A 139,401-nucleotide genomic window follows, 5' to 3' on the forward strand; every position below is an offset into this window, starting at 1 on the left:
ATATCTAGAATTCTGAATAACGAAGTCTCTGAGTGAATTCCGTCTATTTTCTTCTTATCTTCTCTCCTGAAATCAGTATTTTGTTGTGTCTAGAATATAATTCTGATTTTAGAAATATTCTGGTGTGTTTGGAATTCTGAAGAGAGAAGTACCTGATCAGTGAAGCTATAATATTCAAGTGTCTAGAAGATCTATTTGCTTCAGCCCAAGAGCTCATATTATTTACGAATGTTCGCACGCTTTCAGAATACAGAAGTACCATCTTAAATTCTGAAAGGATATTCGTTGTATCCCGAAGGCATCCACCCTAACTGTTGGTACTGTTACGGGTTGTAAAATGTCGTAAGGGAAGAGAATTTATTCTCGCATCGACTCCATAATACTTATTGTCTATCTCGGATAATCCGAAACAAGGATTACTGATAAGTCAGAATCCGTTTATTGTCTATCTCTCTATAACTTAGAGACCCTACTTCAACAGGGGATTTGTGTTAATCAAAGCAAGACATAGATAAAGTGACATCGAATCATAACCCGAAGAACATCAGATAAGTGGTAGTGAGTGTGAAGAAAATGAAGATAAAGATGAGGAATGTGTTTTCGGGAAGAGGAAAAAAATGAGGGGGGCTATGTTGGAAATGTGTATCTACCCATTGGTATAGGTACAGGTACATGAAGATCAAAAAACAAAACATTTAAACCTATAGGAATGGGCAATCTCCAAATGCATCTTTTCTCTCTGTGAAAAGATCATTAAAACAAAGGGTATTTAGTGATACCCGCTCACCCCTAACGTCCAATTAGGGATGCCCCTTTTTTAATTGGATATTAGGGAAACCTTCCTTTTTTTACACTTAAAAGTACAAATATACCTTTATCCTCATTGTTTTTCTTTTATCTTCAATCTCTTATACCTTTTCGATGTTATGCTTACCAACGTATTTTTGTTTATCATAGTTTTTTCTGTTATCCATCTTTTTCTAATTTACCAACAATATTTGTAGAAAATTTTAAATTGATAAATCACAACAATTTGAAACAAAAATCGTAAATTTAAAAAAAAAAATTTAACTTCCCTTTTGTTTTTTCATTTTACGTTAAAATTGATGTATGTAACCAATTTGAAAATTTTAAACCTTTATCCTTATTGTTTCTCTTTTATCTTCAATCTCTTATACCTTTTTGATGTTATGCTTACCAACGTATTTTTGTTTCTCATAGTTTTTTCTCTTATCCATCTTTTTCTAATTTACCAACAACATTTGACGAAAATTTTAAATTGATAAATCACAACAATTCGAAACAAAAATCGTAAATTTTAAGAAAAAAAATTAACTTCCTTTTTGTTTTTTCATTTTACGTTGAAATTGATGTATGTAACCAATTTGAAGAAGACCTCTGGATATCTATTGTTCTTTCTATTAATTATTACTCGTATACATTCAAAAAACAAATGGGAAGTTAAAAATTTATTGGTTCCTTCTTGCAGACATCCTTGTTTCTTATTGGAACTTTGGGTGTCTGTTTAATCCATCTTCAATGTTACAGGAAGTTAGGTACAAGCTTCATCTTTCAATCAACCAGGAGGATTCCCAAGATCAAATTGCATATCATTCTCAAGATGAGTTGTCAGACTTGTAAGATACAGAATGAAGAATGCTTTACAAATCAAAGTTATACTATGCGATTCCTCATTTATGTAAATTTGTTTTTCTACTTAGTTTATTGTAAGCTACTTTAAAGTTTAATGCATTTTTTTTCAACGAAAAAAAACTAATGTTAAGCGAGGATCTGATTCCAATATTGTCAAATAATGGTAAAGACCAAAAATCTATAAGGATGCTTCTATAGGGACATCTATTGGTTGTAAAGGGACTCATCTTTTAGGACACTTCTTATAAATCAGTCTGTAACATATTAATGTTTTTTTTTTAGAAATCGACTACGATCTACGTTATTCGTTACAAAAATTGATATATTGAGACGATGAGATAAGCACGACAACTGTCAAAATACTACAGAGCCTGAAGCTCGGCGAATTAAATGACTTATAGCCTGACGAATTAAATAGCCTAAAGCTTACATAAACTACTTTATCTATACCCAAATTCAATAATTCTGAATTTGCACTTCGTGGGACCTCTGCATTGGAGAGTATATGCACTGACGAACTTGGCTACCAGTGGTTGGCGTAACATATTTCAGTTAAGAACGTACATTTAGTTTTTTTTTATATACGTATAAACCCAGATTAAACACTATAATTGTTCTATCCTTTCTATATATCCTCCCTTATCTACCGTCTACAAAAGAAGTCCTATTTGGTCGGACAGAGAGAGAAGGGGTGGGGAGGACAGAACGGAGGGAGGGAGGGAGAGAGAGAGATAGATGGGCGGTGGTGGTGATGGTGAAGAAAATGAAGATAAAAATGTTGGAAATGTCTATCTCCAAATTGGTATAGGTACATGAAGATAAAAAAAACAGAACATTTAAGGTACCTCTTTACACCTATAGGAGTGGGCGATCTCCAAATGCATCTTTTCTCTTTGAAAAGATCATTAAAACAACAAATAAAGAAAACCATAAAAGTATTTTTATAAATAAGTAAATACAAGTAAAACAAGACTATCAAATCTCTCTTGCTATATTTACATATTGATCTAGACAAAGAAGATAGAAGAGGAAGAAGAAAAATACCATGATTGTGTGACAAATAATATATTAATGATGTTTATGATTTTTCTAAACAGTAAGATTCGAACTCAGATTTTTTTTAGTAACGAAACATACGGGTTACTGTCAACCAAAGTAATTACTTTCACCAGATACAAATTCTTTCATCAACTCTAGTCAAATGACCAAGATTGAAACACACTTGTGATTGTGATGGTGGTGGTAATGATATTTTTTCAACCTACCTGTTGGAGATGGGATTAGGACCACTGGGGACTTCATGTTTACTTTCTTCAAACTCATTTTTAGTAGAAGAATGTGATGAAGTCTTAGAGTTCTTTGTATGTTCTTGATGGGGATCCATCTTCATGCTACTATTACTACTATACTGATCTTGTTTTGATAGTGATCTCCTTGTAGGTAATATATATGAGGAAGAAGAAGAAGAAGAAGAAGAAGAAGAAGAAGAAGAAGAAGTCATGGATGTGTTGATCTTCGGTTGATCGGCCATGACAATGGAGTTGTTGGAAAGATGGATGATGAAGATAAGGCTAAGAAATAAGCAGAGTAGAAGCAATATTGATGAAGTTAATGCTTTTGATGAGAAATTAGTTTGATGATCAATTGATGCCATGCAATTAAGACCAATGAAACAATACCCACCCCCCAAGAACAAACAAGAGATCAATATCCATGTACTAGTTTCACCACCAAAAGGCTAAACAAGACAAGGAACAAGAGACCAGAGAGAGAGTGGAGCTAGTTTTGAAATTTGAATCACATTTTGTAGGCAAGGACAAGGAAGACCAAGATAACTTAATTAACATTGACATGATATTATTATAGTATATGGTAAAGTAAGCCAGTAAGGGGTATAATTTTGTGATGTTATTTGGTGAAGAAAGAATCTTTGATCAAAGATAAAGCAGGTGGTTGATATATAATTAGAAAGGAGAATTATGAGAGAAGTTTGTGGTAATAGTCATGGCGGTGGTGGCTTTTTCTGCCTTGGCTGTTTCTCCAAGAAATCTCATTTCTCTTTCTCCTTCTCTCTATAATTCTTTGACTATTTCTTTTTTATTGTTGAGAGAATTCTTTTGACTTATGAGAAGCCCTAAGTTGGAAAGTAATGGTATAGAGTATATATTAGGTGGGTGCTCTAGGACATCAAGTTATGGTTGGGGGCATAGAGACTTTGGGTCAATATCGTTAGACCGAAATTAACCTAAAGGGTATCGTAAGAATGGCAAATGTAAAACTAAAATGTATGTGTTTTACATCACAATCTACATCAATAACATTCGAACACAATCACTTCCGACTACAAACACCTCTGACCACAACCATTACTTTTATTTTGATGTTTCTCTATCTTTCTCCTATTTCTCCCCAAGTTTTCTCTTTGTTAAGGAGATTATTTTTTTTTCTTTTCTCTATAACAAAAGGATGAGAGAACAAGAGGAAGACAAGAAAAGCAAAATAAACGGTGGTGGTCAAACGTGGTTGTGGTCGAAAGTGGTTGCCACATGTAGTTAAGTAGTTTGAAGTAGTGGTCTCGATTGGAGGTGGGGGTGAACAACATGAAGATTCGAAACCACAAAATACGAACACGTAGATTTTGGGATTAACATGGCGATTCTATTTTGTTAAGTTAATTGGGTCAAATCAGGTAGACCTTAATACTATATGCCACCAACCATAACTGGATGCCCCAGAGCACTTGCACCATCTATTAATATGGAATTTGATCATCAACAGAAAGCAAAGCATCATATTCTCAACCATATATCTCACTAAAACTTTCTTTGACTTTCTCTTTCTAGACATACATCTAGCTAGAGAGAGAGAGAGTCCCAGAAGTTGTCTCATTGATTGGATTTTTTTTTTTGAAAAACATCTCATTGATTGGATTGCATGAGGGTCCCCATGATCATTAGTGTGGTGCTGCATCTTTAACTTCTTTTGTTATAACAGTATGTGATGATGAATGACTACTGAAACTTTTTTAGTACGTTAAGGGTGTTTTCCCCATTTTCTATCTAATTTATCTGCTTTTAATGGCTTCTAACTTCTTGTGCTTTGTCTTTCCATAACATTATTTTTCCTCTTTCCTCTGTCATTTGCTCTCGTGTAGTTCTCTCTTCGCATAGCCGTATTAATGAGAGTCTATTACGTCAACTTCCGGCGTGTGATTCATCCAAAATTTTGGGTCAAAATAGTATTTATATTTTCTTTTCTTTTTTTTGTTGTTGAACTTTTACCTTCTTTCAGCGTATTTATATTTTCTTCTTGCTTTTCTTTTTCTAAACTTTTACCTTCTTTCATCTCTTCTTTCTTTGGACACTACTCACACTACTCAACATGCTAAAAGACATATCTGTTCTTTATAACTTCTAAAAGAGAAAAAAAAAATTATTCTTGAGATATAACTACTTAATATGACTTTGTAGTTCGTACTGTTCAACTAATTTAATGGATCTTGGGAGTTTTGTTGATTGTTGTAACTAGTGATATATTGTAGCATATGGTATCCGACTATGTCACGACTGACTATCCAAATATTCAAATAAAACAAAATTTGTGTTATATTATGTAGTACTACTTTTAATTCTCTACCGGACAGTTAAGAGATGTGGATAAACTACAAATTTGAATATTAATATTACCTAACATGTATATATAATATATTACATTTCATATGTTTCTCAAATTATCATGAAAACTGGTTGGGGTCCAACAAATACTTTTGAGTGAATGGTCTAAAGTATTGATTCTTCGTCAAAATCACCAAAACTACAACATAGTATAATCTACTTGTACGTTTTTATTGGTGTTTTTTTTAATAGTTCCGCATGTGCCTCGAACCCTTGACCTCTAGGTGGAAAATTATACCTCTTACCAACCCTTGACCTCTAGGTGGAAAATTATACCTCTTACCACTCTAACCAAGGGTTGTTGTTTACGTCTTTATTAGTGTTACAAGTGGTTTATTTGGAATGTACATCTGACTTTAACTGTAACGATCATCGGGATCTACAACCATGTTACACATTTTTGATAGATTAAACTAAGCATTTTCCGATAAAAGAAACTGAAGTTACAATTTGATAAAACAGTCCCATTCATCATAGAAGATAACACGCGATCTAGAGGAGATTTGGAGTTTGATCACCAAATTAAAAAAGAAAAGAAATCCCTACTATTGTAATACCTCAGAGGTTAAGTCCACCTACTTTAGTTTCCCCTTTAAAATCATCTAACATCATCTCACTGTCCAAGGATGTTTTTAGGAATATTGTAAAATTCAGGAGCTCTGAGACAAATTTGGATCCACAATTACTGGATTTTGACCTTATTTACTTGTCGGCCTGACTCTACTTTTAACTTTTTAAGGGTACTTCCAACTACTAAGAAACATATAAAATCTTCATAAAAAAAAACAAACATATAAAATCAGTGCACTAATTTATGAGAACCTTTTCTACCTATGCTATATGGGTTGACAAGTCATTTTACAACAACTATACCAAATGGGGCAGAGTGCAAACAAATACAATTGTAATTTAAAATTCTGTAATCTATAATATAGCTCGTATATTTGTAAGTTTACGATTGTCTGCCATTCAAACCCAAACATTTGAGAGTCTCCGAATGTTCGAGACATTCTAATCCAGATATTTGAGAGTCTGTGAATGTCTGAGGCATCATCTGGACATTTGCAAATCTCCGAATGTCAGTGACGTCCAATTATAGACAAAATGTTTCGCGGATTTTGATAGACTTCACAATTTTGGTGGATTTTATGAAGGATTTGGAACAAATTTGGAGTCACATTTGTCTTTAAAAAACAAGACACATTTTGTCCATGTAATCAAAATCCAAAATGTCGCTAGTATTAAATAATCAAATATCCACTAATTGCCCATCAATTTCTTAAATTGTCCAAAGATATCTACGAATGAATACGAAAGTCAAAAAATATATTTTTGAAACATTAATAAAAATATTTTATTTCATATGATAAAACAATAGTAGTACAAAATAATAAATATCAACCAAATGTCTATCAGTGTCCACAAATATTTACGGATATTTTTCAGAAGTCGGAAAATATATATTTGAAATGTCAGTACAAATATATTGTTTCATGTGATTAAACAACAATAATAATATTAAATTAATAAATATCCATCAAATGTCTATCAAAGTCTACTTGCCTGGCTTTGGTAAGATGGCACGATTATTAAATGTGATAAGGGACTGATGGACTTATAGGTGCAAAATTATAACTCAAATCATTTCGTTGGGCTTTAGGTCATTTAATTTCGTTGGATTTTAGGACATTTAATTTTGTTGCGTTTTAGGTCATTTAATTTCGTCAGACTTTAGGTTATTAATTTCGTTGGACTTTTAGACCAGTAATAATTTAGCAGTTATCGTGTTTATCACATTGTATCAATGCCTTTGTAATGATCATTGTAGTCAATACTAAAAAAAAAAAAAAAAAAAAAATTGGCAAACATAGTAATTAACAAAAAAATTATATTCCCTTAATGATATATACATCAAGAATTACAAACGCAACAGACCTCTTCGAACATTCATGTTTTGAAATGTTCGCAAAATTGTCTTAATTTCAATTTCACTAAAAACTTGTTTTTCCAATAAAGACTACTAAACTATCATTTAACCACTGGTTACTCATCTTACTTTTTAAGCATATCTTGACTAACTTCGTAAATGAAAAAAAATTTTCAACGAATGCAGTTGCAAAGTTAGTGTTAAAGTGATAAGCAACTAAACTAAATGATATAGTTAATCTCTTTTAGTTTCCACTAATGTGCTTGCAAGAGCTCCAATCTCATCTAAATTTGAGAAATCACCATTCCAACCTCTGTTAACAAAGGTATACATCACGACCAAAATTACCTTTTTCAGCAACATAACAAAGGTATTTTAACCGCTCTCTGCCATCATTAAACCAAGCCGGAACGAAGCACTTTAAATTACTTTTAGAAAATTATTGTCTTTTTTTTTAAACGAACCACGTTGCAAGTAGTATCTACGAATTTCATCTCTATATTTGTGTTATTGTATATGCAATATAATTATTCTGATGAAGTTAATAATACTGATATAGCATATATTGTATGAATATAATGGCATTTTGCTACGACCTCAGTCATAACTAAAGAATTTATTTTTTTTAGTTATGAACTATCGGATAGCCGAAAGTTTGTAGCTAAAGGCTTTCAATTTTGTATTGACTACTACTTGCAAAATATTTCCGGAGGATCCATGGGTGCAACAACACCTCCTTGTACCCCCTTGGATCCAGTCACTAGATCTAACCCAATTGGCTTTATTTTTAGCCTTTTTTGTGTAACTCACAACTTTGATTTTTAAGTGTTTGTTTGGTTTCTTATTTCCTAAAAGAAATCTTCATTCTTTAAACTATATCTCTTTTTCTTAAATTTATTTTTCTTACACTAGTCAAACACATGTCAAATTATCAATTGCCTTCATAATCCAAACACGAGGATAACAGAGTTATGTTTCTTATTTTTGAGATTGAGCATCAATAGTCATTACATTTGAATGACATTGATACATCATGATTATAATATGCAATATATTATGAATTTAGATAACAAAGTTATTGATCCGCCAGTGATAATATATTTCAGAAAGTAATTTCTTAATATAACCATTATCATGCAAGTATTGAAAGTTTGACCTCGTACAAATTTCTCATTTTTCGAAGTACCAATTAGTATATGAATTTATGTAACATGAGTTAAAAATCATATGATATTAGATGAAGATTGAAAAGTTTATCGTGTGTTCTTAATATAAAAAATTACTTTTTGTTGACTTCAATTTTTAATTTGGGGAATTTTTGGTTCCGCCTCTAGTTTTAATTCTCCACATAATACCTCTGTGAAATAGTCTAATTTTCATGTCTTGCTTCCCTCAAGGAATTAGTTTCTATAAAATCCGAGAAAATTTCATCTTAAAAGTTGTGGACACTTAAAAACAATCAGGATTTTTGTTGGATTCGTACCGGTAAAAATGCTAACACCCTTTATACCAGATTGATTCTCATTCCTCTAAAGGACATGCTACCGCCCGCCGACAAAGATAAGACTTCCTTTCTTTCCTTCTTTTCCTTCGGCCGGCGAAACTTATTCTCCCGAGGTTGAGCTTTAATCAAAGTGGGATTGTTCCAACGCGCCCACTGACTTGGTTAATTTTGTTTGACCAAGTCATGTTTTATTCCCACTCACCAGTCGAATTGCTTATGCGTCCTTTATCTCTTCTCTCTAAAATGCTTAATCTCTCTCACTATAATCTCTGCTTCTGATAGAGAAACATATTCTCTATATTTAAAATTAGGAGTTTCTATATTTTAGAAGGTACTTTATAGTTACTTAATATTGAGAGTTTCTATATCTTAGAGTTTCTAAGTAATTTAGGAGTTTCTATATTTCTATATTTCTAAATATTGAGTCATAGTTGAAGTCTAATTAGAAGTCCTAGTTGGAGTCTAAATTGTCCGGTGATAGCCTATATATATGGTCGAGTTCATAGTAGTTAGGGATATTATCTTGAAGTTATTAATAAAGTTTTCTGTTAGTATTACGTTTATCTTTGGCTGGCCTTGAGTAAGACCTGGAGGTTCTTATCAACTTCACACCCCATCTTCTTCTAATAATGTAAGTAGGGTATGTGGGTCTTCAACAAAAAAAATAAAAATAGGGTGTGTGGGGACCGGGGACGATGACCATGAAACCTGTTCCTGAAAGAAGCTATTGACGTCCAGTTAACAGTTTCTCGGCAATAGTGGTGTTGTTGGTTTTCGCCACCTATTTTCGAGCCAAATAGCATTTACAAAGAAAAATGGGTTAATTCCGTTTTGGCCCCCATATTGTGACCAACTCACCGTTTTGGCCCCCAATTGTGTCTGGCAGTTCGTTTTGACCCCAAAGGGTCAAATCTTTTACCACATTATCCTCGGGGGTCAAAATAGAATTATTTGCGAAAAATAAAAAGATAAAGACACAAAAGCCACATCACCTATTTCTTTCTCCTCCACTTCACCTTATCTCTCCTCCACTTCACTTTATCTCTCCTCCATCACACCACATCCTCTCCACCTCACCTTTCTTCTCTAGAAATTGGTCGCCGGCCGGAATAAAAATTCCAGCCGGCCGGCCACCTTTAACCTAAAAATAAATAAATTATCTTCTCTTCTTCTTCTTCTTTCCTCTCTCTTCTTCTTCTTCTTCTTCTTCCTTTCTCTCTTTGCTTCTCTCTCTATCTCTCTCTCTCCTTTCTCTCGTTTATCTCTCTAAGACCTCCGACGAAGGGGCTTCCTTCGTCGGAGGTCTGTTGAAGCATTTCTTCAACAAGCCTTGAAGGTCTGTTGAAGCAAACCTCCAGTGAAGGAAACCCCTTTACCGGAGGTTTTAGATAGAGAAATGAGAGAAGGAGAGAGAGAAAGGAGAAAAAAGAGAGAGAGAGAGAGTCAGAGAGAGAGAGAGAAATGAGAGATAGAGAGAGGAAGGAAGAAGAAGAAGAGAGAGAAGATAATTTTCTTTTTTTGGGTAAAAATTCCGGTCGGCGACCAATTGTTGGAGAAGAAAGTTGAGGTGGAGATGAGGTGGTGTGATGGAGGAGTAGGGGTGGGAAAAAGATCCGGAAGACCGCTATCCGACCCGTTCGACCGAGATAAAAAGTGTCCACGGACACCCGATGGTCATAACGGTCAGTGTCCGACCGGTCCGAAAGAATTGGCGGACGGTCACGGTCAAAATTTTATGTCGAAGGACCGACCGCTGACCGACCGGTACGAGTGACCGAATAGGTTGACCGACTAAACTGTCCTCATTTTTAGAAGTTGACCGTTGAATTTTATAGACATATAAATATATGATGATCGTTGGCTATAGTCATATAGTCCTCTGGAAGACCAAACATTAGTGAATGGCTTAATTATATCTTGTCAAATGATGATCAACTATGTTTTTTCTTTTTTATATTTACTTTTGATTCTTGGCTAAACATCTCCATTTGTAAGTAATTTTGTTTGTGGTAATAAAAATAAAGTTCTGAATTAAGTAAATTTATTGGAAAGTCCGGACCGAGACCGTCCGGTGTCCGACTGGACCGGTAAAATAAACGGTCTTGGACGGTCAATGGACAAAGAATTCTTGAGAGTGACCGTCCGAGTCCGCCCGAGTAAATAGGTGGTCACCAACAGTTTATGTCCGAGTCGACCGGTTCGATGAAGTTAGAGTCCGATACCGACCGGTCCGGACCGATTCCCACCCCTATGGAGGAGAGATAAGGTGAAGTGTAGGAGAGATAAGGTGAAGTGGAGGAGAAAGAAATAGGTGATGTGGCTTTTGTGTCTTAATCATTTTTTCGCAAATAATTCTATTTTGATCTCCGGGGATAATTTGGTAAAAAAAATTAACCTTTTGGGGCCAAAACGAACTATCGAACACAATTGGGGGCCAAAACAGAATTAATCCAAAAAAATAGGGGCTCACTTTCTAAAGTTAAGGGAATCATAAATATAAAATCAATTACAATAAGCAAATAAGTTGGTTATGAGAGGGATAAATCTTACTATCCATTTTTTATGGGAGTATGACAAAAATCACATACAACGGCCGATATAAAATCATCTTCATGTAAATTGAATCAAAACAGAAGAAAAGAATTTGAGTATATCAATTGAGAATGTTAAGGCGTAGAAGAAAATATCAAACCTTAGTACTAAACTAGGTTTAGGTTTCGCCCGTTGGAGTAGAACCGTAGAAGTGAAAAAGCCGTAGCTTGAAGACAAAGAAAAAGAGGGAGAAAAAGTAGACAAAACGAGAAAAATAAGGGACGAAATTATTTTAGGGATATTGTACATTTAGTGACGATTTTATGACCTGCCAGATCTATTATAATTACACGATGACGATTTTAGGGATATTGTACATTAATACCCTTCTATTTTGAGTCAAATTACTCTATACATACATCCTATGTAGCTTGTTGTTTGTATTTGAGTTGAATTACATGATTTGTGTTTTGGAAAATACATTACACAACCAAACTTATCTCTCATGTAAACCGGTTAATTTGGAAGTTCATAAAAAATATAAACAGTTTCCTAATATGATACTAATCTGTCTTGGAAAATAAGTCATCTTAATATTCCTAATTGTATTAGAATTCTATTTAGATTAGCTGCTTCCAAATCAATGGCAACAGCAGATTCGGTTTCTATTTAATAAAGGTAAAAGTTAGAAATTGCATTCAGAAAGAGGTACGTGCTTGGTTTTAATCCTCTTCATATCTCTCTTTCTCTATTTAGTCTTCTTCCCTCATCATTCTCTCTCATTCTCTCCTTGAGCTATTTTCATCAAATAAAATAGTTAGGGCTTACTGTTTCATGTTAGCCTGCTTTGATTACAAACTACAAGGCAGTAGTAATTAATGGAATTGGATTGTGAAAACATGCAACAATTACCCATGAAGAGAAAGAGAGCTACTACTCAAACAAATTCATCTTCTTGGAGAAAACTGGTTAAGCATATCTGGTTGAATGAGGCTAAAGATAACAACTTTGTATTCTCTCCTTTTTCAATCTACTCTGCTCTATCCTTATTAGCTTCTGGATCAGATGGTCAAACCTTAAAACAACTTTTGGGTTTTCTCAAACGCAAAAATCTCAATAATCTTAACACTTATGTTTCTGAAATCTTTAACTCGGTGGACTCTGTCACCGGGAAAGCAAACGGAGGCGCACCTGTTCTCTCGTTCGTAAGTGGGGTTTGGGTTGATGGTTCATGCACTCTAAAACCTTCTTTCAAAGAAACTGCTTCTTCAATCTATAGAGCTAAAGCTGAAACTGTCGATTTCGAAACTCAGGCGAAAGAAGTGACAAAAAAGGTGAACGAATGGGCTGAGGAGAACACAAAAGGCCTAATCAGAAATTTACTTCCGGGCGGAGCTATCAATGAACACACAAAGATAGTATTGGCGAATGCACTTTATTTCAAAGGTTCATGGGAGAAATATCAGTTTAATCCATCAAAAACAAAGGAATCAAACTTCTATCTCCTGAATGGAACCTCAGTAGTTAAAGTCCCTTTCATGACTAGCTCCGGAGATCAATATGTTTCTTGTTTCGATAGCTTTAAAGTCCTCAAACTTCCTTACAAACAAGCCACCAATTGTCAAAAACAACGCCTTTCTATGTATATATTCTTACCTAACGAGCGAGACGGACTTGACGATTTGATTCAAAAGGTGGATTCCGAATCAGGTTTCTTGGAATGTCATCTTCCAAAACAAAAGGTTATAATGGGAGAATTTCGGGTTCCAAAATTTAAGATCTTATTTGACATTGAACTATCAAAAGTTCTAAAGGATGGCTTGGGTCTAGATTTGCCTTTCGACCCAGAGAAAGCAGACCTGACTAAGATGTTGGATAGTCCTCCAGTAGGACATCTTTTCATATCCACAGCCATACACAAATGCTTTGTTGAAGTTGATGAGCAAGGAACTAAAGCTGCCGCTTCTTTTGCACTTGGAGGGGTGCTGTGGGCGAGGCCGCCACCTAAACCAGTACCTCGAGTGAACTTTGTAGCTGATCATCCTTTCATGTTCATAATCAGAGACGACACAAACCGGGTGGTATTATTCATGGGTCATGTCCTTAATCCTTCCTTTAATTGAACAATGTATTAAACTCTTATTAACAGCCGACTGCTCCATTTCTTGTTAGTACTGCATTTGATTTAATCGATAGTAGAGTAGATTTACTAATATAATTTTTGAAGGGTAATGTTAGTTGTCTAGTTCAAATAATTTGACTAATTTAGATGGAATTGCAATACAGAACCAGCTGGAATATCTCAAATTAATTAGTTGGATGCTATATTTTATTTTATTTTTCTCACTTAAATAATTTGTTGACATATATTTGCATCATTATTTTAAAATTACATGTTGTTTATCACTGCTAGTACTAGTCTCTCTTACTACAAGAAAAAAAAAAGCTGAAACTATCAATATAAATATTTTGAAAGGAGTTGAGTCGAAAACCAATATAGAAGATATTACGTATTGGTTGTGTCTAGTCGATGTACCTTGGAGTGTTAACATGTCACACTACTTAGCTTTCACCCGATGTTGCTCGGAGCACAAACAACTTCTGAACTTCAACACGACCCATTTGCCTTTGGGAATTTACAGGGCCTTCCCATTTTTGTTGAAAGGCCCCTCACAAACAAATCGACCAGTCTCACCTTGCAATGGGTATGAAAACTCTATTTGAGGGTTTATGTCACCACATTAGTTATTTTTATCTCTCAAACTTAAATCATCTCCAACACTCATCTCCAGTAGTCTATCTTTGGTACTGGAATTAATCTTGGTGTCCTCGAGCTGAATTGATGTAGACATGATTGACATGGACATACAGAATTCAACCCCCTAAACTTGGTGGAGTTGAATTCGATGACATCTTGGCGAATTTGAGTTGCTCATCGGCACGATCTCACCAAATTCACTCGTGGAAGCTTAAAAAAGAAACATAACTTAAGTTCGATTTGACCATGTCGAAATAAAGTTAGACTATCGATATGGTTCGACCCAACTTGAATTTTAACAATCAAAACTTGAACTTTACTCCCTAAAAGCACAAATTGAGTTTCCTTCCTTAAGAAGAAGAAAGATGATGGTGATCTGACGGCGTTAGCTTTATCGTTAGGTCAAACTTGTTTGTATGAAGTGCTTTTTAAACAGGGGACTCCCCAACAAAAAACTTATTTTGGGCCTAATTTTGGGCCTTACACCCATTCCCTCATAACAAAAATAACAGTCGAGCCAACGAGAAGGGTATAAATGTAAATAAAAGGAAATTACGAGGGTCATCTCCTGATCGAAACAAAAACTAGATTTTTCTGCTTTCCCTCTTTTTCCCTCTAACTTGCGGGTGTGAGCGATTTGTAAGTTATCTCTCTCTCTCTAGAATTCAGAAGCAAAAAAATGGGTTTTCGTTTCTCCAGCAAGCTTTCTCTCTTGATCTTCATATCCCTCATCTCCCTACAAATTAGGGTTAGTTTTCTCTCCCCGTTTCAACTTCAATACAATAAATAATCCTCATCTTATAAGCTTAATAACAATTTAATAAAAGTTCCTTTTGTTGGATTTTGATCTAGGCCGAAAACAGTGGTTCGATCTTATTCCTTGATAGTTCAACTCAAACTTTTCTTCGTACTCATTCATCAGATCTTTCTTCTGAGGTATTATTTTCTATTTGACTTGAGATATTATCGACCTGAATTAACTGTGTAAATTGCTTGAAGACTCTAGGTTTTAATATACCCATTTATTTAATGAGATCCAAAATCATCAGTTCTTCAATTTGTCAATTTCCCATGTGGGAATATGGTTTTAGGTTTAGTTAGTAATTGAATTCAAGTTCTTAAATATATAAGTAGGAAACAATACCTCTTTTCACAATTTGGGTTAATCACTACAAGGTGAGATATTAGATAATGCAATTATCTCTTTGACCCAGTAGTACAAAACTATTTTTATTATACAAGTGAAGCAATTTCGTATTACTTCAGAACCCGATTCGTAGCTACCCACTTGCAATTTTCTGATTGAAATGTCTCCATTGTACAAGTCTAGTGCAAAAAGTTGCATCGCTCTGATCGTGCTATAGGCAATTAGGGATAGCACCACTCGGGCGATATTGGGTGCATTTTCTCTTTATAATACCTGAGAATCCGTAAACGTGAATTTGCAAACAGAGGATTGGTTTGTTTGCATGATATTTTTTCCCATGTAATGGGAAAAAGGGTAGATTAACTAATTGTTGGTGGTGTTTTTGACTTTATGTTGCCTTAGACTGGTTCATTGCTGCTATCCGACGTTAGTGCTGCAGTGTCGGTCTTGCTTGGTTTTACCCCACCTGCTTCTCTTTCAGCTGAGAGTTCATCTAAGGTCAGAACAATGATCCCTCACATGAATTAATCTACTAATCTCCTTGAGTTTTCGTATCGGTACATTGAAGGCTTTACTAATGTCTTTTGTATCTGCAGCTCAATGAAATTCTGATGCCAAATCCATTCAGCAGGCCGCGTGCTGTTCTTATGCTTGAAGTCCCTAGAACAGAAGGTTGCTTAATTGATCATTGACACACATCTTAATCTGGCATTTCTCTAAATGGTACATAGTTATTTATTATTTTACTTTAGCAGATCAGCTATTGGTGCACTACCCCGAAAAAGTGAAAGTCGGTAGCTACATTCAGAGGAAGGTTCTACTTGATTCAACCAAAACTGATGTCCAACTTCCAGGTACTTGTACAAAACTAATATTATCAGATAAGCAAAAATTGGTTCCTACACCAAAAACACTTCTCACTTGTTTAGTATTTTTAGGAAACTATTAATTCTTGCATCTAAGGTTTGATAATCTGTGCCATTGACGCAGAGGATGAAGTATCAGTAATTTCCTTGGACGACTCTCTCGGGTCTGAGTGCGATGCAGCTTGCATAGATAAAGAACTTACTGATCTTGTTCGTCATCTTTCTTCATCAGTCATCACTTATGTATAACTTCATTATGTTATATTTGTACTTTAATTATGATGGTAATGACTGATGATTTACTTTTTGCAGGCATCAAGGTTGGGTGGGTCCTATGTTAATAATGCCCAGGAACCATTTAGCGGGGAGTTGTCTATGAGTTTGGCTAGTGGTGCTAATTTGAATCTGCATATGTCAAAGGTCTTCTTTACTTTGGAAATTCATTGTTGTCTACCATATTTCGAGTTTGCTGGCAAGGAACAGAATTGGTAACATTAAAATCCTTACTTTGAAAGTTGTACTTGTTATGCAGAAAGCAGACAGAGAATTCATAATAAGTCTTCTTACTCTGGTCCGCAATATCAAAACAACAATGGAGATGCACAAAGATTTTGCTGCAAACACGCAGAATCAGGCAGAGTTAGTAAAGGGATGCTTCACTGGTATTAAGGTAATATATGTTTTTCCTTTTTTGTCAATGCTTGGTATACCTTCAAAAATGCGAGCCAGTTCAGAAAACGAGTAACAGCTCCTTCTGACCAGTAAAGTTTGAATGGCGTGAATTTACCAGCATATATTTCCACTCCTTTGCGAAGGACACACGCATCTTCAATTGAAAACAGTAAAAGAAAGCTCGAACTTGAAAGTCTTCTGAGCCTCATACAACATTTGAAGTCCATGGAGACTTGTACCCATGCAAACCTTTTTACATTAGGCCAGCAGTCAGCACCAAGGGAGAAAGGTCATAACTATAATTAATATTATATCATGAAAGCGGGAAACAAAAAGAGCGGGAGAGGGAGTATGTACCTGAAACAAGATGTAATTTGAAAATATCTTGCTAATTTTTTTGCTCCTAACAGCGTCTCAAAATATTCACATGAATCAAAGGGATATAATTTGTATATTTTATACAATTCGCCAAGGCCCATGCTCTAATTGGATTTGGTTTCACAAACTTGTGGCACAACTATCTGAGCTTCATATAAATTTGAACAGTATTTGCTAGTTATTATATATGTTCTATGTTAAGTTTTAGCTAATGGTGGTCTAGGTTAAATATGTCAAACTGCCATTACTCCCGAGGAAATTACCCATTATTTCTTTTCACCTAATGGTCTAACATTCTATCTGGATAAATCATGCATGTATGTAATATGTTTTTGCTATACAGGCTTTGCAAGGGCAATATGGATCCGCTGATGTTGCTCAACACGGAATGGAGCTCTTCCTTACTACACTGAGGATGCTGTTTGATTCATTACAAGGGGCTTACAAAGGTTAGGTCACGTGTCTGGTCTCGAAAGATCATGATTTGTATTTAAATAAAGAACCTTTCATCTCTGTTCATACAAAACCTTTAAAAAACCCTTCAGTCAATGAGTTCCTTGCTTAAACATGACTATTATCTTACAAGGTGTAGCTATGGATGTACTGCTCCTTTATCAAAACTTTGTTTTTCTTCCGCTGTTCATGTGATGTTTCCCTTGAATATATCTCTCTTTTCTCCCCTAGTACTCATATTTCTTTCTCGGCAATCTATGTGATGTTTCAATTGAGCAGGTCAAATCGTCGGAGTCATCTTCTTCAACGGGGAACCTTCTCTGGAATCTGAAGCGATGATGAATGTGAAATTTACTTCTACACCTTCGAGGTTGTTAGCGGAGAAAGCCTCCCAAACAAGCCCAATTCTTATCGTGGAGACATTGCTAGTTCGAACAACCCTTGCTTGGATTACAGGAATCCTTCTTCTAATATCAACTCTGCTTGGGGTGAGCTTCCACTTCAACTATAGTTTAGTATCTCGGTTTATACTTCAATAACTTAACTTGTGAACACACTATACATAGATCCGAAACCCCAAACTGAATAAACACAGTTTTAGATCTTCATTTGAAAAAAGAAATGCTCGAGTCATCCTTCTATGAATTATCTGAAAGAATTATCTGAAAGAATGTATTTATCAGGTCGTATTATAGTTTAGATAAGTATACAATTTTTGTTAGTTTCAAGGTTCTAATGTCTTTCTTTCTTTTGTAGATCTACTTTCTGCTCAATATGCCTCTCACTCGAGACACTCTTCTGTACTCTAACGTGAAGCTCGACTGAGACAATGAAGTCTCTAAATCTTCCATTTTTTCGACATTCAGCTGAAGACCGAGGGAGCAAAATCATTTGAATGTCACAGGATATTTGTACCCATGTTGTATATGATCTTGTTTAGGCCCTTGACAACAGAGTTGATATGTCTTCATTAACTTTTTGGCACTAATAACAATTAAGAGGCATTTCGCCTTTATTATTTAAGTGAAGTTGTTGGATCATTTTATTATAAAAATCCTCTTTAAACTTATCCATGCAATTTTATTCATTTTGTGATAAGTTGTGAGATTGTAGATTATAACTGACTGATGTTTCTTTCTAATACATATTTTTCATAATGTGATCTACGTTTTTGTCAAATCAACGTAGTGATTAATGGCACTTTTGTGTAGGCTAAACAGTTTTCTTCGAATACCCCAAGTTCTCAAATCATGCAAGGAATAACTTGTTTCTTACTTTCTTATATCATGGATTGGTGAGAGACTATGTAGATAGTGTGGTTGCTTAAACTTAGAATAATTAGAGTTAAAACAAAACAAAAAACACAAAGGGGTGGTGGCGCAGTTGGCTAGCGCGTAGGTCTCATAGCTATACGAGTGATCCTGAGGTCGAGAGTTCGAGCCTCTCTCACCCCATATCTTTTTCAGTTTGTTCTTTGCTGGAGCAATTATATAAGTCGCTTTAGACAAAATGGTACCCAGTTGAGATGGCCGAGTTGGTCTAAGGCGCCAGATTAAGGTTCTGGTCCGAAAGGGCGTGGGTTCAAATCCCACTCTCAACAAATTTTTTTTTTTTTTTTTTTTCTCTCGGGTACAATGTTGTGATCCCCTCCGTCTCCAAAATTAGGACTACTCCATCCTAAACTTAAAGTTCAATCACAATATTAATTAGGGTTGAGCAAAAACCGAATTATCTATTCATAAAAAAAAACCGAATCAATCGGTGAAACCAAACTAAGAGGGTGTTTGATTTGTTAGCACTTATAAGTGCTACCACTTGCTAAGTGATATCACTTGTAAGTGATATGGCGTTTGTTTTCTATTACTTCTAAGTGCTTGATTTTTGTTTTTATATTAATTCTAAATGTCATAAAAATAAGAAATTGTCTATTTTGACCGTAAAGTATTTACAAATTAGCATTTCATACTAATTCATTATGCTTGCGAGTTTGGATACAAGAGAATTATGATTTATGAATACTTTATGTTGAAAATATTAACCTCAAGTAATTAAAAATTATGAAGGAGAAAGAACTTACGTTGCATCATGGAGTTTGGGTGGTTCCGTGATTAATGAAGATATGTGAAAAAAATTTAAGAGAAAAACTTAGGTGAAAGATGAGTGAAGAAGGAAAAGGGTCATTGATAAAGTCATAAAAAGATTTTTTTACTTATTAATTGTTTAAGATTTTCTTTTTATTTACAATTATATTGGTAATTATTATATTCGGTAGGGATAGAAATGTCTTTTTAGCACTTAGAAAGTAAGTGCAAAAAAATAAGCTCCAAGTTGGAGCTTACTCTTTTATACTTACTTTGACCCCACTTACAAGTGATATTCACTTATTAAGTGAAAAAACAAACGACCTAAAATTGCCTGCCCACACTTATTAAGTGAAAATCACTTAATAAGTGCAAAAATCAAACACCCTATAAGTCGAACTGCAACGATCGGTTTTTGGAGCCGATCACCGTTCGACTCGGTTCGCCCCACAAACCTTGCAACTAAAATCAGTTTGCTTTGACCACGGCTTGGGTTTTTAGAAACCGCCCAAACCGAACGAACCCTAAAGAATAATTTTGTAAAGTTAGAAAGTGGTAAACTAAAAAGAAAACAAATTAGAAAAATCATAATCAAGTCTACTGTTTGTCCTCCTTCCTAGTTGTTGTTGTCGGCTTCGTCAGCCACAACCTATACAAGTTGATTGAAAGGTTTTAGGGGTAAGTCTTCACTTATTTTCTATGTACCACAACCTATTCTTAGTTGGTATTTCAAAACAGATAGATTTTGCATTAGCACGTCTACTTTTTTTTTTTTGTAATGGTGGAAAGTACGATGAATTTTTAATTTTATTTTCGGTATATGTAATTGTGTAAAACTACGATGGACTCTTAATTTTTATTTTCAGTATATGCAATGAAATGAATAACATTAGATTGCCATTTTCTCTAAATTGTGTTCGATTAAAACGATCAACTGAGCCGAACTGTGTCGGTCGGTCGAATGACCGGTTCGACTTCAGCCGACGATTTTCTCAAAACGCCACTTATTGGTTTGACTTCGGCTCGAACCAAAACCGAAAAAATCGACTGTTGCTCACCCCTAATATTAACTTGAAAATATATAACAGTTGGGTAAGGTTTTTTTGAGAATCCATGACTTTTTAGAAAATTTCAAAGACTCTAAGAATTTTCAGAAAGACTTCGTAGACACGTATTCGATTAAAAGATTACTAATAGTTAAAGAATGCCTACGCTATCGGGAAAGAAGAAAATTTATGGGTATAAGATAAAAGGAAAACTGGGTTTTGTAAAATTACAAGTATTCGATTAAAAGATTACTAATAGTTAAAGAATGCCTACGCTTTCGGGAAAGAAGAAAATTTCTGGGTATAAAATAAAAGGAAAACTGGGTTTTGTTAATTTTTACAAGGAAACAACAACTCTTCTTGTAAACTCTTAAATGTTGATAACTCAGTTGGTAAGGTATGTACTCCTAAATTTCGGAGATCATATGTTCGATTCGTAGCAGAGATGAAATTCGTATTATTATTCAGATAAAAAAACATACAAAGAATAAAATATTCTTTCTCTCAACAACATCTTATTGCCAACAATCCTTGGTTGGAGTGGTGAGAGGTTTAATCTTCAACTTTAGAAGTTAAGGGTTCGAGGCACGCTGATAATTCAAAACAAAAAACTTCTTCTTTATCTCCAACCACTACGCCCACCATTTCTCTCCTCCCTTTTCCACTTGTCTCCTGACACTACTATTGTTTATCTCTCCTCCCCCTTTCTCTCCATGTTCTAGCGAAAAGGGACAAACATAGAGATGCAAAAGTGTGAGAGAAAAAGAAGAGGGAGAAAGATAAATAGTTAGAGAGATGAAAGGGAGACAAATGATGGTGGTGGGAGGAAGTGGTTGGGGAAAACATGGAAAGGTTAGAAAAATAAAAATGTTGTTGGAAATGGCAGTAGTTTGTTAGACTAAATATTATGTTCTCAGAGCAGTAACCTCTAAGAAAAAAAAAACGGTGTGGGACTTGGAGCGAGCAAAAAAATTTGGCCAAAATTATGTACTCAGAGCAGTAACCTTTAAAAAAAACTAAAACCAAGTACTTTTCGAAACAAGTCAAATGTTTTCTTTCTCATATCGCTTACAAATAAGGGCCATTGATAGACTAAACGGATTAATTAATGGTGAGTCTATTCATAGACCTCTGTTTGGAGGTTTACACACAATTGGACGTCCTGATTGATCATAGCGGACAAGCAGGATCTACCTGAAACGGATAGCGGGGGTTTACAGTCAAAAGTAGACTCGAGTGTGATGGGTGGTTTTGGGCCGGCAGTTTACTTTCCTAAACCTTCAACAATAAAAAAAAATGTAACTTTCGTAAGCCTAGGACCAAGGGTGGGGCTGTTGTAGTGGTGGTGGTGGTTAGCTAGATGGGTAAATTCTTAGTTTTATGAAAAGTGAGGGACTCTTTTTGAAAACTAAAAGTGGACTAAAACTAAAATTTTACATTTTTGTTTTCCCATAGAAGTAAAGGGGCCTCCATATAGCGCCGGCTCTTTAAACCCTTCTCATTCCAAGCTTAAAAACTGAAACCCTAGAACCAGTTCGCCTCTTTAGCAGCAGCAGTAGCTGCCGAAACCTCAAACATCTCTTCCTAAACTTCACAATCAAGATGCCGAAGAGAAGCAAAAGTAAGAAAATTTCTATACTCACTAAAAACTTGTTTATATATTTCTCTATCTAATCGTTATTTGATTTCATATATAGAGTAAATGAGTTTAATTTCTATAGTTTCAGACGAACTAGTTGATTCTATTTCTCTCTCTAACTTTGATTGATATTGTATAGAGAGTAAGAGTAAACGAGTTTCTCTGAAGAAGAAATACAAGATTGTAAAAAGAGTCAAACAACATCACAAGAAGAAAGCTAAAGAAGCTAAGAAACTAGGTCTCAATCATAGAACTAAAGTAGAGAAAGATCCTGGTATTCCTAATGACTGGCCTTTCAAGGAACAAGAGCTCAAAGCCCTTGAAGCTCGTCGTGCTCGTGCTCTTGAGGAATTGGAGGAAAAGAAAGCAGCTCGCAAAGAGAGGGTATTCATTTATTCTCTTTGTTTAGCCATAATCATTGTTTACTTGCGTTATTTTACTTTTGAATTAAAGCATTTGATGATAATTTTTATGAATTTGATACACAAATTAGTGTTAAATTTCTACTATTAGGCTATGTTGGGGCCAAGGAATAAAATGTCGACATATTTCGGTCGAAATGACCGAAACATGTCCTAAATTCACATCATCGAAACGAAATTTCCACCGAAATCTGATACGAAATTTCGAAACTGAGATTTAGGTTTAGGGTTTCGAAAGATTCTAAAATCAGAAACTCATATAATACCTTAGTCGTTTATCTTTTACCTATCTGTTAATTTGTTTCATCTTTCTTGACTACTTCTCAAATATTTTGTTCTTCAAGAGATTCTTCTCTTCTTTAGGTGATCTTTAACTTTAGATTTCGATTTTAGGAATTTAGTTTGGGATTTGAAAGAAAATCTAAAGAGAGAGGAAGAGGGAACAGTCGAAACCGACTGAGAAGTCTTAGAAATAGGGATTAAGGGTTGTATTTAAGGGGAAAACAATTTTTACTACAAAACAAGTATGTTATGTTTTATTTTTTGTTAGCCCCCTAACTATTACTATTATAGCAGATTGGATCCTAAGCTAACTGTTTTAGGTTTACCTCTGAAAAATAATTCAATGTACCCCCTAAACTAACTGTTTAATTGCAGATAAGCACCTAACTTAACTGTTTTAGTACTAATAGAGTTAAATAACTCAATTTACCCCCTAAACTAATTGTTTTATTGTAGATTAGTACTGAACTTAATTGTTTTAAAACTGTTTTATCATTCCGGAAATTTGTAAAATTTCCACACAGAGCGAAACGTTTCCACGAAATGTGTCCACTTTTGGACCGACCGAAATTTCCATCGAAACCGACATTTCATTCCTTGGTTGGGGCGCTGGAAAAGAATGCTATTACTAGGCGACAACCCCGTAATGTGATTCACAGTAATCATATTGTCTGATTTAGTCAAGAATATGATAGGTAGAATTTGATTTTTCATTAGATTATTAAATTATCTAGTCTAAGGGATTGTGGTTTAGGATTCCTTCTCGGGATGTTATTTCTGGTTCATTCCCTTGTACCAAACATCTTTTAGGATCATTGCATTCTTGCTCGCCAAGCATGACCTATATTAGATACTGTTCAGTGATTATACTGAAACAGAATTACTGAAAATTTGTTGTCAGTGCATCTACTACTAATAGCTTTTTGGAAGTTTTGTGTAGAGATGAAATGTGAATATCCATTCTGTGTTTGTTTTCGGTTATTGTTGTGCTTGTTAGAAATTTTTTGTTTTGGATTTCAATTTCGCAGCAGGTGACGAATGATTCAGTGTCCATCTCAAAAAATATGATATAATTTGTCTGTTATAATAGCTTTGTCATTCATAATGAAAATTGCAGAGAGAAAAAAGAAAACTCGGGTTGCTAAATGATTATGATACAGCTCCATCAAAACAACAAAAGGTTAATGTGGAGGAAGCTGCAGCACATAGTAAGAGTCGAGGTAATATTTGTGCGTCATGTTTGTGTAGGAAATGACTGGCATGAGATGGTTTCATCTTCACGATTTTTTTGTTAAGATTTTTCCTGATTGCTTACAGATAACTCGGACAAGGCTTTCTACAAGGAGTTAGTTAAAGTCATAGAAGCATCAGATGTCATTTTGGAAGTTTTGGATGCAAGGGATCCTTTGGGCACACGTTGCATCGATATGGAAAAGTTGGTATTGAAGGCAGGTCCTGAGAAGCATCTTGTACTGCTTCTGAACAAAATAGGTAATTCTTCTGCTAGTTGACAATTGCCCTTCCGTGCAAGTATATTAGCTAACAGACTAAGAACGGTAAGACGAGTGATGGAAGTCTATGAGCTTCGATCCTACATCCTGGAAAGAAGTAATATCATGTTCTCGCAGCTTATTATAAGAAAGTTTATCTACAAACAAAAGCATATCCACGCAATCACAGGCTTAGTTTATGTTCCTTATTATCTTTGCTGTTTTTGCCGGTGCAGACCTTGTTCCTCGGGAGGCTGTTGAGAAATGGCTCAATTATCTTAGGGAGGAGTTACCATCAGTTGCATTCAAGTGCAGCACCCAGGAGCAGAAGTCAAATTATGGATGGAAATCGAGCAAAGGTGGGAAGTCTAAGTCTGACAAACCAAGCAATATTCTACAAACCAGTGACTGTCTGGGAGCTGAAACTCTTTTGAAGTTGCTAAAGAATTACTCAAGAAGCCATGAGGTACTTCTGTAATTTCATGTTTTAGTGATACTGTTGGTTAAAAGGGTTGTTGTGAAGTTGTTTGAACTCATTCAGATAAAAAAGGCACTCCTTATTTTCTCTTTTATTTGTAAGAGATTGTTCATAATTTTGCCCTGAAAACTTGTGTTCTTCACCATTATCGAAGTCGTGTTCTCGTTTTGCAATTTCTGAGCAACTGTTAACAAAATAAAGACTAAACTGAGGAATTATGTACTTTGCAGATTAAAAAGTCGATTACGGTTGGTGTTATTGGGCTCCCAAATGTTGGTAAGAGTAGTCTGATTAACAGCTTAAAGAGATGCCATGTCGTCAACGTTGGTGCTACCCCAGGACTTACACGATCCCTTCAAGAAGTTCAGCTTGATAATAATGTCAAACTCTTGGACTGCCCTGGTGTTGTAATGCTTAAATCTGAGGACAATGATGCATCTGTAGTTCTCCGGAATTGCAAAAGAATTGAGAAATTGGAAGATCCCATCGCTCCAGGTAATTCAACCCTTTAGTTTTCTTCCAGCACTCGTTCTAGCATTTTTCTCTTCAACTTTTTAAATGAATCCTCAAATATCTGAAAAGGTAAAACCTGAAAAGGAATTCAGAAGGCAACGGATAAATTTACGGATTAATTCATAGGCTTTTTTTTTTCATTTGACTGTACCTAGAATTCTTGAAATATTTTACTTGTTAACTTATTTGTGACTTGGTTTATCATTTTTGCAGTCAATGAGATTCTCAAACTTTGTCCAGCCAAGATGTTGGTTTCTCTATACAAGATTCCAAGCTTTGATTCAGTTGATGACTTCCTACAAAAGGTGGCTTCTGTTCGAGGAAAGCTTAAAAAGGGTGGTGCTGTGGATGTTGATACTGCAGCTAAGATAGTTCTCCATGATTGGAATGAGGGTAGGTTGGATCGGACTCTCTAAGCTGAATCTAGGTATCTGCTTCAAAGTGTAATGTATGACACTTATTTGGTTTATCCTTGATATTTTTCAGGTAAAATCCCATACTACACAATGCCTCCTACTAGAAATCAAGGAGAGAACTTTGAGGCAAAAATCGTGACAGAGCTTGGAAAAGAGTTCAATGTTAGTGAAGTTTACAAGGGTGAATCTTCATTCATTGGAAGCCTTGTTTCACTCGAGGATTTCAGCCATGTTGAAGTTCCTCCGAGTCGCCCTCTGAGTTTTGATGAGAAGATGCTCGAGGTTTGTGCTCTCTCCACATAATTTTATTTTGAAGAAAACCTCGTTTCTCTTTGTTGAATTGAATACCGAATAGTAAATATATCAGAACACAATTAGACAAAAACTGATCCCAGACCTATAGTTCCATGTATCCCTTAACTGCACTGGTAACAGATCTATTGACAACCCTAACCAAGTGACTGGATAGTACGTTTTCTTGTTATTTGCCTTTAGATATATCATATACCTGATTCTGTGAGTATATAAGAGTTTTTTTTACTGATTGTGTTTCTCAGGATGATGAACCCGAAGCAATATCTGAAGATGATGAACAACCTGAAGGAAGCGAAGATGGTGAAGATCATCCAATGGACAGTGAAGAGGACGCAAACACGACCAAGTCAAAACCCCTTAACAGTAAGCAAAACAAAAAACTCTATGCAGCAGAAGGGGTGCTGAATCCGAAGTTGAAGAAAGCAGAGAAGAAGAAAAAGAAGAAAGCAATCAAATCCTCGACAGATGATATGGATGCCGACTATGATTTCAAGGTGGATTTCGCAAAGAAAATTGTCAACGCAGATGAGGGTGATGACGATGATCAAATCAGTGGTGACGTGCCAATGTCAGGTGTTGATCTCAACGCTTAATTTTGAGCACACCCATTATCAAATTTTGTTAGATTATCGAGTCTTGTTTCTTATTCTGTTGTTTTTCTTTACTTTCAAGTATTGTTTCATTATATAAACACTTGAAAAATGGTGATAATCTAAAATTAAGATGCTTTCTGCCAAGTTACTTGTTCTGTTAATTTAGCCAGTTATCTTCTATCATCGTGTTCAAATGACAGAAGCCTTGGTTTTGCCCTAATCTGTGCTTCTTCTGCAGAAAAACTAACCTAATACATATCATTTGGTTGATCTAGTGGTATTTTTGAACTTCCATTTGTCTGCTTACCAGCTAATAGCAGACCTGCTTCTGGTTTCCTGAACTGGTGCGCCAGACATTAAGGTCATTTGGACTTCATCTATACATAGTTTTCATGACAACAGAAAAAAAGTAAGGGTTTTCAGCTACATTCAGATCGAAACGGGAACTAAATGAAAACAAGTAAAAAACTTGTACTGAAGTCTGTCAATGGATATTTGAAAATATGAAATCGAAATCTGATCCCAGTTCATATTCCATAAGGAGTAAGGAAATCTGATAGTAGTTATAAGATACATTCTTATAGGATTCGCTCACGAATATGATAGTATCGCATTAGTTCACATGGATGTACTAAGTTATGTAGCATTGATCAGTGCCACTCAAGTCCTCCTAAAGTGGTAGATCCCATCCCTTCCCATGATTCATTGCAACCTACTTCTTGATTATCAACACCTTCCATGTCACAGTCCCACCACCCACCTCCATTAGCATCTGAAACCAGAAAACAAGAACCCCGTATTAACATTGATTCGTTTCGTACTATGGATGATTTTGGAACTGGAAACAGGAGAAAGTATCCCAATTCGTCGGTACTCGGTTAGAAAGGATTTTGGGAAACTAGTCACCATGGCGTGTAGGGCTTACCGAAATACAAGTCTAAAAATTGACTTTTGTCTTAACATTGAATAACCAATAAGGTGATTTGCTTACAGTGATTGTAGAGAAGTTTCGGCCTCTTGTTTCTTGTAAGATTCTCTTGTTTCCGCTTCTGCTTGGGCTTCGGATCATCTCCGATAACTACAATGTGCTTTTGAGTGGTGCCTCTTCCATTTCCACCTTAACAAATCATATTACAGATATCAAAGAGTTAAAGACCAATGTTTAAGCAAGAAAAGTAATGAAAGTTTTGAATGGCATGGTTTGGTAATAACAAAATATCAAGTACTGGAATCCATCAACAGTTCAAAACATACAACTACTATGCAACAAACATTGAATAAAAAAAGAAGAAGCTCGTTGGAGCTCGTAATACTTTTATACGGAGGTAACCAACCCTTCACTGATATGTTATTTGTGGTATTTCTATTCAGTAATAACTAAACTATTGGTTACACTTACACGGGAAGTGGGTGGCAAGACATCCATCTTTGAAGCTTCCTGTGAAGAAGTAAATTAGGTCCCCGGGAATGTAACTCAAGTATAAAAACACACTACAAGATATTCCAACTTGTTGTGCCTCTTCACAAGGTATAGGTGTGTGATAGACAAACAATAATGGTGACTTGGTGAGCGTTGATACTGTGACGCCCCACACCTTAGCAGTTATCGATATGTTACTCGGTTTACACTTGACGAGAAATGGGTGGCAAGGCATGCATGTTTGAAGCCTCTCTATGAGTGGCGAGACATTGTAATCTGTTGTGCATCTTCACAAGGTATAGGTGTGTGTGCCTGTATGTGGTTTGTGGTAGACGTTTTGACGAGCAAACAATAATGGTGAGTGCCGTTACTGTGACGCCCCAAGCGTGTAACCAGTTATCGATATTGTCTCCACTTTTGACCTGGGCTCAATCAGAATAGGTACAATGCTTTGTTCTTGGCGAAGCTCCATGAGCCTAACCTAGAAGGATTCGACACTAATAAGCTTGAGCATAACCAATAGCTCAGGCTCCAGACTCTCTCCATAGCAATGTGGGACTATCACTGTTACCGTCACCTGGGTAAGTTTTCCCAAACATCTCTATGACTCAACCCGAGAAAATTAGGGTTACATGCTTACACCACCACCATGAGACAACATTACATCTTATCCTATAGTGTGACCTTGGATTGATGTTGAACCCACCCCACTTGATACTTAAAATGAGCCACAAACCCATTTGATTGTAAGTCCATAACTTAAGCTATTTCATTAACATTCAAATTATAGTCAAAAAATTGAAATACCAAAATCAAAAAGATGGATTGTTAGGTCAACAAACCTGAGAAAGAAGATACCCGAAATGGGTTTGATTGTTTGCTGAAATCTTGCTCATTAGGGTTTGTTGATCCTTCAAGTTCAATTCCACTACCTTCTTCTCCATGTCCCTCCTCTCTTTTAGAATGACTAAACACCTTAAGCATACCTTCACCAAGAAGAGAATCAAGATCTCTTGCTTCTCTTTTGGTTCCAATTATCTTATTATCAATAGACTCATCTGTACTTTTAATCCCCATAAAAGGCTTCTCCTTACTCTATCAAACATTGATTAACGAAAATTAGAATCACTAAGTGAGAAATTAATCTATAATTAGTCAAAAGAGTTGAAAACACCTGAATCTTTTTAGGGTTACTGCAATTTCCTCCTAGTTTTCGATTTAAGAAGTCCGAGAGAGATATAGATGAGCTCTTCTTTGATGCTTTCACTTCCCCTTCTTCCTTACTAGAATCCTCCCTGCAACTAACAACAGGAAAAATTTCAGATACCCAGATACAGAAAAAGATAGGAAATGAAGAAATCGACTTTACCCAGACAAGGATTTGAATCGAAAAGATGAGGGTAGAGGAAGTTGTCCAAATCCCCTATCTGATGAAGATTGTTTTCGTTTCATCTCTCTCTCTCTCTCTCTCTCTCTCTCTCTCTCTCTCTCTAGAATGTGTTCTTCCCTTTGCTTTCTTGGCGCCAAAATTGAAATTGGGAGCTTATAAGAGATTTTAGCGGGAACTCAAATTGGGTTGAGGTTGTAAATAAAAATTAAAAGATTATCAGGGGTGCAATAGTAAATATGTAAAAGTATAAATATGGGGTACATCTAATTTTTCAGTATGAATCGGTCTCCTCTAACCATTGCCCTAATCTCAGGCTCAGATCGTTTTATTAAAAGGTAATTTTACTTCCAATGGAATTTATAATCTCTTATTAGGGTTTTTTTTTTTTTTTTTTTTTTGTAAGTTCTGATGTGATTTGATGAGTAAAAATGCTTGCTTAGGGTGAAAGTTAGTTAGGTTTTTCTTTTTTTATCTCATCTTCTAAAGTAGGGTTATTGGATTATTGCATTTTGAGTTGGTGTGGGTGATTAGAGATAAGTGGGTTTAGGTTTTCACTATTGGTTTTGTGAGTTCAATTCCTCAAGTTAAGAAAATGTAGCTATGAGACACTAGAAAGTAGAAATCATTTTTTGTTGGTTGAACAAATTAAGTATTTTTCATGCACTATTTGATGGTATGTGAACTAAAATGGTGATAAGGTATACGACGAGGAAGGAGTTGGTGTAAACTCAGAGAAAATAGCTTACTAAGACACTTCAGGGTGTTGCTTCGTGTACCATTACATTCCGAAACGCTCGGCCGGAGTAGTCAAGAACTTTGTTTCTGACCTCAAGGTTAGGGGTTCGGGGTGTTCTGTATTCGGACTCCCATAAAAGTCTGGTGAGCTATACGAAAGAACAGTACCACTACATTTTGTCGTAAATCATTGATAAATGCACCACTTGAGACCCATGAGTCCGATCGTGGTTGTGTGACTTGTTTCTGTGTATTGAACGGATAATAAAGAATTTTCTAGTAAGAAGGAATTTCAGTTAGACAGAGTAGGAAACAAATATACATCTCCAAAATTCTCGGTTTGAAGGTACCACGTCTTGAGGCACCGAACCAGTGGTGCTACAATGGAACCAACTTTGTGGAACTAAATAGGTTATAAAGTCTGCCCGTTTTGAAATTTATTGTGTGCCTGCTTAGCTTTTGGGATATTAGCATTATGGGTCTTTTCACATACGGAAACAAAATTAGAACCCTGATAATTATTGTGGAGTGCTACAATGACAAAATGCTTGACTTAGTGACTCGATTCACTAAAAGACAGTTTTTTCAAAGTTTGACTTTAATCTAGATTGTTCTTTTACCCGTGTGACTCATCAAGTCGAGGATTTTGTCAAAAATCCTTCGCACACTTAGCAATTCCCTAATTATTTTCTTCTTTTTTTTTGTGACAAGTTCTTGGCGTGGCCATTTGAATGGAGTACCTTCATCAGGAGATCAAGATTGAAATATTCTCTCGCTTATGCGTTGAGTCCGTCATAAAATGCAGACAAGTATGCAAATCATGGAATGCTCTCCTCCGTCTTCCTTACTTTGTGGATATGCACCTTAATCACCAACTACTGCAAAAGGTTGACCATAGTCAACCTAATCGCAACCATTGCACGACTGCTGGTAAGGTGGGTTTCCTTTGCTTAGCCTCGGAAAAGAGTAGCCTTCTTTGCTATTTAGAGTATGATGAGAGTGAAAGGTCTTACACAACCTTAAAGTTTATCAACCATCCTCCCGTTAAGAAGCAGGGTTACAAGATTGCCATGGTTGGCTCATGCAATGGTTTGGTTTGTTTCTCTGTACCCTCCCCCCGGGGCATTGATGATCCTGTCTACATCTGTAATCCCCTCACAAATGAATGCACATATCTTCCAAAATTTAACATTCTACGTGACTATAAGGGACTTCTTATTGACAAAAAATCATCCTATGGGGGTGGTCGAATGGCTAGCGGATTTGGGTATCATCCGTCAACTAAAGAATACAAGATTGTCAGGGTAATATACTATGATGTTCACAAAGTCGGACGAGTCCAAGTTTACACTCTAGGGAGTGGAACTGGCTGGGTTAACAAAGGAGAAATAACATATTTGTTGGTTAATAGAATAATGATTATTCCAGTATCACAGGGTATCCTCGTCAATGGAGCTCTTTATTGGATAGACTACAGAGATTGGGGTATTGTAGGCTTTGATTTGGCTACTGAGCAGTGGAGCTCGATCCCTTCACCACGTTTTTCTGATCTGGATGAGGACCACAAATTTTACCAACTCCGGGAGTTGGGAGGTTGTTTGTCTGCTTTGGGGATTTGCGATAATGCTATAACCATATGTTCATTCAAGAAAAGTGGTCAGTGGGAAAACGTCTTCTCTATCCCATATTATACTTCCAATATGGTAGCGGAGGCTAATTGGCCTGTTACCCTCACAATGGAAGGTAAAGTGTTGTTCCGACGCGATAACAGTCTGAGGCACTATGACCCGAAATCTGAAACTTCAGAAAAAACTGATGAAAAATTTGAAGATGTTGGTACAGATTTGCGCTTTTCTGAAGGAATTCGACACACAAACAGCTTTGTTTCACTGAAAGCCCTTGGCGAAATTTGTAGAACAATAAGATGAAGCGATGATCCGATTAGCTGAAGGTGTAGTACACGGAAAGGAGTTACTGTTTAGTTGCAGATTAGAAGGAAATATGAGCAAATTTCAGAGTAATATTCACAAAATTTTGTTCTTTTGGAATTTTATGATTTTTTAGTTCATGTTAAAGAAACGTCTGAAAATTCAAATACAATTTTGCTTCAGAAGTTTTAACTGGTCTCGTTATTTCAGTAAGTTATTTTATTGTATTCGTGAAATAGACTAGTAGTGTGTTCGTCGGTTCGTCCTTTGTTTCACAAATTTATCAGCAAATATATATTATCAACACATTGGCATATATGGTTTAAATTCATTTGTTCATTATTTGCATTAAATTTTTCATTTGATGGTATGTCTAATATCTTTTTGAAAAACCTTAAACGGTACAATTTTATTCAGTATAACATGGATTAATTTACGCATAAAGTTTGAAAGTTGGGTCCATTGTCATATACCGTCTAACCGCTGTAATAGTTATGGTATTCCTCATCTCTACAACCGATTGGCAGAAAATACTGTGAAGCATAATAATTTTGTGTACTCTGCTCTATATGCACAAAGTACTCGGATGTGGTAGACCAAAACACGCCGTGTAAATATCGGATATGATTTTGGATTAGTTAAGCATGTTTCTGGGTTGGTACTCGAGTGAAGAGAGTGATGGAGCATAATTAGATTCAGAATTTTGTGTTTTTCTTGTTATGACTCTATTTTCAGATTACCCATTACATATGCACTATTTTCTGGGTAATGGATTCTGATAGTTTCTGAGTTTACACAATCCTGGTTATGACTTCAGAGTCAAGTCAACTGTTACATTTGTTGTGATCGTGCTTTCGAGAATTTTATCTTGTTAGGATTTGGAGGAAGAAACTACAATTTCGTGTAAGTTGTTACCTTGACATCATTGCTTCTTGTGTAAGTGGATCCAGCTATCGAGGGAATGACAAATCCTGGCTATTGTTGGTTCTTGCAAGTGGGTTTCAGAATAATCTGAGTATCTAACTAGTTTAAATGTTATTTCTTCTTTAGATGATATTGGACCTATTTGAGTTGGGCACAACATAATTTCTTGCTTGCAGAAAATGATGTGAAGAGGCTTCTCAAAACCAGGTACCCTTTCTATATAACCATTTATGTTATTTCTTATTACTGTACTGTAGTCAAGTGAAAGAGTTTATATTACTCTAATTTGATCATTGTAGTGGAATTAGGTTAAATGGGGAGGTTGTTAGAGGATCCATTGTAGGAACCCTTAGATATACAGTCATCTCTATTGTTGATTCTGCAGGTGCGAATTGATAGTTGAGCAGTTCTATGAAATGGCTCCAAACTTTTGGTGGTTGGCATTATTTCCACCTTCAATTGTTTGAATCGTCATTGATCTAGAAACAACTCAAGTAGTTAGAAACTATCGTAACAAAGTTTTTGTGAATCTAACTCTATGTACATAACCCATTGCTAGTTCTTGCATTTGTTCTTCATTAAGTTCTGCTTTGCTTACAAACTATTTAAATATACGAGTTTTCGTTCCATATTTCTTTCAACTTGATATGCGACAGGTTGAAAATGGGCAAGTCTTGATTTCATATCTATATATGTACTTATGTTTGAACAGGTGAAAGTGGTTCTTCCAATTTTGTCGGTGCCGCGAAATTGTTCATGGTGGACCTTGCACAAGAAGTCTTCACTCTAGTGCTATTCGAGAACTTTAATAGTCTTAAAATCTTCACTCTGGTTTAGGGTCTTATGTACTTCACTACTTCCTGATACATAAGTTAAGACAGATCCCTGCTCTTAAGACTGCATAAATAGTGTGGGCCAGAGAGTTTTGGCCAGTTCTCCCTTGGATAATAAAAACAAACAGGAAATTAGACCGAAACCAATTTTATGTTGATCTTAATTTGTTAGTAGGACAACCAAAGACTTCTGATAATATCTACGACCTGTTTGAGTCCTTGTACTATCTTAGTATCATGCTCAAACAGTTTGCAGGTTTTGTATGTATTCTTAATAAAGGTAGATAATTGAAGTTTACAAACTTTGAAGGTTCCTGCTGCTGACCTCATATAGATTCAAAACCTGTAGGTTATGAGGATATAATCCATGTCAGTGGAAGGCCTTTACATCACTATGCAGCTGAACTCTCTCATCGTTGGTGAATGCCCAACCAATCTTTTGTTGCCCTTCGTCATTGTTTTGGTGTGGATGACATTCTTTAGTTATAGGTCGACACGAGAACTCCCTGATGTAGAAACATGCAGAAGGACACTAAAAGAGATTGCTATAGGATTGCATTTTGATATGCGTATGCTTAAGTCTGACAGAATCCGCATAATAGCCGAGTTTTCAGAAGAAGGATACCCATGGTGTGTTCATGTAGCCAAATGCCCAAATGAGTGTTCAGTAAATAGGTTCTTGATTTCGTGTTGCAGCTATTGACACTGACGGTTTGCTGTATCCATTGCCATTTGCAATGAAAAATAGATGTGGTTCCTTACAGAGTTAAGGAAGTTGCTTGGAGTGAATACACAACAAGGTATAGTAGATGACGTGGAAACTCATTTCTCAAGTGCGTTTCTTGGATTTTGTTTGTGTTATCTAAGTGAAAAATTCCATGATGAGTTTAAGAATGCAAAGTTAATTAACATATTCTGGAATGCCGTATACCCACTCACTGCCGTTGAATTTGAATCGAAGATCTCCGAGATAGTAGAGATATCGCGAGATGCCGAGATGTCATGCAATGGTTTCATCGTTTTCCTCCCCGTCTTTTGAGCTGTATCATATTTTGATGGAACGACATGTTCACTTTACCTACTGAGTTACAGAGTTACTATATTTGTGCAAATGATGGAGCATATTCGTCTTTAGTTAGCATTTTGGTCCTAGATAGCTGTAACATAGGCATGATTTGGAACTCGATTCTTATACCATCAGTTGCGAAGCACATTATACAAGCTCTTGCTGATTCGCATTATTACCGAGTCCATCGTGCAAATGAAGTGGAATTTGAGATTGTGTCATCTGAGCGGATAAATATCGTGGATAACAAAATCGTGTGTTCTTGTCGCCGTTGGTAGATTTATGGTTTACCATGTGCACATGCTCCCGCAGCACCCATCTCGTGTGGCCAAAATGTTCATCAATTTGGTCAAATTGTTTCACAGTAGCTAGATATCATGAAGTCTATTGACAGATGATAAATCCTATTCCAGATAAGAGTCAGTGGAAAGAGCCTGGCGAGTGAGCAGATGGTGGGGGTCGACTAGTAACCCCCTCCCTGGCCGGCGTAAAAAAAGGTTCTCCACATAGAGAGCTTTCAAACCACGTCGTTGAATGTGGTCGTTGTCATATATTACGAAACCCCCAAAGAAGGGCACTATGAAAGTATTTTAATCATAGCGTATTTCATATGTGGAAGTTCTTATTGGTTTATGATCGCAATATGATTCATGCTTGTAACTTTGGCAGTAGTTTAGTTTTCTAGCAAATTTGGCATTTGCGAACTTCGTATGTGCGCGTTCTACATATCATTTCAGCCATAACAATTTCTATCCGTACCTTCTTTTTAATTTTTTGTGCAGGTTTCCAAATGAAGGCATTCTCAATTTATGTAAATGAGTCGAAAGGTAGTGGCAAATCGACCTTCAATTTGTTTCCTATATATTGTTTACCCAATGCCGGAATACGTTGTTTTATATTTTGATACATGCTAATCATATAATAATGGTCTTAGCACGACTGCAAATTCTGGCACGTTTACTGTTTATATTTGTCAATTGGTAAATTTTAACAAAATTCAACTATAGGCAGAGATGTTATTTGACATAATAAGTCTTTATATTCTTCATCTATATTCAAACATAAAATAGTCCAAAGTTTGTTTTCAAATATTCCAGAAGGTCTTATCTTCAAAACTGACAATATCTTTTCAAATTACTTTAAGTGCCCCAAGGGCCTTGACCCAATTTATATTGAACATCTCACAATCATGACTTCTTATTCCTTTTTCATTCCTAGTGATTTTTTCTGCCCATTACTTTGGATTATTGATTTACCAAAGTTACCTAAATTCGACAGGTTAGCAAGAAAATGTTCGGAAGAGATGGTACAAACTTTGCACAGACAAAGCGAGTGAAAGAGGCATAAGAGTAGAAATCGCGAGTTCATCTTTATACCTTAGTAAATAGAATATCATAAAATAAGAAACAATGTGGAGCAACATCTTAATTTATTATTTATTAGAGCACTTAAACACATTTTATTTTGTATTGTTGCTTTTACAACTTTAGTTTACAATGTTATATTTGATTATATTTTTCTTTTGTTGAAGATCTTATTAGTAAATTGATAAAAAGAGAGTTGTATATGATTCTTTTATTTGTTTTTGGTTCGAAGTGTTGTAATTAGTGGATCTAATGTGTATATTCTTGTCAGCATTAAACAAACAATTACCATTAAATTTTGTATAACTTGGGGCGTAAGTAAAGTCAAAGTGTAAGCAAGCTCATCTTTAATACACCTCTATAGCCACGTTTGACCTATAAGAAAGAGAATAATGTGAGTACCAAGAATAACAACCCAGGACCTTTGAGCAATTCCAACCCCACTAGAGTTAAGCGCAAAAACATTTTTTCACTCAAAAATTTCAACCGCACTTATATCTCAAAAGTTCAGCTCCAACCTCAACCTCTCTTCAGGCCTATAAATGTTTAATTTCCTAATTTATTTAATAAATTCGAAATAACATTGATTACAATCAATAAAAAAAAAATTGTTAAGGAGATTACAATTAATAATTGATTAAAAAAAATTAAATCTACTTACATACGACTAAACAAAAATGATTATTAAAGATAGCTAGAAGGGATTTTGTGGGTCGCGTGGAGACCAGATAAATAAGCTTCTCGCGCTACTTTAAGCATTCGTGCACCATCAATCATCAGTAAGTTCACCCCATGTTGATCTCTAGCAAATTACAATTTTTTATTCTTGTATTCTTAAGAAACTCGTAAGTTTTTTTGTTGAACCCGTAGAGCTTCATCTATTGGTGTTGTTCTCCAACATGTTTCTTCGACTCTTTTTTCTCAATATTTCTCCATCGGGACTTTTGTAGAACTACTGATTTCTTGGTGTTTTAACTGTAGAATGTGTAGAACTTTCTCCAACTCTTGCATTTGCTTTGGCTTGTTTATGGCCAACTGGTCTTTCCTCCAATGAATTGGTACTAGAATCTCTTTTGCCGGATGGTGACTCTCCTGGCATGTCTGACATCCACTTGTTGTGTGTCATCAAAATGTTGTAAACATGTTGGAATCTAAAGTTTTTTCATTTGTGATTTTTTTTTTTTTTATACATTTTAAGGGCTCTTTCTAACTGAAATAAACAAAATTTATTTTAAGTTTATATTATGAAGTGAAAAGAAAGAAATAAAAAGATTAAAAGTTTGAATAATTACCCGTCATAATCGTTTTCCCCACTTTCTCGAACTTTATTTACTAGCCTCAAAATAGAAATAAAGCTTTGACATTAGAGTTTATCTCACTGAAACAAGATTTACAACTCCTGTATGAACGTTGTTTCTTTGCATGCTCATTATATTCTGTCGCTATTTTTTGCTCAAATGCTTTTTATTTCTGACCATTTTCAATCACCGTCAAAAGTGATTTTCAAACAAAAAAATTATCATGTAAAATATCTTCATCTTGTTTGTACGGTACCCATGCATTTGTCTTGGTTGAAATCGTGTCTTCTTGCTCACAAGAATCATCAAAATTTCCATCTAATATCGAGGGAACGTGTGAAGATGTTTCTTCGTCATCATCATCCGATAATTCAACCGACGAGAAAGTAGGAGACAACATTTTCATACAACCCCTATAAATAGGAGTTCAACCCCTTTCTAGCCATTGGATTTGCTCCAACGGCTAGAAGGATTTCCAAGGTGATCGTTACGGAAACCCCAACGGTCACCTTAGACCCCTTCAGCCGCCCTAACATATTGGATAAAGCCCCCACTGACACAGTTTGGATCGAGTGACCCAGGTCCAAAATTCAAAATTTGGATCCAAATTTTCTGCCCCGGCGACCTAATCGGAGAAGACAAAGAGGTGAGGTGGAGAGAGTGAGGTGAGGTGGAGAGAGAGAGCTGAGGTGGAGAAGTATTTTGCTTTCCCCCTAAATAAAATTGTTAAACAAAATTGACCAATTTTTACCAAGTTTTCACACCCCGAAAACTATTTAGCTTTCCCCAAAGCGTTGGCCAAAAAAAAAAAACTATCAGTAACTGTTATCGAGAAAAAAAAAATGTTATTCAGATTTTCTGTCCGCACGCCAAACATGACCTAATGGTGTAGTAGTCTTGGTGGTAGTTCACGTAATTTCCTTGAAATGAAGGGCTAAATGTTATATAGATAGTACCCCGAAGGCCGAGAATGTGACTTCTCATCCACCCCAGAAAAACTGAAAAAAGAAGACTTCTCTCTCCGATCGTCTCCATCGATCGATTTCCCTCCCTAACCTCTCTCTGAAACTCTAAACTTCTCTCTCTCTCTCTCTCTAGGTCTAGGGTTTAAGAGATGGGCCAACAGTCTCTGATCTACAGCTTTGTTGCTCGAGGAACCGTAATCCTTGCTGAATACACCGAATTCACAGGAAATTTTACAACAATCGCTTCTCAATGTCTTCAGAAGCTTCCTGCTACTAACAATAGGTTTACTTATAACTGTGATAATCACACCTTCAACTATCTAGTTGAAGACGGTTTCAGTAAGTATTTTACAGTTCTTTTCTTCTAGATTTCGATCTCGTTGTTTGGATTTTCATTTACGTTTTCTCGTTTCTCTATGATTTTCCAGGGTTTAGATCTAATAATAACGATCTGTTCAGTTCATTTCTCGATTCTGTATCTGTGTGAATGTTGTTATTCATCTCTTATTGATCGTTTTGTTTATTTATGTTTTTGGATTAAGTTATGGATTAACAGATGATAAATCTGTAGATCTATAAGTCATTTCGTGATCATTTCTTTGTTGATAAAGTTGTAGTTTTTTGGATCTTATATGTATAGTGAAAGCATAAGAAAGCTTAGTCTTAACAGTCAACAGAGATCAGAGTGACATTCCATTAGAGACGAACTTTGATTATCATGATGTCTTCCTACAGATGCATGGCGTGCTATGATTTTAGGGTTTTTTAATGTTGGAGTAGGTTTTTGTTGTTATTATTATTGTTGTTGTTGTTCTGACATATCCTAATCGTCCATCTGTGAAACTTCATTTTGCTTAAATTCTTGGGGGAAACTTATAGCAAACTCTTCTGGTTGAAACTCAAAATTTAGGAGCTAGAGTTTACAAAGCAAAATTGACTGTGTTCCCATATTTATAATTTAATAATTCGTTTTAACGGATCTGATTGTTATGATGGTATCCTTTCGTTAGCTTTTTAACACTTACAAGTTGGGTCTTGATGTTTATTCATGATTCTACTATATTTTCAAGCTATACTCTGGTGTCAATGTCATTTTTGGGTAAGAATAGATTGTTGCTTTCTAATAGAATCTTATGGTATATGAAGTTTTTGACGGTTTATTTCTCTCATGTCATTAATATATTTTGTAGTTGTAGTTAGGCAAGTTATACATCTGATTGTTATCGTTTCGTTACTTTCTTTAGCACTTACAAGTTGGGTTTCCATGTTGCTTCATATATCTACTATATATTCACGCTATACTCTGGTGTCTATGTCATTTTCGGATAAGATAGATTGTTGCTTTCTATTAGAGTCTTACAGTATATGAAGTTTTTTAGCTATTATTTTCCTCACGTCATTAATGTGTTTTACCGTATATTATTGCACATGTTCTTAGATTCTCTACTCGCTCTTTGAGTAGGAAATTATTTCCTATATACAGTTTTTGGTAATCAATTAATTATGCTTTGAAGATTGAATTTTTCATGGAGCACGATATTTGAACTTGAGCATTTCGGGTCTTGATGTTGTTTAGCGCCTACTCTCCTGCCATTATTCATAATGTCAATATTTATATGTAATGACGTAAAACTATTCCCGACCTATATTGGAATGGTCAGGTTCACGTGTCACTTTGATTCCTAATGAATGTAATACTAAATTGATCTATTTAAATGACCTTAAGGCTTTAGAACTGTTATTTCCCTCTCGAGATTATATCCTATGTTCATAAATACTCTAAAGGCTGAAAAAGGTAAAGTTAGATAAGCAGTGTAATAAAATGATTGCCATAGAAAGAGAATTAGGTGTCAGTACTAGTGCAGGAACTCGTATATTGTGCAATAATATTCTTCCCATCTTTTATGCACTTTGGAATGTAGAGAGAGATATTTGAAGAAGGAAGGTTGAACTTTCTGTTAAAGATTTGAGAGTGAGATACAAAGTTTGCCATCTTTTTTAGGTATAAGAAATAATCAAATACCTAACATTTTTCTTTTGAAGAGAAATCAAATCCTTCACTTCAAACAAATTTCTCTACTACAGCTCTAACAATTTTTCTTTTTTCCCCATTTTAATGCCATTGTCCACAGGGTCGTTGTTGCCTAAAACCATCGCTTAAGCTCTTATGTTTCCTCTTTTTTGCAGCCTATTGTGTAGTTGCAGTTGAGGCCGTTGGCAGGCAAATCCCAATAGCTTTTCTAGAGCGTGTGAAGGATGACTTCAACAAGAGATATGGAGGTGGAAAAGCTGCAACTGCTGTTGCACAAAGCCTGAACAAGGAATTTGGGTAAATCTTCTGATTTTTAACTAGATACGCTTCGAATTTAATGTCATACCATATTAATCACATCCACAGATTATATGAAATTCTGAAGCAAAATTATCTATGTTTTTAGGTCAAAACTAAAGGAGCATATGCAGTACTGCGTGGATCATCCAGAGGAGATCAGCAAACTTGCAAAAGTTAAGGCTCAGGTTTCTGAAGTCAAGGGAGTGATGATGGAAAATATTGAGAAGGTGAAAAACATTAGTACTGTTATGTGTTACTAACTTTACTTTCTAAACAATGCATAGCTAATAATACTAAATCGTGCTTGTATAGGTTCTTGACCGTGGTGAGAAAATTGAGCTTCTTGTCGACAAAACTGAGAACCTTCGTTCACAGGTAAAAATTGTTTATGAATATTGACATCTTTCTTCTCGCCCCTTACCGGACTAGAGGACTATTAGTAATCACAGAGGCCGAGTAAATGTTCACGTATTTGTAAGTATTCGTTGTTTGTTAGTTTAGAGATAGACAATAAGAAGTTTTCATTCACACAAAATGGATTTTTGGCAGGCACAAGATTTCAGGCAACAAGGGACTAAGATGAGGAGGAAGATGTGGCTTCAGAATATGAAGATAAAGCTGATTGTTTTGGGTATCCTCATTGCCTTGATTCTGATCATTGTTCTCTCTGTTTGCCATGGTTTCAAGTGTTGATCTGAAAAAAAAATCCCTAAATCACTTTCTGTCGTCTCCTTCTTGATTAGGAATACATAATACTTGACTAGTGCTTGTGAAAGATTGTCTTCTTTTTGTTTGGGTTATAAATTGGAATAACCTATTCTGTCCCATATATAGTTAGTCTATTTTTGGGATTGGAATGGTTATTTGTACTATTTTGTATCGTGACAACTTGCGTGTGTATAGACTATGTTTACGCATGAATTCTTTCTATGCAACGAACAAAGGAGCTGCTCATTATGATGTGCTAGGCAACGTTTTTCTGGGTACATTTATGTCTTTGAGAAGCACTTTCGGCTTACTATTTTTTCGTATCTGACTTGTAAAACCTATAAACAATCATTCACTGCCTAGAATTATCCGTCTTGGAATTATTGCTGTAGAACTTCAACAGGCTGATTTAAATTATTTTTTGTAGTAATGAAAATGGCATTGTTGTAGTCAACAGTACCACCTCTCTCCCTGTCACTCATGAAAAAGAAATTATTCATCTTCCTCTCCTTCCACCCCCCCCCCCCCCCCCCCCCCCCCCCACCCCCCCCCACCCACCCCCCACCCCACCCCCACACACTACTACTCTGTGTAGTTGGTCTCAAGACGGGACTCGGCCGAGACATCGAGTTAGGGTTTGGCCGAGAATCTCTGGTGTCTTGGCCGACACAGATCGAGAACGAGACATCTTTTAATTTCTTGCAACTTTTTTCATTAAATGAAACAACTTCCATCCAAATCCCAAATCAATTCCTACCCAGCCAGATGTTAAGTAATTACAAAAAAAAAAATCGGACATTTAGTTTTCAAAATCAGCAAAAGAAAATCTTTTCACCTTCTCTCTCTCTCTTCCAAAAACCAGAAACCTTTTTTCCCTTTTTCTCTCTTCGAAAAATCGGTCGAAACTCCAAAATTCCCTCAAATCGGTTAGCCAGCTCGCCCTCTTAATTGGATCTGTTAACCTTTTTCTTTTTTCAACGGTTTCCATTTGAAACAGTTTCCATTTGAAACAGTCAGATTCATCTGAAATGAACCATCATCACGTTCAGGTGAGTAACTTTTTATACTTGAAATTCAGGGTGCCTTGGAATTATTATCACGGTATACTTCTTAGAGAACCTCCACGGTAAGACTTAAATTGAAAAACTTACGTGCCACCTAAGTTTTAGTTTTTTCGAAAAAAGAAGAAAACTATTTCTAGTGCAAGACTCAATTTGAATCTTAAGATGACATAAAAACACTTGATTCTAAAATATCTTAAGAAAAAAACTGAACATTTGAGATTTCTCTTCAAGATCTTATTGTTCAATCAATATTAAAAACAAAGTTATCCATCTAACAGAAGACATCCTAGTAATTTTAAAGTTTTTGGAATGATACACTGGAGATGTCTTATTGATTAAGAATATCAACAATACCATCGAGAAAAGTTGACACATAAGATACCTTGAATTTCGTTTTGAGTTTTACATTGGCGATGCTCTTAATTTCATTATAGAGAGGTTGAATACATTGTAATGGACTTCAATAAGTTGGCTTACAACTTAGGAAACGTTTGGATAGTGTTTATCTTGACGATCCACTAATTCAATATGGAAGGAATGAGAAAACGATATGGAAGTAGACCTACCCAGACCTGAGTAACAACACATTAAAGTAAAATAGAATCGTATGTAGTTCAAGATGCATATAAATTTTGAGATTGAAATAAGTGAGAGGTGAATCAACCAATAGTAGTTTTTCAAAAACATTTCTCGCAAACTTCTGAAATGAGCTAATATCTTTTCATGATCATATATGTTCTCTTTGATTGCTTCTACTTGTTTCAAATTTTCCTTCCATGCATACAACTTAGGAAACGCTTGGATTTTCAATCAACTTCATACTGATTACTTCTTCAATCGCAACAGTAAGAACTTGCAAAAGACGTATTCTCTCCGCATATTCCTACAACTTGTTCTTCGAGAATTCGTAACACTTCTATGTAACTTCTCCTAGTTATTTTGAGTTGTAACTTCTCTCTCCCATACTTATACTATATAGAGAAGTTTCTTTTATATATTAATATAGTTCTTCCTCTCTCTCTATTCCATGTAATCAGATCACTAACCAAATTTTGGTAGGCCCTCTAAACCACTGTAAGAGTGTTAATAATATGAACACACTAAAAAAACCTACAAAAGATGAACCACCTTCAGAAAGTAAAGGTTTATAAACACTAGTTCGGACATAATGTTCCATCCGTAAGCTTGCCGTGCACCCAAACTTGTAGTGGACGTTGGTTGAGATGGTTAACAAGGTCAGAGAACCAGCATATAGCAGTCCATTAAACCATTATGGTGCTATTATTTCAGTATATGGAACATGAGACGGTAGGGATGACTATCAATCTAGTTATTATTACAAAGATACAAGTCAATCAGGACAAGATGAAAACTCGTCAAAGAAATATTTAGCTAAAGAGCCAGATACATCTCCAGTGAAAAACGACACTGGTTTGGGCAGCATATCAATAGGCAGTTCTGCTACCTCGTATGCAAGTAAAACTTTTAAGGTGTGAAGAAGTGATACCAGCTTGATTCCTACTGACACAGGTACATATTTACACACAGGTACACATACCCACAGGTAAACCGAAGCTCTATTAATCGTCAACCAGAAACAGACAGAGCACCTGGGCTGCGACCTGAGTCAAACTACATGAACTTTTAGTTAAGATTTCAAAAGCTCTTCTAATCCTGTCACACTATATTCAGCAACAACTGAAACTGGGAATCGGCGAACTCTTCAAATCTTTCTATCTCTAAAACCTGTGTGATGTTTACATCGAGTAGAAGCAATGTTGAATGTGAAACTTACTTGAGAGATTTTCACTTCAACTATTATATTGTATCTCGTTTTACGCTTCAATTGCTTAACTTATCAACACACTAGACAATTCCTGAAACCCCTAAAGTCAATTGACACAACAATGCAAGTTCACCATGCCTCGGTTTGTGGATATATAATGAAATAGTGAAATCTACTGAATAAAAAGTTAACAAAACACGATTTACTGGATAGAAATTAACAAAACAGGAATTAAGAATCATCTCCTGAAATCTAATAATGAAAGTCTTGACATAAAAGGCATATCTGAAACTCAAAATCTATGTTAAATCAATATAGCAAAACAATTACTACTAGATACCAGTTTCAGTTAAGGGCAAGAGGAACATATTTCCTCAAGCTACAGTCTAGTAAATCAACCTATACAAAATTGATAATAAATACAGTACACCAGCACAATAAAAAAAAAAAAAAAAAAAATTGATTTTTAACCAAAAGTAAATACCTACATTTCATGATAAGTTCCTAACCAAATTTTGGTTGGCCCTCTAAACCTCGGTAAGAGTGTTTATAATAGGAACACACACTAAAGAACCTACATACCTTTTACCACCTTCGGAAAGTAAAGGTTTAGAAACACCAGTTCGGACATCATGTTCCATCCGTAAGTGTACCTTGCACCCAAACTTGTATTCGATGTTGGTTGAGATGGTTAACAAAAATCTCTGACCATCAAAGAACAATGGTCTAATATAAACTATGGGAATCCTCTCGGGATTTATCACATCTTTTCTCTTAACTTTCCACTTGTTGTTTTCATAATCATCGAGTACCCAAGTTACTATTTCATGTTTAGAGGTAGCAACTACAAGAATAACTTCATCTTCTAAAACTCCAAGCCAAGTACAATCCCGCCAATCTCTATCCACTTCAACCGCCATTACGCTCTTTGGTATTTCAATCATCCTACTCTCTTCTTTATCCAAATTGAATGCAATAATATATCCCTCTTCAGTTAACCAATGTATAATCCCTCGATAACAAACAGGAAGGATACGTCCGCATACAGAATATATATTCAACCCGTTAGTACCAAAGCTTATCATGGAAGACATGTTGGAGTCTCTCCAACGGCTTTTCTTTGGCAAAAAAGTCATGAATTTAAAAGCGTTGGTTGCTTCAATCAAACAAACCAGAGTGTAGTGATTATTACAGTCATACTGGCCGGAGGAAGTTGACCCACCAAAGATTATCCCGTAATTACAATGTAACTTTTTGTAGGGCTTTGGAATACGTTTTTTTTTCTTGGTCAAAGGGTTGTAGATGTAAATGCGGCCTCCAATCCCAACCATAAGAAGGCCACAGCAACTAGCAAAAATGGTTGATTCATTATACTTAACAGGTGGTAAACCTAGAGTAAAGGTGGTTTCACTAAGGAGATTGGGTGAAGGGCCATCAAAAGATAACAGAGCTACATTATCACCAAATGTTTTGGAAAACGTAATACATGTTTCCGAAGGAAAACTAGAAGCATCACGAGGTGTTTGTAGACTAGTGTGTTTGGCGACAAAGGAAGGATGGGAGATGAAGGAGTACCATCTTTTGTTGATAACTTTTAGTTGACCTAATGTTTTTGCAGGTAGTCTTATGAGGATTTCAGAAAGGAGATCGTCGTTTAGGTTGTCCACGAACGCTCTTGTCATTGTTGGGATGCCATTGCTGTTTTTGTTGTTGTTGGGTTTGAAGATGAGCATTGTATCATGGTGTTTGGCGAAGGTAACTAAAAATTGTTTCTGGAAGGTGAGAGGAAGCTGATGAAAACTTATGCATTTTCCACCTGCTTTTTCGATCCTTGCTCTTGCGGACTTAGTGAAACTCAAAGCCATGACATTCAATGGTGGTGGAAATGGAATTACCTCATCATCATCATAAACCCTAGTAGTAGTAGTGTCATCATCATCATCATCATCATAGGTGACTATACCAAAAAAAACCTACTATATGATTCCCATCGGCCGCCTCCTATTAATTATTGAGTAGTATCAAACACCAAATTAACAAACAATAATTCAACAACTTAGTAATAGATTGAGAGAGAGAGAAGGAAACAAATAAGTAGAGGTACCTGTTGGTTCATGTAGTTTATCAATCTGGAAATAGAAGCAGTCGTCGCCCTCATTGGATCCTTCTGTGCTTTCTCAATCAAACCTAATCTAGATGATGCTCCCTCCTCCTCCTCCATATAAAAACAGGATATGAATAGTAGTATTTGTTACTCGTAGCCGCAAATGGTTTTGATGGAGAAGACCAAAGATAGATTTTTTGAGCGAGAGAGGAACAGATTTTGGGTATTCTCTTTCAGGGTTTCAAATGGGCTTCATGTTCCTTAGGGTCCGTTTGATACATTAGAATGTGTGAGTAAGAAAATTAATTTCTTTCTCGTGGGTAAGAAAGTGAAGATTTTCTTTTATTAAGAACCAATGGTTCTCCCTGGGAAATTTTATAGGGTGCATCTATAGGCGCAACCCAAATTTCTCTTGGCTCTACACTTGACTCCCGCCACCTGTTTGCGCCGTTCTCAGACTGGCGCAGTCCGAGGCCCAAAACATTCCATTCTGACTGGGCCAAGGATCTAATCTGCATACGCCTTTTCTTTGTACTATCCAATTAATACAACACTTAGGTGCTGTTTGTTTTTTTATATTTTCAGATCTGAAATCTGAATTGGGTTCCAATTCAGATTTCAGATGTTTGTTTTTAGAATTTAAGAAAATCGGAAAATCTAGCTGAAAATGGTCAAGGTCTGAATTGGCTGAAAAAGAGCCCACAAATTCAGACTTCAAAACAAGTCTGAAATATAGGGTCAATTGCTGAAATTTATCAAAAGACTCTTCTGCCCCCATAAATAAAAAATCTTCCAACATTTTACTGCAACCAGTACCACCACCGCCACCACCACCAAGCCACCACCGCCGCCGCCACCACCACCAAGCCACCACCGCCACCAAAAACACAATAGGTTGTTTGGGAGACCACCACCAACAGAAAAACCATCACCACCACCAATAGACAACCCACCACCACCACCAACAGACAACCCACCACCACCACCAACAGACAACCCACCACCACCATCAACAGACAACCACCACACATGGGGAGCAACACGAACATAACACACAACGGGCACCGCCAACATAATAGAACCATCACACCAAGAAAATCGGTGAACCCTCGCCGGATCTAAAGAGGTTCGTCTTGTTCGAACCCTCGTCAGATCTGGCGAGGGTCACTAAACCATTTTCTTTGAAACCCTCGCCGGATCTGCGAGGGTTTAGCTTTTCCGATCTTTGCATAGAGAGAGAAAGAGGGAGAAAAGAAAGAGACAGATCCGGTGAGAGTTCTCTCCATCGTGAGAGAAAGAATCAGCGAGATCTTTTCATCGGTTAGAGGGAGAGAGATTCGGTGAGAGCTGCCATCGGTTAGAGAGGGAGAGAGAGATCAAGATAATATATTCGTCGGAGAGAGACTTCCGGCAAGAGGGCAAGACGGCAAGAAGAGGGAGAGCAGAGGAAAAAATAAAAAACCCTAGTTTTTACTACCTACCACTTTTATGCCCACGTTAAATGTCTGTTTGTTTTTTTGAAAGGCTTTGGGGCTTGTTTGGTTTAATTATATTAGTGAGGGATAAAATGGTCAATTTTTTTATTCAGACATACTGATTCAGATTTAGAAAACAGACATCCAATTAGTAAAACAATTCAGTCAATTCAGATTCAGCCAATTCAGTTCAGCCAATTCAGATTCAGCCAATTCAGATTCAGACACAACTAAAAAAACAAACAGCACCTTATATTAAAAAAAAAAAACTTAAAACCAAGGTTATGGAATGCTTCCACACCTTTTTAGTAGGTGATTCTTCTATCTATATCGTTTTGTTTGGATCAAAATAAGGTTTTCGGAGGAGAGGAATAAGAATTCTACCATGTAATTTGTGATGTTCACTAATGAATGAAATTATGGTTTTGATAAAAAAAAAATATAGGTAATTTTATTTAACCTGTGATAGGTTAGGTAGTAGTAGTGAAAGAGAGTTAGACATGTAAATTACTTCTAATGGAGTTATTTTCTATTTAATATTATCTTTGGGCTCCAAAATCATTGACCATGTGATTTTGGACCTAAAACCCATCCCCCTAAAAATTTCTTATAAATTCTTTAAAGGGCCTCAATAGCATAGTTCGCTTTAGGCCCACCGCAACTTAGGGTCGGTCCTGGTCATGTCTACCATAAGTTGTTCGATTGAAGAACTATATAAAGTCTACTAGAAGACCCAATGCTGGAATTGAATTTAAAGGCACAATTATCTGCAAATTTAGAGCACTTGAAGTTGTTTTGTTCTCATCAAGATGACCTAGTTTGACAAATCCTTCAATTTAGAGCACCTCAAGATGTTGCGAGTATAATAGCTGCTTGGCCTCAGAATTTGGGTCCGAGTGAGACTTCCAGAAGATTCTAGAAAAGTGAATTTTACCATCTTATCACGAACTTCCATGGCATGTCCTCGTGTCAGCGGAATTCTTGCTCTGGTGCGAGCAATCCACCCTTCGTGGAGCCTAGCTGCTGTTAAATCTGCAATCATGACAACAGCTGCATTCATTGATAATTATCGTAAGCCCCTCATAGATGGAGCAGAAGGGCCGAAACCAGTCGAACTTTTTGCAACGGGAGCTAGACAAGTAAACCCAGAAAGAGCAATAAATCCTGTGTTGGTTTATGATACAAGGCCTGACAAGAATATATATATAACTCATCTCCGTGTTCTTGGATACGCAAGATCAGAAATTTTCACAATTAGTCATCATAGTGTTAATTGCCATGAGATTATTAAGAAACACTGAGGTTTTAGCCTCAACTATCCACCATGACTGTGATTTTCGGAAACGGGAGGATGAGAACTATGCTACAAAGGCGATTAACAAATGTGGGTTATCCTAATTCGACATACTTAGTGGAGATAAACGCACCTGAAGTAGTGAAGATTAGAGTTAAACCAAAACATTTGCTGCAGGTCTTATGTTTATAATAGGAACACACGCTAAATAATGTAAGAAAGATGAAATACTATTATACTTAATAGGTGGTAAACCTAGAGTAAAGGTGATTTCACTAAGGAGATTAGGTGAAGGGCGGTCGAAAGATGACAAAGTGATATTATCACCAAATGTTTTCGAAAATAAAATACATGTTTCCGAAAGAAAACTAGAAGCATCACGAGGTGTTTGAAGACTAGTGTGTTTGAAGACTAGTAGTGTGTTTGGTGACAAAAGAAGGATGAGAGATGAAGGAGTAGCATCTTTTGTTGATAACTTTTAGTCGACCTAATGTTTTTGCAGGCAGTCTTATCAGGATTTGACAAGGGAGGTCGTCGTTTAGGTTGTCCACGAACGCTCTTGTCATTGTTAGGATACAGTAAGAGGTGGTGTACCAATCGGTAAAAACCTTCTCCCTCAAACTTTTGGGAAGAGCAGAAAACTTCTCTTTTCAAGCTTCAACGGTGAATCAGGAAAAAAAATCAAACTAATATAACCTTATTAAGTCTAACTCCCTCTTCCTCCTTTCTTCTTCTTTGACCTCTCTTATTCGAACTTTGACACTCTCTAGGTTTCTCTTTTTCCACCCTCTCTTCCTCTCTATCTATGCTAGAAGACAAATGTATTCATATTTTACACCTTTGAGTTTCAAAACCCAAATAACTTTGTAAACAGAAGGACTTCACCATCTTCGAAATAGCTTCAATATTACATGGAAATCTGATGGTTTGAATATTGAACTCGGAAAAGACCTTCCCATTGTATATCATCAAATGAGACTGCATAGCGATATAGAAGTAGACCTAACAACACATTAAAGTAAAATAGAAGAGTAATGTGTAGTTCAAGATACATATAGATTTTGAAATAAGTGAGAGGTGAATCAATCAATACTACTAGTTTTTCAAAAACATTTTCCTTGAACTTTTGAAATGAGCTAATATCTGAAAAACTTCTCTCCGCTTATTCTTGCAGCTAGTTCTTCGATAACTTGTAACACTTCTATGTTGCTTATATATATAATTGACAATAATCCATAAAACTTCAAAGAGGTACAGTTCCACAAGGGAAAAAAGGAAACTATTGTGCAATTCATAATTAAATACTGTACCCAGTAAAATAAAAAAAATAAAATTGATTTTTAACCAAAAGTAAATACCTAAAATTTCAGTTGTCCCTCTAAACCTCAGTAAGAGTGCTTGTAATAGGAACACACAGTAAAGAACCTGCACAAGATGTACCTTCGGAAAGTAAAGGTTTTGAAACACCAGTTCGGACATCATGTTCCATCCGAAGATGTACATAGTACCCTATCTTGTAGGGGATGTTGGTTAAGATGTTTAACAAAAATCTCTGACCATCAAAGAACAATGGTCTAATATAAACTATGGGGACACCCCCAGGATTTATGACATCTTTTCTCTTAATTTTCCACTTGTTGTTTTCATAATCATGGAGTACCCAAGTTACTATTTCATGTTTAGAGGTAACCACTACAAGAATAACTTCATCTTCTAAAACTCCGAGCCAAGTCCAATTACACCAATCTCTGTCCACTTCAAACGTCGTTACGCTCTTTGGTATTTCAATCATCCTATTCTCTTCTTTATCCACATCGAATGCAATAATATATCCCTCACGAGTTAACCAATGTATAATCCCTCGATTACTAACAGGAATAATTTCTCTACATATAGAATCTCTTTTCAAGCCGTTAGTACCAAATTTTATCCTCGGAGACTTGTTAGAGTCTCTCCAACGGTTTTTCTTTGGCAAAAAAATCATGAATTTAAAAGCCTTGTAACCTTGAAGCAAACAAACCAGAGTGTAGTGATTATTATAGTCATACTGGCCGGAGGAAGTTGACCCATGGAAGATCATTCCGTAATGAGGAAATAAGATTCTGTAGGGAGATGGAATACATTTACTTTTCTTGGTTAAAGGGTTGCAGATGAAACCGGTGTATCGGGTCTGAACAATAAGAAGGCCACGACCACTAGCATTAAAAAATGGTCGAGGAACAATGGTTGGTCTACCGTAGTTATCAAGTAAGCTTAGGGTAAAGGTGGTTTCACTAAGGAGATTGGGTGAAGGGCAATCAAAAGATAACAGAGTGGTAAGACGTTCAGATGATTGGGAAATAAAAGTAGAATGACCTCGAGTTGTTTGAAGACTAGTGTGTTTATTTACAAAGGAAGGATGAGAGATGAAAGAGTACCATCTTTTGTTGATAACTTTTAATTGTCCTAATGTTTTTGCAGACAGTCTTACGAGGATTTCACAGAGGAGATCGTCGTTGTCCATGACCAGTCCTGTCATTGTTGCGATACGGTAGTAATATTCTGCAAAAAAAAAAGAGAAAGAGATAAAAAAAACTAGTTATAGATAGATAATCAAATCATGGGATGGGAGAAGAATAAAGTATGTATTATAGAATAGAATATGAGTAGTATAATAAACCCTAGCTGGCTGCTAGTACCTCCTTGTATACTCCTTCCGACATTCCTCATGGTTGTTTGGTTACTACTACTACTAATATTGTTGTTGTTGTTGGGTTTGAAGATAAACATTGTATCATGGTGTTTGGGGAAGGTAAATAAAAACTGTTTCTGGAAGGTGAGAGGAAGCTGATGAAAACTTAGGCATTTTCCACCTGCTTTTTCGATCCTAGCTCTTGCGGCGTTAGTGAAACTCAAAGCCAAGACATTCAATGGTGGTGGAAATGGAATTACCTCATCATCATCATCAACATTAACCCCCCTAGGCCTAGTAGTAGTAGTAGTAGTAGTGTCATCATCATCATCGTCGGCGACGGTGACTATACCAAAAAAACCTATTATATGATTCCCCTCGGCCTCGGCCTCGTCCTATTAATTGTTTGAGTAAGTAGGGATTAATAATCAAACACACCAAATTAATCATAATCGGCAACTTATTATTAGAGAGAGAGAGAGAGAGAGAGAGAGAGAGAGAGAGAGAGAGAGAGAGGGAAATTGGTAATCAAGTGGAAAAAAAAGGAAGAAATTAAATTTAGTTACCTGTTCGTTCATGTAGGTTATGAATGTGGAAATAGACGCCGTCGGCGTTGTCGTCCTCATTAGATACTTCTTTGCTTTCTCAATTAAACCTAATCTAGATGCTCCCTCCCTCCCTCCCTCCCTCCTGATAAAAAGAGGATATGAATAGTAGTACTAGTAGTATTTGTTACTTGTAGAGATAGGAAAGGGAAAGATCGATTTTTTGGTTTTGGTTTTGATGGAGAAGAGAGAGAAAGATCGATTTTTTGGCAGAGATGGGAAATAGAGATAGGAGAGATATATGTAGGAAAAACATGCTATGCGTGGCACACCTCGCGGCTGAATCTGTGCCCGACACATCAACAGGCCGGTCGGAATTCAGTGGGGAGATATGCCAGGTATAACATCATGGTTTTTTTTTTTTTTGAATATGATAAGCGGGAGAAGCCCGAAACGGATACAAAGAAAAAGAAATCAAAAAATATCAAAGAAATCAAATTACATCATATCATTAGCCCCACCCTTTCCTCATTCTCACTGTTCCTCTGGAGTCCGCATTAACAATATTGACTAATTCCACTGGAAGTTGACTAATATTCAAGTGGGTTACCCCCGGTCCGAGCTTCATCTTCGACAGGAAATCAGCAGCCTGATTGGCTTCTCTATAGACATGAAAAACCCGAAAACTCCGGAATTGACTCTGAAGCCTCTGAACTCTCTTCCACAGACGCCTCGCCCTCCATGGTAATTTCTGATGTGGTTTTGCTAGAAGTAACTTGATATTCATCGAGTCAAGACCAAGTTCAACTTCCTGCAATCCGGCATTGAGTGCTAACTCCAATCCCAACTCAACACCCTGTAGCTCGTGTATGAAGATAGTCTGTCTATCAACCTGACCTGTGGCTGCTCTCACAACAGTCCCCTCCGAGTCTCGAATAATGGCTCCATACCCCGCCTCCACCTCGTTGAGTGCACCATCCGTGTTAATCATGTATCTCCCCGCCGTCGGCCGAGTCCATTTACATGAGATATAAATCGGCTTTTGGAGAAGGATTGTAAGATTCCAGCGATTGATGGTTCTTCGATTCTCCTCTGTATCTTCAAACCGTTTGGTTACGGTATTCAGCTTGATCCTCACTTCATCACAAATAGTGTGTATAATCATTCCCGGTGACATCACATTACTTCTAAATATCCTATTATTCCGCTCCTTCCAAATATGATAGACATAGGCATTTAGAAGCATACGACCCACTCGGGCAGCAATAGAAATCCCACCAAAGTGATTAATACACCACTGTAGCTCCTCTTCCCAATCAGCAGCACATACTCTCTGAAATCCCATCTTGAGTAATAGCGATTCCCATATAATCTTTGTGGCCGAACAACCAAAGAATAAGTGAAAATCCGTTTCTTCATTTCCCCCACAGAATACACATGTAGTGTCTATATTCATACCCCAACTAGCCAGTAGCGATCTGGTTTTGAGGCGTCTTCGACAGGCAAGCCACGTGATGAAGCAATGTTTGGGTATACCACCCGGTGACCATACTAAGGGAGTCCAGCTCAATCGAGTTCCTCTAGGTCGGATTACTTCATACGTCTCTTTGAGAGTAAACTCTCCATTCTGGCTGGGCATCCAGACCACCTCATCTTTGAGGGTACTATCTACCACCACATCTCTTGCCTCGACCGCGATAGTCCCTAACAAAGCTGCAGTACGAGTTGGGAAAACCCAGTCTGACTGCCAAATAAACTGAGAGACTCTTACCTCTAAATGTAGGTGAGAGTTATATCTATACCCCTCTTTAAATGCATCAAAGAGAAGCTCGCGAGGATGCCACAAATCAGTCCAGAATTTGGTATCACGACCGTCTCCCAAAGAAGTACCAATAAGTCGCCGGGCCGTTGGCCTGCTGCCTAGAATCCGACGCCAACACCATGAACTATTACTCGGAGCTGAAAGAGTCCAGAAGTGCTGGTCTTTGATAAGATTACTTCTCACCCAATCGGCCCACAGGGTCGGCTTACCACTAACCAAATCCCATATGTGTTGCAGATTTGACGCCTCGAAAAGCTTCTCGATATTGCGAAATCCAAGCCCTCCTTCGTCAGTTGGGTAACATAAGTTTTCCCAGCCAATGGGAGCTTTCTTACACCCCATATCAGCACCCGACCAAAGAAACTTACTAAAGATGGAGTTGATGTCGTTCATAACTCTTTTGGGAATAACAAACACCGCTGCCCAATATAATAACATGCTATTCAAAACCACCTTAATGAGAAGAACACGTCCCGCAAACGATAAAAAACGACTCTTCCAAGACTGGATTCGTCCCTTGATTTTATCGATTAGCGGGATGCAGTGATTATAGGTAAGACGAGAAGATATAAGGGGCAATCCCAGGTATCGAATAGGCAGAGAACCAGTACCAAATTCCAGGATGGTAGTAATATCCCTCTGACCTTGAGTCGAAAGACCAGCAAAGAAGATGGTGCTCTTGAGCACGTTGGCCTGCAACCCCGTCGCCCGATGAAAACCAGTTAGCACACCTTTTAGAGATTGAGCCGAACCCGTGTCTCCTCGAAAGAAGACCATAAGGTCGTCTGCAAAACATAGGTGAGTAACCTTCGGGACTAGACACTGAGGGTGTAGCAGAAACCGACCTGCCCTTTCCTCACGATCAATAAGAACCGCGAATAACTCCATCATTAAAACAAACAAATATGGAGATATCGGACATCCTTGCCGTAAACCCCGTTTCCCATCAAAATAACCATGGGCTTCACCATTGACCAATATAGAGAACTTAGACGTAGTAACACAAGCCCGTATCCATTCTATAAATATCCTTGGAAAATGGAACCTACCAAGGACTGAGAATAGTGAAGACCAACGGACTGTGTCATACGCCTTCTTAAGGTCAATCTTAACCGTACACCGAGCTGGACCAGTGGGTCGATGGTAATTCCGGACAATCTCATGGGCTAGCATGATGTTGTCCTGGATGGTACGACCAGAAATAAAGGCTGACTGGTTCGGACTGATCATCGAATAAATAACTCCCTTCAGTCGAATAGTGAGTATCTTGGTAATGCATTTATACAACACATTACAACAAGATATAGGTCTAAAATCTGAAACTGAAGAAGCATTATCGATTTTAGGAATAAGAGTCACAAAAGTAGAATTTACCTCTTTGAGAAGTTTTCCAGAGCTGAAGAAATTCTGAATAGCCTCCACAAAGTCATCTCCCACAATCGACCAACACGCCTTAAAAAAGTGGGAAGAGAATCCATCCGGCCCCGGCGATCGATCAGAACCAATAGTTTGCAAAGCATCATATATTTCATCTCTAGTCACCCTCATAGTAAGAAAAGTTCCTTCAGCTTCCGTCAGCGGGCGTGAGAACTCCACATTAGATATGTGATCTAATGCTTCATTATCCTCATCCTCTCGACCGAATAAGTCCCGATAGAAATCCACACACATATTAGCTATTGCCACTGGATCCTCAGCCACCGAACCATCCTCTCTGGTAAGTCGAGTGATTGCGTTCCGAGACTTCCGCTCCTTAATAGAGTTGTGGAAATAAGCTGTATTGCTGTCATCGAGTGTGAGCCAGTCAACTTTAGCACGTTGTCGGAGCATTGCTGTTTCAGCCCGTACAACGTTACTATAGTTTTCAGTAGCTACTCTCTCTTGCCTCCGTAAACCTGGGTTTGCTGGGTCTCCCTGCAATCGAACCTGCACTGAATGTAAAAAATTCCGGTTAATGGTTACCTGGTTCGTCACCCCATTGAACCGATCTTTCTTCCATTCATTCAACCGAGCCTTCAAAGCTTTGAGTTTTGTCACCATACGAAACATCGGATTACCCCGCACTGACACCTTCCATACATCAGCAACAAGAGCTCGAAACGTAGGATCCTCCGTCCAGGCATTGAAGAACCGAAACGGAGTACGCCGGTGTATGTTGGTTGCAGCAAGCGGTATAATTATAGGAGAGTGATCTGAGTCCCCAGGCGGTGGAAAATCTGCTTTAGCTAGAGGAAAGCAGGTCAACCAACTACTGTTAATAAGAGCCCGATCAATCTTGGAACTGACATTAGCAACTCCCATCTGCCTGTTAGACCATGTATAGAAACAACCTGTAAACGGGCAATCGAACAGTCCCAAATCGGTAACGCAGTCGAACATCTCGTTGGAGCCTTGAGATGGTGAGCTATTACCACCTATCTTCTCATTAGCCAGCATCGTGGTATTAAAGTCACCTAGCACTAGCCATGGAGCCTCAGAACCCAGCATGAGAAACTCAAGGTCCCTCCAAAGCTCCCGGCGATGAACAGTGTTATTACTACCATACACCACTGCCAAATGAAAGCCCGAACCATCTGGAAACCGAACGTCACCTGCAATAACTTGCCCTCCTACGTAGGACACATTGAAAGCAACCCTACTCGGGTCCCATCCAATCCAAATCCGTCCACCGGGCACTACCACATAGTTATCAATAAAAGACCAGTTGGAATTAAGACTTCGCTGAATACGAGTCTTATTAACCTCCTGGACATGAGTTTCTAACAATCCACACAAATTGATTTTATTCAGTCTCACAAAATCACGTACACTCTTCGTACGGAGAGCGTCATTAAGTCCTCTCACGTTCCAACATGCAAGATTTATCATTAAATAACTATTGAGGGTTAATTCCGACCTCCTCAGAGGTCTCTAGACAGTTCTCTTGTCCCGAATTTAGCAACATAGGGGTATGATCAGTTAGGGATTTATCCCCTAATACGTTGCCCTCATGACAATTAGGGTCCATTTCCGAGTCTTCCTCTCCTTGTTCACGATTAAAAGAATCAATATGAAAATCATCGGATTGAGATAAAGCCGAAAAAGAATTACCTGCAAGTAGGTTTTGCTGCAATGGTTTCCCATGTAACAAGTCGTTTCTCTTTGCTATCTTCCTACGTTGCTGGTTGTGTTTTTCCGAGTGACCTATTCCAACACTAAACGTATTAGATTTCGACTTGACTACTGACCAACCTTCTTCTATTTCTCGGTTTTCATCCATGCTATTTGGACCTGAATCCCGAGTATTAGCTATTGCTGGTCTCTTCCGTCCCCCACTTCTTCGGCTTATGTTGTTCCTCCATTCAGATTGGTTACCTTCTTGTCGCCCATTTGCATTTGGGTTGCATTGTGTACCTTGTGACCTCGAACCTGATCGAATCTTGGAACTAGTAACTCCCATTATGTTTTCAATAGGTTTGGACTGACCCCGAACAGCAGCACTTGTGGCTACATTAGTTTTCGGTTGTTTCGGGCATATCACCTCATCATGTCCAAAAACACAACAAACCCCACACTTAGTCGGTTTCCAAGAGTACTCTACTTGAACCTGAACTATATGTTCTAGTTCTCCATCTTCAACTTCAATGTATATTTCATCGGGTAATTCTTGATCAGCTCCAACTTCCACACATACACGAGCGAAGGCCATTCGCTCTTTTGATTCCGTACGACTATCCTGCATTAAAGGGGTACCCAGAACACTAGCAATATTTGAAATTCCATCCGGATTCCAGAAAAGGAGGGGTATATTACGTAGGTTAACCCATACTGGGATTTTCCTCATTTCTTGGAGCTCCTTTTCGACATTAAACCGCCATGGTCTTACCACAAAAAGCCCTCCGGCAATGAAAATAGGTTCAAATTCCATTGCACGTCTTCTATCTTCGGGGGAAGTGAAGTGAATGACGTAAGCCGAAGTACCATGCACTGTTAGCTTCATACTACCCTTCGGATTCCATTTCTTCAGCAAAACACTTTGAACTAACCCGTAGGGCAATCTTTCACCAACAAAACCACCAATGAGAATGTCCTCGAATGACTTAATTTCGTTAGCAAAATCTGATACTTTGAGTTTTGCTACAAATCGATCATTCTTTTTGGTTGGAGGAACATACCTCAATTTTGCTTGAGTTGTTGTTGTTGGACGTGAGAACAGATTGGACCAAACAGGAGGGTTATTCACACCACCTGGGTTTGCAGTCGGCGCACTCTGACCTGTTAGCCCAAGGCCCGTGAACTGAGTACCACTCGGAACCCTAGTTTCAGCCGGAACCCTAATCTGTTCGGTCTGAATTCTTTGTAATTCCGGTAGCTGCTGATCTTCGAAAACTGTTGTATTTGCAGTAATACTAGAGTTAGGGTTACGAAGGACACCTGCTAGCAAGTTGTTTCTAATTGAATCTGCCATTGGGTTTGTTCCCCGATCATTCCTTTTGTCGCGAACAGACTTTGTTTCTTCTACACGAACAACACCAGGTCTATGTTTTCCGGCAAAGCGTAAACCTTTATTTTCCAGATTTGATGTAGCACAGAACCGAATACCAACTGAACCAAGATCATTGGATGGTTCATTGTTAGTAGTCAGTTGTTTTTCCAGTAACCCAGATGGTCTGTTCGTGTCTCCTTCTCCACCATTAGCTGCAGCCGAATCCCCTTCTATCATCTCATCTTTTCCATCTTCAGTTGCTAGTCGATTTGCAGCCAAAAAGGAACGACCCTCTCCTAACTCTCCCTCTTCTCTTAAGGTGTATTCCTTACCGTGAGGAGGCTCCTTCATGGCTCCCTCTTCTACTTCAGTCGAGGTTGATTTACTTACTATTAATCACTATGAGTGTTTGATCAATTGAAAGTTATGTTAAAACCATCTTCTTCTTTTTTGGGATTTTCTGGTTGAAAACTTATTTACTCAAAGAAGAATGAATTCAATGCTTTATCACATAACATCATGGTTGATATATGTTGTGATATAATATATGTGTTATATGTGTATATAACATTTTTTTTTTTTTTTTTTTTTGTTGAGGATATGTGTATATAGCATAATATACACGTTTTGATGTATATATAATATAATATATTTGTTCTAATGTATTAAAATAATGGGTTACTCAAATAGTCCCCAACTTTATGACCGTCTGCTTTATCAAAAATACCTAGATGACTCACTTTTTCAGTTACCGTGATAACTCTGTTAACTAGTCATCACTTCTCTCTCCTCTATCTCATCACCTTTCTCTGCCACCTTATCTTCTCGCCACCTCATCATCTTCACCGGCGAAGGCCGCCGGCCGACTAACAGCCCCAACTTTGCGACCAGCTTCCTGCCTAGCCCCTTACTTTACCAAAAATACTCAGATGGCCCAGTTTTTTAATTACCGTTATAACACCGTTAACCAGTCATCTTTTCTCTCTCCTCCATCTCATCACCTCTCTCTGCCACTTCCTGCCTAGCCCCTACTTTATCAAAAATCATCGACGGAAATTACTCTAAGATGAGAAGGTGAAGTGGCAGAGCGAGGTGATGAGATGGAAGAGAGAAGGTGATGACTAGTTAACGGTGTTATAACGGTAACTGAAAAAGGGGGCTATCTGGGTATTTTTTGGTAAAGTAAGGGGGCTAGGGAGGAAGCTGGTCATAAAATTGGGGGCTATTTGGGAAATTACCCTAAAATAATAAAAAGAAGTTTTTAGCTTAGTGGTTAAAACTCAAGTTGAAATGTGGAAGGGCGGCTTTGAATACGAGGACATAATAAGCTTGAGTCCCTCTACAACGAGTCCATACTTATATATATCTAATTGTATGCATAGTTGACATTAGTCAGAGCTTGGTTCATTGGTTGAGGCATTGCTTTGTGGGCGAGGGGAGATTAAGAATCGAGTTCGAGTCAAGGGCGGAGCTAGGATTCGAAATCACACCTGGCTAGCCTAAAATTGCAATAAAACAAAATGTAGAAAAGAAAATTTTGTCCATAGAACTATTGTTAGAAAGACGCAAATTTTAATGTACTTACAATTAGTTAACCATGTTAACCAATGAACGTATACCCTAATGGTTTTTCTTTAAAGGCAAGACGATAATTTAGAAAGTTCAAACTTTTATTAACCATGGTCATGGTCGAAGAGAATTAACGAGTGCGCTCGAAGTATTACTGAGGGAGGGGAAAAAGTATTCATATAAAGTGCTTCGAGGAGGATTTGAAGCCGGAACCTCAAGTGTGTGGGGTAAATGCTTTACCACTATCCTATTTCCTGCTAGTTGTCCATAACTTGTGAGGCATTTAATATAGTATATCCCTGGCTGCCTTACTAGTTGCTTATACCTTGTGAGGCACTTTGCAAATTCTATCCCTGGCTACAACCAGGGATAGTCTCCACTGAGACCCGCCCATGATTCGAGTCCACCACCTTTTGGAGTAGTGGTAGGACATCCCTCTTAGGATACAGTTTTCGTTAGATACTATTCCCCTTGAATAGTGTAGGCTTCTCAATTTGTAATAATAAAATATGTAAAGTGATGTACAGACATTTACAGATTATCAAAATCTCCTTTAAATTTCAAACACCCCATTTCACAACGAGAGACTACTAGCACAATAACTACTAATTCACAGATTGTTATTAACAAGTTAATTGATCTTGAAGTATCTCCTCAAATATGGGTAGTCTTCTTCTATAAGACCTATAAGTGGGAAACCACTCATTGCTATTTATCATCATGAGCTTGTCCAATTCTTCTGTAAATGTTTCTTCTAGTCTAGGTAACAATGGGGGCGGTGATGGTGGTGACTGTGGTGGCGATGATGATGACGTTGTCGTAGACGACTCCCATGACTGTTGATTAAGATATCCAAGTTCATCAAATTGATTAAGCATCTCTTCGGCTCGGTTTTTCCCCTTAGAGTCATCGGTTGTTGACGACGACGATCCTACTCTACCATGTAAAACATCTTCGAGGATCCATCGGGCTTCGTCGTACCGGCCCAGTCTTATTAAGCAGAGACTCAAGTTGCAGGCCTTGTTACCATCTGGATCTATCATTTGGGCCTTCTTATACACAACCTCTGCAGCTATGTAATTTTCTTGCTGCATATAAGCCCACCCAAGATTTCCCTGCATTTAGAAATGTTTCAAAGACTTAGGCCTTGGCCCCTGCTATAAACCAAGCAAACTAGGCTAAGATTGAACATTTTATTCCTACAAACAAAGTGAGTGTGGCGTGTTCCCAAACCCACTTGACAAAACCCTAAAAGTTTAACTCCCGAGACTCAAACCTCAGTGGCGGCTCCGGTACATAATATGGGGATGTGAACGGAGCAGGCACAGTTTGGATCTCCCATGCCATTCTCATCTTGTTGAAGGATGTGGTGGGTTTGAGGCAAAGAGTGTCGTAAGATCATGCTTCCTGTGTCGGGTATCACCTCCCCATTAAGGGCACCCACGCCCGAGCAAGAAAGTTAAGAGTCATACTAACCAAACTACTTTCTCATGATATTAGCCTCCAATTTCACATATGTAAAAAAATTAACTAGATTGATAATTAATGCAAAAAAAAAAGTACTTACAAGTATCCGAGAAGTCTCTTGCTTGACCGAAACCTGAAACTTCTTCCCATGCGAACGGGCTGTCTTAGTGGGCTTCCCATTGAAAGCTTCTCCTTGGTATATCATCCTTAATTTCTGCTTTAGCAATTCTATTTGTTCCTCTGTTTTCCCACATTTCTGCAAACAAAAATCATCGACGGATCATATTTGAATCATTAATCATTATTAAGATAAGAACGATCACGTCTAGTTGTTCAACGAAAGATTAGTTAATACCTTATACAAATCAATGAGAACATTGTCAAGAGATTCTTGAGCTTGTTTGGAGCAACGGTCCCGAAATGACTTAATAGCTTCAATGGCTTCTTCGGCTCTATCTTGTTGCTTCATTACTACTGCCATGTCTTTTAAAGCACTATCTACTCTATCTCCTGCGTTTATAGCTTTCCAAAACAAAACTATTGCTGCTTCTGCATCTTTCTCCACCAACTAATCAATTTTATATACATAAAAATTCACAAATATTAGTCGGATTTTTAATTGAAAAAAAATAAAAGACAAAATTTCCTAACACGAATACAAAATTTTAACAGGAACACGACAATAATTTATTTATTCATGATGTATCAATGCCTTGTAACGACTAACGTGGATTGTAGTCGATTTTTCAAAAAAAATATATTTAGTTTTATGGGTTTAATATTGACACTTAAAAATTGTCACTTTTCATCAAATTTCACCCCATTCAAGTCAACTCTACCAGTTTTGATTGAATGATTTTCCACCGTTGGATTTCTTTAACAATTTTAACTATTTATGGTGTGGGAGAAAAATCAGATAATCCTAACAGCAAAACTGTCTATAAAAAGATCAATATTACTTCCAAATCAATAATTTCAATCTACTTCCAGCATTTTCAATCGAATACAGTTAATTTCAGATCTGAATTAACAAAATTCAGATCTTAATTTATTAAGATTACTTCATGATTAGAAATAAATCAAAGATAACTAAAATTCAAATAATTTCTATCAATTAAATCACTAATCTGAATTGAATTAGTGATAAGAACATTAAATTAAGGATAATTGAATAACAAATTAGAGAATTGAGGGGAAAACCTGAACATGTTTAGCTCTAACATAAGGGCTATCACCAGTTGGGACTTTGTGAATTACATGAAATTCATCCTTTCTTTGACTCATCTTCTCTCTCTCTCTCTTTACTTTCTCTCTCTAGGGTTTTTATTGTTGTTGTTTCTTTCTCTCCCTCTCTCTACAAATGGGTTTGTTTCCTTTTTGAGAGAAACGAAAACCATGAGGAGTTTAGTTGATGAAATACAGGGGAAAAGGAGAATATTAGATAGAGGAAAACAGGGGAAGATGAATTTGGATGGAATTATGTCTAAATTCATTTTTGGATTGGTTTTGACACTTCAATAAAAAGACAACTAATATCTATACGAGTATTTGTTTTCTCTTACTTATTTTATTAATTCCACGTGGCAATCTGTATTTGTTGTGTTTTCAATTCTCCTTTTGTTTTTTACTTTTTCTTTGGTTTTATGTATGATACATATTATCATGGGTAGGTTCAAAATTAGATCATTGGTATGAAGTTCCTATCATCATAATTCGACCTGAAAATATCTAATATCATCCAATAATTTAGACAAACGTACAGTACATGAAACAAAGTTCAAGGAAACAAACCCTAGTTTGAAATGATAAGAACGTAACTACACTTAGTTGTCTGAGTGGTTAAAGTGTTGACATATACTCCAAAGATCCCTAAGGTCTCAAGTTCGGTCCCCAGAGAAATTTTAGTTACATTCCAAAAAAACAGTCTAAACATCGAGTGAATAATAAGAAAATGGTTCAAACAGCAAAGGCCTGCTTCGACCTACTTGAGCCAGGTTGCCTAACCTGCCCCGTTAAGAATTGAACTCAAAAGTTGAGAGGTCAAAGCATCATCTGTTTACACTTAGCATTAGAGCTAAAAGGTTCAGATTTCATACAAAATAAGACCTCTGCATATTATATCACAATGATTTACAAAAAAACAGATGAACTGGTGATCTTCAAATTCTTCATCCAAGAAGTCTGGTGCCGAAAATTCGGTACTTTCTGGTTGCCCAAGGGTTGGTTTTAACAAGATAATAAGACTTTAAACAACACTGAACCCAGGGTGGGTTTCTGCTAGCATCTTCGTTCATGTGATCATCTCCAGAAATCCCCAGAAGTTTGTTACACTTCCTCCTTAGTACTTCCATGGATGGGTGACCACCGAAAAACGTTTCCTGGTCATTAATTGACACAACTCCAGTTAAAATGGGGAAAGACTGATTTATATAAAAGTGGGTGTGAAGATTATAGACAATTGAACTATGTAATATAAGCACAGAGTGGATATGGTGTCGATCAGCCTGCCCAAACATGTGTCGAGTAGCTTGAGGCAGGGCATAGCCTGACCTCGCATGCTTGAAGGGCGGCCTAGCGAAGTGGAAAACGCCAGTACCAAAGCTACAAGCATACGAGTTCTTATCTGTGCTCTGTTTCTGTTTAGAATTTCATTCTTTTCGTATACCATTGTTAAATTACAGAAAGACCTTGACCTAAAGGAATATATTTTGAGGTCAAAGATTACGTGCAAGTTCACAAAAGACATACATAAAAATCTCACATTATGGACACTGAAGTGGCTGGAGTATCTGACAAGGGTATTCGAGCCTTCAACACAAGTATCAAGTGCCTAACCCGGCAAAATGATACTAACAAGGAGCATCAATTTTTACATAGATAATTTTTTTAAGTTGAAAGATTAGATAGCCCTTACCCCGTCTTCAGCATATATATAAGCTCGGATTCTTGCAGTCGGGTCCTCAAGTGTCAATTTCACCAAATATTTGCCATCAGAAAAGAAACTCTCAACCTGCCAGGGACAAATTGCAACAACCCGTACGATACATCTGAAATTGGCTGTAACCTGTAATGTATAACACAGTTGGATTAAATCTAGGCAACCTTCTGTATCTCCCATGGATGAAACAATTAAAGAAAGTTATTGGCCGTTCTACAGAAGGATTTGTTTGAATCTTAACAAAGTTAAGTATAACTGGGTCAGTTCTATGAGGCCTGAATATAATTAAGAAACAAAATGCAGCTTACGAGAAATTATGAGTCACCTCTGAATAAGTAAGAACATCCATAAGTGTTCTAATTGCCGCGTGTTCATGATCTGTCGCTGAAAAACAGAAAACAGAACACCATCTTAAGATGAAATATTAAGGTGGTAGCAAACCACGAGAAAACTGCACAGGAAGAGAGAATATTATCCTTAACAGAAGAATAAGATGAAAACCTGTAATACGAGAAGGCCAAGGGAAGGCTGAAAAGGGCATTCGGTCCCACTTGGCAGATAAGCGGTTCTCAGCAACCCTGATGCATAATAGTAAGCATTGAAGCCGATAATATAATGTCTTTCGTGACAACTTGTAAAGAAACACTGATTACCTTTGCAGATGCCTTACGGCAATGTCCTCATTGGACAAAATGTGAAGTTTTGTGAACGATGTGAATACACCGGACCAGAGCCCCATGCAGACTTTACATTGTAAGTTAATAAACTTAACCCAACAACCACTGTCTGGTAATCGAAGATCAATTTTATCACTTGTTTCACCAATTTTGATCCTCAAGACAGTTCCCACAGGTGGAAATGTACATAAGACCTCTCTTTCCAGAGGTAATGCTTCCACCTGCAATGGAAGTGGATTCTCCTTTTCGTCTTGTAGCCTGAAGATCATAAATATACTTTTCCTATTAACAAACATACTCAAATTAGATTTGATTTCGGTGAAGGGTCAACAACTACATACCTTGATTGGCAACTTACTGGAGGAGCATCAGTTCCATCCCACACAAAGAGTATTCGTACATCATTAGAAACTTCAGAAACATGAAGAATCTTTTGAAGGTCAAAAAAAGAAACAAGCAAAGTAAATGAAACAGTTCGTATAAGTTGTCGTGACACTTTCAGTACAAACAAGAACAAAATGGTAAACACGGAAACTAGTCGGCTGTAAAGAAGTTACCTTGCAGACAAGGTCAAAACAACGATCTTCCTTGATCTCTCTCAACAACAAGGACTTGTGTGATCCTAAAGTCATAAAAGCAATTTTAGTTGATATTTCCAAGGACAATTGATATAATTAAGAAAAAATGTTAAGTAATTATATTCGATGCATTCATAAAAGCACACCTGAATCAAGTTCTGAATTGAGCATCCACGTTCTTAGAAGTGCAGTGAATTTCTTATCATGATCTGTTAGGCAAAAGTTTGAAGAAGCTTGATATGGCATTAAGTCTTCACTTGACTTTCCTTCAAACAAAGCAAATGAAGATAGCTTCTTCTTATAAACTGCGGTTACCACTTCTTTGTAAAGTTTCATCTGCACATAGTGCATGTTAAATTTTAACAAGAATAGCACGTATTGAACTTCAGCCAACATTAAGGAAAACTAACAGAAAAGAAGTATTACGTTTTCGATATAGAAAATTTAATCAGACACATATCATATACAAGTACAGAATCTCATTTCACCAGATACTGAATTCAACTATTATAAGTTCAAAGCTATGTTGCTACTAAGACTTCAAATCACTATGTAACATCTGCATGTGAAATTCAATTTTTGTTAAATGTCATCAGGCATCCCATACTATTAGAAACAATTCAGTTTTATAACTTAAACTTATTTACAAAACTTTACAAGGACAGCAAAGAAAAACAAACTCTTTTCTTCTTCACTCTTCGACAAGTAGGGAACCCAAAGAGCAAAACAATGAAACTGCACCAAGGGGGTGTCAAATGTTATCCTACCTCCAACGAGACAGATTTTCAATTACTCGGTAAAAAGGAATTGCAATATAAATGTCATCTCCAAATCAGTTTTAACTCGACGGTTCAGTGAATGTCATAAAGTCATCTGGAATATATGTATCCTGAGCATGATATATTGAAGACCGTATGTTATTTATGCCTAAATTATCACATCCTCCTATCTTCACTTTTAATGTACCCTTGTGAGGCAATCTAACATTATGGATCTGTAACTTCCAAGATTAAATGCATTATGTTTCTGTACTCAAAAGTTCGTCTATGAGGGATCGTCGTATCTCGTGTAGTCTTGTTTCAATTTCCTTCCCCAAGAGTTACTAGTTCCGACTAAAGGCACTTCAAACTATTCAGAATAAACAGGAACTAGAAACCTACCACTCATAAGATTACAATATACACAACCTCGAGAAGCATTTCAACTATTAAGCACTTACAAGCATCATAGCAAGAACCACAAGAAAAAAATACCCATTTTTCAATTACAAAAACAGCAAAGTATAAACTCATAAGAATTAAAACTATAATCTGGTCAACAAGTAAAACTTAAAGCATGAGATAACATGTATATCATATACTCATTTAATCACATAATCCCACAACTAACGAAAATCCAAATTACTGGTTATAAGCATATTATTACTGCCATAACAAATTATCAAAGAAAATATTGTTTCGAAAAACGATGATTTTGGTGCATACCACAACTTGAGAAAGGCGAATAATATCTCCAGCTGATTTAATATGGGGTAGTTGTTCCATACTTTCTGCAAAAACAATAACCACAAGGCCATAACCCTGATGTGATTCGTCCATTATCTTCAATGTGCATACCCAATCTGCAGGTAAACAAGGAATTTATAGACGAAAATATTAGTACTTCTATCAATGGCTTATTAGCATGCCCTAAATTTCTACTACTTTTCTAGGTTATTTGAAAGTGTGGCTTTTCTAACAAGTCAAAGTCAGAAAAATTTTGTAGTAGTGTCCTCTAGTTTGGATAGAATGGCTGATTAGCATGCCCTAAAGTATGGGACTAATCTCTATTCTAGGGTTCAAACTATTTACATTTTAAGATCTTAAAGGGAAGAACCAAGACCAAGATTATACCTAAAATACCATAGAAAATGAAACGGTAAAACCCTAAGCTTGAATGGAAATGAAAAAAAAAAAGAGGGTTTCAAAAATATTTATAAATTACCAGTTCCTTTGCTCTGATGAGGAACACCGAATTCAGTTACTACTCCTATAAGATTAACCTTCTGATTAAGTGATAAAATTGCATCTTTTATAGGAAGAAATATGTGATCGTCTTCAAAATTACTCATTTTTTTCTGTCGATGAAACCCTAAAAAGTGCTTGGTCCAGAGAAGAAGAAGAGTAACTTTTATATAGAGGGAGTTCATAGAAAACTGTGTAGTTTAATTAAATATCTTAATACCCTCATTAGTTCATATAATTACAATTATTCCCTCCTTTTCTTCCCGCCCTTTTTTTCCTTGTGGGGCTCCGTCCATTTATAAGGAATGACGCACAAGTCGATTCGCAACCATTGAGGGGATGGCACTCTGACATGATAACTTTTGCAAGATAATTTTTCTTTTTAAACTTCATAACATCTATTGATCTTGCAAGATAACTCGATCCCTCATTGTGGTGGCCAACGGGCCGTACCGTGGCGGCACGGCCCGTTTGACAGTCGTGGCATGTTAGACACGCCACAGCCACGCCAGACACGGCTTTGAGTCGTGCCGTGCCGTGTCGTGTCTAGACTACAAGGTCTTGGCACAGAAACGCCCCACGGTAACGACCCAGCCGTTGTCGTGCCGTTTTCGTGGCGGTCCCAGCCGTTTCTGTGTCGGGTCGTGACTAATGGACCAACTGTTGCCAAACTTAACAAAAGAAAGCACTAAATAATTTTTAAGTCAAACATTGTGATCTTTGTTTAAACTTTAGAATCTATGTTTATTTTATTACTTAATAATTTTATTAACTATTAATTTTGTCAATTAACAATTACTTTCAACAAAATAACAGTAATATTTTGTAAATTAAGTACCCGTTTCTAACGGGTGAGCGTGGTGTGGCGGGTTAGGAACACCATGGACCGCGGCGTGTCGTATTTCCGTTCCTAACGTGTCGTGGTTGACGGGTCTGGGAGCTTAAAATCCCAGACCCGCCACGACCCGCTTGACCCGTGACGGATCGACGCGACACAGCACGCGACGTTCCGTGCCGTGTCGTGTTGCCTTGTAAACGGGTTGTGTCGGTCTGTTTCCGTGCCAACACGACCCGTTGGCCACCACTCAACTTTGGGTCAATCAAATAGACAAACACTTCTTTCAACAAAAAAAAAGTAAATAAATAAATAAAATAGACAAATACTAATTACACAATTGGGAGAATAACTTGAGATAAGTTATTTTGTGAATAAATAGTTGTTTGTGTTAGTTCAACAACAAAAAAAAAAAAAAGTTGTTTATGTCCTTTGGGGGTGGTCGCGGTCGTCTGCAAAAACGGGAGTGTCATGTCAAACACATGGTTGTCAAAGCAGGTGATAGCAATTACACAAAGATATCAAATTGGATTCTCAAAAGAGGACAATTCATGATAATCAAATTTTTATTATTAAAGATATAAATAATAAGTTTGTCGAACTTTAAACCCCTTTAATTATTACCTTGACTTAAGAGGTTATCGTGTAATGACTGATGTCAATCGTAGTCAATTTGTCAAAGAAAAAAACGACCGTGGGATGATGGTGGTGCCTTCTTAAAACAATACACGTACATTTTGGAGAAGAAAATGGTGGATAGTGTCAAGGGGGTCGGTTCTGGTTTGGATATCTAACTACTCAGAGCGGGAACCTATTAATTGTAACAATTTCGGTTCTTAACGATTCTGGTACCGATACCTCAATAGAAAGATCCAAAATCGCAACCATTAAATTTCCCAGGTACTTATCTGATATTAATCACACTAATTTAAATATTTTATTATTTAAGTCAAAATAAAAGAATTTGCACGAATCCAACAAATAAAATATACATTTTAACCATTAAAACGATAAAATTCCATAAACCACATAAACCCTTAGACAAATAATCAAAACAAAAAAATACCATGAGCGACATAAATTCTTAAGAAAATAATCTGTGGAGGGGTCATATAGAAGCTATCAAACAAACAAGTGTGTAAAGAGCGTGCAAAAAAACCTTCATAAAGCTAAATACATCTAAAAGAAGTATATATTTTCACCCGGCAAAAACAACAAAATATATGCATACATAGTTATGGTCGAAATCACCAAATCTAAGTAATAAATCTTAGAGCATCTCCAATGCAAGACTCAATCTTAAAATCTTAAGTGCCACCTAGGACTTTAGAGTTTTTTTGAGAAAAAACTTCTCCAATGCAAAACTCAATTGAGATCTTAAGATGATGTGGAAGCATTAAGTTTTAAGATGTCTCATCTAGAAACTCTATTTTTGAGATCTCTTTTGAGAGTCATAAGTTTCCTAGTCATCAAATTTAATTTTTGGACCAATAAAAAGTCTTTCTTTCTCAACCACTTTTTTCTATTAAATGTATGTGTGACATGTGTCTCTATTAGAGTTTTTTTGAGAAAAAACCTCTCCAATGCAAAACTCAATTGAGATCTTAAGATGATGTGGAAGCATTAAGTTTTAAGATGTCTCATCTAGAAACTCTATTTTTGAGATCTCTTTTGAGAGTCATAAGTTTCCTAGTCATCAAATTTAATTTTTGGACCAATAAAAAGTCTTTCTTTCTCAACCACTTTTTTCTATTAAATGTATGTGTGACATGTGTCTCTATTAGAGTTTTTTAGAGTATTGCATTGGAGAAGGACTTGAATTAGAGACACTCAAGTTAGCCACATAGGAAAGAGAATCTCAATTGAGACTCAACACATAAGCCAATTAGAGTTTTTTTTGAGTTTTGCATTGGAGATGCTCTTAATCTAGTGAAAAGTGAGAATTATCACAAATATTATTTTCTTTCGTATTGTTCCGGGTATCTATTACCCGACGGATGAACCCGATTAGGACCCGCTTCCTTGTCGGGCCCAACCGGGTTTATCCATTAGGACCCGATTTGGCTAATAGGTCTGAAATATAGATCGAGAACCCACCCATTAAGATTCTGGTGAAGTTTGTCGGTCCCTGAAATTCAAGGAGAAGGTGAAGTGTGTGTGCAGGTCCGGTAGGTGCACTTGTAAGAATTTAATTTTGCAACCAGTGTGTGCTTGTAAAAGTTGTTCTGCCACTAAAAGTTCCATATGACCAGTTAGGCATGATACAAATACCGTGACTATGAGCACCACCGAAGCTGTTAAGCCCAACCAGGTACTCCCTACTAAAGACTTGTTAACAAATTGGGCTTGGTGATGGTAAGGCCCATGAATCAAAGACAAAGCTATGGGAGATCATAAAATTGTTCTTCGAGTTGGAGTTTTTTTTTTTTTTTTTTAATAATTAAGTACAAATAATAGATCTCTTCGATTAAATTTAGCATCCAACCCACTATTGTGTTTGTCTTATAAAGATGTTTTTTGAGGTTTATTTGATGGAACAGTTTCAACCGATGCTAAATAAATCCTAAAATTATAGATTTTGTCTAAAAAGTCTCTCAAATAACAACAGCCTATACTCGCCTCAATTAGCTCCTACTTTCATTACTTTTTATTTTTGCCAAATACCGTAACATCATACAATATAAAAATAAAAATAAAAATAAAAACTATGATTATTTTAGCTATCAATTTTAAATATACCAACCTATATAGAATTTTGTTCCGATTAGGTTATGAAAAAATAGCTACATAATCAATGGGATACGTTTAGATTGATTGATAGAACCAAAGGAGAGATTTAATTTAAAAAGTCCCAAATTATGTGGAGAAAAACAATGAACAAGTAGTAAATAAGAAGAAAAGATTGAAAAAGAAATGCAATGAAAACAAATTCTCATGTTAAAAAAGTTAGGGCACATGGGGATTTTTCAAAGGGTATTCGAGTTTAAGTTTTAAGTGCACATGATGGCATGTGGATAACACTTTTGAGGTGGCCCATAAACAAAATAATAATAAGAGACATAAAACATCAGATTTGGTGTACAAGCACATGTTTGATTTTTGGCCCATGGGTTTTAGTACTGTACTTATCTAAATTATTATTAGTATTTTGAACTCTTAGATTTTGTTAAAAGTTGAAAAGAAAAAAAAAATTAGAGAGGAGAAAATAAATATAATTCTTGTGATAAACTGTTGAATAAACTATATTATTATAATGGTGGTATAGTGATCTTATGGTGGTATAGTGAGTTGTTATGTGTTTGGTGGATCTTGAGTCATTCTACATTGACCCACCTCTAATTTTCATTGTTATATTGTTTTTTTGTTGAAAGATTTTCATTGTTATATTGATCCATATAGAGCATATGTTGACTATTGTATAATGAATAGAGACTCCTTTGGAATTATTATCTTTTGTTTTATTTGTTTGGATAATTGAGTTCTCTTTTCAAATTAGAGACTTTTGTTAAAATCATATTCTTTTTTTTTTAAAGGTCAAAAGGCAAATTGGAAAATCAGTCCAAAAGAAATGTATTTTGTTCCTGAAAAGTCTAATTGGTTATCTTTGTTTTTCGGTTAGTCTACTTGAGAAGTCTTATTGTGTCAATCAACGCGCTTTTATAATAACGAATATCGATTTACGACCTGCTAGAAAGTTCTGGACACCGTACACTCATATTTTTTTTTTTTGTTGAAACACCGTACACTCATATTAACATAGATTACTACTAACATACTGATACAGTAATTTGTTAAGTCTTCTTTTACAAATATAGATTTGCATAGATTTAACAGAAAAAAAATGCTAAAGGACCCTATAAGTTAGAGCCTATATCAGACCTACGGAAGATCAATAGTCTTTCATTTTCGAGTCTAACTCTGATAGAGAAAGATATTTCATAGTTATTTAAAAATTATGAGTTTCTTATGTCTATTTGTGGCTGACCTAGAGAAGGACTTGAAGGTTCCTATCATACTCTCTTGATGATTTTTTTCACTCCTGATTGAAGGTTAATTCCTATTTTGACGTGAGATATGCCCATTTTTGTAGTTTTGTCCACCATTTTCATTCAACAAGAGTCTTTGAGGACGAAATTTGTTATAAATAAGAAAGAAATATTTCGGCTCTACGACTTTAATAGTTTTTTGTTTTTTGATGAAACTATGACTTTAATAGTTGGAGCTTGCTGCCAAGCATAGAAGGAAGATGAGAGAGAAGAAACAGAACATTAATGGACAATTGCGTAACATTGTAACTAATACCTGACGGGATTATAGGGATTGCACGGCAAATCTAATACTCCTGCTAGACGTCTAGACCCCACCGCCAAACCCCATGTATGGTCCCGTTGAACACGGCCGGTTTGTCCATTACCCACTTGGGCCTGATTATAAAAAAAAAAACCATAATATTGAAGACTTACATTTTTATTTAATTTCATGTATGAAATCTAACTCGATTGGAGGTATTTCAATAGTTTTCATCAAAGGTATTTAAATCGCGAAAGAACGTTAAATTAAAAATGAATATGTCAGTCTGGTCGGGCCTACCACGTGTCGGGTTGAAATGGTGTCCGGACAGACTGCTCCATTGAAACTTAACCGGGACCAGGATTGCTAAATGCATGATCTAATCAGGTTGGGAATGGCCAGGCGGGGTAGACGCTAGTCCATCAGTAGACTAAAATGAATATTAATAACTTTAAATTATGTTATAAGAAGAGAAATGATCTTAAAGTTCTTCAAAAAAAAAGAATACAATTATTCACCAGATAAGTTTGTTTCTGAAAATCACTAAAATTTTAGTCTAAAACATCTTATCCAAATAAGAAAAAAGAAAGAGACTCGCATACTTATAGTAGTATTTATAGGAATCAATCCGGAACACACACAGAGTTGTGTGAATACTTATAAGTGCATAAATCTTCAGTGTCAAGAAAAAACAAAAAAATATGAATACTTATAAATGCGTAAATGATCAGACCCGTTACGAATGTTCATAAGTATCCGGAAGAAAAAAACTTGAGAAGGGTCAGACTGGCCCAACCCCGCAGACTTTTCCCAACCTGCACTGAGATAAACTGATCCGCCAGACTCAAACTCAGTCCGACAAGGATATAACAGGACGGGCTAGTTCAAGTTCTGAAATGTTGTCTTTTGTTTGACTCGAGCCTTGAAATCATTTAAATGGTGAACTTTGACTAATTTTGGATTTATTTCAGTCCAGCATAAATAAACTAGAATTAAGAGCCACTCTCCAACATACTTACATACCTATATTTGTGACCAAAAGTATATGGTAGAATTTTGTGTCATTGTCACAAGGAACAACACTCATCCACAATTAATATATTTGTAGGCCTCATTTCTGGCAAATCCCCAATTATCATGTCTTAATACACAATTTGACGTTTTACTTATACTAAGAAGAAATAAATGTTAGATTTATGTGATAATGAATATAGCGTCTTATACTAAAATTTTAATATACTAGAATACAGAAGACATGTATATACCACTTGATTTTCCATCTTTGAATTAAATGTCGACTTCTCTCTGTGAAAAAACATTATATTCTCGGGAGAAGTAGAAAATGGTTCATTGTACTTTAAAATATTATAAAGTAAATGAATTGAGCCACTAATAATGAAGGAAACCCAAAATTACACCATAAAAAATTTAAAGTGCAGTTTTAATTAATTCCCCATTCTTATATCAGTGATTTAGGAATCAATTTTGGACTTATTATTATGTAAACACTTCATAACTATTAAAATAACAAGATATACAAAGAAGAAAACAAGTGTAGTTATGATTATCGTATACTATTTGTATAATATGTACTGAAATATGCCAGGTCCGTCTGGATAAGCTGGTACGGTCGGTATAATTATGGGTATATACAGATTACATATGTTCCTTTATGAAATAATTGTCATTTTTATTCCTAATTTATTTATATGTAAACAGCTCATGCATTTAACACCTAAGAAAACATAATTAAGATTCTAATTTATATAGATTAATGATAGATTAACGAAAAGGTGGTGCGGTATGAAGAGATATCATGTGCTTAGGAGTTTAATATGTTTGGTTAATTATCATAATCATTGTAACTTCTATATTTTCAAATCAGTAATTATAAAAGATGGGAGAAGATAATTTAGTTATCTCATATTCTCATCCAAACGGATCTCTCAAATCACCTCTTCAGATTTTTGAGAAACGAAAAAAATTAAAAGTGGCCATTCAGATCTAGAGCTGACCCACTTATGTGATTAAATTCAAAATATATAAGAATAAAAAGTTATTATGTGTGCGAACAATTAGACTAGCACTTAAGTACGATTTTAATATGTGCGAAACTGAAAATAAATACTAAACCGAATCAAGAGAGAAACTGATAAAAAGTAAATTGGGGAGGAAACAAGTTTTACATTAATGAACTAATTACACTAATATAGAGCTATTTGTATTTTTCAACTACAAGGACTAACTTTTCTGCTAATATTGTAGCCAAATTTGTCAAAACACTAGGTCAAAATTTAGGACGCCTAGAACCCTAGATTCTATTCCCATTTTGGTTAATTGATGGTAATTAAATAACCATGACACAATTAAGAAGAATCTCTATTTTATCTTGCAATATTTTTGTAAAAATGTGAAAAGGTTTCATTGTTGAAGGAATATAAGACACTATAATTTACACCTTATAAATATGAGTAACTAACAAGTCAAACTATATCAAGTTTAGAGTACAAAATCCCATCATTTTCAAAAGCAAACAGAACAAAGTACCAACTTTGCAAGAAAACTTAAAGCTCAATTTTCTTCACTATTAGCTAAAGTTGAAATATAAGAAAGACAAAGAATGAGAATTAGGTCTATAATTTCACCAACTAGTTAACTACTTACTAACCCTAGAAAAATGTATTTTAATGTATTGATATTTCTGTCTCTAAATTTAGTTATGAAATTGGATTAAGTTTTCTAAATTTGTTATTAGTAGGTCCAACCTTGACATAATATTATGATTTCGGAAGTGATTATGACATTGATTGATAAACCTACTAGGACGACTCCTTCAATTAAAAATCTATTGTTTACTAAAATGAATGTAAATTGTGTATATTTCGTCATTGTAGACATTTTGATAGATTTGAGAGACATTATTCTTTGTTTTTCTGTTGGTTTTGATTTGGAGGACAGTGACAACTACCAGAAAAATGTAATTTAATGTATTGATATACGTAGAGTCAATTTCGGCGAAATTATGTGGGTCTTTTGTCAAAGGTAACATGGGGATTCTGTCTCTCTATGAATTCGTTTGCACTTTTCTATTTTATGTACATTTTATTTATTTTTATCGTTATACTAACAACTTAAGTGAATTGAGTATACAAACTGTTTGTTATTTACACCTATGAAAACATTACACCGGTTCATCCATCTCGATCTAATTTAAAACAAACTTATTTGAAACCAAGTAGAGAAAAGAATAAGAACCTAAGCCTAAGTTGAAATATGATCCTTCAACAAAAAAAAAAAGTTGAAATATGATAGTGATAACAATAAGAAGTAGAAAGCAAACAACCATGTCTCTTTCTCTCTCTGAATTGGGTAAAGTTGGGGATAATATTAAAGATTCTTCAGTTAGGGTTTATACAAAAGTAACCGTACCACATGAAGTTTCAACTGTCAACTAGATTTATTTTTCCTTTATTTGTCACTACTATTAAATTCGAGAATAAAGATAAAGAAGGAGAAGAAGAAGAATAGAACAAGAATGGAACGGTTGAGATTTGTCAATTTGTGACCGTAAATTACTCCATAAGAAAAGAAAGCATCCCCTTTAAATGAGCGCCGGTGATTGCTCGCTCAATAACTACGAGAGAGAAACCTGTGCTTCCAATTTCCATGTTTATGGGGGGAGGATTGTTGAAGGCGATTTGTGGGTCCAACCCTTTGAGATTTGAAGAAATGGAACAACAACTCAAATACGAATAGGGGATTTTACACGTATTTGGTTTACGATTTATGGATCGATTTGAAGATCAGGGTGGGCTTTCGAAACAGATTGTGAGTGTAAAAATAGATCTAAATCAAATCAGTAGTTAGACGAACATCAAAGATGTGATAAGTTTGCTACCTTATTTATACTTCAAATAACCAAAGATTCTACTTTCTCTGGGATTCGAACCGGAGACCTCCATGGATTTCTGGAGTTTATGTCAACACCTTAGAACCACTTGGGCTACCAACTGTTGACATTGGGTGACAATATTATCAAGCACATACTGGATCAATCTGTCTATTAAGAAAATTTGTATCATCTTTTTCACTTGTCGAGAAAACTAACACGAGCTAAAGTTAGAACTAGTCACGCTTTTTAAGGTTCTTTAGGCATTTCATATTTGTCTGGATGTGTTCACCACCTTTTGGTGTAACGATTGGACACCCCTCTTAAGCCCATGAGATCGAGTCTCGGTGGAAGCAGTTTGCCATCAAGATTTTTCTCATGTAATTTAGGTTATAAATAATGTAATAATTTGTCGGGTTTTAGGCCTCTTTCACATTGTCGGGCTTCAAACTTCTTTCATATTATCGGACTTTGGGCCTCTTTCATTGTGGCGTAATTAGGCAGTTATCGTACTCATCGCATCTTCATGATGTATCAATACCTTGTAATGACTAACGTAGGTCGTAATCGATTCCTAAAAAAAAAAAAACTATGGATGTCATAGTGTCACGTATTGCAGAGTATTTGAACTAAGTTATTTTAGTCATAATGTCTTCCCCCAAATGTTAAATCACTGGTTTGTTTTTGTTCATTTGGTATCATTGTTACACAACTAGGCACTATCTCATTAGTTACTATAATGAGATAGGTGAATTAAATTATATTATACTGCCCATTTAAGTAAGGGTTAATTCTGTTTTGGTCTGGAGTTTGTGACTAATTCACCGTTTTGGCTCATAAGTGTCCGACAGTTTAATTTGGCCCTTAAAGATAAAAAAAATTCAACTTTTTTCGGAAACACTCTTGGGGGCCAAAATGGAATTAATTCTATTTAAAAAAAAAATACAAGGCCACCTCACCTCTTCTTATTTCCTCCACTTCATCAATTCGTAACATCTCACATCCATGTCATACGACAAACTCATCATCTTCTCTGATGAAGGTCATCGGCCAACCAAATTTTTCGACGACCTTCAAACATAAAAAAGATAAAATTATTCATTTTTTCTCTCTCTTCTTCTTCTTTGTCCCTCTTATTCTTCTTTCTCCCTCTTCTTCTTCTTCTTTCTTCTTCTCCTCACTTCTCTTTCTTTATTCTCTCTCTACCACCTTCTCTCTCTCTACCTGCTCTCCAGCGAAGGAGAGGATCCCTTATCCGGACGTCTGATTTCTAGACCTTCGTCTGGATCTGAAAATCAGACGTCCGACGAAGGAGATCAGGTAGATAAAGTAGAGAAAAAGAAGTGAAAGGAAGAAGAAAAAGAAGAGAGAGAAAGAAGAAGAGAGAGGAAGAAGAAGATAGAGAGAAAGAATGAATAATATTTTTTATATGTTTGAAGGTCGCCAAAAAATTTGATCGGCTGACGACCTTAATTGGAGAAGATGATGAGATGGTCATATGACATGGATGTGAGATGTAATGAATTGATAACGTGAAAAAGTAAAGAAGATGTGAGGTGGCTTTGTGTTTAAAAAGAAAAATTAGAATTAATTTCATTTTGGCCCCCCAAAGGTGTTTCTGGAAAAAGTCAGTATTTTTTTTGCTCTTATGGAGGTCAAAATGGTGAGTTTGTGACAAATTAGGAGCCAAAACAAAATTAACCCTTTTAAGTAATGATAGACAGTTTGTGAAAAAAGTAAAAATAAAAAAAATGTGTTTATTAATCACTGCTTAGTCTTTAACTCTGGGTAAATTAGCTGTAAAGTGTGAAAATTAACAATCTCATGAATTCATCCGTAAGTCTCACCAAATTGGATTATCCAAAACCATCAAACACACTTAAAGCTAAAGTGTTTAAATTGACAAAATTAAGATAAAATGCAACCACTTGAAATATTAAAACTTGAATTCTAAAGCAAATATTCTCGATAATTAATTATTTTCATCAAGTATTTATTCCTTAAGTGACAAAAATAATCAAACCGAAAGGGAGCAAGAAAACAATTTATAAGTTTGAGGAATTTTTTTCTGTAATAATTAAAAGATTTTCTCACTTTGTTCGTATCATCAATTAATGTCGTACATTTTACGATTTTTTTGGTTAATGGTGGCCAGATTTTAGGGGTTTTTAAGCAAACAAGAATAGAAAAGGAATCATAATTGATAAATCAAGTCTTGAGGTTTCGATAAAGTGATGAAGGCCCCAGTAGTAGATTTGGATGTTGGGGTAAAAGGAAAAAAGATACCATAATTCCAATTCTTTGTCTGAATTTTCATCTTCTTGGCGTGTAATCCAAGGGTTGAATTTTGTTGATTTTGTGGGGTTCCACATTTCGGTGCATAAAAATAGTTGGATATTTGAGTTATAATATAGTTTTATGGGACTTAATGTACATACTAGTTTTACCAATTGATACAGAGTTGACTCACAAGAAATTTCTATTTGTAAATTTTGTGTTAAAAAGTCAATCAATCTTTCAAGAGGCATGTAAATTTTTTTCTTTATCCAACTATTTTTATTGATGTAATAAAGCATTACAAAAATAGAAATTGAATGTAAAACTGTACTTCTGGATAGTGAATTTGAAGCTAAAGAAGGTGACGTAAGAGGCCTTAAGTAATAACGACAAATAAAGTTATAAACTTATAATAGAGGATTTTCTATAGACAAACTAACTTAAAAAACGTCGCAAATATTTAATATAATTTTCTGTTGTGACTAATAACAAATTATCTTTATACTTTTTCTCCTAATATCTGTATGAGACTAGCTCGAGTCTGTAAATAGAGCTTAATAGTTGTAATTCGTGATTGATTTTTTTAATACTAGTAGATGAAATTTTGTTGATTGCCTCACGATAATTTTTTAACACTATTTCATTCACTTTCTTATTGTACTCTCCCACCACAATCACATACTTATATCCTTAATATTTTAATTTGCTCTTCTAATGAAACTAGTAATTACGATATTTTGATTGACTTGCATTTTATTAAGTTATCGGGCATATAATTCTCAAAAGAAAAGCCAACAATGTTAATATTGTTTCGATAATATTATCCATTTAGGTAAGGCTTTTATTCTTCATGTATAAGAACCAAGTTGCCAAGTTAGATGTCCCACATTCAATATTGTAAATTTACAACGAGCATAATAAGGCACGATAGACGACTGATATAGTCATAGTACATGATAATCGAGGCAACCCAAGCACACATGGTTCCATTTGATTTCCTTTTTCCAAAATATTACCTCTCCAAAAATTAAACATATAAGATAATCTACATTCCGATGACAAAAATACAATCGAACTTAAATACCAGTTGTATCATGTTTAAACTCGGATACAACAATGTATCACATTTCACAGTTGTATATGTAAATAAGTTGACTCAACCTAGCAGTAGTCAATCCAACTGAGCTATATACAAAAATGTATAAAATGATAAAGAAGAAGGAAGTGTGATTCCTGGTCAAGGTGGGAAGAGATGAAAGTAAAAGGTAAATTAACAGAGGGTTTCTTTCAACAAAAATAAAATAAAAATAAACAGAGGGTTTGTGGCACAAGCGTGACACTAAGGGTTAATGTTATGATGGTAGTCACTTGGGTTGTTGCATGGGAGCATAATCATCACCATGCCCTAAAACAAAGCTCAAGAAAATAAAATTTTCAAACAAAAATAATTAACTAATTACTTTTTAGTAGTAAAAAACCAAACTTAAGCGGGAAATCATGAAGGATCAAAACCAAAATTCCCGGGCTAATTTGTACTCATCTTACTGGCTATAACCGGTGTTTGACTGGATGACGTGGATTTGTAGGTCTTACTAAAGGTAAAATCTGGTTAAGGGAGGGAGGAGGTTAAAGTGGTTTTCTGTTACAGTTAAAAGGGTAAAAATCGGTTGAATTGTCAGAGAGTAATTGGGAGAAAAGTGGTGGGAGGATTGGAGGGTAATGGCCGACACTTTTAGCTCGTGTCTTACGCTGGCGTAATTGTTTCACACTTTTGATCCTAGAGAGAGAGAGAGAAAGAAAGGAAATTTGTGGAGTGAGAACTTTTTCTAAGTTTATTTTACTTAACCCCCTATATTTACTAACGGACTAAGGTTGCCCGTTAAAGGTGACCATCTCTTTGAATTTGTTCACTAACTATCTTCACTTCACCCTTTAGTAACAAAAATTGACTTTATGACCGGTTAAAATCCCAGTCGTATCGCGGCAGAGGTACTTAATTGGTCTAAATTAGAGTGAAAGTAAACACCTCTTTCTTTTTCTCTAAATCTGACTAGACAAGTGCTCCGACAAAGATTTAGGTTGGATATAGTATCAACCTTGGTTATTAATCTCACTTTCCCTTTTGCATTTCTTTCTTGGTTGGAGAAGTCGTTGTCACTCAGCTGGTCGACCAACCACCTGTTGATGAACGATTAATTTATTTCTTTTTCTTTTCTTGTTCATGTTCCTCTCTTTTCCTCCTGTCACTACCACAACCGACGGGCTCCCTAGTGATAAATATGGCCTAAACATTTTGGAGACCCTAAAGAAAAAAAAAATAGACCTATAATAATGCATGTATTATGAAAAATGAATAAAAATTCCTAATAATGTTTAGGGACGATCTAAATTGTTAACATCTTCTGTATAATCTGAACTCTTAACAATTAAGTTACAACTTACATAACAATATAAATTTGTTCAGAATAAAGTTATTATTAGTACCATACCAAATCCAATATATGAAACCCTATATCCGAAATGTCTATTTTGTTTGCTTAGCAGACAAACCCCTGCTTGGTGACACTCCTTCTCCGGTTGGAAAGAGGGTTAGAAATTAATTTTAGGATATGATCATCTTTAGAGGACTATTTTGATGAACTAGTCATCGTTAGGATGCCAAAATAGAATTAAAGAGAAAAATTTAGAGAGAGAAAGAGTGAGAGGGGAATTCGTTAGTGGCAGTTAGGGTAGTGTGTAGTTAATGAACCTAACTAGGGTTAACAAGTGTGGTTAAAGAGAATATGAAGTAAAACGTTCTTCTATAAAATCGGTGGTTCAAAGGAGTTTTTCTTCGACTCTATAACTCTATTGGTTTAACATTCACATTTCACACTCACAGTTTTTATTCTTCTCTGTTCTTCGAGATCAAGATAAAGATCGAAACCTTCAAAGTTTTACAGTAATCTAGTGAGAGAAAGTTTTAGAGAGAGAAAACAACAATGGCAGTTTCTCTCAGGTGTTTTTCTGTGTTTTTAGTGGTTTTGTTACTTCTTGGTTTGGTAATGGCGGGAGAAATGAAAGAGGAGAACACGAATTTAAGGTACATTTTTAGTTTTCTTACTCTAGTTTTCAGTTTAGGTAGTTGAATCAAGCTAATTGAGGGAGAAAATTTCAATCCAGAAAACTTTTGAAAGTTTACTTGAGTTTTTTCTCTGGTTTTATGCACATTAATGGAAATGAGAATGAAATTCAGGACAATGTGGTATATTATCAGTGATTTCTATACATAATTTTAGGGTTTCTTCAAGTTCTGAACTAATTTAGGGAAACTGAAGGTGTTTTGAGGTTGATTAGTAACTTTATGAGTCGTTTTTTACCTTCAGAATCTCAATTTGTGAAGATTTTACAATGATTTGAAGAAGTGTACTTCATTTCTCTGTAATTTGGAAACAATCAATTCTAATTTCTAGTTTTTGATGAATTTTCGAACTAATAATGTGTTTTATAAGTTGATTCCCAAATTTGCTCACTATTGAGTACTTTTTCTCTTAGAAACCCTAGAAATGAAGATTTTACTGAGCAATTTCTTCAGTTGGATTTGTTAAGTTTTCTTGTAACTCATTAAATTCTTATTTTGTTGTTAATTTTTGAAGTATTCAACAAGAACCAGAGGCATTGAAGAGCTCCAACAACTCATCAATGGAGGAAATGAGGTAAAATTTTAGCACTTAAGTATAATTTTAGTACTCATTAATAGATCTCGGCCGTATATTTCTATGAAATTTTGACGTTAGTCTTTCTTCAAATCCGTCTTTTCATTTTCTAATCTGTAAAATCAAAATAACAAGCGTCAAGATCAATAATAACTTTTTGACCAAAACCTCCCTGCAAAATAACAAGATTCCTCCGTTCATCCTTGTAAAATCACCCTTTATTCCGGATTGTTCTGTCACATTGGTGGTACTTACCTGATGGATTCTCTTTCTCTCTCTACTACTCTCTTTCTCTCTCCTCTGTTGCAAATACTAACATATGTCCAGTACATCAACCGACATTTACACCGCTCGAGGTGTCCTAGCCGGTAAAACCGCAGATGGGAGAGAGAAAAAAAGAGAAGAAGTGGAGTTTTGGGATTGGTAGTGGATAAGCATCGCTATGCTAGTGTGTTTGGCCCCATAATGAATTCTAGCCGAGGTGGGTGGCTCGACACTAAGTCCTGTCCGATCACGTACTCTGGCCGACATTCAATCGGAGTTGTAGTCGGATGAGTGTCACTCTTGTTGCTATAACCATTTATGATCAGAATTGAAATATTCTGATTGAGGGATTAAGCTGGCCTATTAGTTAGTAGTAGTATATACTTTGATTAGTTCTTTTCGAGTAATTAATGTGTTTTCTTTCTTTAATTTTGCTCTTGGGTATATGTTTTTTTTAGGCCAGAGGAGACTGAAGAGTACTGGAATAATAAACATGCCGTTGAAAACCCAGAGGAAATTGCTTCCTCAGTAGAAATGTGAGTTCTCTCTACTTATATATATTCAATTTGGGTCGTAATTAACTTCTCATTTTCTACATGAAATGTTTGCTTCTTCTTCTTTTTCTTCACTGAAATGGTAATTAGGGTAAATAATAGTTTCACATGATACTTGTGCTATAGCAACAACAACACACATGGTCCATAGTTTGTGATTCTTAATACATCCAGTTACTTTTGATGCCTAATTTGTAAACTTAATGCCGGTGGGCATTATCATTATGAGGAGGTAAAAAGTCGGTCAAAGTTCAAATCCTGTGGTCGGTCAAGATGAAAATATATTCAATTTGTCATTCAGATTTTACCTTTACCTTTTTCCCTTTTTTTAGTGGTTTTATTACACCGTTGGGGGTGGATGAGGAACGAACCACCATGTTCCTTTTTTCTTACATAAACAGACCCTTTCCCATTCTCTCTCTCTCTCTCTCTCTCTCTCTCTCTCTCTCTCTCTCTCTCTCTCTCTCTCTCTCTCTCTCTCTCTCTCTCTCTCTCTCTCTCTCTTATGGAACAGTCAGCTTCCCATATGCAGTTGTCCTGAGATCCGCCAATCACGCTATCATTTACTATCTTTTTCTCAGATTTTTCTTTTATCCAAATACAATCTATTTTCTTTTAGTATTTAATTTGACGACCAAGGTCATCACTAGGACCACTCTGATGACGCCACGTTGTTTACTCTTTTAAGCTCAGCCCTTGATCTACTTCCACCAAAAAAGTAACTACAGTTGGGTAACTATTTGGGTCCTAGTGTTAGGATTCTAATTTGAATTAAAAAAACACTAATCAAAACACTAGTTTCATTATGTTTTTTCCACATGGTTTGGGTCAATAATTTTGGAAGTCCTTTAATTTAAAGTTATTCATCAACAGTCTAATTCATTGGATACCTTTAAAATGTCACAAACAACACCTTTTTAGGGCATGATGATCAATACATAGTTAGATCTATACAGTAATGACTCCATGCCTTGTGTTTTTTTTTCCATGCCTTGTGTTTGATCTCAAACTTGAACTTCACTTTAGTGTATAGTCCTTAAATAGTATTGATATTTGGTCCACACTTGTTAGCTATTACTACTAGTCATAGATTTTACATGTTAGGGAAGGTGCAGAGCACGTGATTTGATCCATTACTAGTAATAATTGTGAAAAGATATCATATGAGACCTCATATTCAAACTATTTATGAGAAGTGTTCTTTTTTTTGTTGAAATTTATGAGAAGTGTTTGGTAGAACTACATAATAAGTGCTAAAAGGGCTTTATTTTTCTAGTACTATAGCACCCCCTTTTCAAATCAAATATTAATCCGGATTAGTTGTTCCATGTATGTATTTGAACATATTAGGCCATTTTCAGAGCAACTATTTGCAGCCCGGATTGATAAGCTACTGCTTATGTTACCTTTCGTCAGGGTTAAATTACTTTAGTTTTTTCAAATAAATATTTTGGGGAAAAAATGTAGATGTTTTAAGATCAAGCACATATATAGTTGTCATGCTACTCTATTTTCTCTGTCTTTTCTATTTTAATAATAATAGGACTGAAGTATAAATTGTCTATAGAACAATATATATATAATCCCTTTGTCTTTTCTCATATGGTGACAGAAAACAAGTTTGGACCTTCACTCTTTTCTCTTCCTACATTTCTCTCTTTGTAATTTGTGATTTGAATATAAGTTTGGTGTAAAATTATATTGAACTCTTGGACCATTTTCACATGACAGATATCTAAGTATGGGTATACTGCTAAAAGAGGAATGTACTTTTCCTCTATTTTCCCCTCCCACCAAACATTTATATTCTCAAGCTTACAATTAAATTCCCCTTGTTGAACTCCATGGATAGGAACTTCCACCCAAACCACCATTCAGTCTTTCATTTACTTCAGGCCTACCTTCAATCTTATAGAGGAAGAATCAGAATTCCTCACCAATCCATTCTCTCTGTTTATATGTCATGTTAATTTTTTTATGTTACTGGTTAATTTTTCAATTTCCTTTCTGAACTTCTTATGTTTAATTGAGCAGGACAATCCGTAACAGTACAGAAAGGAGAAGATTGGGTTACTTTAGTTGTGCTACGGGTAACCCAATTGATGATTGCTGGAGGTGTGACAGAAACTGGCAGAGAAACCGCAAGCGCCTAGCAGACTGTGGCATTGGCTTCGGACGAAATGCCATTGGTGGTCGCGATGGTCGTTTCTATGTTGTTACCGATCCCTCAGACATTGACCCTGTGAACCCCCGACCAGGGACCCTCCGTCATGCTGTCATCCAAGATAAACCACTCTGGATCGTATTCAAACGTGACATGGTCATCACTCTCAAGCAAGAGTTAATCATGAACAGCTTCAAAACCATTGATGGTCGTGGTGTTAATGTTCACATTGCTAATGGAGCTTGTATAACCATTCAATTTGTCACAAATATCATCATTCATGGACTTCATATCCATGACTGTAAACCCACTGGAAATGCTATGGTTCGAAGCTCCCCAACTCACTATGGATTAAGAACAATGGCTGATGGCGACGGTGTTTCCATTTTTGGATCTAGTCATATCTGGGTTGATCATAATTCTCTCTCCAACTGTGCTGATGGTCTTATTGATGCTATCATGGGTTCCACTGCCATCACCATCTCCAACAACTTCTTCACTCACCACAATGAGGTAAAAAAAATAGCACAAGTTTTATACACATCTTATATCAATTTGCTTTATATCATGAAAGTTTCAGTTCAAAAGCTAACCCGTTAAGAAATACGTAAATAAAAATAGGTAATGCTGTTGGGTCACAGTGACTCCTACGTAAGAGACAAGCAAATGCAAGTTACTATTGCATACAACCATTTCGGAGAAGGTCTAATGCAAAGAATGCCAAGGTAACCACAAAATTTACAACTTTATTTCCGACATGAATATTCCATTAAGGAATAATCAAAATAAATGTAGATTCAAGGTTACTGAACAAAAAAACTGAAAAACTTGCAGATGTAGACATGGGTATTTCCATGTGGTGAACAATGACTATACCCACTGGGAAATGTATGCAATTGGAGGAAGTGCAGAACCCACAATCAATAGTCAAGGCAACCGATACCTCGCCCCAGCCAATCCTTTTGCCAAAGAGGTAACTAATATAGATTGACTAAAGAGTTTCAATCCTATTAGTTGGTTTATAGAAGTGAAGTTGAATTTGGGAATATTGTTTGCAGGTGACAAAGAGAGTGGAAACAGATGGTGGAAGATGGAAGAGCTGGAATTGGAGATCAGAAGGAGATTTGCTATTAAATGGAGCTTATTTCACACCATCAGGAGCAGGAGCTTCAGCTAGTTATGCAAGAGCTTCAAGTCTTGGTGCCAAATCTTCATCCATGGTTGCTACCATTACTTCTGGTGCTGGTGCTCTTAATTGCCGCCGAGGAGCAGAGTGCTAGTAAAAACCTATCATCATATCTTCAAAAGAAAACCCTTTTTAGAAATTTTCTTTTCTTTTTCTTTTACCTTTTCATATAGCAGCAAGTTTGAAGTCCTACCCGAAGTCAGTTACCAGCACCCAGTATATCATTTTCTCCATTGTTCTATCTCTCTGTCTCAAAATCCAGACACAGCTCCCATATTCTTATCTTTCTTTATCTGGCTCAACCTCGGCTTGCTTGGTTTGCAGAGAAAGAAAAACAATCCTCCATTAATGAAGCAAGTACAGAAGCGTTGTTGTTCTCTTTCTTCTTTATGTAGAGTGTGTCTGATCAATTGGTTCACAGAAACTGAATTATGATTGATGATGTTTTTTTTATCACTTCTCTTTTTTCTTGATTGTTTGTTAAATTTTTAAAAGAAGTCAAATACGTGCATAGATTGGATTTTGATTCTTATTAGTATGAGTGAGACAATTGTGTTAGTATTAGAATTTTTATGATTCCAAAAGGAGATTCAGCCAACCAGTACCAACATTCTATTTAATTTCTCTCTTCTTTCATGTTGTTTTTTGTTTTGGGGAGCTCACACAAGGAGATGATTAGGTTGCCCACAGATGGGATGACCTCTTTTAATGTCTTGATGGGGTTGGGATTGATGAGATAAATTACAGGATATCCACTCCGACTTTGATTTGAGTTAGCAACATAAAGATTGGGGCATAGGGCAATCATAATGGCAATGAGAAAAGAATTCGTGTGCAGTCTACTCAATTTGATGCCCTAGAATCTAGGGAGCCCCAATATTCTACATGAGCAAAAACAATTTGAAGTCTTGATTTTTAGAGGATATTTAAGTACTACTAAAAGGAAAACACATTATTTTCGTACAACCAACATCTAAAGAGAAGTCTAAGACAAACTAAGAGCCACGCAAAACATAAAACCCATCTAAAATCATCTAAAGAGGCGTAAGCCAGATTTTAGTCAACAATTGTTTGGCAAGTTGGTTATGCATTTACTCTAAATACCAGGATGTCACAGGTTAAAGGTAGGATTGGACTTTCATGCCTTTAATGATGGTAGTTATTGGACTTATTCAATTCATGTATTTCTTCGTGATGTATTAATCCTATATTGAATGTAATCTCTTGGAGTCGATAAAAAAAAACTAAATAAATTTTGAGTTTATGAGTTTTTCTTTCTTAATATATGCCTTCCATTAGGTGATAGGCACCCACAAACAACATTTTGAAACATTTTCAGATGAATAATGACTTTCATGTATCTTGTTTTAACAACTTCATCAAACTACGACTATTCATTGACCGAGATTGTGTATCTTGTTTCGTGTCATTACAGATTTAAGATTTTGATCTGGTTAAAGCAGAAACTAGTGATTCAAATTGACTATTGATTCAAAATTGACTGAGTTTATAGTGCCAATGAATTGCAGAAAATCAAATTTCTAGGACACAAGAGTACATAACTTCGAACTATTTAACATTGTCAAAAAGCTTACTACAATTACTACTAGTCAAATATAACATGAAATGTCATTTCCTTCTAAACCTTCCACATTCAATAACATAATAATCGAAGCGATCGAAGAGGGGATCGAGAGAATGTAAAACATTAAAAAGGTGTACCTATTCCGCTCCTTGATTCAGTTGGACTATATAAAGCGGATCGGTTTCTAGGTCTATTCTCTTCTAATTGCTTAACAACTTCATCCATATTAGGTCTAACCGTTGCCACCGGAGCACAACAACCCATGGCAAGCTTCAATGCTTGCACTAACCCATCTTCCATTGGACTCCTTATTCCTTTCAAAACAGAAACATCGAAAACCTCCATTGTTGTTTCTTCTAATACTGCAACTTTAACCAAAGCTGGCAAATCCACAAAACTCCCACTTCTGTCGTCTTTACCCGGTTTTCTCCCTAGCAGTATCTCTAATAAAAGTATCCCAAATGCATAAACATCAGTTCTTGAATTGCATTTCTTCATTTTCTGAAGCTCTGGTGCTTTATATCCATCAGTTTTCGCAATCGTTATAATCTCATCCGTGACTGCAGGAACCATTAACTTATCGAGTCCGAATTCTGTAACTCTAGCTACGAAAAATTCGTCTACTAAGATGTTTCTCGATCTTAAGTTTCCGTGGGTTATGGGTGTTTCTATACCTGTATGTAAATAGGCTAATCCTCTAGCTATATCTAGTGCAATCTTGTGTCTTCGAGCCCAATTCAGGATCGGCTTCCCACCTCTTGTATCTGAATCAAATACAAAAAAACACATGGAATCCAAGTAATAGTTAGATGAACTCAAACACAACCTACATGTCATTTAGATCACCAAGTAATTAAGAAGTCCGAAATCAAAAAATTTTGCTCTATCACTATACTTAGCTCGATGGGTTTCTCTCATGGTGGCAATTCAAACAAGTTTGAGAGATATATACAAAATTGGCAATGAAGTTGATGGAGATAGAATGTCAAGTAATTTCACGTAGTTTCTTACGTTATCATGTGTTCAAGAAATTATAATGCAGGATGAGGAAAAATTACGAAAATTCATACCCATTTCTCCGAAAACATGAATAGCTAGTCGTCGAGAAGAACAAGAACACGAGGCCTTACTCAAAATTAGAGATGCACATAAAGAAACTATTAAGGAACATAATATCTAATATGCAAAACAAAAGGATCGATAAATGAGGAGAGTGAGGGTTGAGAGTCTAATTACCATGGAGAATATCATGAAGGGTTTTGTTAGGAAGGTAATCATAAATGAGTAGCTTCTCTCCTCTTTGACCTTGATAGAAAGCTCGAAGAGGAACCAAATTTTCATGTCGAACTCGTCCGAGTTGCCTAACAACGGGCAAACACTCATTACAATCTTTACAAGTACCTTCTCTCAACAATCTAAGAGCAATAGTTCCTCCATCGGCAAGTTTCGCCTTATAAACGGTTCCGTAATTCGTTTTCTCCATAACTTGACCAGTAGCATTCAATACATCCTCTAATGTCAAATGCTCAGCTCCTTGAAACAAAACAAGCTTCCCTTCATTTCCACCATTTTCATCTTCTTCCCCTTCTTCTATCTCATCTTCATTTCTTCCATTGTTCTTCCTCTTCTTTCCTTGAACATAACCTATTAAAAGTGAAGCCGAAACTACCACTCCTGTCATTAATCCAATCACAAGAACTGCAATTCCACCTGATCTCAAACCAGACCTTCTTTTACTACACTTTCCTAAAGGTGGCCCACAAAGCTCAGGATTGTTTCCTTCAAAAACCATTGAACTAAACTTTGAATCTTCAAAAATTGGTAAAACCCCACTAAAATTATTGTAAGAAAGATTCAATTTTTCAAGCTTTAATCCACTTAAAGTCTCTGGAATTTGCCCATAGAATTGATTATTCCCCAAATCAAGTTCCTTTAGACCATGAAACAAAGTTAAGAATTTAGGAAATTCTCCATTAAACTTGTTGTGACTAAAATCTAAAACCTCTAAGTTGTTGCAAGTTGAGTTGGGTAATGCTGGTTGAGGGAGATTACCAGAGAGATTATTGTTGCTAACCCTAATTGAAACAAGTTTATCACATAGGTTCCAGATTGAAGTAGGAAAAGACCCACTTAAAAGATTACTACCCAAGTCAATATTAGTGAGAGAAACACTATAACCAAGCTCAAGTGGGATATTACCTGAAAGTGAGTTAACACCAAGAACCAAACTTTTTAATGAAAAAAGTTCACCAATTTCTCTTGGGATTTCACCAGAAAGACCAGCAGATGGAAGTTGAAGAGAGAGAAGTTGGAGAGATGGGTTTTGATAAAGGGTTAGATTAGTTCTTTGAGGTGAAGTTGAATCATCATCATTACAGTGAAGAGGGGAGCCATTAGAGAAAACCCAAGTTAGTCCTTTCCATTGACATAAAGGAACAGAGGAGTTCCAAGAAGATAACACAAGATTCTCTTCTGAACTTCCTTGAAGTGAAGGTTTAATCTTTTGTAAGAGAAGTTCAACATCTGATGAAGTTTTAGAGAGAGAAAGTTTAGTGAAGATAGACAAGAGTAAGAAGATAAAGAGTGAGTAAAGTTGCAGATTTGCCATGAATGAGTGAGAGAGTGTTTAGAGAGAAGAGAGAGTGAGGTTAGTGAAGTGCTTCTTTTGAGAAAGAAAAGAAAAGCTTGGGACTTTGTTGACTATGAAGACTAGTATTACTACTAGTACCATAGTTGAGTGAGTGAGACCTAGCTAGGAACATGCAATCATGGATGTTTATATAAAAAAATGGTTTTAAGGGAAAAGAAAGATGTTTGAAATGTGAATAAAGTTATGGTTTTCTTGCACGCTCTCTTCTCTTTGGAGTTGGCAGGGGGAGAAGTGAAAGAAGGCTTGGCAGGAAACCACCAAGTCTTGTCTTTTCAAGAAATAAGAGTTTGAAAAAACAATAATAGTGGAGTATTTGTTTTTTTTTTTCATCATATAGAATGATGTTCCTTGTGATAACTTGAAATCCAACAACCAAAGATTATATAGATTGCCCGAAAAAATGGAGAGCGCGACGTTTAAAGTAGTTAGCGAAACTTTAGTGCAAAATTATGAGTGAAATATATTTTTGTTTCTCCGAAGTCTCAACCATCATATATTTCTTCATATCTCTCTCACCTCCATGCTATATCTCTCCCTCTGATGAATGGAAGTGTTTCTTTCGGTGAAACTCCCTTCGTCTTAGATGAAGAAGGGGATTTCAGACCCTCGATCGCTAGTTACAGAATCCTCTCTCAAAGATTTTCCGGTCAGGTATCCACGAGATCGGCCAAAATAAGTTGTGTCCGATTGCTGTTACGAAAAATTTGATAAAATCTACGATGTTCCATAAGATACCCTAGAAGCCTTGATCCATGTCAATATAGTTTCCAAGTATGGTCTCCCCTTGACATTGGTTAAGTACCAAAAAATTAACCTAGATCTATATAGCACGGGCATATATGTAATAATTAGTAGAAGCCTATCCTAGATGAAGCTTACCTTTTGGCAAATTGTTGATAATGATACCACTTTACCTTCTTAACTCTTTTTAATACACCTTTCAAAAAAAAAACTCTTTTTAATACAGGCCTAAATAGTCCTAACTACTTTTACTGATCTAGTCTAACACTATACTTCACGACCAATGTGTTCAATCTCAGAAAATGAATTAGGTTTTTGCTAGCACAGAAACATTCTTGATCAGTAGGAGTTCTATTTCTTTTTTTATTAGTTAATGGCAGCAGGAGTTGTTGGTTTGACCACAGTCAGGACTTGAGGGCCACCACCATCAACCAGTGAACCAGGAGGCAACCATGAGCTTCTGTCCTTTACTCCCCGGCGCCTTCCCAACGGTTCACAATTGAAGCCATTACCTGCCATATCTCTGTTAATTTGTTACTATATATATATATATATACAGCAAAAGTACTTCATGGAAGATCACCTATTTTAAAACAAGTACCATTCCCATTATTAAAAGACAAATATCATAATGGGTTTGACTACCAGATATTGAAATCAAATCCTCCAAAGCATATATCGAATATAACAGTATATCGCAACCACCATTGGAAAATATAAGTCTAGTCTTTGAACAATACATGAATCAGATTGTCATGATATAGTTTTTTTTTTCCTTCCTGAACATACACGAGATTGAGGAGTGGGACCGTGAGCTTTCCTGAACCGTGTTTATCTGTAGGACTCGGGTCGCTTAGGCTTGCTTTGGACAATTGCATCGATTCTGTCAAGAATTTCGGGTGTAAGCTTTGGAATGACTTCAATAGCTTTCAAGTTCTCCTCAATCTGCATTAGAGGCAAAAACATGTTTTTATCAATCAAAAGGAGTCTCTGGTAAGTAAAAAAGATCTGCCAAAATTGTCAAAAATTGGGTACCGATTTTCGTCTCTGTGGGAGAGAGAGAGAGAGAGAGAGAAAACCCGACTTACTTGAGACTCCTTTGTAGCACCAGTTATGACCGATGACACGTTTGGGTTCGATGCGCACCACGCTATGGCAAGTTGAGATAAAGGCACCTTTAGTTCATTTGCAATGGGTTCCAATGCATGGACTTTTCTCACGACATCATCAACCAGCGATCTGCTCGCAAGGCTCTACACGGCAAATAATAGTACTTAAGATATGCTCAAATCTCAATAAACAACAGAAACCTTAAGGAAATCATAGTCAACCATTTCCAGTAGGCGAAACAAGCGCCGACCAATTACTTTAAGTTTCAACAAGATTTTATAGGTATGAAACGCATAAGTTTTGGATTTAGGAAATTTCCACATAGTACAAATGAAAAACATTTAGGAAAATTAGCTCAACAAGCTATATAATTACTAAATCAGGAGGAGCACAAAGTTATTTCCAAACCGTGAGCACAAATGACTTCAGTGTAGAATTCAAAAATTATGCAAGAGTAGGAGGAAGATGAAAGTGCACAACTCCAAAAAAGCCTGGGAAGGAAGACGGACTGAGTTTTATCAGCCTCTATAAGTCTTCGGTTTTGAGACCACTGGCACTTTTCGATGCAAATGTGAAGAACTCAACGATCAAGAGGGGTTAAGCATAATGGTGTATGCAGAAAAATGTGCAAGCAAGATGGAAAAAAGTAATCATTACCAACGTGTCGATACAATAGTAAAATTGAACTGACCTTTTTACCGACTCGGGACTAGTAAAATACTTTTGGGTCATTACATGCCCCTCCCACTAGCCTCTAAATCTAGCAGCGAATCAAATTGAAGATATAACTCCATAATTTGTAAACTCGTATGAAGCTTACCACTATTCTCAAAGACTCAAACATGCAACAATCTCTCACACTTGACATATTGATATTTGCTCCAAAGACTACAAAACTAGTAAAAACTCTGGAGTATATTAAGATTCTGTAAATAATCAACCACTCTATTACATTTTCTCCAAAATTTGCTCGTAACCACAAACATCACTTTGACATATTAAAATTCCTAAATACTTGATACACGTCCTCTCTAACACAAGTCATAAAGACATCAACAAGTACCAGTTGGACCCTACCAATACTAAAGCTCAAGAAAGGTAGCCAAAATAAGATTGGTAAACTCTAACCATAGCCCAAGTGAGGAGGAGGGGTGAAATCAATCATATGGACTCTAACAATACCCTAACTTTGGACTTTAGCTGAATGGAAGAATCTGTTGTAGTACGATAATAACTGTAACATAGATAGAAATCGAAGGGAAAGGATACCCCATAACAAAATTTTGTAAATTTAGAGGTTGGGACTTTTTGTTTTACTTCTTGTTGGTTCTTGTTAACCAACTCAACTTAAATTATGTAAAAACCATCGGATCTCTTTTACGAAGTAACTGCACAGGAAAAACAAAGCAAGACAAGAAAATTTCTCTTATGATTTGGATTTTCCTACAAGATATAATAGTAATTTATCGAAAACCAACCGAATAAGCAATTCAAACAATCGGTTGTAGCAATACTTGGAGAAGAGGCAGTAATTCAAAAAAAAAAAGAATGAACTCTTTTTGTAATTTGCCAACCAAAATTTGGTGAAGCTGACTACTAAATTATGTGAGATTCTTCAAAGTTCAAATGATGGAAATTATAGTAAAATATACTTATGAATGTATAAGATAGATCTACGTCATTAATAGGTGAATGCATAAAAATACGACATGCGGACCGCAATACAATTATAAAACAGACATGGATTAACTAGGAACAGAAAAGAAATGATGCTTGCTAAAAATGAGGGCATCAGACCACAAAACAGATATATAAAGAAAAAGCTTACCTTGTAATTTTCTAAAGCAAACCTACTGTCAGGGGGGATTCCGTTTTTGTACTTTCCAGTCAAAACACCAGATGCTAATGGACTCCATGTAGTAAGACCAATACCATAATTCGTGTAAAGTGGTAGATACTCAGACTCAACCTGCATCAAAGATCAAAATTGAGAAATTCACATACACTACTGCAACAAGAGTTGAGTATATTAGATTAAGAAAAGCATTCCCCTATCAACTGAATAAAAAAGAAATTTAATAAACTTTTTTGCACAATGAAGTAACTAAATAATACAAGACAAAATTGCACAGAAAAATGCTCGTTCGGAAGATTAGACAACAGTTTGTCAACAAAATTTGAACTATATCGTCCTAGTCCAGTTCGATTTGATTAGGCCACAATGATGACGGTTCGAAGAGAAATACAATTGGTATTATTAGAGTATTAGGTTTTTACCTTCAAACAATTAAAATTAAGTCATGTAATATTTATAACATTAGACAACAAAAACAACACTAGGGGCTATTATTCTTGTATTTTGGTGTACGTCATATGGCAAAGAGTGCAGGCAGTTCATAAACCAAAGGGCTTCGGCGATATTTATCACAGTATCAGCATGAAATTTTGCTACTATCTCATATATACCTTCCCACCTCATAGGAATAATGGGACTGAGTGAGATAAACTATGGAACATCAACAATCTCTAGATATGGATTGCTTGTACGTTTCTTTTAAACTTCTTGTCTTATAACTATTTATGACCTATAATCATTTCTTTCCTACTCCTGCCGAGATAGATGCTATCTTGAACCAAGATTGACACTGTTAGTCCTTCTGTGAGAACGAATCAGAAATACTCGAACATATAATCATTAAATGTTCCTACAAGAGAGTAAATATAGTCCGTCGTCCTTCTTAATCTTTAGCCTTTCTTTTGTTATGAACTCTCCAGCATCTTAAGAGAGTATCAACGCCGACCAGGTTATCTTACTGATTCTCCATTATCCAGATAACTAGCTTTATCCATGGATTATAAGTTTCCTTTTAATGCTAATACTTCAAATTGATAATTCAGCGTCGAACTCTCATGAAGTCCATTGCAAGATATCTACATTATCAAGAGTGGAATCTAAGGAAAAAAAAAACAGATCCTAGTCAACCCAAACTAGAGAAGAAAAACGCCGTTGTAATGGCATTCGGATCAAATGTCACCTGACAATACGAATATCAAAAGAACCCATAAACTCAATTACTTCAGCTTTATCAAAATGCTCAAAATGAACATGAGACCTATTCTTACAAGATCAATGAGCTAAAAGGTAAGCCCACAATCGAAAGCGAAATTGCGATTAACTACTACCCTATAGTATATAGTCAACTTTAAGTCAATTGTAGCGAAACTACTTAATAAGAATCACAACCTACCATGATCCAATCAGACCCATGATCTAGTAATCCATTAAAACCCAAACATAAACTAATAGGACCAACAAGATTATAGTAATACCATAATCCAATCAGACCCATGATCTAGTAATCCATTAAAACCCAAAGATAAACTAATAGGACTAACAAGATTATAGTAAATATGGAATTAGAAAATTTGACCTTATGTCTTGAGAAAAGATTATACTCAGGTTGTTCAACAATAGGACCAACAAGATCCAATCTCTTAGCAATAGACCAAGCTTCAGTAATTTGTTGAGCAGACCATTCACTAGTACCCCAATAAAATGCCCAACCATGATCAATCACATAATTCATAGCCCTAACTGTTTCTTCAATTGGAGTTGAAATATCAGGTCGATGACAATACAAAATATCAACATAATCCATATCTAATCTTTTCAAACTACCTTTTGTTCCTTCAATTATATGTTTACGAGATAAACCCTTATCATTAGGACCTGATCCACCCCAAAATATCTTTGTTGATATAACAAAATCTGATCTTTTCCAACCTAATTCTCTTATAGCTTGACCCATAATTTCTTCAGCTCTTCCATTAGCATAAACTTCAGCGTTATCAAAGAAATTAACACCATGGTTTTTACAACATTGAAGAAGTGATTTAGCTTCTTTAACATCTAATTGATTTCCAAAACTTACCCATGCTCCATATGAAAGTTGGCTTACTTTCAGTCCTGATCTTCCTAAGTTGTTGTACTCCATCTTCTCTCTAGTTTTCTCTCTCTCTCTAGATCTGAAGTTATTATTAGGAGGATTTCCTTTCTTGGGTTTTTTTTTGGCAGAGTACTTGGGGGAGTTAATACCTGATAGAAAGAGAGGAATGTTTATCTGTGGGTTGAGGAAGAAGGAAGGTTTTTTGATGTATTGACAGGTTTAGCTTTTTTGATATACAGGAGGAATCATGTGTTTCCATGTGATTGTTTGTTGTGGATCACATGGAGATAGGGAGCATGAAAGATGGATAAACAATAATGTTTTTTTTTTTGTTAAGGAACAATAATGTTATTTGACACGAAAATGAGGGTCGATTACAACCCTAAAACTCATGTGCCATTTCTCTCTAACATGGGTTGGACTAACGAGAGACATCCGCGTCAGATTTCAAGTTTGGTCGTTTCTCTTTTTAGGTCAAATAGTATTTCTCGTGATGTAGTCGTCCAACTTAGGCGGTGGTTGTGTTTGTGTCATTATCTCGATCTGACCCATTTGAATGAAATTGAATTGTTCGATCTGAATATGATTCGTTTTAATAGGAGTGTGACTTGTTTCTATCTGAATCTAACTCATTTGGGTCTAAATTATTTAAAATCAACTTTAATCTCACATTAGAATATGTTAGACAAAAATAATCAATCTGAAATCTGAATCGAGAATTTGACATACATCCCCACTTTTTGAAAACTTTTGATATACACCCCCACGTGGACGGAAACCGTCAACTCAGAGTTAAGTTGGGTGTGTGCGAAACACACGCGTCAACCATGACGATTTTACCCTTTTGTAGTTGTTAAAATATTTTTAGAGATTTAGACATACACCCCCAATATTATATGAATTTTTAGACTACACCCTCACTTTTTGAAAAAACAAAATTCCCCAGTTTGCCCTTCAACGGTCATCTTTTCCCTCTTGTCTTATAAACTTATTATCTTAGACAAGCTAAAAGATCAAAGCGAAAGAACTATTTGGGATATCAAACTATAGAAAAGATTGGAGGTAGATGCACCATTTCTTGGTGGTGGTTTTAATTGTTTGGTGGATTGTCCTAGAATGGGTTTCATGAAAATTATAATTAGAACAACTAAAAAAATTAGGAATAAACTTACTGATGACTGATATACCTTCCTTCTTCTGCCATTGAGGGTATTCTTTACAAGAAAACCAGAATTTTTAAATCTTCAAAGGGGTTTCTGATGTTCGTGCCTTTAGAAAGAGATGCAGACAATCACGAAAGGGGGTTCAGTTGTTCCTGTCTCTAGAGAGAAGAAAGAACAATTTTCTGGAGCAATGAGAAACGAAGAATTTGACATATAAGATAAATAAGTTCTTTCGCTTGATATCCCAAATAATTCCTCCCATCTTTTCTATAGTTTGATATCCCAAATAGTTCATTCGCTTTAATCTTTTAGCTTGTCTAAGATAAATAAGTTTATAAGACAAAAGGTAAAAGATGATCGTTGGAGGGCAAATTGGAAAATTTTGTTTTTTCAAAAAATGGGGGTGTAGTCCAAAGATTCATATAATAGTGGGGGTGTATGTCAAAATCTCTCAAAATATTTCAACAACTACAAAAGGGTAAAATCGTCATGGTTGGCGCATGTATTTCGCACACACCCAACTTAACTCTGAGTTGACGGTTTTCTTTCGGGTGGGGGTATATATCAAAAGTTGTCAAAATATGGGGGTGTAGTCCTAATATTCACATAATAGTGGGGGTGTATGTCAAATTCTCCCATTTAGATTTGATTTTCATTTACGTGCAAATTACGTATAAAATTTGTTTCCATTCATTTACTTATCTAGTAAAATCAAATCTTAAAATAGACATTTTCCCAAAAGAAATTGGATCTACAACAACTAAAATCTTTTCTTTTGTTGTTGAGAATATACAACAACTAAAATCTTAAAACACTAGAAGGCCAAAGAAAGCCAATGACATAGCTATGGGCTATAGTCGATCAATTTTGATTTTTAGTGGTAAAAGAATTGAAAGATTTTTATTCAATGTATATTAATATAATAGTATTTTATCAGTGTTGAATCTATTAGGACTAGCATATCATACTAAGTTCAATCGGAGAAGAGGGCAGAAGAACACGGTCAAAATACTAGAAACTAAAAAAATAGAATACTAACTGGGTCTTCAATGCAAAATTCAATCTTAAAAGCTCAGAGTGTCACTTAAGAGTTTTATAATTTTTTGTAAAAATATCATCTCCTTATTAAAATTTGAATTTGAACCACTAGAAATCAAGTCTTAGTATATTTTCATGTCACATAAGCAAAAAAAAAACTAATTTAGAGTTATGCGTCGGTGACATACAAAAATTGGATATCTCTATTTCTACCGCCCTAGGAGTGAAAATCTAAACTGGAAGATCTGAATAAAAAAAAATATATTGCATTGGAAATGCTCTAGTGTTTATATTGGAGTAAGAGTTAATCCAAGTTTTAGTTTTTTTTTCTTTGTTGAAACAATCCAAGTTTTACTTGGGACTTGCAAGTGTAACTGTAACGCATGAAGTTAAACGACCAACTTCAAAAGACAAAAAAAAAAGAAGAAAAAAATAATGCGCATCCAGGGAATCGAACCCTGGTCAGTACCGTGGGAGGGTACTATGATACCACTACACCAGATGCGCTTACATGTCCGAGAGTGCACTTCTTACTAAGATATATAATTATTACAAATTGTTGTTTAATATCCTATAGATATATTTTGAGATGATTTTTATAAATTAATGAGCTAAGAAGTTTATAATGCATGAGTTTTATAGAACATTGTTCCATATAGATTTTAGAATCTTAGATGGTATAACTAGAGTGTACATATGTAATATGTTCAAAGTCGTATAAGTTGATGAATATGAATATGAAAGTTAGATGAATATCAAATGCGTCTTATAATTTGAGAGTTTGAGAGTTGCTAACTTTTTTTGTTTACTTTGACTTTTGTATGACAAATAACATGAAATGTTGGAAGCGTAAAACATGAAATCTAATTTCATATTAGATTTATGTAGTAGTGAAACCATTACTTAAAGAAATAGGACATATTTAAAAAAGAAAAGAAATAGGACATATAACTTGTGAGGTTGATCATGTATGGAAGTGTCTAGGCCTAGCCTCTAGAGACAACAGGTTATTGTGGTTCGCCAGAGACAAATATATTTGTAATTCACAAAATAGAATAAATACTGTTAAAAAGACTCAAAATAGAGTGAAAAAATGAAGTATTAAGAGAGAGAGTGAGAGAGAGAGAGTGAGAGAGAGTGAGAGAGAGAGGTACATGTGATGTGTATAGAAAATGAAAATAAATTATTTACAACATGCTATAGAGATGTTTTAGAAAAAATCCCATGCAGGAAACAAACTGTCTCACACTTATGAGAGTCATACAATGCCATAACAAAATTATCCATAAGAGATTTTGTTAAAGAATGTCGAAAATAGCAATCCAGTCATAACTTTTCTTTTGTTGCAATCGAGTCACAACTAACAACATTTTCCGATGATAAAAAAGCACGAAACCTTTTGAAAGGTTAATTTATGTATTTGTTCTTCCTTTACCAAATTAGTTTAAGGACAACGTTATAAGAATCATTTAATAAATAATGTTAAAATATAAGGACTTGAATAATAATTAACAATAAATCTAATATTCTATTCATTTATAGTTTTGTCTCACATAAACAACCCGACCCTAATACCGATCACTATTATCAACATCACCATTAGCATTAAAATGCTTGCAAAATGCATAAGTTTATTGTCTTCGTTTACAAGCTTGTAATGATGCTTCAAGATCTCACGGATGAGGATCTGCTGTTAATGAAGAAGGAGACAACCTACATCAAGAAAGAAGAGTCATTTGACTTGAATGAAAACATCGAATTAAACGAAGACATATATAATGAAGATAATATGTTTCAAGTAAAGAAAAATCTTTTTCTCGTCTTCCTCTATTGTTGAACAAACATTTTTAGGGTTTTAGGTCATTTTTGTTTCAGTAAAGGATTTTCTGTTAGCCCGAATGAAAAAGACAACAAATTTCGGCCGGCTCGGTTGAAATTTGTCTGTTTTTTCATCCGCTCTGGTTGAAATTTGTGTGTTTTTTCATCCGCTCATGACGAAAGTTGTTGAACTTTTCAGTGGTTCTGGATGAATTTTTTTACTATTTCCTTGTATGTATTCTTAATTGCAATATTGATACTTGAAATATCCAAAGTTACTATAATCAATGTTAAAACCCTAAAAATCTATGGAGAAATCAAGCAATAACAAGAGGTAGGAATTCTTCTATGTAAATGAGTGTGTGTTAGTTCTCTAGGGTTAGAGTTTCCATCTCTATATCTCTCTCTCTCTCTTTGATCCAAATGAACAGATTCAGAGGATTTCCATCACTTTTGGTCGAACAGGTTTCAAGGATTTTTTTTTTGAGTTTTAATCGGACATAGTTTTAGAGAGAGACTAATGTTTAATTTAAAAATAGTGTTCATCTCTCCCTAACCTAAAAAGCTTGCTCTCCCTATCTGTTGCACTGCCTTTACTAAACATTGCTTTTCCTATACCAAAGACCGATATCTTTTATTCTTTTATAGTAAAATTTGACTAACAAAATAATCACCTATCTTAGGAGCCATATAAAAATGGTAAACAAATAAACCTAATCACCTATCTTGGGAGCCATATAAAAGGTGGCCAATACGCGGACAACCGTTTTTCTTATATGGACAACTATCTTATGTGGACAACGCAAAGAAATTAAATTTTTATATGGACATCAGTTTCGAAGGGGACAACTCTATATTATTTTCACTCAAGTCCTCTTAGAATCAGATGTATTATTTGATGACCTCCCTCTTTCTCCATAAACCCTAGGTTAGTTTAGTCTTCATCTCTTCTATTACTTGTTCTTCATCATCACCCAAATTTTTAAGGAGAGAAATTCCTTGGAGAAGCATTGGTGGTTATGGCATCAAACAAAGGCAAGGGAGTTTTGTAGAATCTTCCCAAAGACAAAGGTTAGAACCCTAAAACTCTAAAACCAACCATGAAGAAGAAGATGGTACTGATGGCAGAGAAGATGTGGAAGACGAAGATGGATCTGTTGGTTCCGACTCCGAAAACGATGGTGAAGAGGAAGATCACTTGCGGCATAATCAGAACATAACTTGCGACATAATCAGAAAACTTGCCAAATTTTCGTCGCAACTTAGTTTCTGCTATGCAATATTTTCGTCGGTTTTTTGCGAAAATATGGCATAACAGAAGCTAAGTTGCGACGAAAATTTGAAAAATTGTCCGATTTTGCCAGATTTTCGTCGCAAGTTATGTTCTGTTTTACCTCATCAATGTCATTAATGCCTATTATGGAAACGCCCGGAAAAACTTCTTCAGGTGCAGATTGAGGGATTTTGTCTTCTTCATCCATCTAAGGTTTGATAAAAAAAAATGGTTAGAAACAACAGTTTACTTTTAGTAGAAGTGAAGAAAGAAGAATAAGACTAAGAAGAGATTTTGTCTTCTTCATCCATCTAGGGTTTGATAAAAAAAACTGGTAGAAACTACAGTCTACTTTTAGTAGAAGTGAAGAAAGAAGAATAAGAATAACAAGAAGGAAGAAGATGAAGAAGAAGACAGTTTAGGTTTTTAATCTTTAACTATTATTTTTGTTAGTAGTCCACAAGTTACTAATTATTAATATTTAAGACTTTCTGGAGTTGTCCCCTTATTAAATCAAAGTCAACTAAATCAAGCATAGTTGACTCGCATCGGGCCCGAAAATAGTTGTCCATATAAGAAAAACGGTTGTCCGCGTATTGGCCACCATATAAAAATGGTAAACAAATAAATGTAAGGTTTAATTTTTCAGTGGGTTACAAAAGGGGGACTAAAATTGAAATGAACCCAAATTGTATTCTCGAGGAGGAGGCAGCTTTCAATTAACTTTGCTGAAAACAGACGGCACACTTTTCAAAACGATATCATCTTCATTTCTGTCGTCATCTTTAACTTAACATGTATATTATCCGTTAGATTTGCATAGAGTACTGTGTAGTATAAACAAGATTTATGACTAAAATCGGACACGACAAATACCGTTTTAACCGAAATATCATAGAAGATAAGTTTTGCTGACTTCTAGAAAAACAAAAGGCAAATTTCATAATAAGTTTTTCTTCAGGTATATAAATAGTTGAAGTTTCGTGATAAACACCATTTTTTTGCTTTCTTTTCATCACCATTTTTAGAGATAGAGAGAGAGAAGAGGAAAATTTTAGAGAGAGAAAATGGAGAAAGTTATTAACAGACAGAAAGTTCTTCTCGAACATCTTCGTCCATCATCATCATCTCAGATTGATGATTCTATGATTTCTGTAAGTCTGATTTTGAGCTTTATAGAAGGATTTTGATCTGATGTTTGAGTTTGAACTGTGAATTTATTGAAATTTATTAAATTTATGTTCAGTTTGGTTTTGGATTTGGTAAAATATACTATTATATCCAGATCGTTTTTAGTCTAATTGCTGATATTGAGCTGGTTCTAGTACGCGAAATCGTGATTGTTGTAATTGTTTTTTTTTTCCCTTTTAGAAACGATCTGGATTTAGATCGTATATATTGAGTCTAATTGTAGATATTGAGCTGATTCTATTGTGTGAAATCATCCGTTTTAGGGACGATCTGGATTTAAATCATCTTAATTTATCGTTTCTTAGAGGAAGTACGTTTTTGAGGGTTATGAAAGTTTATGCTGTAATCTGGATGCAAATTAAACTAGAACAATAGAGTTTTTTTTTTGTCAATCACTTGTTACTTTTTTTTTTTCTCATATCTTTTAGTAATTCTTAAGAGTCGAGGGTATTTATTGGCAAATTATGTATAGAAAGGTGCCCTAATTGAGGAATCATTTGTATACTCTATATGACGTTTTTCATCTCCTTGAAGTTTAAACTGTAGTTAAGATAAAATCATGGATGAATATGAAGAAAGAGGTATCATTTCAAAAGGTTGATGTCATGCAAATGGGCATTTAGTCCAGCTGTTTGCATCCCCATCTTGAAGTTGCGGAGGTTAAGGGTTGGATAATTGGTGAAATATTCTCAAGATTTATGACTTTATGTCATGTAATTATAGGGAAATATATAATGGTAGCAACGGATAGGCTTTCAAGCAATCAGGCCCTTTAGCTTTAAGGGTCTTTAGGGCGGCCCAAGATGTCTTAATGAAGAAATGTATGATGCTTATCTTTCATATTATATTTTTATGATGTATCCATGCCATGTGATGACAATTGGAGTCCAATATAACAAAAATGTTGATGACATAAAAGTATATTGAATAGAATAGGAGTCAAGAAGTGATTCTCAAATATATACATGGATTAACTGATTAAGTGGGATGAGGATTTGTTTTGTATGTGATGTAAGGAGTGCTGTATAAAACATTACAAAAGTCAAATGCATTATGTTAGCTGTTTTATATAGCTTTTTCTTTATTTTGTTGTTGTTATCTTCCAAGTCTGATTTGGTTCACTTAGCTGCTCTTTTCTTTGCTAGGCCTCTGCCTGCGCGGCCGGGGACAGTGCTGCATATCAGAGAACTGCTTCTTTCGGTGATGATGTAGTGATTGTTGCGTAAGTAATTATGTGTACTAAGTTAGTTTTCATTACTTCGGCACTACAGTTCACTTAGACTGATGTTTTATCTGTTACATATTTATTTTTCTGATAAACTGTTAATGGCCTTTGCCATGTGCAGTGCCTATCGAACTGCACTTTGCAAATCAAAACGTGGAGGTTTCAAGGATACCTTCCCTGATGATCTACTTGCACCTGTTCTTAAGGTATGTTACTATAATATTAATAGGTGGTTCAAAAATTTTCCCGTGTTTTTGAAGTCTAACCATGATTTCTAGCAGAGCTTGGACTGTCTTTGTGGTATTTTTCTGTGCTTGGGTTAATTGTTTTCGTCCCCGACTAAGCTTTGTTCGAACTGGTCCTGCAGGCAGTGATGGAGGGTACAAATGTTCACCCGTCTGAAGTTGGAGATATTGTTGTTGGATCAGTCTTGGCACCAGGCTCCCAAAGAGCAAGTGAATGCCGAATGGCTGCATTCTATGCTGGTTTTCCTGGTAATATTTTGGCCTTCAGCTCTGATATCATGATACTTTCCTAACTTCTCCCATCTCAGGGTTATCTTCTGATTTCTCTTATATAAATTTCTCTTGTCAGAAACTGTGCCCATTAGAACCGTGAACAGACAATGCTCATCTGGTCTTCAGGCAGTTGCCGATGTTGCGGCTGCCATAAAAGCTGGATTTTACGACATCGGTAAGAAATACGAACACAGCGGTCCATTTGTATTTCTAAGTTATGTAACCCACAACATTGTTCCTTTACACCATTTCTTCCTAAAACAGGCATAGGAGCTGGGTTGGAGTCCATGACTGTAAATCCAATGGCCTGGGAGGGGTCGATCAATCCAAAAGTACACTTTCTCTTACGACTCCTTCGCAAACAATAACAATCCAGATGTTTATCAGTGTCATTTTCTGAACATTATTTCATGACTACTACAGGCCAGCAACATTCAAAAGGCTCAAGATTGCCTGCTTCCTATGGGTGTTACTTCTGAAAATGTTGCCGAACGATATGGTGTAACAAGAATGGAACAAGACAAGGCTGCTGTGAGTTCTATGAATGTGCAGTCTGCATTTTCTTTTTGTTTTTTGTTTCATTCAAAGTTTAATACATTGATGCACATGGTCAGGTTGAATCTCATAGGCGTGCTGCTGCAGCTACCGCTGCTGGCAAATTCAGAGAAGAAATCGTGCCTGTGACCACAAAGGTAATAAGCAGTCTGTTTTTTTAATTGATGTTAGAGGAGTGGTTTGTACTGTCCAGTGTGGAAGTGATAAGTTCTTCATTTTTGAAGATCGTTGACCCAAAAACTGGAGATGAAAAACCTGTAACGATATCCGTGGATGATGGTATTCGTCCGAGCACGACATTGGCAGATTTGGCTAAGCTGAGGACTGTATTTAAAAAGGATGGAACCACCACAGCAGGTATATAGGGCGTTTCCTTTCTTTCACAAACCATATCCTTACCAGTCGATCTATGTCTAAATTATGTTTTCTCCTTGTAGGTAATTCAAGCCAAGTGAGTGATGGTGCAGGAGCCGTCCTTCTTATGAAGAGAAGTATAGCTATGCAGAAAGGACTTCCAATTCTCGGTGTATTCAGGTCCCTAGAAATCCTCACAAAAGATTTACACTACTACTTACATTTTGAATTGTCTATGTCCAGTGTTCTACTTTTAACGGGGTCAGCATAAAATACTATCTTTTTTTCTTCTATTCGGAAACCACTGAATATGAAATTATTATTAGCTCAATATACAGTTCCAATGCAATTTATTTCGTAAGTCAGAAGTTATTCATATTTCTTCCTGGTTATTGTGAGAGTCCACACATATTGTTGTTTTGATAGTTCATCTTCCAAGTGATTAATGGTTCAAATGCATCCATTTCTGTATCTTTTCTGAAGACTTGCTGCTGTCCTTTAGGAGTTTTGTTGCTGTCGGAGTGGATCCCGCTGTCATGGGTGTTGGTCCAGCTGCTGCAATTCCAGTTGCAGTGAAGGCTGCTGGTCTTGAGATTGAGGATATCGATCTTTTCGAAATAAACGAGGTAATAAGACCACCATCTCTTGGTTGACCTTTATGTCGTGTTTCTAACCTAAATATGTGAAGTATTAAATAATACTTTTGGTCCGTGATCAGGCTTTTGCTTCCCAATTTGTGTATTGCCGTAACAAACTTGGGCTTGACCCAGAAAAAGTGAATGTCAATGGAGGTGCCATGGCCATTGGCCATCCCCTTGGTGCTACAGGTATGAGTTTCAGCTCTTCAAAGATCTCGATACTACCCGAGCAATTAAAATTCTGAAAACACGTGTTCATATAAAAAAGTTTCGATTACAAGTTCAACTTATAGCACATTCCGGACACCTTCAGTATATTTTCACGGCAGAGGTTCTATAAAGACGAGAAATTAATAGGATGTTTGTGACCCCACGTTATGTTTCTGTTACAGGAGCTCGTTGTGTTGCAACTCTATTGCATGAGATGAAGCGCCGAGGCAAGGACAGCCGTTTCGGAGTGATATCCATGTGCATTGGTACTCCTCTATCTCTGTATTATGATGATATCTTGGTTTTAGCAGTTCTAAGTTGTCTACTTACATCCAACATAAGGAAATCTCTGAGCTGACTTTTATTTTGTGTGCAGGTACCGGAATGGGAGCTGCAGCTGTGTTCGAGAGAGGTGACTGTGTTGACAACCTCCGAAACGCACGTCAAATCCAAAACAACAATTTCCTGTCGAAAGATGCTCGGTAGATGACCTATTCATCTGGACTGCGAGTGGTGACGATAAAGTATGTGGAGAAATCCTAATAAACACATTGAAGTAAAATTATCAATAAAGAATTAGGGGAAATTGTTGGAGAAATCCAGTAGGTTACTGTTCTAAATACTTTAAACTGAGTCTGAACTGTGTGATATTTAGATTTTCAGTATATCCTAATGCCCTACCTTTTTATTTGCAATTCTTATATTTGTTCTGAAGAACCCAAATTGGTCAAACTATTATTATGTCTTCAACTCTTATAGGCCTATAGCTCTTGTACAACTATCATACAAAACCATTCTCTTGTGGATTGGTTCTCTTGCTCCTCTTGGTTAAGACCTTACAAGTTTCGTTAAGAGTAAGCTACATATATTTACTATGTGTCAAGACGTCGACTATGGTGCATTAATATTTTTTCTGAAAATGACAAATTTTTTGTTATGTAAGACAAAAAGTTGTTGGTCAGTATCGTCAAATTTTGTCCTCAAAATACCTGTAAAATTTGACACCAAAGCTTAAGATTTAGAGTTCAAAATAGACTCCTCTAACAGAGTCACAGCCAATGTTATTGAATAGTAGTACTCAAAGCACCCTCTGATTTCACAATCCGAAATGGAAAATTAGCTATGGAAATTCCGCTTGGTCAGAGATTCATACAGACACAAAGGGGAGTAAAAGAAGGAGAGGGAGGGAAAATAAATCTCACATCTCTTTAAGGTTTAGACTTTTAGCTCTAAAGGCGACCTCTCTTTTTTCCTTTCATTATCGGACTTTAGGCCTCATTACAAGTCATGGATACATAATGTAGAAGATCACATCAATATTTATGAATGAAATAAGTTTTATAACTAAATTTACCTCTCTCTAACATTCTTAGCCGTACACTTTTGCTCAAAAAAAAAAACATTCTTAGCCGTAGTGGCTGGCCTGTATACAACCTGTGTGTGCCCATACAATTTTAATGTGGAAAAGAAATCATATTTGGGCCTATTAAACGGATATTCGGGTTACCCGTTAACCTGTCTTGAGCTAGGGCAACAAAGATCAACCGCGTTTCCTTCCCTAATTTGCGAAGTCCCCTTGTCCATTGAACTTTGGCCAACGTGGTGATCCATGGCAATGACATCCAGCATCCCTCGTAGGTTCTTCAATTACATCTTTGAATTTGACTCTTGTTTTATTGTTGAAATTTGGATATAGACCTCCAAATTACCGTATTATAATTTTGAAATTTGAAACCCTAGAATTTTATATACCAAATTTCTCAAGTTAGGATGAATTCCACTCATCAAAAAAAAAAGTTAGGATGAATTCAGGTTCGATTTAGTTTTACTGTGGCTTGTAATATTCATTGGAGAGGGACTTATGGGCTTTGTATATTGTTTTGAATAAGGCATTAAATTTGGAAGATACCCTAGCCCTAGTTTATGAGAGGGAGAAAATTGGGGTCTCTAAGGAGAATTTAGGGTACTCCAAACTTAGTCGACGAGGACGTCGACATTACAAGTAGGGGAGTATGTCACGTGCATATTGTTGAGCATGCATATGACGTGACGAGTGCTAGGAGAGGAAATTAGAAGAATTGTATGATCAGAAGACAGCTGCCAAAAAGGCTTACTTGTTCAGAAAGCTAGGAAAATTACAATATAAAGAAGGAACCTCAATTGCTCAACACTTGAATGAGATGAAAAGTCTAGTAAACCAGCTTTCTGCAATGAAGTTAGTTTTGGATGATGAGTTGCAGGCCTTACTTCTTCTAAATTCTTTACCAGATAGTTGGGAGACATTGGTGGTGTCTCTTAGCAATTCTGCTCCTGATGGCATAATGCGTATGAATCACGTGACAGGTAGTTTGTTGAATGAAGAAACAAGAAGGAAATCATCGTCAGACGAGTCTCATTCAGAGGCACTTGTTACAGAAAGACGGGGGAGAGGTAAAAGTAGAAAACCTCATAACCGTGATAAGTCAAGGGGGAGATCAAAACCAAAGAAAGAAGTTAGATGTTTTGGTTGTGGAAAAATGGGTCATTACAAGAGTGATTGCAGGAAACCAAAGAAGGAAAATAAAAAGAATGTGAGGCATATACCAGGATGTCCAGTTTGAGCATAATTTTCTGACAGAAGTGTTGGGGATATGGCAGATTGTTCTTATAAACCCACCGATTCACATCAACCCTACATCACCACTCTTACCGGTTTTCCCATTAACATACATAAACCCCACAACCACTCCCAACCACAACACCAATTTCAATTCCCCTACTTGGTCAACCTATCACTAACCCATGCCTGACCACTTTCCTCCCACCATTCCACTCGAAACCCACCACCAAAACCGCAACCCCGAACCCTTCTCCAACCAAACATTCCACCACACATATACAAACCCTAATTATGTAGGCTACAACCCGGATTCTATAGGCACCCCTAGTTTCCCTATACATAATATTCAAATCCCATCTATAGCCACCACCCAAATAACCCTACCCCAATATCACCAACATGTTCCTGTTTCCATCCCAATCTTTTGGTGTCAAACACCATCACCAACACAACAAACCTCTCCTTACTATTCCATATCCCCAACACTTCTACCAGCAAATTTTGAATCTTCCATATCCCCAACACTTCTGTCAGAAAATTTTGAATCTTCTCCTCAAGTTGAAACTCAGTTATCAACACACCCAAGTAATCAAAACCCAGAATTTAGTGAAGGAAAAGAAGAACAAAAAGCAATTATCAAAACCCATCACAACCAAGAAGAAGAACAACAAGAGAAACAATTAAGAAAAAGAGGAACAAGAAGAACAACCCAAAATTTTCCAAATCAATTATGTCCCACATCGCCGCTTTCTCTATCAAATCTCTTCCTACCAAATTTTCTTCAAACAATTAAGAAAAAGAGGATCAATTTTCCAATTCTAACAATGAACCTATACTCAATGGTCAAAGATCACATACCAATTGAACAACTTCCATCTAGGTTTCACATATCAATTGAAGAAAACAAACAGTGGGCTCTAGGTATTGATCACGTTAGAGTACATAAACTACATGAAGATGAACTTGGAAAAGTCAATTTTGCGTGGCATATCTACACTACATGGTTCCATATCGATATCTTAGTTAGCGATGGTTATGCTTATACTTTGGCTATTGATGAAGTATTTTGGAAATTTGTTACAATTACTCTTACTTCACACTTGCTCATAGTACTTCACACTTTTTTGAAGATTAAGTGGTTGTGCCTACCGTGGGAAGATGGCGAGATGAACATTATTTATTCACTAAGGTTAATTTTGCGAGAATCATTGGCATATGAGTTTGGGTACGAGGTTGACGATTATTTGCACATTAGTATCCTTCCATTCCAGTGCAAACTTCGTTCGAAGTGGGAATTACGGATCGCCATGACAAAGTTCATCGTCTGCGGGTGCATCAACTTGTTTTCTTCATCGAAATCGGTTTGGGACGAACCTTATGGGGAACAGGGTGCTGATGCAGGCGCATAAACGTGTGGGCCCACGTCCACGCGTGCCCACATCCTATTTGGTTATAATAGTAGTTTATTTAGTATAGGAGAAGTTACTTTAATTTGATATTTCTTTATTTTTAAAGTTTCTATGTTTGAGTAGTTTATTATTTTAGGAATCCTAGTTTGAGTCTATCTAGGAAGGTTTATTATCTTATAAAAGGAGATCTAGTCTATGTTATTATTCACCTTGAAGAGAAAAAACCATTGAAGTTATTAAGAATTTAAGTTTATTTTATTGTTTCTAACAGTTTTCTTTAATTATTCGTAGTTTATTTTATTGTTCTTTAATTATTCCGCTGCGTCTACATCAAGTGGTATCAGGATGTGGGCTTGAGCATAAGTGCCAAAGGACAGTCTAGCCGATCTTGATTTTTCTTCTAAATTTTTCCATGGTATCATGAGCAGGTTATTTGTTCGTGTTTTAGCTTCCGCTTTTCCCAACAATTTCTATATTGTTGTGTCAAAATTCCAACTATTCTTTTTCGTTGTGATTACATATTATTCGATCGCTTTGTCGATTTGTTTAACTTTTCCAAGATTATTCTTGTGATTATGTTTCATAATTAAGACGGGAAAATCAAGTGAATAAAAAAAAAATATATTTTTGTACGAAAATAGGAAAGATGATATTATTTATTTGATTTACTGGAGTTTATGAAAGTTCATCAAAGACGCAGCAATTGTTTCCTCTTCAACAAAGGTAACTTCTCTATTAATATTTGATTTTTCTTCTAAATTTTTCGATTTATTTTTTATTTTTTTTTAGACCTATAGTAGGTCTGAATTTGAATATACAAAATTCAGAACCGAAACCATCAGATTTGGTTCTCTTTTATCTCGTTCCTGGAAGAGCATAACCCGGTCTTTTTAAAATCCGTTGACCCACATTTGCTTTTGACTTTGTTGACCGAAGTCAAATGTCGTTGACCCGAGCTATATCTTCATCTTCCCGTGACAGCAAACATAGGTTTCATCCCTGCATTTTCCGGCGAGTTTTTCATCACCAATCGATCATTTACATCATTTTGGACAATATGTATTTTCGTACCAATCGTTGCTTCCATCGATTTGGACCAACCACCAATGATTACTTTTACATTTGGTGAAGAATAGAGTGTTTTCTCGTTGGTTTTATATCACCGTCTATCACTCTCTCTCTCTCTAGAGTTCTTTGTCGGCTACGATGAATAAGCCTTAATCGGCCATTTCACCTCTTATCAACCGATTATCTATGATTGATTTCCAAATCCGAAAGTTATTACTTCTAGAGCTTTCTCTCTCTAGACATATACCACCATTGATGAACCTTGACATTGGCTCAAATTGGTTGGATTTAAATCTATTCTAGCAACCTACTATCGATTAGGTATGGTTTTTTTCAATTACCTTTTGATTTGGGAAACTCAATTTTGAGAAATTTCTCAATTTGGGTAAACCCTAATATAGAAGTTCCTAAATTTTCCCAAATTAAGTATTTGTGACAGTTTCTCATCCCACTGTTTTGTGACAGATTGTTTTGCCACAGTTTATCTGTCGGAAATTTATATTGTGACAGACTTCTAATGTCACTTATATCCAACTATTCATAGTTGTGACACAATTTTCCACTGACACTAATGTTACAGTTTTGCGACGAATTAGTTATTTCCACAATTTGTCGCAACCATACACAGTTTTATGTGACAAACTTTTGCCACAATTTCATTGTTGGAAAATTATTTTGTGACCGACTTCTAGTGTCACCTATATCCAACTATTTCTAGTTGTGACGCAACTTTTTTGTCACCTTTCACTTCTATTTGTGACACTAAAATAGATTATTTTATCTATTTTTTTCCGGATATATCCGTGACATTTCCAAAGTCATACTTTTTTATGACGAGTTTATTTCTCTACCAAAATTTTGGATTTTTCTTTCAATGGAGAAAGAATTCCTATTTTGGATTTTAATTCCGGAATTCAACCGCGACCTTTTCATAATCATATATTTCTTCTGATTATTTTCTTTATTTCCAATTCTATTTTGGACTTTTCCTACCAAATTATATTTTGGAATATTTTTTCACCAAATAGAATATCTCTTCAACGAATAGATTATCTCTATTTTTAGTTCCGGAATTATATCCGTGATCTTGCCTTTTTTGGCAATGAATTTCATGACGATCATTTTTTGGTTGTTACTTAACCAATATTTTTTGGTATTCCGACAATAATTTCTTGTCGATTTTAAACAAAACAACATTACTTTGTTGTCACTCTTTAAGTTCATACTTGACGTTTTTTATACGACAAAGTATTGATCATCACAACGTTTTAGTTGTTGACATTTTCTTCATACAATGACCAACTTTAGATACATGAGAAAAATACATGTAACTTCGTTGTCATTGATTTTCGCTCAATTTTTTTACCGCAACTACCAACCTTTTGGTTGTGACTTAATCATCGTTCAATCATCTTCCAACACATCCACAATCTAAGAATTGCAAGAAGACGAATACGACGAATCAAGAAGTATTTCCTTTTTCTCTCTCCAAGTCGGACACTTCAAACTTTACGTGCTCCAACTTGCGGGGGGGGGGGGGGGGGGGGGGGGGGGGGTAATAGGATACGTTACATAAGACGGATCGAAAATAGGAGATCCGACGGTCAAGATAAGTTGCAGAAATAATATACGTGTGTAACACGTGTATGTACGTGACGGATCGAGAAGACGAGATCCGACGATCAAGAAAAATTCAGAATATTGAAGATATGTGAAGATTTAGTTTCTTATATTCAGAATATTTCTTGTAACTATCTAATAGTAATATTAGATAGATTTTGTATTATTTCCTAGTTTAGTAATCAGAAATTAGGAAACCCTAAACCCTAAGTCATCTATAAATAGGAGAGGGTTCTAGGATTCAAACTTATCGAGTTATGTCTGACCAATGTAACCGATCAACCCACAATTGAATGTGGTGAATTATTAATAAAGAGTTATTTCTCCGTGGAAGTAGGTCTTGAGTATTCGACCGAACCACGTTAAATTATCCTGTCTTTACTTTAAATTCATATCTCCGATTATTATATAATCGTAAATTTAACAAGTAATAGTTATCACAAAAGTAGGCCTTTGTTAATACTTACCAAAGGCAGTATATTATCATACGTATATAAACAACAAGGTATAACACGTGTCTCGTGAACAAGATAGTTCTATAATCTCAACTCTTGGAGATAGGTTTGGAAGATGTAATCTTAGCCATTGAAGACAAATTTGGGAAGTATAATCTCAAACCCTTTGGAGATAAGTTTGGAGAATGTAATCTTAACGGTTGGACATAAGTTTGAGAAGTACAATCTTACGCAGTGAAAAATAGAGTATATTCTAAAAACGATACCCTCCTCCCTCTTATCATATACATATTGTTGTGTGCAGATTGCGAAATGTAAACACTGGAAAACTTTGATGATGATCTTCTCGGTGAAATTCTTGCACGACTTCCTACAACAACCTTTAGGACTCTTTTGCTATTTTCGTTTTATTCAGGTCCGAGTGTTTTGATTATAGACCACTATTGAGAGTTTCTTTATCAACTTACAACTCTTTCTATCGATGTACCGGATTCAGAGGCGCAAACTAGAGATCTGCACGCCGACGGTTGACGGCGAGAAGAGAATAAGGTGAAAGAAGCATCGGTTATAAAACTACCCTTAGATGGTTAGTGGCGACTGCACCAGAAGTAGTTCACCAGTTAGATCAGACAGCTCTAGAAGCACTCCAAGTGGACATAACTTGTCGTGTTTGTCCGGTTTTGGTTGTGTCTTTGTTTTTTTAAACTTCATGATGTAATTCTCATTAGCCTTTTGACTTATAAATGAAGTTTGAATTCCAAAAAAATAATCCCTCAAGACTAAAAGGTATCTCATTGCCTTTTTCCGCCTTCATCTTGTTTGCAGTAAGATTTGGTTATGTATATCATCATCATATGGTATTTGATGGGCGAATGGGTTAAATGGTGTTTCAGGGATATCGTCGTAAAGGAAATGACTGTTTGGAAGGATTTGCCAGTTGAAGAGAAGAGAACTAAAGAGTCTCTTCTCTCTTTATTGGAAGCTTTACTCGATTGCTTTTTCTCTGCAAGTTATGCTGCTAGTCATGAGTTGGAAGAGTTACAAACATTATCCGTTCGTATCTCCAAGGTTGGAGTAGATACTAGTAATTTCTCAAATCATCACTTTTTATTTATTTACCAAACAATCTATTCTTATAACTTTGTGTTTCTTTTTCTTCTTTAGGAAGTAGTTGATATGCTCAAGACTGAACACGAAGAGATTGACAATTTTGTATGGGAAAAATGGAACTTACTTGGCGATGTTCAAATTGAATTAAGAAAGGTTTAACATCTCAACTTAACTTTCTTTGACCCTTTGTTTATTTGTTTGTTGATCCCCGACTCTATGATCACCAGATTCCCGATGCCTTGGAAAAGTTAAGTAATGAAGCAAGGATTGACGAGTTGTGTACTCATATTCTCAAGTATGGAACTTGTTGTACGCTAAAATATAACATGGAACAAGAGAAGTCACCGTTGTTGGATTGGACTACGAGGTATTAGCTCGATTAAGTCAAAATATTATTATCTTTAAATCAACTTAACTATTACCGAGTTGCTCGTTTTTTACAGGGTCTAATTGACATAATAAGTGAAGTTGCACCTTACATACACGAGTATCCTTGAACTATTTGCAAATGTTGGTGGTTCATGGAGAACGTAGGTTGAAAAACTTGGAGGACATAGCTTCTTCGCCTAACAAGAAGAGAAAAAGAGATGAGGGTGATGGAAATGGAAGTGAAAGTTTAACAAAACCTAACACCTTGGGGAGAAGAATGTTATAATTTAAATCATTTAGCATTACCATCTTCCTTGTAGAGAAAGAATATTTTTTTGAATTGTCAACGTGCTTCGAACCCTTGACATCTGAGATGGAAGACTAAACCTCTTCCCACTCCAACAAAAGGCTCTTGGCGAGAGAAAGGAATATTGGATCTGCATTGATCCTTTTTACCTGTGACACATCGTTAGTTCGTTATTTGCACTTACGTCTCTTTACTATTATTAGCCCCAAGTCCCTAACATGATTCTCTCACTCCCAAGCCTCGTTTTTTCTATCACTTTGTCCAGAGCTTCCAGTTTTAAAGGAAGCACTTTTCAAAGTAGTTGACATGAGTAATGGAAGCACTTGGTTGATAGTTGTCCTTGTTGTACAGGAAATACAAATAGAAAGTAAATCTCACATCTCTTTAAGGTTATTTTTAGTTTCAAAATTTAGAGCGTCTCAAGTGCAACACTAAAAAAAACATAAAAAAATCTTATGTGTAAACTATGAAAATAACTTTAAATCTTATATTTTGGTCATAAAATTAATTGATTTGCTTATTTAGATATCGTCTTAAAGGATATATAAAATAACTACTGCTACCTCACTTTAGAGATCCAAGTTAGGTTTAGACGTTTAGTATTGGAGATGACTTATAAAGGAAAATTCTGATTTGCTTATTTAGATATCATCTTAAAGGATATATAAAATAACTACTGCTACCTCACGTTTGTATTATTTCCTAGTTTAGTAATCAGAAATTAGGAAACCCTAAACCCTAAGTCATCTATAAATAGGAGAGGGTTCTAGGATTCAAACTTATCGAGTTATGTCTGACCAATGTAACCGATCAACCCACAATTGAATGTGGTGAATTATTAATAAAGAGTTATTTCTCCGTGGAAGTAGGTCTTGAGTATTCGACCGAACCACGTTAAATTATCCTGTCTTTACTTTAAATTCATATCTCCGATTATTATATAATCGTAAATTTAACAAGTAATAGTTATCACAAAAGTAGGCCTTTGTTAATACTTACCAAAGGCAGTATATTATCATACGTATATAAACAACAAGGTATAACACGTGTCTCGTGAACAAGATAGTTCTATAATCTCAACTCTTGGAGATAGGTTTGGAAGATGTAATCTTAGCCATTGAAGACAAATTTGGGAAGTATAATCTCAAACCCTTTGGAGATAAGTTTGGAGAATGTAATCTTAACGGTTGGACATAAGTTTGAGAAGTACAATCTTACGCAGTGAAAAAGAGAGTATATTCTAAAAACGATACCCTCCTCCCTCTTATCATATACATATTGTTGTGTGCAGATTGCGAAATGTAAACACTGGAAAACTTTGATGATGATCTTCTCGGTGAAATTCTTGCACGACTTCCTACAACAACCTTTAGGACCCTTTTGCTATTTTCGTTTTATTCAGGTCCGAGTGTTTTGATTATAAACCACTATTGAGAGTTTCTTTATCAACTTACAACTCTTTCTATCGATGTACCGGATTCAGAGGCGCAAACTAGAGATCTGCACGCCGACGGTTGACGGCGAGAAGAGAATAAGGTGAAAGAAGCATCGGTTATAAAACTACCCTTAGATGGTTAGTGGCGACTGCACCAGAAGTAGTTCACCAGTTAGATCAGACAGCTCTAGAAGCACTCCAAGTGGACATAACTTGTCGTGTTTGTCCGGTTTTGGTTGTGTCTTTGTTTTTTTAAACTTCATGATGTAATTCTCATTAGCCTTTTGACTTATAAATGAAGTTTGAATTCCAAAAAAATAATCCCTCAAGACTAAAAGGTATCTCATTGCCTTTTTCCGCCTTCATCTTGTTTGCAGTAAGATTTGGTTATGTATATCATCATCATATGGTATTTGATGGGCGAATGGGTTAAATGGTGTTTCAGGGATATCGTCGTAAAGGAAATGACTGTTTGGAAGGATTTGCCAGTTGAAGAGAAGAGAACTAAAGAGTCTCTTCTCTCTTTATTGGAAGCTTTACTCGATTGCTTTTTCTCTGCAAGTTATGCTGCTAGTCATGAGTTGGAAGAGTTACAAACATTATCCGTTCGTATCTCCAAGGTTGGAGTAGATACTAGTAATTTCTCAAATCATCACTTTTTATTTATTTACCAAACAATCTATTCTTATAACTTTGTGTTTCTTTTTCTTCTTTAGGAAGTAGTTGATATGCTCAAGACTGAACACGAAGAGATTGACAATTTTGTATGGGAAAAATGGAACTTACTTGGCGATGTTCAAATTGAATTAAGAAAGGTTTAACATCTCAACTTAACTTTCTTTGACCCTTTGTTTATTTGTTTGTTGATCCCCGACTCTATGATCACCAGATTCCCGATGCTTTGGAAAAGTTAAGTAATGAAGCAAAAGGATTGACGAGTTGTGTACTCATATTCTCAAGTATGGAACTTGTTGTACGCTAAAATATAACATGGAACAAGAGAAGTCACCGTTGTTGGATTGGACTACGAGGTATTAGCTCGATTAAGTCAAAATATTATTATCTTTAAATCAACTTAACTATTACCGAGTTGCTCGTTTTTTACAGGGTCTAATTGACATAATAAGTGAAGTTGCACCTTACATACACGAGTATCCTTGAACTATTTGCAAATGTTGGTGGTTCATGGAGAACGTAGGTTGAAAAACTTGGAGGACATAGCTTCTTCGCCTAACAAGAAGAGAAAAAGAGATGAGGGTGATGGAAATGGAAGTGAAAGTTTAACAAAACCTAACACCTTGGGGAGAAGAATGTTATAATTTAAATCATTTAGCATTACCATCTTCCTTGTAGAGAAAGAATATTTTTTTGAATTGTCAACGTGCTTCGAACCCTTGACATCTGAGATGGAAGACTAAACCTCTTCCCACTCCAACAAAAGGCTCTTGGCGAGAGAAAGGAATATTGGATCTGCATTGATCCTTTTTACCTGTGACACATCGTTAGTTCGTTATTTGCACTTACGTCTCTTTACTATTATTAGCCCCAAGTCCCTAACATGATTCTCTCACTCCCAAGCCTCGTTTTTTCTATCACTTTGTCCAGAGCTTCCAGTTTTAAAGGAAGCACTTTTCAAAGTAGTTGACATGAGTAAGAGCATCTCCAATGCAACACTTAATCTTAGAAACTCCGAGTGCCACTTAGGATTTTTAGAGTTTTTTCTTAAAAACCATCTCCAATGCAACACTCTATTTGGATCTCTAAGATGACGTGTCGAGGGTGGAATAGAGATATCTCAAGAGGACACTCTATTTCTAGAGTGTCATCTTGAGATATCTCTAATTGTCCACCTCATCAATATTTGATTTTCAACCAATAGAAATCGAGTCTTCCATATTTTCTAAAATAACTAATTATTTATTTACAAAAATAACTATGACACATAAATAGATAAGATAAGTTTCGAGTTTTGCATTGGAGACACAAAAAATTTGAGGATCTCTATTGACGCCACCTAGGAGTGAGAATCTCAATTGGAACTTGACACATAGGATGAATAGAGATTTTTTTGAGTTTTGCATTGGAGATGCTCTAATGGAAGCACTTGGTTGATAGTTGTCCTTGTTGTACAGGAAATACAAATAGAAAGTAAATCTCACATCTCTTTAAGGTTATTTTTAGTTTCAAAATTTAGAGCGTCTCAAGTGCAACACTAAAAAAAACATAAAAAAATCTTATGTGTAAACTATGAAAATAACTTTAAATCTTATATTTTGGTCATAAAATTAATTGATTTGCTTATTTAGATATCATCTTAAAGGATATATAAAATAACTACTGCTACCTCACTTTAGAGATCCAAGTTAGGTTTAGACGTTTAGTATTGGAGATGACTTATAAAGGAAAATTCTGATTTGCTTATTTAGATATCATCTTAAAGGATATATAAAATAACTACTGCTACCTCACGTTTGTATTATTTCCTAGTTTAGTAATCAGAAATTAGGAAACCCTAAACCCTAAGTCATCTATAAATAGGAGAGGGTTCTAGGATTCAAACTTATCGAGTTATGTCTGACCAATGTAACCGATCAACCCACAATTGAATGTGGTGAATTATTAATAAAGAGTTATTTCTCCGTGGAAGTAGGTCTTGAGTATTCGACCGAACCACGTTAAATTATCCTGTCTTTACTTTAAATTCATATCTCCGATTATTATATAATCGTAAATTTAACAAGTAATAGTTATCACAAAAGTAGGCCTTTGTTAATACTTACCAAAGGCAGTATATTATCATACGTATATAAACAACAAGGTATAACACGTGTCTCGTGAACAAGATAGTTCTATAATCTCAACTCTTGGAGATAGGTTTGGAAGATGTAATCTTAGCCATTGAAGACAAATTTGGGAAGTATAATCTCAAACCCTTTGGAGATAAGTTTGGAGAATGTAATCTTAACGGTTGGACATAAGTTTGAGAAGTACAATCTTACGCAGTGAAAAAGAGAGTATATTCTAAAAACGATACCCTCCTCCCTCTTATCATATACATATTGTTGTGTGCAGATTGCGAAATGTAAACACTGGAAAACTTTGATGATGATCTTCTCGGTGAAATTCTTGCACGACTTCCTACAACAACCTTTAGGACCCTTTTGCTATTTTCGTTTTATTCAGGTCCGAGTGTTTTGATTATAGACCACTATTGAGAGTTTCTTTATCAACTTACAACTCTTTCTATCGATGTACCGGATTCAGAGGCGCAAACTAGAGATCTGCACGCCGACGGTTGACGGCGAGAAGAGAATAAGGTGAAAGAAGCATCGGTTATAAAACTACCCTTAGATGGTTAGTGGCGACTGCACCAGAAGTAGTTCACCAGTTAGATCAGACAGCTCTAGAAGCACTCCAAGTGGACATAACTTGTCGTGTTTGTCCGGTTTTGGTTGTGTCTTTGTTTTTTTAAACTTCATGATGTAATTCTCATTTGCCTTTTGACTTATAAATGAAGTTTGAATTCCAAAAAAATAATCCCTCAAGACTAAAAGTTATCTCATTGCCTTTTTCCGCCTTCATCTTGTTTGCAGTAAGATTTGGTTATGTATATCATCATCATATGGTATTTGATGGGCGAATGGGTTAAATGGTGTTTCAGGGATATCGTCGTAAAGGAAATGACTGTTTGGAAGGATTTGCCAGTTGAAGAGAAGAGAACTAAAGAGTCTCTTCTCTCTTTATTGGAAGCTTTACTCGATTGCTTTTTCTCTGCAAGTTATGCTGCTAGTCATGAGTTGGAAGAGTTACAAACATTATCCGTTCGTATCTCCAAGGTTGGAGTAGATACTAGTAATTTCTCAAATCATCACTTTTTATTTATTTACCAAACAATCTATTCTTATAACTTTGTGTTTCTTTTTCTTCTTTAGGAAGTAGTTGATATGCTCAAGACTGAACACGAAGAGATTGACAATTTTGTATGGGAAAAATGGAACTTACTTGGCGATGTTCAAATTGAATTAAGAAAGGTTTAACATCTCAACTTAACTTTCTTTGACCCTTTGTTTATTTGTTTGTTGATCCCCGACTCTATGATCACCAGATTCCCGATGCTTTGGAAAAGTTAAGTAATGAAGCAAAAGGATTGACGAGTTGTGTACTCATATTCTCAAGTATGGAACTTGTTGTACGCTAAAATATAACATGGAACAAGAGAAGTCACCGTTGTTGGATTGGACTACGAGGTATTAGCTCGATTAAGTCAAAATATTATTATCTTTAAATCAACTTAACTATTACCGAGTTGCTCGTTTTTTACAGGGTCTAATTGACATAATAAGTGAAGTTGCACCTTACATACACGAGTATCCTTGAACTATTTGCAAATGTTGGTGGTTCATGGAGAACGTAGGTTGAAAAACTTGGAGGACATAGCTTCTTCGCCTAACAAGAAGAGAAAAAGAGATGAGGGTGATGGAAATGGAAGTGAAAGTTTAACAAAACCTAACACCTTGGGGAGAAGAATGTTATAATTTAAATCATTTAGCATTACCATCTTCCTTGTAGAGAAAGAATATTTTTTTGAATTGTCAACGTGCTTCGAACCCTTGACATCTGAGATGGAAGACTAAACCTCTTCCCACTCCAACAAAAGGCTCTTGGCGAGAGAAAGGAATATTGGATCTGCATTGATCCTTTTTACCTGTGACACATCGTTAGTTCGTTATTTTCACTTACGTCTCTTTACTATTATTAGCCCCAAGTCCCTAACATGATTCTCTCACTCCCAAGCCTCGTTTTTTCTATCACTTTGTCCAGAGCTTCCAGTTTTAAAGGAAGCACGTTTCAAAGTAGTTGACATGAGTAATGGAAGCACTTGGTTGATAGTTGTCCTTGTTGTACAGGAAATACAAATAGAAAGTAAATCTCACATCTCTTTAAGGTTATTTTTAGTTTCAAAATTTAGAGCGTCTCAAGTGCAACACTAAAAAAAACATAAAAAAATCTTATGTGTAAACTATGAAAATAACTTTAAATCTTATATTTTGGTCATAAAATTAATTGATTTGCTTATTTAGATATCATCTTAAAGGATATATAAAATAACTACTGCTACCTCACTTTAGAGATCCAAGTTAGGTTTAGACGTTTAGTATTGGAGATGACTTATAAAGGAAAATTCTGAGTAAGGCCGGTGCTTTGGAGAAACAGGAAATTGGGTCGGAGCTCCAATTTCTGTTTTTTTTTTTTTGTCAAAAAGACAAGTTATCTTTTTGTCCTTTTAGACCCCATATATAGTTTGAAAATAGTCTTGAAGGACAATTCTAAAAGCACTCCCATTTCTAATGCCGAAATTGCCCTTAGAATCTGAGCTTGCGAAGCTTTGCAAACTGGTTTGCCTTGCAATGACTTTGCACACACTTTGCAATCTGGTTTGCAAAGCTTTGCAAACTAGTTTACACTACTTTGTAATTTGATTTGCCTTGCAAAGCTTTGCAATCTCGTCTGCAAACTGGTTTGCACTCTCGTTTGCAAACTCTCGTTTGCAAACTGGTTTGCAATAAGATCAGTTTCGTCTTTTCCCTATATTAGATTATTTACAAAAATGCCATAGGGAGCCGAAGCCTATAAAAAGTTAATAAATCATTTTTAACCAAAACTCAAATTTTTTAGGGAGTTTTGGCCAAATTTCCTGTGGAGAAATAAGAATATTTTGAAATTGTTATTGGGAAATGATTAAGTGTAATCTTTTGGTTTTTCTTTTTCTTCTCCCAACTCCACAGTAAAGGTGCCCGACCTTTAGCTCTTAGCCCATCCCTTTCTAGGCACTTCTCGTGGGTTTCTGAATTCCGTGCCCGACCTTTAGCTCTTGGCCCATCCCTTTCTAGGCACTTCTCGTGGGTTTCTGAATTCCAACTGTTCCGTCCAAAGCCCAGATTGGGGCAGTCCGACGGCACTCAGACTTGACATAACCCATGTTGTTCAAGCCCAGCACGAATTAGACCCAGTCAGAGTTGCTCTTTGAATGCAACAATCCCTGGGTGCTTGTAGACACACCCCTAGAAGGTCCTTCAACTAATAAAACAGAAATGGTTGATGGTTCCATGTCCCTATTGGCCAAAGCAAGAGAGAGGGAAGTGGGGTTCCACCACATTTCTCTTCTATACATTTTGTGCTTTGCCAAAAAAACAAGGAAGAAAAACAATAACTAGCTTGATCCAAAAGCCAGCCTTGAAATCTTATAACATAATAAGAGCAAAGAGGGTAGTTAGTAAAAAAACATCAAAAATATATTCCAAGTGGTTCTACATCAAGCGAATCAGGTTTCATATCAAGAAAGTTGAGAATCTAATTTCAGATGAACCCATAACACAAAAAGTATCCAAAGAAGCAAGTATTGGGAAATACTATAATTGCAGATCTAACTAAGAAACTGCGACGAATGGTTTGATAACGATGGTAAGAATCAACTTATGCCCGACTTACAAACAGGACATGATGTACTTCTCCCAAGCCACTGATCAATACACTGCCATGCCAGCAAATGAGAAACAAAAAAGTGAGCATTTGGATGAATTTCTTGAAGAAAGAAAAACAATTTCAATAACGTAAAAGATGAACTTTTTTTATCATTAGTAAGAAATGCACTGGAGGATATACATCTTTGTGGAACTTGTGAAAGCAAGGAAGATGGCGAATGGTATCTCCAACTGATGGCGTTTCAAGGCAGATTGCACAAGCTTCTTCGAGATTTTCGGTCTGTAATAGACAAACACGGGATCAATAAACAGGAAGCAATTTTGAAGAATGTTGAATGTAAAATTGTTCTCTTCAGATCAACATCCATATTAAGTTTTTTAGTGTTTAATTTTATAAAAATAATGAAAACTTGGAAAGGATTTTACCTGAACTGTCGACTGTGGCAAGGCGTTAATCTGGTTTACAGATGCCCCAACATGTTGGTGATTGTTCTCATCAAGGGCCAACAACATTTCATAATCGTTCCTGAGAAAGAAAAAAACCGTTTTCATGCTATAATTTGACTAAATCATACACTTCTCAAGTTGTCCACTTTCCTTCGTTCCTGAGAAAGAAAAAGACAGTTTTCATGCTATAATTTGACTAAATCATACACTTCTCAAGTTGTCCACTTTCCTTTTACGCACTATGACTTTCAACTCATCGTCAAACATCAAGAACAATAGGTGGAACAGTTCTTAGCAATGTGACCGTCAAGTTAAGAACAGGATATACTGTGATCAGTAGTATAGACATACCTCTTTTATTCAATTAGACATAAAAGCTACGAAGTAAAAAAAAGTAGTTGTAGAGGACCACGGGAATATGGGATTCCAAATCCCGTTATCTAAAACTGCTATTCTTACAAGGAGACAAGAGATGCAGTCAATAAATAAAAAGGAAGAAATCGTACTCGTTAAAATCACGCTGAACTTGTAAGAACTGATCAACAACTGACATGGTACCCCGATCACTAACTGCTGCTTCCAATGCTTCAAGTATATGCATCCTCTACAGGACAAAGAGAGTACAACATTAGAACACATATACATGTATATACGTGTGCACGTATGTATGTAATCAAATGTACATGAGTGGAAGCATATGAATGATCAAGTTTCAAGACGAACTTCATCTATTTCAGAAACAACATTACATCATTGGTTACAAAAAGAAATGAAACGAATAAGGTGGAAATCAGTACCGTATCGATATCCATATTCCGGGAAAACCGGGGGCGACTTCCTCTGGATGCTGGAACTGTAGGAGACTGCCTATGGTTGTTTCTTAAGCGAGCTGTTCTTCTGTGAAAAGACCCTCGAGCAAGACTACTTGTCCGCGATAATGAGTTCGGAAAAGTTTCTGACGAATATTGCCGATATAGGTCGGATGTCGATGAGCCTCTCTGTGACAAAAAGAATAGGAAATTATTCTCCAATTGAATTACACAAATATGAAAAGAATACCCCTGGGGTGAACAAAAAGGAAACTCCAATACAGTCAATCTTATTCTCACTCGATCGTTGTTATTATGATACAATGATATGTTAAAAAAAAGGAATACCAGGAAGTATGTGTTACTTATACTTGGGTGTTGCATAACAATACTTTTAACAGCAGAAACAAAGAAAACCTGTTCATCCCAAATTTAGCTCTACGTATAATTTTTTCTCTTCCTAGCATTGCACAATAATGGTTTAGTATAGTCATCACTTTCTTTCCAAGGACCGAAAGTGCCAAAACATTATTCCAATGGCCGAAGGCATAAAATTATAGAATTGATATGCACATCTTCACATAACCAAGCAAAATAGTAATGCCATCAGTTTGGGTTTCCATTATTTATTAAGAACAATCTGGTATTCATATGTGACCAGATAGCACTTGCGTGTTTTCTGAATCTTTCAACAGCATTAGTCTCAGAAGCAATAAACAAGCCCCGATCAGGTACTCAATATTATACATGTCAGTGTAAAGATTCTTGAGTTAGTTTACATCCAAGTTGATCGTTATGCTTGAAGCTACATGCCTACATGTCCTTGTTGTCGGAATAAAAATTTAAGTAATCTATACATCTTGAGACTTCACAAACAGAAGTGCCTGTTATCCAGGATTGGCCCGACAACCAGAGGGTTGGCTCTGTATACTCCAATTGCGACTACAATCTAGATTGCCTCTAATTTATCTTGAACATTGTACGCAATAGAAATTTATGTTCTAAAGAGGTGAAAGAGAACAATTAAAGTTAAGGTTATACACATGTAATGGTGCTCATAGAATATAGAGAATGCGGAACTTAACACACTTACACTATTTGCTCTACGTGAACCTCCCAGAGAAAGTCGCAGGGTGTCCTGTTGTTGCAGTCTCCGTGCTATACTAGCATCATCCTGTCGGTGGAAAGATGTTTTCTCAGTGTACAGAAGAAGTCAAGTGTACCTAGTTTTTTCTTTTAACAAGAGTACCCAGTCAGAACACCCCTTTGCCTCTATCTCAACTTGATCAGTTAATAAATGGATTCCATTCAACTTAAGGGGGGAACAACAATAGATATGATACACAATTTCTATTAGATTAGGAGAACATTCGACATGGGGAATAAGTACAAACCTCTAAACCCCCAACTTGTGGTAACTCGTGATAGAACTGTTCTTGAAGTTCACGAGCCAACATTTCATCTGCTTCCAGTTGTCTTGATCTTGCATCTGAGTCACCATCGACAATTCGACTTGTTCCTTCAGAGTTTCTGCATCTTATTTCAGGGGAAAACTCATCAATTTCTATAATTGGAGTCGAGATGGCATTAGGACGAGGATCTTGGTTTCTAGTTGATCTCGAAGTTGCAGGTTGACGAGAAGACCAATGATAAGAGAGTTCCGAGTCATCAAAATCTGAGGTTGAGCAGTCACCAGTACTGTTACGAATTGAAGATTGCTTGCGCTGTCTTTTAGTGAGTTTATTACCTCTACCATGCCTTCCATTTTCTATCAACTGAGTGATAGTTGAAGATGCCTGAGCTGAGTTTGCAGGTTTGTCCTGAAAAGCTTCTGTAACATCAAGAACATCAATTCTGGGACGAGATTCAGTTGTTCCAATACGAGTTCTATTTTCCTCATCAATTAAAGAATCGAAACCACTACTTCCCGCAGAAAGATGCCCAACTTCATAAGACTCTGAAGATGTCACTCCTGGGCGATTGCGGGTGCTTCTCCAACCATCTAATTCTTTGGAGCATCTGACATTATCCTTGCTGAAATCTCTAATTCCACTACCTTCTTCTACAGAATTGAGGGAGCTGTAAAAATCATCTTTCAGTTAAAAGAATACCGATATAATACTCAATACAAATAACTTGTAACTTGCCAAACGGATTCCGAGTGATATAATCAAATACGTAAATGGGTTATCACATTGATCCTGGGAAAATTAAAAATCAATTTAAATGGGGCAAATGACAAACGGAAACATAGGGTGTAAGTGAGAATACAAATTTACCTGCCAGAAAAATGTAACGTTTTGGCATCACAAAATTTTGCGTCAGGTGGATCAACCATTACTCCTTTACCTTTTACCTTGTCTGCTTTAATAGATTGATTCTCCTCAAAATTAGAGGCAGTATTATGCATTTTGTGTGGAATTCTATCGTTAGAGGTCACTCTCTTATCACATTGTCCACCATTGGAACTATGAGGATGAATCTCAGATGTGTGGTTAGCCATCGCTATATTATTCGGAGATATACACCCATTGCGTACTAACTTCTTCCCGGTGTTTCTAGTTGAGGTGCTAGATTTCACCGTGGTTTGATCTCCGTCAGATATAGAATTACAGGAAAAAAGAATACCTTTACCATGATTCAAAATTTCACTGGGAGGGATATGTGTCTTGCCATCTATTTTTCTTTTCTCCCCAAACATATTATCAGATGCTATAGAAAGATTTGAAGTACCTCTCGAAGAACATCTTATCAATCCTTTTTTGATCCCTTTAGAAGGAATTTCCGTACAAGTAGCTTTACCTGTGTCCCGGTTAAAGCTATTTCGGGGTGTCGTTTTCATCATGTTTTTATCTTGATTTATTGGATCAGAGGATAATATATCAGCAGTCGAACCACGCCCAAGTGTAACTTTATCACCATTTCCTCCATGACCATGAGGAAGTGAAGAGAACACAGTTGCAGGTTCCTTGAAGCTCTGGTCACTTAATGTTCTCTTAGAAGAACGACAACCCTTGGGAATAATATCTGGACTATCTGATAGAACGATAGTTCCACGATTCATTTGGTCTCTTTCATTGCGGAAACTAGGATCTCCCAAACGACGAGAAGGCAATCTTCTGTTGTTTAAGATGCTCCTGTTTGTGTGGGTCGGTCTGGAACAGTTCCTTGCTTGACTAGGAGACCTGTCAGCTAATAAATAACAATTATCAGAATCATCTACAGACGATCGAGTAATTTCTTTCGCGAGAACTTGATCCCTATTTGTTTTCCGCACCAATCTATCAGGAGTATCAGGAACCTCCATAATCTGATCGAGGTCGATTTCATCCATATTCTGCATCCGATTGAAAACAACAAAGAAAAGAACAAACAATCAATCCATATAGGAACTAATTCTTGTCAACTGCAAACTTTAAAATCCACATTTTTTTTAAAATTTTCTGCATCGTAGGAAAAATTGAACTTCGATTTCAAGCTATATACAATCCCAATATTTTTCTGTTCCTTTTGCTCCCACCTTCATTGCTAATAAAAAGACCTAGATGAAGCAAGGTCTCCTATATGAATTTTAAAAACTCAAGATGGGGGATAGAAGCAAATGGGACTCTTGAAAAACCCTAAAATTTAAATCCCCTAAAAAGTAAATAATGAACAAAACTAGCCTAAAGTTTCAATCTTGACATCAATTGCTCACTAAGGAAGATGAATGAAACCCATTAACATAACAAATAGAATATATTAGGGCAATCCCCAAATCAACTGATATGCCGAAAATTTCGTCTAAAAGGGTAAAATTTACAGAAAAAACAACCGATTATAATATAATCAGAACCTAATGAATAATAACCCTAAATAAATTACCTCAAAACTGACATACCCACATTCAAAATTTGTAAATCATAATATGAATTGAAACCCTAAGAGAACAAAAGTGAGTAGAAATCAGAAGATTATACCTGTGGGTGGTGATGCTCTTGGTTTGTGAGATCTAAGAAGGAAAATAATCTGGAAGTAGAATCGAGGAATTGGCAATCCGAAGGGGAAGGAGCCATACAAGGTATAGAGAGAGAGAGAGAGAGAGAGAGAGGAATGGAAACCCTCTCCTTCTGTGTACCCTATTTGCCTGTGTTCTATCTAAGTAAAATTGGCCGTTCATCAATTGTGATGGACGGACTATATTGTTCCGGATCATCGTGGTATCTTGTTCCCTATATTCGCATAGGAAGTTTTAAAGGCGCCCGAGTAAGTGTTAAAGGCGCCTGTTTCCCACACACACACTCTCCCTCAAATTTGAGGAGACGCCTTTAACACTTTCAGGGAACATTTTTTTTTTCTTTTTGAGCCTGGTTTCTATACATCATGAAAATGTGATAAGTACTATAACCGCCTGAGAACCATTAATGAAAGAAACCTAAAGACTAACAACATTAAAGAGGCGTAAAATCCGATAAATTTATTACATTATTTACTTTATTTATTACCTAAATTACATGAGATAAATTTTGATGGCAAACTGCTTCCACCGGGACCCGATCCCACGACCTCAAAGGCTTAAGAGGGGGTGTCCAACCATTGCACCAAAGGATGGTGGACTTCAGGGAGCACTTTTAAAACTTCCATATTTGCAATTGTATCGACATAGGGCTAGGAGAAAAACCTGAAAACTCCATATCACAACTTTCACCCTAGTCGTCAACATTTTGTAGCCAAAGTGGTGGATAATGTTGGCATAAATTCCAAAATCCTAGAGGTCACATACTCGATTCCTAAAGTAAGTGGATCCATGGTTTATTAAACTTGAATTATTAAGTTATGAATAATGTAGTTGAGTTTTAAGCTGGTTCTTATAAGAGCTTGAATTAGTTATCGTGATGTGCACCTTTGAAGTAACAATGTTATTGTAACGACTATCGTAGATCTTTGTCAATTACCAAAAGAAAAAAAAAACTTTCACCCTAGTCCAGAAAGGCCATAACCCATGGACACTAGCACTTAATGACGGGTAAAACCTTCCCGGTGGCTTTTAGTGATCCAGCCTTAGTAAAATCTTTACCCCAACACCTGTCTACCCGAGTGGGTTAGAGGGTGCTTACTAGCTCACCAAATTTAATAGATAGGTCCGTACTTCTCCTTTTATAGGTTAAAAGTCTATTAGTAATATTTAAGGGGTGATTAACCCACTCGCTTTACTTAATGGTCTAAGTTCTATTTTTACGAGGATTTCAAATAGTTTATAAACAAATAATTTTGAACAATTTGGTTTAAATAGGCTAGGTTTAAAATATTTTTAGAACCCATAATTGTCTTTCAACCCAAAGAATAAAGAAGAATTCACCTAAATCTGAATCTTGATATGTTTGGGTCAATCAATCTTTCAGTTATATGTTTGATCAAGAAGATTATGAAACCTTCCTTTTTGTCATCTTTTATAAAAACTTCTAACATCGATGAAGTTGTTTGTCTTGAAGGTACTCTTCGATGAGTTTTTGCTCTAATCTTATTCTCGAAAAATTCAATTAGATACAAAAGTTTATGACAGTGTATGATTGTTTCATACAAATTTTGTGAACCTTCATACAATATTATTCAACTTTATACAGATTTATTAAACTTTGTAACTTTATACAGATTTATTAAACTTTATACAAATTTACTAAACTTTATACAGTTTTGTAATTTTTTCTTTCCTGGTAACAAGTAAATTTATGAAATCTCAAAGTTGAACATTCTTACATATTTGTGAAGGGTTATGCACAACTTTATGAAACTTCATATTATAAATTACGTTCACCTTCTTGGGTATCAACATCTTGGTTCAGGAAGCCCAAATGATCTTCACCTTCTTGGGTATCAACATCTTGGTCCAAGAAGCCCAAAGGATCTTCACCTTCTTGGGTATCAACATATTGGTTCAGGAAGCCCAAAGGATCTTTACCTTCTTGGGTATTAACATCTTGGTTCAGGAAGCCCAAATGATCTTCACCTTCTTGGGTATCAGCATCTTGGTCTAGGAAGCCCAAAGGATCTTCACCTTATTGGTATCGACGTCTTGGTCAGGAAGCCCAAAGGATCTTCACCTTCTTGGGTATCAACATCTTGGTTTACGAAGCCCAAAAGATCTTCACTTCTTGGGTATCAGCATTTTGGTTCAAGAAGCCCGAAGGATCTTCTTGGGTATCAACATCTTGGTCCAAGAAGCCCAAAGGATCTTCACTTTCTTGGGTATCAACATCTTGGTTCAAGAATAACTAGATTCACAAATATAGAAAATTAAAAATAACTATTAACAAGCAAAAGATAGCTCTTAACAAGCAAAAATAACTAGATTCACAAACCTAGAAAATTAAAAATTTGACCCTTTTTAATTTTTGAAATGAAGGACAAAAATTCAATCCCCATCCCCAAACTTAAACCGAACATTGTCCCCAATGTCCTATATTTGTGTTGCCTCCCAGAAAGCGCTAAGTTTAACGTCTTCAACCAGACGATGAAGATTCTGAAGACAAGCTAATGAAAGCCTACTGGATGAGGGGCTACTGACTCTCCATACAATAATAATCGATGAGTTTTTGCTTTAATCTTATTCTCGAAAAATTCAATTAGATACAAAAGTTTATGACAGTGTATGATTGTTTCATACAAATTTTGTGAACCTTCATACAAATTTATTCAACTTTATACAGATTTATTAAACTTTGTAACTTTATACAGATTTATTAAACTTTATACAAATTCACTAAACTTTATACAGTTTTGTAATTTTTTCTTTCCTGGTAACAAGTAAATTTATGAGATCAAGTTTAACATTCTTACATATTTGTGAAGGGTTATGCACAACTTTGTGAAACTTCATATTATAAATTTCATTCACCTTCTTGGGTATCAACATCTTGGTTCAGGAAGCCCAAAGGATCTTAACTTTCTTGGGTATCAACATCTTGGTCCAGGAAGCCCAAAGGATCTTCACCTTCTTGGGTATCAACATATTGGTTCAGGAAGCCCAAAGGATCTTTACCTTCTTGGGTATCAACATCTTGGTTCAGGAAGCCCAAATGATCTTCACCTTCTTGGGTATCAGCATCTTGGTCCAGGAAGCCCAAAGGATCTTCACCTTATTGGTATCGACATCTTGGTCAGGAAGCCCAAAGGATCTTCACCTTCTTGGGTATCAACATCTTGGTTTACGAAGCCCAAAGGATCTTCACTTTCTTGGGTATCAGCATTTTGGTTCAAGAACCCCGAAGGATCTTCTTGGGTATCAACATCTTGGTCCAGGAAGCCCAAAGGATCTTCACTTTCTTGGTTATCAACATCTTGGTTCAAGAATAACTAGATTCACAAATATAGAAAATTAAAAATAACTATTAACAAGCAAAAGATAGCTATTAACAAGCAAAAATAACTAGATTCACAAATCTAGAAAATTAAAAATTTGACCCTTTTTAATTTTTGAAATGAAGGACAAAAATTCAATCCCCATTCCCACAAACCGAACATTGTCCCCAATGTTCTGAAGACTATGCAAAAATAATTGAATGAGGGAAAGATATTACCAGATTCGAATGTCCTATATTTGGGTTGCCTCCCAGAAAGCGCTAAGTTTAACGCCTTCAACCAGACGATGAAGATTCTGAAGACAAGCTAATGAAAACCTACTGGATGAGGGGCTACTGACTCTCCATACAATAATAATCGAAAAGCTTGAGGATCAAAAATTTTGAATTAGTTATGAATAATGTAGTTGAGTTTATTAAACTTGAATTATTAAGTTATGAATAATGTAGTTGAGTTTTAAGCTGGTTCTTATAAGAGCTTGAATTAGTTATCGTGATGTGCATCTTTGAAGTAACAATGTTATTGTAACGACTAGGTTGCACTCTAACTTGGGGTTCTATATCCAAAAGAGACTTTTATGAAATTTAAGTAGGGTTGCACTCTAACTTGGGGTTCTATATAATGTATCTTAGGAGTTGAATAAGGTGTGGATAATTCTCAAGGAGCTTTCTTACTCTACAACATCAAGTATAGAAAGAAAGAGAGAAGAATCCCAACTATCTATCTAGTCAAAGAAGAAGGTGTTCTTCATCTAACCTCCTTTTAGTTCTAACTAAACTTGAGGAGAGAGATCAAGTTGATTACTCGGTGTCTTGAGTAGATGAGCAACAATTGGAGCTCTTGGTTATCTAAAGCGATTGGAAAGATTTGAGGGAAAATTAGCGATTAAGGTAATCTCTAACTTCTTAGTTCACTGTTAGCTTATGTATGAGATCCTAGGGATGCTAGTGCTAGACATTAGATGTCTGAAATTCCGCTTAGAACATTAGGAGACACCATAACCCAAAACCACGAGCCCACCCAAAAGGCCTCGGTTCTTACTAAGCTTGAGCGTACATTTATAGCCCAGTTTCCGGACACTCTTGCGGGCGATGCGGAACTATTACAATCCCTCACCCTCAGCGAAGAGACGTCTTCGGCTCTGATACCACTTTGTAACGCCCCAAGCCCTAGCAGTTATCGATATTGTCCCCGCTTTAACCACCTCACACAAGTACGAGATTTTGTTCTTGGCGAAGGCACCACGAACCCACCCAAAAGGCCTCGATTGTTACTAAGCTTAAGCGTACACCTATATCCCAGTCTCCAGACACTCTTGCAAGCGATGTGGGACGATTACAATATTGTTATATTTTGTGTATATATCCCAGACTTGTTATATTTTGTGTATATTTGCCAGAAGGAAGCTGACACTAAAAAGTTGAACACTGCCCTCAGCCCTAATGAGGGGGAGCAAGTATATGAAGACAATGTATACTACGTTTTCACACTGCACTCTTTTTTCCTTCGTTAAATCTTTTTCCCGCCGAGTTTTTCCTAACAAGGTTTTAATGAGGCAGATTATGTGAGCATCACAGATGAACAAAACGATAGAATTTGTACACTTTTTCTCTTCACAATGTTTTTGTCCCATTGAGTTTTCCTAGTAAGGTTTTAATGAGACAATTTCTGATGTGGTGGACATCCCGAGGGATTGTTATAAACATTTGATTTATGGTGGATGACCACCACACTTTGTAACTCTCACCACCATTGGTTTTTCCACCATTACTTTGTATTCAAACACCATTATTATGTGACTCTCTATTGGTTATGTAACTCATCAATAGGCCTATATAAAGAGCTTCCTTGCTAGTGAATGAAATGGATCAAGATGTACCAATATACCAATATATAAATGTACCCAAGTATAGAAATTCTCTACGAACATAAGAATAAAATTATAGTTTCTTCTTGTCACACTATCTATTGGTTTATATTTCTATTAGCTTCCTTCTTCCCTCTTTTATTTTTAACTAACACATTTGATATATTTGTCATCTTTATAAATTGGTTAGAATATATCTGAATAAATACAAGCAACCTGTAGTGCAATTCATAATAAGTGAATGAGACAACTAAAATAAAATATGAAAATGATTTTTAACCAAAAGTAAACACTTAAATTTCATATATAAATTTATAATCAAACTCAAGTTGCCCCTCTAGACCTCAGAAAGAGTGTTTATAATACGAACACAATGTAAAGAGTCTTCGATACATGGAGGACCTTCGAAACGTAAAAGTGTTGAAACGCTAGTTAGGACATCTTGTTGCAGCCACGTGTGTACCAGACGACCAAACCTGTTGAAGTTGGTTACAGTTAAAAAAAAATCTCTGACCATCCAAAAACCGTGGTCTAATATAAACTATGTGCATATGCTTCTTAAGCATTATCACATCCTTATTCTTTCTCTTAATTTCCCAGTTGTTGTTTTACAAAGTAAACTTTTAATTAGGGGTGAGCAAAAACCGAACCAATTAGCCGAACCAAACCAAGTCGAACCGCACCGATCGGTTTTTGGGCAGAACCGATCACCGTTCGACTCGGTTCGGCCGAAAAACCGATCAAACCTAATTCGGTCTGGTTTGACTTCGATTTGAGTTTCTAAAAACCGCCCAAACCGAACCGACCGAACCCTAAAGAAAAATGAAATAATATTTTTGTAAAGTTAGAGAGTATTAAATAACAAAGGAAAAAAAATAGAATACCCCTAATCAACTCTTCCATACTACTGTCTGTCCACCTTCCTAGTTGTTGTCGACTTTATCAACCATAACCTATTCAACTTGATTGAAAAGTTTTAGAGGTAAGTCTTCATTGATTTTCTATGTACCACTACATATTCTTAGTTAGTAACTTAAAATTATAGATTTTGCATTCGTCATTCTACTTCTTTTTTTGTTTGTAATGGTGTAAAAGCGATGAAATTTTATTTTTATTTTCGATATATGCAATGATATGAATAACATTAGTTTACCATTGTCAACAACCCTTGGTTCGAGTGGTAAGAGGTATAATCTTCCACTTGGAGGTCAACAGTTCGAGACACGCTGACCAATTAAAAAAAACAAAAAAAAAAACATTAGTTTACCATTTTCTCTAGATTGTGCTCGGTTAAACCGATCAACCGAACCGAACCAAACCGAGTCGAACCATGTCGGTCGGCCGAATGATCGGCTTGACTTCGGTCGATGATTTAGTCAAACCGCCACCTATTGGTTCGGCTTCGGCTTGAGCCAAAACCGAAAAAAACCCACCGTTGTTCACCCCTACTTTTAATAGTTTGGTGGAATCTTTATTGAAGTCATATTCAGAGAAACTTAGACCTTAACTTATAGGCTTTTCAAAGGTAGTTTGGGTATGAAACTAGGCTTCTCGTAGAATCCCATAAATTGTTCTGCACCGTGTCTTTGTGTTATTCCAACTAATCTGAAAAGTGAAAAAGCCCCCGATACTAATGGTTTTGGACTTATTTTTTTGTTCACATGGTAATTAGACGTTAGAAGAACAAGATTTGGTTAACATGGTAAAATTTTTCTTTTAAGCTTCATTGGTAAATCACGAAAGAAATCAAACTAATATAATATTAATTAAGTCTCACTCCCTCTTCCTCCTTTCTTCTCCGCTTCGATATCTTTTCTTCGATCTCTTTTATTCTTCTTTTTAAGACTGAAATTAAAGAAGAAAAAGGCGATTGGTAAGGGGAGCTAGGAATTGTGTGTTGGGGAGCTGTAGTACTAAATTAATTTTTTTGTACTACAGCTCCCCATACCAATTTAGTATTAGGAAATATTTTTTTGAATTTTAAGTTAAATATTGAAATACAGAGGGATTAGAAAACGATTACAGAATTTCTAAATTTAAAAATTTTAATTTTAATTTTTTTGAAGATTGTTTTTTGTTCATGATTTAAGATTTCAAGTCTAAAACGATAATGTTTCATTTTATAAATGTCATGGCCTTGAAAATTAGATATGATATGAGTTGCAATAGAGTTTTATATTAATTTTTGCTCTAATTCAAATTATCTATATTGATGTGTTGGAAATTTTCGTTAAACAATTTCCCCGCAGTGGAGGGAAATATGGTGAACAAACACGAAAACAGTAAGTTTTCCCCAGGGAACTGCATATACATGATTTTTTTTCTTCAACAAATTCCCGCCCCCCCCCCAGCCGAGGGAAATTAGACGAAAAAATGTGAAAACAGTAAGTTTACTCTAGGGAACCACGTATATATGTTATTCTCTTAAACAAATTCCCCTCAAATCGAGGGAAATTAGGCAAAAAAAAGGAGAAAAACGAGGCACATGTTGGAAAATTGTTACTACTAATTTGAAATGAAAAAAAAAAAAAAAAAAAAATGTTGTACACGAAACTTCAAAGCTCGATTATATCGATTCTTTTAGACAGAAATTCGGCCCCTTCTGGTAAAACCACGAGTACTCAACAGGTATGGAATTTTTGCCTTCAGGATACGATGAAGTCTTTACAACTATCTTGGTTCAAAGTATGTACGCTTTGACCAAGATCAAGAACACTCTGAGAATAAACTGATAATGCCAAAGTAATTGACCCGAAAACTTGTCAAATGACTTGATGAAAATTCCAAATTACTTGCACTGTTTTTATAACATAAAATGAGATCAAGAGAAAGAGAGAATAATTGATTGTTTTTGTAGTCTATCTATCTCGTGGGGGTGGTGAGCACTTATTTATAAGGCATCAAGAGATGCCCTTTTAATGGATATATATCCATTCACATGGGATGTGTCTATTTGATGGAAGCTTGCATTCATCAAGTGGGTATTATACCCATTCACCAAGTCTGGCCGTGCATGCCAAAACAAAGTGATGCATCCCTTCATTCCCAACATCAACTTCCCTCCATTTCCAGTTTTAAAAAAAATACCCAACATTCCCCCACCATTTTTTTAAATATTGGAAGTATACAGTAATATAGTGAAACCGAGAAAAAATTAAAAAACAAATTAAAATAAAACAAATAATTTTAGCATTATCGTAAAAACTTGTACATACATGATAGGTATCGTATGGATTTGAACCTTCACTTAATGCAAACAACTCAAAGCTTTATCAGAATGCTATGGTGAACGTATCTTGAACCAAGAATCCTTTAGAGATGAAACCGGAGCCATCGCACATACTTGTTTCGGTGAATCAGAGTGTTCATACTCCGCACGTTAATGGCCATGTGCAATATCCCTTTCATGAGTCTTCTTCGAAAACGGTCTTATTTTCTTAGGAGACGGCCTGATCTCCACACTCACTTAGGTTGTGTTTGATATCAGGGAAACAATTCTATGGAAATAAAAGAATTCCGTGGAAACTCTTCCACGGAACTTGTTCCGTGGAAATAAGAGTTCTTTCGTTTGGTAGTCATTTATTATTCCGTGGAATTACGAACTCTGTTATTTGGTTGACAACTAACTTTTACGAATATAATATTCAATTAAGAGTTTTTATTTACTCTTATGTAGTCTAAGTGATATTTTTTACTTTTGCGAAAATTACATTTTCATCCTTATGTTGTCTAAATTACATTTTTACCCTTATGTTTTCAAATTTATATTTTTACCCATATGTTGTAAAATTATTTAACCTTCTGTCACTTTACTAATTTAAGGGTAAAAGTGTCATTTTGATATTATACGAGGGTAAAAATGTCATTTTGACAACATAATGGTAAAATGTCAACTTGATATTATAAAAGGGTAGGAATGTAATTTTGGCTATAAATTCCAAAATGTCATTTTGACAACTTTGTAAACATGTCTTTTGGTAAGAAGGACAAAAATGTCATTTGCCCAATGTATAAGTAAAAATTTATTTTGCTAAATTTTATGGGTAAAAATATCATTTTGAACATATATGGAGATAAATATTAGGTTTCAAGTATCCGAATATATTAAAATATTTTTATTTTGATTTTTGACTTTCCACGGAAACTAATTCCGAGGGGGGAGCAAGGAATTAAAAGTGGACCATTTCGTGGAAATAGATTCCCTAGGGAATTAAAGTCATGGAATTACACTTCGTATCAAACGGTGGAAATACCTATTTCCATGGAAATTCTTTTATTTCCAGGGAAATGGGAGATATCAAACACACCCTTAGGTAAGTCCACTTGAGGTGTTTCTGCGAGGCACCACTTAAAAAATTAGGACTTATTAAGGATTTATTATCCATCCTTTGTCTTGCAGAAAACCAATACTAGCTCAGAAACGGGAAAAATATAAAATGCTAGTATTCCATAATCGCGAAAGCTTTAACTTGTTGGTACCCGTTGAACTTTGCCTATTTATTTCAAGACATAAGTTGGGTTTCCGTTAAAGGCGATCAACCTTCATTCACAGACCTGAGTCCCATTTCTTTATTCTTAACCGAGACCATTACTTTAGGAAGTCCTTTAGTTAATGGGTCCGCTAAGTTTTTCTTTGTTTCTACATAGTCGACTGTA

The 139,401-nt window shown here is 35.9% G+C and overlaps 15 protein-coding genes, 3 non-coding genes and 3 pseudogenes across 24 annotated transcripts; 12 read left to right on the plus strand and 9 right to left on the minus strand.

The window, feature by feature from the left end:
- Positions 1–11,990: 11,990 nt before the first annotated feature.
- Positions 11,991–13,581, plus strand: LOC147550896 (serpin-Z2B pseudogene; annotated as a pseudogene). Its single transcript, XR_015238044.1, has one exon. The product of XR_015238044.1 is annotated as a serpin-Z2B pseudogene (transcript).
- A 1,025-nt stretch (positions 13,582–14,606) lies between these two features.
- LOC147550897 (uncharacterized) lies at positions 14,607–18,633 on the plus strand. Of its 2 annotated transcripts, none has more exons than XM_086669898.1 (11): positions 14,607–14,796; positions 14,901–14,984; positions 15,598–15,693; positions 15,792–15,867; positions 15,948–16,049; positions 16,186–16,271; positions 16,374–16,481; positions 16,594–16,731; positions 17,455–17,560; positions 17,844–18,052; positions 18,321–18,633. In XM_086669898.1, exons 1-11 carry the CDS (start codon positions 14,728–14,730, stop codon positions 18,387–18,389), a joined length of 1,143 nt encoding a protein of 380 aa, XP_086526024.1. In that variant the 5' UTR covers positions 14,607–14,727; the 3' UTR covers positions 18,390–18,633. The 2 variants fall into 2 exon arrangements, with proteins under 2 accessions (XP_086526024.1, XP_086526025.1); XM_086669899.1 differs by having other exon boundaries at positions 15,951–16,049.
- A 299-nt stretch (positions 18,634–18,932) lies between these two features.
- On the plus strand, positions 18,933–19,018 carry TRNAM-CAU (transfer RNA methionine (anticodon CAU)). The gene is given in 2 exon segments: positions 18,933–18,970; positions 18,983–19,018. It is a non-coding gene; the product is annotated as a tRNA-Met (tRNA).
- A 65-nt stretch (positions 19,019–19,083) lies between these two features.
- TRNAL-AAG (transfer RNA leucine (anticodon AAG)) lies at positions 19,084–19,164 on the plus strand. Its single transcript has one exon. It is a non-coding gene; the product is annotated as a tRNA-Leu (tRNA).
- A 2,506-nt stretch (positions 19,165–21,670) lies between these two features.
- Positions 21,671–26,983, plus strand: LOC147550900 (guanine nucleotide-binding protein-like NSN1). The gene is made up of 9 exons (XM_086665336.1): positions 21,671–22,312; positions 22,470–22,714; positions 24,152–24,254; positions 24,352–24,525; positions 24,761–24,990; positions 25,233–25,497; positions 25,729–25,908; positions 26,002–26,213; positions 26,489–26,983. The coding sequence occupies exons 1-9, from the start codon at positions 22,294–22,296 to the stop codon at positions 26,837–26,839; spliced, it is 1,779 nt and encodes a 592-aa protein (XP_086521462.1). The 5' UTR covers positions 21,671–22,293; the 3' UTR covers positions 26,840–26,983.
- A 307-nt stretch (positions 26,984–27,290) lies between these two features.
- On the minus strand, positions 27,291–29,778 carry LOC147550901 (RNA-binding protein). 2 transcript variants are annotated; one of them, XM_086665340.1, is made up of 5 exons: positions 29,629–29,778; positions 29,434–29,554; positions 29,102–29,354; positions 27,831–27,956; positions 27,291–27,611 (listed from the first exon to the last, which is right to left on the minus strand). In XM_086665340.1, exons 1-5 carry the CDS (start codon positions 29,709–29,711, stop codon positions 27,490–27,492), a joined length of 705 nt encoding a protein of 234 aa, XP_086521466.1. In that variant the 5' UTR covers positions 29,712–29,778; the 3' UTR covers positions 27,291–27,489. The 2 variants fall into 2 exon arrangements, with proteins under 2 accessions (XP_086521466.1, XP_086521465.1); XM_086665339.1 differs by having other exon boundaries at positions 29,434–29,560.
- Positions 29,754–32,628, plus strand: LOC147550902 (F-box protein At3g07870-like). 2 transcript variants are annotated; one of them, XM_086665337.1, is made up of 2 exons: positions 29,754–29,984; positions 31,096–32,628. In XM_086665337.1, exon 2 carries the CDS (start codon positions 31,116–31,118, stop codon positions 32,310–32,312), a length of 1,197 nt encoding a protein of 398 aa, XP_086521463.1. In that variant the 5' UTR covers positions 29,754–29,984; positions 31,096–31,115; the 3' UTR covers positions 32,313–32,628. The 2 variants fall into 2 exon arrangements, with proteins under 2 accessions (XP_086521463.1, XP_086521464.1); XM_086665338.1 differs by lacking the exon at positions 29,754–29,984 and adding an exon at positions 30,026–30,528.
- A 2,189-nt stretch (positions 32,629–34,817) lies between these two features.
- Positions 34,818–35,718, plus strand: LOC147550903 (uncharacterized; annotated as a pseudogene).
- A 2,964-nt stretch (positions 35,719–38,682) lies between these two features.
- Positions 38,683–42,080, plus strand: LOC147550904 (vesicle-associated membrane protein 721-like). Its single transcript, XM_086665341.1, has 5 exons — positions 38,683–39,101; positions 40,950–41,091; positions 41,201–41,321; positions 41,407–41,469; positions 41,644–42,080. Exons 1-5 carry the CDS (start codon positions 38,912–38,914, stop codon positions 41,785–41,787), a joined length of 660 nt encoding a protein of 219 aa, XP_086521467.1. The 5' UTR covers positions 38,683–38,911; the 3' UTR covers positions 41,788–42,080.
- A 2,854-nt stretch (positions 42,081–44,934) lies between these two features.
- Positions 44,935–47,014, minus strand: LOC147550905 (putative F-box/LRR-repeat/kelch-repeat protein At1g11620). Its single transcript, XM_086665342.1, has 2 exons — positions 46,757–47,014; positions 44,935–46,653 (listed from the first exon to the last, which is right to left on the minus strand). The coding sequence occupies exon 2, from the start codon at positions 46,515–46,517 to the stop codon at positions 45,180–45,182; it is 1,338 nt and encodes a 445-aa protein (XP_086521468.1). The 5' UTR covers positions 46,518–46,653; positions 46,757–47,014; the 3' UTR covers positions 44,935–45,179.
- Positions 47,015–48,971: 1,957 nt separating this feature from the next.
- Positions 48,972–53,102, minus strand: LOC147550906 (F-box protein CPR1-like). Of its 2 annotated transcripts, XM_086672161.1 has the most exons (4): positions 52,763–53,102; positions 52,204–52,591; positions 50,884–52,066; positions 48,972–49,263 (listed from the first exon to the last, which is right to left on the minus strand). In XM_086672161.1, the coding sequence occupies exons 1-3, from the start codon at positions 52,820–52,822 to the stop codon at positions 50,904–50,906; spliced, it is 1,611 nt and encodes a 536-aa protein (XP_086528287.1). In that variant the 5' UTR covers positions 52,823–53,102; the 3' UTR covers positions 48,972–49,263; positions 50,884–50,903. The 2 variants fall into 2 exon arrangements, with proteins under 2 accessions (XP_086528287.1, XP_086528286.1); XM_086672160.1 differs by lacking the exon at positions 48,972–49,263 and having other exon boundaries at positions 50,714–52,066.
- On the plus strand, positions 49,185–49,532 carry LOC147550907 (subtilisin-like protease SBT1.2 pseudogene; annotated as a pseudogene).
- Positions 53,103–61,135: 8,033 nt separating the features above from the next.
- On the minus strand, positions 61,136–63,575 carry LOC147550908 (protein SULFUR DEFICIENCY-INDUCED 1-like). The gene is made up of 4 exons (XM_086671691.1): positions 63,265–63,575; positions 62,420–62,632; positions 62,165–62,320; positions 61,136–61,712 (listed from the first exon to the last, which is right to left on the minus strand). Exons 1-4 carry the CDS (start codon positions 63,346–63,348, stop codon positions 61,221–61,223), a joined length of 945 nt encoding a protein of 314 aa, XP_086527817.1. The 5' UTR covers positions 63,349–63,575; the 3' UTR covers positions 61,136–61,220.
- Positions 63,576–64,019: 444 nt separating this feature from the next.
- Positions 64,020–68,530, minus strand: LOC147550909 (protection of telomeres protein 1a-like). Its single transcript, XM_086670770.1, has 10 exons — positions 68,241–68,530; positions 67,742–67,878; positions 66,404–66,593; positions 66,237–66,301; positions 66,021–66,109; positions 65,656–65,937; positions 65,504–65,580; positions 65,328–65,386; positions 64,979–65,128; positions 64,020–64,442 (listed from the first exon to the last, which is right to left on the minus strand). The coding sequence occupies exons 1-10, from the start codon at positions 68,443–68,445 to the stop codon at positions 64,233–64,235; spliced, it is 1,464 nt and encodes a 487-aa protein (XP_086526896.1). The 5' UTR covers positions 68,446–68,530; the 3' UTR covers positions 64,020–64,232.
- Positions 68,531–82,251: 13,721 nt separating this feature from the next.
- On the plus strand, positions 82,252–88,012 carry LOC147550910 (putative pectate lyase 8). Its single transcript, XM_086664785.1, has 7 exons — positions 82,252–82,633; positions 83,187–83,246; positions 83,969–84,046; positions 86,099–86,741; positions 86,850–86,953; positions 87,063–87,201; positions 87,287–88,012. The coding sequence occupies exons 1-7, from the start codon at positions 82,533–82,535 to the stop codon at positions 87,506–87,508; spliced, it is 1,347 nt and encodes a 448-aa protein (XP_086520911.1). The 5' UTR covers positions 82,252–82,532; the 3' UTR covers positions 87,509–88,012.
- A 961-nt stretch (positions 88,013–88,973) lies between these two features.
- On the minus strand, positions 88,974–92,004 carry LOC147550911 (putative kinase-like protein TMKL1). The gene is made up of 2 exons (XM_086664786.1): positions 90,236–92,004; positions 88,974–89,763 (listed from the first exon to the last, which is right to left on the minus strand). Exons 1-2 carry the CDS (start codon positions 91,605–91,607, stop codon positions 89,123–89,125), a joined length of 2,013 nt encoding a protein of 670 aa, XP_086520912.1. The 5' UTR covers positions 91,608–92,004; the 3' UTR covers positions 88,974–89,122.
- Positions 92,005–92,976: 972 nt separating this feature from the next.
- On the minus strand, positions 92,977–97,896 carry KAB1 (potassium channel beta subunit 1). Its single transcript, XM_086664788.1, has 4 exons — positions 96,932–97,896; positions 95,329–95,469; positions 93,479–93,643; positions 92,977–93,335 (listed from the first exon to the last, which is right to left on the minus strand). The coding sequence occupies exons 1-4, from the start codon at positions 97,493–97,495 to the stop codon at positions 93,222–93,224; spliced, it is 984 nt and encodes a 327-aa protein (XP_086520914.1). The 5' UTR covers positions 97,496–97,896; the 3' UTR covers positions 92,977–93,221.
- Positions 97,897–100,084: 2,188 nt separating this feature from the next.
- On the minus strand, positions 100,085–100,155 carry TRNAG-CCC (transfer RNA glycine (anticodon CCC)). Its single transcript has one exon. It is a non-coding gene; the product is annotated as a tRNA-Gly (tRNA).
- Positions 100,156–103,579: 3,424 nt separating this feature from the next.
- Positions 103,580–108,125, plus strand: LOC147550914 (3-ketoacyl-CoA thiolase 2, peroxisomal). The gene is made up of 14 exons (XM_086664787.1): positions 103,580–103,893; positions 105,076–105,152; positions 105,277–105,361; positions 105,523–105,649; positions 105,750–105,848; positions 105,938–106,005; positions 106,097–106,204; positions 106,288–106,365; positions 106,453–106,585; positions 106,666–106,762; positions 107,085–107,208; positions 107,301–107,409; positions 107,613–107,696; positions 107,807–108,125. The coding sequence occupies exons 1-14, from the start codon at positions 103,807–103,809 to the stop codon at positions 107,914–107,916; spliced, it is 1,386 nt and encodes a 461-aa protein (XP_086520913.1). The 5' UTR covers positions 103,580–103,806; the 3' UTR covers positions 107,917–108,125.
- Positions 108,126–115,409: 7,284 nt separating this feature from the next.
- LOC147550915 (uncharacterized) lies at positions 115,410–116,372 on the plus strand. Its single transcript, XM_086664778.1, has 4 exons — positions 115,410–115,649; positions 115,746–115,844; positions 115,919–116,058; positions 116,135–116,372. The coding sequence occupies exons 1-4, from the start codon at positions 115,419–115,421 to the stop codon at positions 116,139–116,141; spliced, it is 477 nt and encodes a 158-aa protein (XP_086520904.1). The 5' UTR covers positions 115,410–115,418; the 3' UTR covers positions 116,142–116,372.
- Positions 116,373–124,073: 7,701 nt separating this feature from the next.
- LOC147550916 (RING/U-box superfamily protein) lies at positions 124,074–129,894 on the minus strand. Of its 2 annotated transcripts, none has more exons than XR_015238976.1 (9): positions 129,500–129,852; positions 127,820–128,877; positions 126,935–127,619; positions 126,634–126,714; positions 125,529–125,729; positions 124,957–125,335; positions 124,711–124,889; positions 124,466–124,564; positions 124,074–124,334 (listed from the first exon to the last, which is right to left on the minus strand). XR_015238976.1 is itself a non-coding variant. In XM_086672630.1 (9 exons), the coding sequence occupies exons 1-9, from the start codon at positions 129,593–129,595 to the stop codon at positions 124,272–124,274; spliced, it is 2,481 nt and encodes an 826-aa protein (XP_086528756.1). In that variant the 5' UTR covers positions 129,596–129,894; the 3' UTR covers positions 124,074–124,271. The 2 variants fall into 2 exon arrangements, 1 of the variants encoding a protein (XP_086528756.1); XM_086672630.1 differs by having other exon boundaries at positions 124,711–124,810; positions 125,238–125,335; positions 129,500–129,894.
- Between the last annotated feature and the right edge of the window lie 9,507 nt (positions 129,895–139,401).

The sequence above is a fragment of the Eschscholzia californica genome, unplaced genomic scaffold, assembly GCF_041429995.1.
Source record: "Eschscholzia californica isolate CP2 unplaced genomic scaffold, dmEscCali1.0.p SCAF_3, whole genome shotgun sequence".
NCBI classification, from domain to species: domain Eukaryota; kingdom Viridiplantae; phylum Streptophyta; class Magnoliopsida; order Ranunculales; family Papaveraceae; genus Eschscholzia; species Eschscholzia californica.

Excerpts from the sequence above, each read along its gene's own strand:
- LOC147550897 (XM_086669898.1), top strand. The coding sequence starts at position 14,728 with ATGGGTTTTCGTTTCTCCAGCAAGCTTTCTCTCTTGATCTTCATATCC. Across the intron at positions 14,985-15,597 it reads CATCAGATCTTTCTTCTGAG|ACTGGTTCATTGCTGCTATC; the intron begins GTATTATTTTCT and ends ATGTTGCCTTAG. Across the intron at positions 15,694-15,791 it reads CAGCTGAGAGTTCATCTAAG|CTCAATGAAATTCTGATGCC; the intron begins GTCAGAACAATG and ends TTGTATCTGCAG.
- LOC147550900 (XM_086665336.1), top strand. Across the intron at positions 24,255-24,351 it reads AGCACATAGTAAGAGTCGAG|ATAACTCGGACAAGGCTTTC; the intron begins GTAATATTTGTG and ends GATTGCTTACAG. Across the intron at positions 26,214-26,488 it reads TTGATGAGAAGATGCTCGAG|GATGATGAACCCGAAGCAAT; the intron begins GTTTGTGCTCTC and ends TGTGTTTCTCAG.
- LOC147550901 (XM_086665339.1), bottom strand. The coding sequence starts at position 29,711 with ATGAAACGAAAACAATCTTCATCAGATAGGGGATTTGGACAACTTCCT. Across the intron at positions 29,561-29,628 it reads CGATTCAAATCCTTGTCTGG|TTGCAGGGAGGATTCTAGTA; the intron begins GTAAAGTCGATT and ends TCCTGTTGTTAG. Across the intron at positions 27,957-29,101 it reads TCGGGTATCTTCTTTCTCAG|GTGGAAATGGAAGAGGCACC; the intron begins GTTTGTTGACCT and ends TGATTTGTTAAG.
- LOC147550902 (XM_086665337.1), top strand. The coding sequence starts at position 31,116 with ATGGAGTACCTTCATCAGGAGATCAAGATTGAAATATTCTCTCGCTTA.
- LOC147550904 (XM_086665341.1), top strand. The coding sequence starts at position 38,912 with ATGGGCCAACAGTCTCTGATCTACAGCTTTGTTGCTCGAGGAACCGTA. Across the intron at positions 41,092-41,200 it reads AGCCTGAACAAGGAATTTGG|GTCAAAACTAAAGGAGCATA; the intron begins GTAAATCTTCTG and ends CTATGTTTTTAG. Across the intron at positions 41,322-41,406 it reads TGATGGAAAATATTGAGAAG|GTTCTTGACCGTGGTGAGAA; the intron begins GTGAAAAACATT and ends GTGCTTGTATAG.
- LOC147550905 (XM_086665342.1), bottom strand. The coding sequence starts at position 46,517 with ATGGCTTTGAGTTTCACTAAGTCCGCAAGAGCAAGGATCGAAAAAGCA.
- LOC147550906 (XM_086672161.1), bottom strand. The coding sequence starts at position 52,822 with ATGAGGACGACAACGCCGACGGCGTCTATTTCCACATTCATAACCTAC. Across the intron at positions 52,592-52,762 it reads TAACCTACATGAACGAACAG|GACGAGGCCGAGGCCGAGGG; the intron begins GTAACTAAATTT and ends AACAATTAATAG. Across the intron at positions 52,067-52,203 it reads CGGAAGGAGTATACAAGGAG|AATATTACTACCGTATCGCA; the intron begins GTACTAGCAGCC and ends TTTTTTTTGCAG.
- LOC147550908 (XM_086671691.1), bottom strand. The coding sequence starts at position 63,348 with ATGAGTCAAAGAAAGGATGAATTTCATGTAATTCACAAAGTCCCAACT. Across the intron at positions 62,321-62,419 it reads TTCTCATTGATTTGTATAAG|AAATGTGGGAAAACAGAGGA; the intron begins GTATTAACTAAT and ends TTTTGTTTGCAG. Across the intron at positions 61,713-62,164 it reads AAGAGACTTCTCGGATACTT|GGAAATCTTGGGTGGGCTTA; the intron begins GTAAGTACTTTT and ends TTCTAAATGCAG.
- LOC147550909 (XM_086670770.1), bottom strand. The coding sequence starts at position 68,445 with ATGAACTCCCTCTATATAAAAGTTACTCTTCTTCTTCTCTGGACCAAG. Across the intron at positions 65,387-65,503 it reads TTGGCCTTCTCGTATTACAG|CGACAGATCATGAACACGCG; the intron begins GTTTTCATCTTA and ends TCTGTTTTTCAG. Across the intron at positions 64,443-64,978 it reads ATATATATGCTGAAGACGGG|GAAACGTTTTTCGGTGGTCA; the intron begins GTAAGGGCTATC and ends ATTAATGACCAG.
- LOC147550910 (XM_086664785.1), top strand. The coding sequence starts at position 82,533 with ATGGCAGTTTCTCTCAGGTGTTTTTCTGTGTTTTTAGTGGTTTTGTTA. Across the intron at positions 82,634-83,186 it reads GAGGAGAACACGAATTTAAG|TATTCAACAAGAACCAGAGG; the intron begins GTACATTTTTAG and ends TAATTTTTGAAG. Across the intron at positions 84,047-86,098 it reads ATTGCTTCCTCAGTAGAAAT|GACAATCCGTAACAGTACAG; the intron begins GTGAGTTCTCTC and ends TTAATTGAGCAG.
- LOC147550911 (XM_086664786.1), bottom strand. The coding sequence starts at position 91,607 with ATGGCAAATCTGCAACTTTACTCACTCTTTATCTTCTTACTCTTGTCT. Across the intron at positions 89,764-90,235 it reads CCTTCATGATATTCTCCATG|ATACAAGAGGTGGGAAGCCG; the intron begins GTAATTAGACTC and ends TATTTGATTCAG.
- KAB1 (XM_086664788.1), bottom strand. The coding sequence starts at position 97,495 with ATGGAGTACAACAACTTAGGAAGATCAGGACTGAAAGTAAGCCAACTT. Across the intron at positions 95,470-96,931 it reads ATCTTTTCTCAAGACATAAG|GTTGAGTCTGAGTATCTACC; the intron begins GTCAAATTTTCT and ends TCTTTGATGCAG. Across the intron at positions 93,336-93,478 it reads GTGCTACAAAGGAGTCTCAA|ATTGAGGAGAACTTGAAAGC; the intron begins GTAAGTCGGGTT and ends CCTCTAATGCAG.
- LOC147550914 (XM_086664787.1), top strand. The coding sequence starts at position 103,807 with ATGGAGAAAGTTATTAACAGACAGAAAGTTCTTCTCGAACATCTTCGT. Across the intron at positions 103,894-105,075 it reads TTGATGATTCTATGATTTCT|GCCTCTGCCTGCGCGGCCGG; the intron begins GTAAGTCTGATT and ends TTTCTTTGCTAG. Across the intron at positions 105,153-105,276 it reads GATGATGTAGTGATTGTTGC|TGCCTATCGAACTGCACTTT; the intron begins GTAAGTAATTAT and ends TGCCATGTGCAG.
- LOC147550915 (XM_086664778.1), top strand. The coding sequence starts at position 115,419 with ATGTATATCATCATCATATGGTATTTGATGGGCGAATGGGTTAAATGG. Across the intron at positions 115,650-115,745 it reads TATCCGTTCGTATCTCCAAG|GAAGTAGTTGATATGCTCAA; the intron begins GTTGGAGTAGAT and ends TTTCTTCTTTAG. Across the intron at positions 115,845-115,918 it reads TTCAAATTGAATTAAGAAAG|ATTCCCGATGCCTTGGAAAA; the intron begins GTTTAACATCTC and ends TATGATCACCAG.
- LOC147550916 (XM_086672630.1), bottom strand. The coding sequence starts at position 129,595 with ATGGCTCCTTCCCCTTCGGATTGCCAATTCCTCGATTCTACTTCCAGA. Across the intron at positions 128,878-129,499 it reads AAGAGCATCACCACCCACAG|AATATGGATGAAATCGACCT; the intron begins GTATAATCTTCT and ends AATCGGATGCAG. Across the intron at positions 125,730-126,633 it reads GTTCACGTAGAGCAAATAGT|AGAGGCTCATCGACATCCGA; the intron begins GTAAGTGTGTTA and ends TTTTTGTCACAG.